Source organism: Cnephaeus nilssonii (genome assembly GCF_951640355.1).
Source record: "Cnephaeus nilssonii genome assembly, chromosome: 13".
NCBI lineage: Eukaryota > Metazoa > Chordata > Mammalia > Chiroptera > Vespertilionidae > Cnephaeus > Cnephaeus nilssonii.
Window position 1 is genome coordinate 29,691,185 of NC_137084.1, and position 118,176 is coordinate 29,809,360.

Below are 118,176 nucleotides of genomic sequence, written 5' to 3' on the forward strand. Positions count from 1 at the left end.
TCTTGACATTACCAATAAATTCCTCATGTGATCTGAATTTCTTTATTGAATGTTTTTTGTTTACAATCTTCATTGCAACAGAAAGAATCCCTGTCCAAATCAGACAAATCCAGGTCTGAACACCTGGTTCTGCAGCTCTCCTCTCCAAGCCTCAATTAACTCATTGTAAAATAGGGTGAAATCATCTGATCATAGTGGGCAATAAATTAGAAAACAGATGAAAAGCACTCAGCCAGGTGCCAAATATGACTAAATATTTCATAAACATCAGCGGTTAATACATGTGAAGCCTCTAATATATTATTGACTTCTGAGGTAATATTTAATTAGTTTTAAAAAATCCCTGTCCAAAACCATAAATAGTTATTCAGAAATTGTTCTACCTGATTGGATAGAAAAAGAAGATTCCCGCCCTAACCAGTTTGGCTCAGTGGATAGAGCATCGGCCTGTGGACTCAAGGGTCCCAGGTTCAATTCCCATCAGGGGCATGTACCTTGGTTGAGGGCACATCTCCAGTAGAGGGTGGCAGGAAGCAGCTGATTGATGTTTCTCTCTCATCGAGGTTTCTAACTCTCTCTCCCTCTCCCTTCCTCTCTGTAAAAAATCAATAAAATATTTTTTTAAAGAAAAAGAAGATTCCCTTTGTTTCTCCCAGACTGTAGGCCCTTTAGATTCAAGCTTAGTGCTGTGGTTGGGGCATTCTACATGTTAAAAGCTTGAATAAATGAGTTGGCCTACCTCTAATCTCATTGGGTTCTCTGGGTTTAGGGAAAATGATATCCTTAGATAAGCACAGTCAGGAAATTGGGCCTGTGAAAGGTCCTCTGGTAGCATTTGTCCACAGCATCTTCTCTGCCTGTACCTGGCACAGTATGGGCACACAGTACTAGCAGAGTTGGGAAAACACAGAAATGAGTGAATAAGTTTCTCTCATTGTTTCAAACGCTTCATAGTTAATTTTTTAAGAAAATGCCATGTAACTCAATTTGGCTGTGGCATGAGCACATGAAAGGAAGTCATAGGAGCTAAAGCTGAAAACACTGGTTGTCCCCACATCATGTGAAAATAATCTAGCTAACAAATGTCAGGAAGAGAGAGGGGGGAGGGGGAGTGACTGACTGGTAGTGCCTGTGGTGTACTAAATTCCTTATCTGTTAAAAGGGAACACAGTATACACAGTTCTTGGTATCAATAAATCAAAACTAGAAAGGAGGTTTCATTACACTGAGTTATAAAATTAGTTGTAAGAGAGTTAAAATGGGAACTGTAAACATAGGTTGCTATTGGTGATTGAGATTAGACAGACTTTACATTGTTATTTTATATACTATTGTGTCCTCTGAAATAAACTAATGTGCATACATTCCTCCTGGGAGAAAATGGAAACATATCAGATGAGCCAGGCCATGCAGGTCCTGAATGCCAAGCAAACTCTTCTTTAGCTATGGAAGCTCACATTGCCTGTTGGGTGGGCTTCCTGCACCCGCCCACAGTGGGCAGTGACAGGATCCAGTTCAAACATTCCTCACTGGAGCAGGACAAGATGGGGTAGGATTGGGAGATGAAGAGTAAGTCATTAGACTCAGGGCAAATGAGAAACGTTCCGTGAGGCCCTTGTCTCACATCTCCAGAATCTCACTTGCCAGGGCCCCTTGTGCAGGAAGTCACAGGGGCTGCCCAGCATCTTCATAAGCCTCTCTTGGACTCCAGGTTCCACTCCTGCTCCTGCAGACACCACCTATTTAGGGGTAGGAGAGCATCCTCTGGTGTTCAGCATGCCCTGGAAAGCCCCTCTTTTTCTACTCACCACCTTCAACTAGAAGATGTTGCTCAGGTAAGAGTTGGCTCAGAACTATCATCTTGCAAAGGCAATTTTGTTTTCTCCCTTTTAGTCCACATGGTCATGACTGCATCTTGGGGTGAAGCATGCAAGGAGCCATGGAACCCCTGAAGGAGAGTCCAGAGACATGAAGCTCCCTCAGGGAAGCTTTGGGTGCTGGTAGCTTAGGCTGTGAGGGACCCAGGTCCTTTCTGCTTCACAAATATTGTTTTCAAACATGAATTGTTGTTAGTAACTCAGCTTGCACACATTAGCTTACTGTTCAATGGATTAGATTGTTTGTTTGTTGTAGGTTTGTATCTTACTTGTCCCAGCAAAAAACCCTAGGCACAAACAAATAGGGTAATTGAAGAGAGTTTAATAAAAAGAATATGTACAAAGGGGCGAACAGAACTAAGGGGAATTGATAAAGATGTAGAGGCCCCTAAAGATAAGTCATAATAGGGAGCTATTGCTGAAGGGTAAAGGGAAAGTTTAGGTACCAGAACACAGGGAGGGCTATGGTTGTCACTTTGACCATAAGAAATGCAACCAGACAGAGGTTATGTCCTTAGGTAGAGTAACACCACCATGGCCAACTCACAGCCTGACATCAGAGAACCAGGGAGTTGAAACCTGCCCTCCTCCTGCCTTCCAACCACCTGCAAGTGTCTATCCTTCCTGAGATCACCCAAGAGCCACAGGAAGGGGTCCAGTGTGAGGGGAAGAGGTTTGCACAAGTATCCACTTAGCTCTGCTGAGCGATCAGGTACCTTTTCCATAACTACCCTCTCAATCTCCAAGGGAAACACTTCATTCCATCTCTCTCCTGAAACCCCCTCCTCACTCTTTTATCACTCCCAGATGCTGCCCTCCTGAGAATGTCCCCACCAAGTCTACCAGCCAAACTGCCTCTGAGCTCACTTCCCTGCCTTTCCTCTCAGGCCAGGGAAGAGCTCTGCATGCTCCTACCCTAAACCATCCTTTCCACCTGCATGCAGGTTCCCACCCCTCTCCTCCACAGACACACTTACCCAATTACTACTTCTCCCACCTGAATCTTGAATACTCCCTTCTCTGTTGGATCATCCCAACACTATACACACACGTTATCCTATCTCCTGGCTTAAACTACATTCCGATCCACCCACAGCTTGATTTTTCTCCTTTCCTTCACAACAAGTCTCCTTAAATGAGTTTTCTATACTTGGTTATCTTTATTTCCTCACCTCCTAGGCTCTGGCTCCACCCTCCCCCTCTTCTCTCTTCTCTCTTCTCTCTGCCTCTCTCTCTCTCTCTCTCTCTCTCTCTCTCTCTCTCTCTCTCCCTGCTCCTCCCCATCCCTCCCCTACTCTCTATTTCTATCTCTATCTCTGTATCTCTCTCCTACTCCTCCCCCCATAACTCCCCCTCTCTATCTTTCTATCTCTATCTCTGTATCTTTCTTCCTCCTCCCCCTTTCTTTCTCCCTTCCTTCCTCTTTCTCTCTCATCTTTTTTTTTTTCATTTACTTCCTATCTTTAATTTTTTTCCTTTATTTTCTTTTTAAATCTTTATTGTTGAAGGTATTGCATAGGTCCTCCTTTTCCCCACTTCCTCTCTTGGTTATATCATTAAATTCATTTTCCTTGCTTTAAATTTTTATTTTTGAAAATGCAATACATTCACAGGCTTAAAAATATTTTTGATGCTCACATTGAAAATTGTCATTCCCTTTCTAGGCCTTTAGGCATCTACAATTGGGCGGTGGGAGGCTGGGGGGCGGGACTCGGGGTGGCATATCCGGCCATTGAGAGGCGTGGGACTCCCGCCCCCCCCCCCCCCCCTGCCTCTCAACGGCTGGATTGGCGGCCGCTGAGGGGGGCTGCCTCGGACACCCTGGACACCCAGCTCCGCTGCCATCGGAGGCGGGGAGCCGGTTGTCCGCACCCGGATCCCCTGCCATGCTCCCCTACGTCAGCGCCTCAAGCCCCAGCAGCAGCGGCAGCGGCTGGGGATGAGCTGGTGATCCCAACAGCCTGGCAGCTCAGTGGCGGCGGCGGCGGAGGCAGCATTGGGCCTGGGGACTGGCGAACAGGCAGAAGATGGCCCTGATCGCAGGAGGCTAGGCCTAGGGACCCTACCCGCACGATTGAATCGTGCGCTGGGCCTCTAGTCTTCTCCTCAAAGATGAATATGATTATTAGTTGTTTCTCAAGTTCTTTCCAGAATTATTTAATGCTAAACAAGCATATGTAGATATGTTTGTTTGTAAAGGAATATATAATACATATGAATGTATCTTTATTCCTTCTCATACAAATATACATTGTTCTGTACTCTTTTTTTTTTTTAAACTTAATATATCCTGGAGATCCTTCCACATCTGGTTTGTTGCTCTTTGTATATAGCCACACAGTATTCCACTGGACCATGATTTATGCAGTATTGATGGCCATTTTGGCTGTTTCCAATATTTTTTGCAAATTATCCTACATTTATTAACATTATACATATATCTCTTGCATATGTACAGATATATATTTAAGAGAAATTCCTAGATGAGGAATTACAGGAAGAAAAAGTATGACACTTGGTATGTGTTTATGCATGTTGCAAATAGCGCTCCTGGGACCTCTGTCAACCTTCACTCCCACCAGAAATGTGTGAGAGTGGATTGTACAACACCATCTCCTACAGAGGACACTGCCAAAAGTTTTGGTCTTTTATATTTCAGAGAGTAAATTATAACTCTATGTAATTTTAATTTTCATCTCTGTTATTATTACTTTGATTTCTCTCCATATGTTTAAGAGCCATTTTTATTTTGACAAATTGTGAATTTATGACCTATAATCATTTTCTTATTGGCTTGTTAGATTTTGAATTATCATTTTACAGGAACTTTTACAAATAGGGGAATTCATAATTTTTCTTTTCTATGAGTTACCAATATTTTCCCAATTCATTTTTCATCTTTTGATTGTGATGGTTCATGCCATACCAAAAAAATTCTGTATGTTCTCATCCTTATTAATCTTTTCTTTAACGCCTTCTGAATTTTGTGCTACACTTTGAAAGTCTTTCCCAAGATTGAGAAAAAAAACAAAACTCACCCATGGTTTCTCCAGGTACTAATATAGTTTCATTATTTATTTTTAAATATTTGAATTATATATAGATTTATCCTAATATCATATGCAAAGTATGTTTTCAACTTTATTTATTTTATTTTTTAATATATTTTTATTGATTTCAGAGATGAAGGGAGAAAAAGAGAGAGATAGAAACATCAGTGATGAGAGAGAATCATTGATTGGCTGCCTTCTGCATGCCCCACACTGGGGATCAAGCCCACAACGCGGGAATGTGCCCTGACTGGGAATCAAACCATGACCTCCTGGTTCATAAGTCGATGCTCAAGCACTGAGCCATGCCAGCCAGGCCAACTTTATTTTATTTTATTTTATTTTATTTTATTTTATTTCATTTCATTTCATTTCATTTTAAATATATTTTATTGATTTTTTTACAGAGAGGAAGGGAGAGGGATAGAGAGTTAGAAACATCGATGAGAGAGAAACATCGATCAGCTATCTCCTACACACTCCCTACTGGGTATGTGCCTGCAACCAAGGTACATGCCCTTGCCTGGAATCGAACCTGGGACCCTTGAGTCCACAGGCTGATGCTCTATCCACTGAGCCAAACCTGTTAGGGCCAACTTTATTTTATTTTAGATGGCCACCAGTGATCCCAGTTCCATTCACCAAATAGTTCATGTTACACCCACTACTTTAATATACTTTTTTTTTTTTGTCATATGATAAATTCCCATATGCATTTGGGTCTAATTCTGAGACTTTTGTTTCATTGATCAGTTTCCTTGCATATGGTTTTCTGGATCCAACTCCTAAACTTCTGATAAACAAAGACCCCTTCAGACTTCCTCTCTTTTCAGTCTGCAGCTCGGTAAGACCTTTGAGGATAGGCTCCAAAAGGCCTTGCTCTGGTTTATGGTTGTTGTTAACACTGACGTTCCAATGCCGGGGACACAGCAGGTCTGTGTTAGTTGGCTATGGCTGCCACACAAAAGCACCACAGACTGTGTGGCTTAAACAGCAAAAATTTATTTTCTTACAATTCTGAAGGCTAAAATTCTGAGATCCATGTATTGGGAGGGTTGTCAGGTTCTGAGGCCTCTCTTCTTGGTTTATAGATGGCGTCTTCTCTTGTGTCCTCACATGTATCTGTGTCCTGATCTCCCCTTCCTATAAGGATGCCAGTCATGTTAAATAAGCGCCCACTATAGTTACTTCATTTAACTTAATTCCCTCTCTAAAGACCCTATCTCCAAATAGCCATATAGCTGGGAAATAGAAGTTTAGCATTAACATATAAATTTGGGGGGACACAATTCAGTCTATAATAAGATCCTTATTAAATACTAGAGGCCTGATGCACGAAATTCGTGCAAGACTTGGCCTTCCTTCCCCTGGCTGCCGGCACCGGCTTCCCTCCTGCACCTGGACCCAGGCTTCCCTCGCAGCCCCGGCTTCATCCAGAAGGTTGTTCGGAAGGACGTCCAGTCTAATTAGCATAGTATGCTTTTATTATTATAGATTCGCTGAATGAGCCCATTGAAGAACTTTTCTAAATATTTTAAATCGTTTCTAATCCAAATGACATTTTAAAAATAACAAGTAACTCGCCCTGGCCAGTATGGCTCAGTTAGTTGGAGCATTGTCCCATAAGCCAAAAGGTCTTGGGTTTGATTCCAGGTCAGGGCACATACCTAGGTTGAGGGTTTGGTCCCCAGTTGGGGTGTGTCCGAAAGGCAACCAATTGATGTTTCTCACATCGATGTTTCTCTCTGTCTCCCTTCATCTCTCTAAAAAATCAATAAGCATATCTTCAGATGAGAATTTTAAAAGAGTACACAAGCAACTTAATTTGACTGTAGCATGAGGCACATGAAAGGAAAACATAAGAGATAAGAGTTAAATTTTTAATATTTACACCAAATGAAAATAAATTTTAAAATTAGATGAAGTGAAAGAGGGAAGAAGAATGTTATGTGTGCTGAACTCCTTATGTTTAAAAGGGATGCCAATTGATCCACTTCTTAATGTTGATAAATTAAAAACATAACTTTAAGTTTATGGTTCAGAGCTAATAATAAAGTAAGTAAGAATAGGTTGAACTTTGAAGAATAGGATTCAGGGAGACTATCACCTTGTATCAACTTCTCTATCATTTGGAGGGAAATTATACACAAGAATGCATATTGCTATGATAATTAAAACAAACAAGAAAAGTGGGTTTGGGCCATGGTGAACTTTCAATCACCCTATGATATACTTTATTCTTTAGTTTTAAAGCCTCATAATGCAAACTCACATTGTTTGACATTGGTCCCCAGGCTCAGTTTTCAACTATAGGTTGCACAACAGTTATTACCAGGAGGAAGACCAGATGGGGTAGGATGGGAGTGGCTGACATGTGAGTGGGCGTGGGGCAAATGATGAGAAACATATCAGTAAGGGATCGTGTCTCAAACAGCTCTGGTCTCCGACTTGCCCACAGTCCTTGCACAGGAAATAACAAGGTCTGTCCAATATCTTGATAAACCTTGCTTAGTCACCAGCTTTCAGTCCAGCTCCTTCACACATCTCCCGATTTAGAGGGCAGAGACGTGTCTCTGGCATCACTCAATCCCAGAAAGACTCTCCCCTTCATCACAGGTCCGCTCTCCACCTCAGGGCAGAAGAATGGAAGAAAGGTAAGAATATATACCCAGAACTGATTTATGTCCAAAGCCAGTTATGGTTTTTTCTCTGAGTTCCCATCCCCATGATTCCTGGGCCCTACATGCAGGGGTCCTGGTGCATCCTTCAGGGAAACGCAGGAAACATGAAGCTCTCCTCTAGAACCTTTGGGTGCATCAACTCTGACTGTTGGAGATGCAAATGGGGTCAACCAGAACCTTTCTCTTCTTTGATCCATCTCCCCATAGGCTCTCCTTCATTGCAACCATTCAAATCTGTTGTCATGGAGAGAATGTTGCCTCGAATATTAATTTAGGGAGCAAAGTAAAATGTGAGCATTGCTTCCCAAGTCAAAACTGTTATTAACCCAGATTTCACAGTTTTCATTTTTTTTTTTCCCTCTTCTCTTGTGGATATGGCAGAGTACCAGGGGTAAACTGCCCAAACTGGGGTAAATGGGGAATGTTTCATGCGGGACTATTGAGCGGGTTTAAAGGAAAGTGACAATGCAGAGTGAAGCACCCTAAGGTAAGCAATAGAGAAGCACTGTTTCCATCCTGAGGCTTAAAGGGACCAGGGAAAGAGCAAGTACACAGATAGAGCAGAGCCGTAATCATAGCAGCAGCAATAGGGAGGACCACCAGCCAGGTGGAGAAGCAGGCCCAGGCCAACACACTGCTCCGCAGGGAGAGAGCCAGGAGATGAAAAGGCCAAATCTCTTTTTCCCTGCCCTCCAGTCTCCGGGTAGCTCAATTTAACCAGAAATCGGTAGGGCGGGATCTCACTGATGAGATACTGTTACTAGGAAAACCCCTGGGTGGGCTCAGGCTTCCTGTTGCTGTGTCCAACAACGAAAGCAGGGTTGAATGATATAAGGTGTATATTGAGAAGGCTAGCCAACCAATAAGACAGGGTGCTTACAAGCATTCAAATCCTGTCTTATAGCAAGGTGCAGGGGACAGGATTATAAAGGGGAAAGGACTAGGGTGAGGCTGGGAATGGAATGCAGCTACATGCAGCCCTGGAGGTCTGCAGACATCAGCTATTGTCCTTTAGTCATCAGGAGATGAGATGATGTTGATGAGATGATGTTTTGATTCCTGGTGGGTCCGTCGGACCATGCGTATCGGTTCTGCTTGCTGGATTCACAGCTGAGTCACTTCCTCAATCGCTTCACACAGGCCTTGAACTTAACCCCCTATTCACATATATTAGCCCCCTATTCACATAAGTATATGTGTTATAAGATTTAAAATAATATGATTATTTTTCAGATTAATTCAGGTGCTCTATCAGATTATAAGCCCCCCTACCAGTACATAGAGGCCACCCTCTTGGGAGGCCAAACAGGGTAGAGAAGGAAGAAAAGGAGGTCCTCCGAGCAAAAGCATACTATCCCTCATGTCTCCTTGACCTCACAGTTTTCTACTTCCTGGGATTTTCTTTATCTCGATGTCATCAAATAATTCTCATCTCACCTTCATCAGTTAATTTTTCCTTCCATTTGCACCTTCTTTCTCTAGTTTCACTTTTATGAAGCAATCACCCAATTCATAAAAAAAGCCTTGCCATTGAAATGTAATTTTAAAAGGAAAACATATTCTTTATTAGAGGTCTGGTGCATGAATTCATGCACAGGTGGGGTCCAGCTGGCCCGCCCAGATTGGGGCGATCCCCGACCTCCTGGGGGAAGGGGCCATGGGCGGTTGGCCTGCCAGCCCCGCCCCCTGATGGAACTCCTGGTTGAACTCCCAGTCAAACTCCAGCTTGAGGGGACAATTTGCATATTAGCCTTTTATTATATAGGACTAGTGGCCCAGTGCATGAAATTCGTGCAAGGGGAGGGGGTGTCCCTCAGCCCACAGGATCAGGCCTAAACCAGCAGTCAACATCCCTCTCGCAATCTGGGACTGCTGGCACCTAACTGCTCACCTGCCTGCCGGCCTGCTAACCGCCCCCTGCCAGCCTGCTCACCCCAATTGCCCCCCCCCTCCGCTGGCCTGCTCCCCCAACTTCGCCCCCCCTGCTAGCCTGTTCACCCCCAACTGCCTCCCCTGCCAGCCTGCTTGCCCCCAACTGCCCCCCGCCAGCCTGCTCACCCCCATTGCCCCCCCCCACCGGCCTGCTCACCCCCAACTGCCCCCCCACTGGCCTGATCACCTCCAACTGCCCCTCTGCCAGCCTGATTGCCCCTAACCACCTCTGCCTCGGCCCCACCACCATTGCTTTGTCCGGAAGGACATCCAGAAGGTCTCCCAGAAGGTCTCCCAGTCTAATTAGCATATTACCCTTTTATTAGTATAGATGGGTTAGAGTAATAAAGACTTAAACAAGAGAGAAAGTGTATTCAACCTAGACTGGAGGCTCCAAGGCATTCAGACACAAGAATTCCTTCCAACTTGCTTCTCCCTACCTCTAGACAGGTGTCCTCATCCTTGTGGTCCTACATGGCTCCCAGACACATCAGCATTCAGCCTCCAGACAGAAAAAGAAGGGGAGGGGGAGTTATGCTCCTGCTATTAAAGGTCTGACCTGGGGATTGGTGACATTGCTTCTACTCGCCTCCCATTGGCCAGCGCCTAGTCACATGATGCCATCAGTATCAAGGGAGTTGGGAAATAGGGTCCTTTCTCTGGTCTTAAAACTCTCAAAATCATTATGTGACAGAAGAAGAGAATGAATACTGGGGGCGGTCTCTGCACCCCTGCTTGTCCCTCACATTCTGAGTTCACATAAAGATTTTTCTGGAACTCCTCAGAGATAAGGAATGATGTAACAGAGAATAGTGGGAAAGCTTGGGATAGGGCTCTAGGATGGTGGTGGGTCCCCTCTTCACAGTGAGATCCCAGGAAAATCCCTTTGATGTTTTAGGCCTCATCTTCTCCCTATTTTAATTGAGGATATTACAATAGAGGTCTCTACAGGACAGTGCTAAATGCTGGCAATACAATAGTGAACAACAGGCTCCACTTAGTCCTTATGAAGTTTCCAGTTTGATAAGGATGATACATATGATATGCTAGAAAACAGACTTACTGAGTGTTAAGTTTTCTGAGCAGGGATCATAGAGGTTCTAGTTTCCCTCCCACATCCTTTTCTGGCCAATCGGGGCTCTGGGAGTTTGTCCCTCTAGAGAAGATGGATGATTCTGCTCTTGATTCCTCCCTATACCCAGGAAGAGGATGCGTCCCCTTGCCACTTGGAGGCCTCCTGCCCATGTGAGTCCTCTGGACTTTGGAACAATGGCTGCCTTTCTGAGGCAGGGAAGGGCTCCTGGATTCAGCTGTCTGTTCCTAATTGGCTTTCACCCACCTCTCTTGTTCCCTATTTCATTGGCTTCTCTTCCTCTCTGTATTTCTGGAGTTTGCTTATGTTAGATTTTTTTTTTTTTTAATCCACAATTTTGACTGCCATCTTGAATTTAACTTGGACATTACTTCTCTGCTCTTCCCCTGTCCAGGAGTAATCAGCGCTACAGTGCTGGTGGGTCTGCAGTACGGGTCAAAAGTGTAGACTCCGAGGGACCCCTGCTGGGTTCAGATCCACACCGTGTGAGACCAGGAGCAAAACACTCATCTTTTTTGTGAACCATTTCCATATTCTGTAAAATGGGAATAATACTAGGGGTCCTGAGAGGATTACAGAGACAATACCTGATAAACTCTCAATCAGCTGCTATTATGCCCTCACAGGTGAGCTAGGCCTCTTGGTCCAGTTGACATTTGCCTGAGCATCTCTCTCTACATTCCAAGCCCTGCATTTTCCCATTTCCCCTCATAGACTCCTCTCACAGAAACACTTTACTCAGCAAAGCAAACCCTACAAAAGATCTCTTGGGAGAAAGAGTGGAGTAGGTTTACATTGCACACAACACAGCATTCCACTTAATAGTCCCCCATAGATATTCCCAACCTTCAAATACCTCTTTTCAGTGGCACTCAGACCTCACTTTCACTTCCTCCCCTGTACTCAGCTCAGCCCCAAATCTTACCCCCAAGTGAGGCCCAAAATGATTCCAAGTGCTCAGCAAAGCCATGTAGAGTCTTCACTTGAAATGCACATCAGTGTCAGTGGGTGTGTGTTTGGGGCGCAGTTACCTGTGAGTATTTAGGTAACTCTTCTAAATACGCACAGACCTTCCACAAAAAGAATTAAGATAAATGGTATTTTCTTCAGCCATTACACATGTGTGTTCTAATGCCTGTAATTGTGTTTCCTTTTTTTTTTTTTTACCTCAAATCTTCCACTGCCATTACCCTTCTCATTCATTTATTCTTTCACTGAATAAATACTGAGAACACACTGTGGGCTGCACACAGGGAGGCACTGGGGATAAAAGTGCTTTTATCTTCACAGAGCTGACATACTGAGCCATTTTGAGCCTAGTGCGCCCAGCCATCCTCACACCTGCCCTAGCAAGAGATCACATTCCCTTCATGTCCCTAAAGCATCGTCTTTCTCCTTGGCGGATGGGCCCATTAGTCATGAGGGTGGACTGTGGTCATCTCTGCTCTTCCTGACTTCATGCAGCCGAGGGGGAAACGCCAGCTCAGGACAGAACTAATACTTGGGTCCAGAGCCCCCTCCTGGTCTCTCAGATTCTATCCCAGACATTGATCTCCTTCTTCAGAACATTCTGGGGACGTGACCTCACCTCAGGACAGTGAGTGGGAGCTGGGGTAGGGAGAGCATGATGGGACTACAGAATATCCCCGTGTCAGCGGCAGGTTTGTGTTGCAGTAGAGCAAGCCCAGGCTCTAGAGTCAGAGAGAGAACTGGGTTTGAATCCAGGTCCAGGACTCCAAGGCTGTGTGGCCTTCCATAACTATCTTAACCTCTGGGCCCTCCTTTCCCTGCTCTGTAACACGGGACAGAAATAGCACATAGCATGATGGCTCTGAGAATCACTGATCGTACCAGGTGCTCAACCCTTGTTTTCTTCCAGGGTCACCACCGCAGGGTTTGAAAGCACAGATATGACTGCCACAGCCTGGGGGACGGAGCTCACACCAACCAATGGAAGTGACCAGGCTCTTTCTAAATGTAACAAAGCGACCCTGACCCCAGCCGTGCTGGTCTTCACCGTGGCCCTGGTGGGGCTGGCAGGGAACGCGGTGGTGCTCTGGCTCCTGGGCTTCCGCATGCGCAGGAACGCCTTCTCCATCTACATCCTCAACCTGGCGGGGGCCGACTTCGTCTTCCTCTGCTGCCAGATTATATATTCCCTGCGGACATTCATCAGTCACTTCCATGCCAGGTGCATTTTCATCCCCTACATTTTCATCACTGTGTCGATCTTTTCCTACATCTCAGGCCTGAGCTTCCTCAGCGCCATCAGCACAGAGCGCTGCCTGTCTGTCCTGTGGCCCATCTGGTACCGCTCCCGCCGACCCAGACACCTGTCCACCATCATGTGTGCCCTGCTCTGGGCCCTGTCCCTGTCTCTGAGCGTCCTGGAAGGGAACTACTGTGGCTTCCTGGTGAAGAAACGTGACCAAACTTGGTGTCAGGCGTTTGATTTCATCATCATCGCGTGGCTGATTTTGTTGTTTGTGCTTCTCTCTGGGTCCAGCCTGGCCCTGCTGACCAGACTGTGTGGCTCCCACCGGGTGCCCCTGACCAGGCTCTACGTGGTCATCCTGCTCACCGTGCTGGTCGTCCTCGTCTGCGGCCTGCCCTTCGGCTTCAAGTGGTTTCTGTGTTACTGGACTCAGACACTTTGCAGTAAGACGTTTTCCTACTTTCTTAGAAGGACTTGGGTCATCCTGTCTAGTCTTAACAGCAGCGCCAACCCCATCATTTACTTTTTTGTCGGCTCCTTCAGGCAGCAGAGGCAGCTGCGGCAGACCCTCAAGTTGGTCCTGCAGATGGCTTTGGAGGACGTCACCGAGGTGAAGAAAAGTAGCAGAAGCCTTCCCCAGGAAACCAGGGAGCTTTCAGGGAGCAGTTCCACACAGTGATTCTCTACGAAGCAGGGTTCAGTCAGAGACGGAGTACTTATTATAGAGCTTTATATATTAACTAGAGGGTAAGGTCCCTAGGCCTAGCCTACGATCAGGTCCATCTTCTGCCCGCTCACCAGTACCCAGTCCCACCCCGCCACCACCACCCACCCCGGTTTCCCATTCGCCATCCGGCGATCAGAGACTGTGGGCTGGGGGAGGGGAGGAACAGAGAGGTGGTCAATGCACCTCACAGCGACTGGTCAAGCAGTCGTCCTGGTCATTACATAGTTAAGGTCGCTGGGCTTTTATTATGTAGGATAGTGTAAAATATAAACAGGGTGTCCCCAAAAATGTATACCCACTTTCACAGCTGATAGCTCAATTTTGAAAATGAAATGTATTTTAATAAACACTGCCTTTATAATTATTCAAAGCAGGTGTATACATTTTGCATATAGTGATATGTAGTATATAGATAATATATACATACATATGTACATGGTTAAACTGTCGCTATAAGGCTATTGTCTGTCTGATTCTAGAGCTTGAAGTATGCCGGGCAAACTAGAACCCGGGAGCCAGAGCAAAAACCCATGATAACCGACCAGCATTCATGTCCTTCTCTCCCAGTGCCCACATTTGATGATGTGAGAGTTCTGCAGGAGAAATTGGCTCCCTTCATCATGAAACTAAACACACCCCTGGTCCAGGGTCAGAGACACTGAAGGCAGATCCAGGGGAAGGTGAAGTAGCTGCAGACTCAGCTGCTGCTGCCTCACACCAATGCGATGAGCGTGCATGAGCACCCTGGGGCCCTTGCACTCATCTTCCATGCATAAAAACAGTATGGCTGCTGCTTTATTTCCAACCACCAGATCTTCTGCAAATTGTCTCTTGATGCCTACCCTAAGCGGAAACATACATGGAAGGAAAAAGAATTCTGGAAAACATAGTTAAGTCTAGCCAAGTTGACACTTTCAAGTCCATCACAGTCTACCCCTTGGCACCCATAAACACCCTATCAAACCATAATAAACTCAAAATAAAGCTAATAAATCAAAGTCAACCTTCTTCTTAACACGATATACCTATTTTAGCTGTACCTGAAGTATATCACCTTTCCCCTGAAAGAAGGTACATCTTTTCCTGTACTTTGGACCATTTGTCTATCTTTCTTTTGAAGTGCCCGTTCAAGTCTGCTACCCACTTTTACTGGGTTGTCTATCTCTTTACATTGATTTTTGTTGGAGTCCTTTATATATTTTATATAACATTCCTTTGTCAGATTTATGTGTTGCACATATTTTTTTTTCTAAGTCTGGGATTGCTCATTCATTTTTCAAGTATCTTTTGATGGGCAGAAGTTTTGGGTTTTTATGAAATCTAATTTATTAGTTTTCTTTTCTTTTATGATTAGTGCTTTATGCATTTTAAGAAATCTTTGCCTACTACGAAGGAAACAAAGGTATTCTCCAATGTTTTCTTCTAACAGTATTATAATTTTTGCTCTTTATAAAAAAGCAAAATTACTTTTAGATGTATGAGACATTTCCAATTCATTTTTGTGCAGAGTGTGAGGTAGGGGGTCAAGATTTATTTATTTTTTTCCCATACAGTTATCCAGTTGTTCTGGTACATTGTTGAAAAGACATCCCCTCCCACCCACCCCCACCACCCCATTGAATCATTTAGCCCTTGTGTCAGAAACTATGCTTACAAGCATGGGAATATTCCTGGACATTCTGATCTCTTCTGTAACTCCATATCAGAAGTCAGTGTGTGGGCCAAATCCCACTCACTGCCTGCTTTTGTAAATAAAGTTTCATTGGAACATAGCCATGCCCGTTTGTTTACATATTGTCTGTGACTGCTTTCATGCTACAACAGCAGGGTTGAGTAGCTGTTACAGAGACTATAGGCCACAAAGACTAAACTATTTACTATCTAGCCCTTTACAAAATAAGTTTGGTGATCTCGGGTGTATTCTTAAACCAACACTTACTCTTCTGATGGCTGTAGTTTTGTGTTAAGTTTTAAAATCAGGTAGTGCATATCCTCTAACTTTGTTATTCTTCTTTGGGATTTTTTAAGCTACCTAAGTCTTGCATTTGTATATAAATTTTAGAATAAACTTCTCAAACTGCTATAAAAATCCTGATGAGCCCTGGCAGGTGTGGCTCAGTTGGTTGAGTGTCGTCCCATGCACCAGGAGGTCACAGTTCAATTCCCAGTCTGGGTTTCAGGCTCGATCTCCAGGGATGGGGAGTATGCAGGAAGCAGCTTATCAATGTTTCACTCTGAAATTTGAATTTTTTTCTCTCTCTCCCTCTCCCCTCCTCTCTCTTTATAAATCAATTTTTTTTTAAATCCTGATGAGCTCAGCCGACATGTCTCAGTAGTTGAGCATCAACTTATGAACCAGAAGGTCACAGTTCAATTCCTGGTCAGGGCACATGCTCGGGTTTTGGGCTCAATCCCCAGTGTGGGGCGTGCAGGAGGCAGCCAATCAATGATTCTCTCTCATCATTGATGTTTCTATCTCTCTCTCCCTCTCCCTTCCTCTCTGAAATCCATAAAAATGTATTTTTTAAAAATAGTGATGAAATTTTTACTGTGATTGCGTTGAATCTATTCATTAGTTTGGAGGTAATTGACATCTTAGAACAAAGAGTCTTTGAATTCATAAACATGGTATATCTAGCTATTTATTTCGGTCTTCCTAAATTGTTCTCAGCAACTTTTTGTAGTTTCTATTTTCTAAATCTTGCACACCTTTTGCCAAATTAGTATTTTATGTTTTCTGATGCTATTGTACACCATATTTTTTTTTACTTCGCTTTAGGATTGTTCATTGCTAGAATGTAGACATACAATTGAAAGCAAGACGGCTAGAGAGGAGGCTCCTGACTTTCCCTCCTCCCACAGAGGATGAATTCCTCAGTGAGAAATCCAGAAACAAGTTGAGTGACTCCTATAGTTCAGGCAACTTAAGCCAGGTACAAGGCTTAAAATTAGACCAAGATTTCTGCCCCCTGGGAGCTGCTTCACATGTCATCCCCTCGGTATACATACAACCCACCTAAAGACAGTTTTTTTTTCAGAAACGTAAATTTCATTGGCCACAGCATTTTTTGTTTTGTATGTTTCATGAACATAGATTTACTAAATGACTTGTATCCGGAACATAAAAGAACTCACAATCTAATAACAAAAACACATGCATATATGCACAACGATTGGACTCCGAAAATAGGGTGGTGAAGGCCTGGGGGTGGGGGGTAGGGACGGGCTAGAAGGGACCGATGGTGGGGGGGGGGGGGGGGGGTAAGGAGACATATGTAATACTTTCAACAATAAAGATTTTTTTAAAAAACTGATTTTAAAATGACTAAAATATTTTTTTAAGTTTTTTTTTTCAATCACAGTTGACATTCAATATTATATTGAAGGCCATAGCATTTTTTAAAGAGTCCCCTGGAGCAGATAGGAATAGCGCTCATAGTCCTGATCTCCGGAGATAAAGCATTCTCCCCAGATCTTCCCTAGAGGCTCCCAGTGAAAAGGAAACTTCTTTGCTGCCTCCAGTTGAAAAAAAAAAAAAAAATCTGTGGAAGATGCGCATTGGTCCTGCTCCGGTCACGTGACACCCTGGGCCAATTGCTAAAAGACAGGGTCTGGGGCATTGTCAAATCATTGACTCACAAACCATTATTCCTTTTCAGGAAAGTGGAATCTGTCATCAGCAAAAGGGAAAGGCTTGTAGTTCTAAACATGGACAATGAAGGACTTGTGAGCCAGCCAGACACACAACCTAGTGTCAAATGATGTTTTTATTCAGACCTGTGCTGCCCTGTCTTTGGTTATTCCGAGCCTGCTTGACATTTGCACTGACGCCACGTTGCACATTCTGCTAGGTGGACAGCCATTTCTGTCCCATCAGCAGGTGCTTATCAAAGGGTATCAATATTGGTAAAGCATTCTGAGAGATGTTGGCTACCAATAGCTACCATCTCAGAGCACAGAGGGTGAGGTTGATTAGGACTTTATGGGTTGGGGATGCAAAGGTGGGCAGCTTCAGAAAGGTGTGGGATTTGAAAGCAGAAGCTCTTACCTTTATATAGCCCTTCATTTAGAAAAGTAGTTCCTAACAGCTATTTTTCTTATCTTTTGATACTTATAACAATCCTAGAAGGTGCCTAGGTTTAAGACAAATTTTTCGACCCAAAGAGAAGGCAACAGGGAAAGCAAAGAGACACCGTATAATTTCCAGAAAGGCACAAAAACTACTTAGAAAGCACTGAACAATGAGGAGGTTTCCTCTCTAGTAAACACCAATTGGTTGGTAAAGTCTGTGGAGTGCTGTCTTCGGAGGAATCCTCCAGCTCCAGCCGCACTCTGCGGCAGCGTTCTGGGATCCGTTACCCAGATATGTAGGCATTCTCAGAACAGCACCCTAAAAGGGAGGTGGGTGCAATAGCGCCCTCTTGTGGGCATTCTGAGAACAGCGCTCTACTAAAGAATTCTGCGAGTCTGAAAATAAAGCCTTGTCCCACAGCCTCCTTAAGCTCTCCTTCTGTTTTTAATTTTTTTTTCTTTTTGGTTCTCTTATTATGTGATTTTTTTCCTGCCCTGTCTTCTCTTTCACTGATCCGGTCCTCAGCTTCCCCTAATCTGCTGTGTGTTCCTTCCAGTGTTTTGTTTATTAGTGCTATGTCATTCTTTATTTCGGATTGTTCTTTTTTCATAGTTGCTATATCTTTTTTCATAGTTGCTATATCTTTTTTTCTGTTAAGCATCCTGAACACCATTATTCTGAACTCTATATCAGATAAATTTCTTATCTCCATTTCAATTATCTCTTTTTCTACAAAGTTCTCTTATTCTTTCATTTGGGAGTTATTGTTTGGTTTCTAAATTGGAATCACACTATTTTACACTTATTTGTAATATGCTTGTTCTCATTATCAGTATATACAAATTTAATTTTTAGTTCCAATTTGCTAATGATGATTAATTGTGACTTCTCTCTGCACCTATTACTTCATCTCTAAAATGAGGATTTTAGAAGAGATCATCTCTAAGATGCCTTCCATCTCTGACAACTTATGAATATACTAGAGGCCTGGTGCATGAAATTCGTGCATGGTTAAGTCCCTAGGCCTGGCCGGCAATCAGGGCCAATTGTGGCCTTCTGACTGCCGACTGGAGTCTTCTTTTCAGCTGCTGGCCGAGGCCTTCCTTCATTCCGTGCTGCCCCCTGTTGGTCAGCACATATCATAGTGAGTGATCAAACTCCCGGTCTTCCAGTGGAACTCCCGAGGGGACAATTTGCATATTAGCCTTTTATAGATAGATGATAGATAGATAGATAGATGATAGATAGATAGATAGATAGATAGATAGATAGATAGATAGATAGAGTTATATATAGATAGATGCAACTTCTGATGCCTATATCTGTCCCTCTCTCTTCCCTCCTCTCATCCACAGGCAACACCCAGGACCACTGTACCTTGGAGAATGAAGACCTTGAACCAGCCTCCCTCAGTTTCCACTTTCATGATCTAGAACAGCTGCCAGGAATAGGGCTCCTGTCTGTCAGGGTGATGTCTGGAGGCCTGGATTGCTTTCATTCTGATATACAAATCTCCTTAGTGCACCGAAGCCCTGACAAATCATCATTATAATTTTTTGTCAAACAAGACTAGCATTATTTGAAATGCTGGTCTGATGGGGGAACCTCTGATTGAAAAAGAACATTGTTTCACCCTGGTAAAATGTAAACTCATAAAACAACGACTGCTTTGTTCATAACCTGTGCACCTTATCACTTAGGAAGTTCCTAAGGTAGTAGGTACTCAATAAGTATTTAACCATTTGAATAAGTGAATCTAACCTTATCTCTACCCTTTTCTAGCATTCCCAAGGACTTTTGAAACATCTACTTCTACATCTCCAACCACTGAGAGCCGACTGATTGCCTCTTGAAATAACCAATTCCATTGTTGTTCTGAGAGACAAGTGTAATTGGAGGATGGCAGTGTCAAACTCAATATACCCTCTACTCCAGTGGTTTTCAACTGGTGTGCTGCAAGAGGTACACTGGTGTGCTGCAGAATTTTAGTGTGCCATGAGCTGGGAAAGGTTGAAAATCACTGCTCTACCCCAATTGCTAAGTCAAGAACTGGGAGGCAAGAGGTGGATACGCCAAATGGGCAACTTGTCTCTGAGAGTGAAAATACAAGATTAGAGACAATAACCTTCCCATCTGTAGCCTGTATATTACTTTACAGGACATTTATGCACATTTCTTTTATCCTATCTTGAGGGTTATGCCGAGGCAGGATTTAAATTCAATGAGTAGTATTTGTTGGACGGCTGGATTTTTCTGCAATTTTTACATATGTCACCAGGGGGCGCACTTGTTACTTAACTCGTCCCTTAAATCAGGCCTGCGTCCAACAGTCTGAGAGCCATTCTGGACTTAAAACAATAAATCATCATAGACTTTAAGGTCCTGTCACTGGCCCTTCCTACTACAAAGGAGCGATGCTAAAAGTAAGATTGCCTGGCAAAGCAGATACACAGGGCACATTACATCTACTGAGAAGAGTGAATAGAAAGAAATCCTTTAGCCCTCATTAAGTAGCCAAAGACCTATGGGGAAATACTATGGCTTCGAGGTAAAGGGGCTCCAGGGCCTTGCCAACGTGGAAGGAGAGTCGTAGAGACTTCACCTGTCGGTGTTACCTTATTCTCTAAATCTCTGGCAGTCTCCTTTTGAAATATTAGGGCCAAAAGGAACTACATTTGCGAGCACCCAAGCATTCCCTCTACCCTTCTATGTTACAAATGGGGAAACTGAGGCCCAGAGGAAAATAAGTTATTTGCCCAAGGTCAAATGCCTATCTAGTGGCAGAGCTAGAATTACAACCCAGGAGGTTGTTTCACTGAGAATAGATTGGCTGATATGGAGGGGGTGGGGGGTGAGCTTTAGAAATAACCCTTTGGATTCAGGACAACCTAAACTCTATTAGAGATTAAGATTGGTCATTTTAAAAGGGGTTATTGACTATGATAGCTCTGCTCGAAAGAGAGGACAGAGAGAGAAAGAGGGGGGGGAGGAGTAAGGAAGATTCAAGAGTTTTCTTATGGCCTTGTCTCCAAGCAGCCTCTGTTGCTGCTCTGTCTTCCTAGCAACTGCAGCTATGCTGCATTGTTTGAAATACTCTTCTTTTTTTTTTTTTTTTCAATCAAAAGATGAAGGATAAACTCCCAAAACAAAAGGCATTTTTCTTCCAAGGGCTCAGATAAATCATAATTTGAGGACAAAAGCGTCAAGGGTGAGCAATCCCTCAAAAACCATCTGCAGAACAATTAAGTGTTGTCAGTAGCAGAGCTCATTTCTGAAGTGCAGGCTCCGAGAGCCTCGGGAGCCAGAACTAGCAAGGGCCTTGGAATCACCGTATTCAGATACCACCCTTTACACGGGAGGGATGTGTGATTCACAGAGGGGAAGGACAGGGTCAGAACTCAAACGCTTTCACAGGCCAGGAAATGAGGCAAGCTGGGTCAGGTAAGAGATACTTCAGATGTTACAGGAAATGTGACGTGTCCCTTTCAGAAAAACAACAGGGCAAGCATCTTGACAAATGTCAGCTAACACTTGCCCTCAGTAATGGGGATAAGAGCAGGGACTATGGCAAACTGGACATACCCTGCCTCAAGGGAGTAACTGCTACCGGCTCCCCTGGCCTACCATCCAGCTACCCAGCTCCATATGCCTTCTATCATGGAGGCCTATGAGCCTGAAGTTGCCAGATCTTCTGTTATTTTAATATGGATTTGTACTTGAAATGTCCTAGCTGCTTTTTAACAGTGGCAACTAATTTGAATTGGTTGTAGGCCAACCAGAGCCCTTCTGGAGTCTGATTTCCGCCACAAGTATCTGGTGTGGGTACTGCGGGATGCACTAGGCTCCGCAGCCTCTCAGGGTCCTTTGAGAGCAGAAGGGCTGAGATTCCCGGTGCTTCTATGCTGCTGCCGCTCTCTAGGATCCCCACGTCAAGTCCAGATCTGAGTCAAGTCCAGATCTGATCATTCTTCCCACTTAGAAACCCCTCGTAGCTTCTAGGTGTGTTAGAATAAAGCCCAGCTCCTCCCCAGCCTCCAAGGCCCCATGCAGTCTGGCTCCTGCCCTCCGCTCCCACCTCCTCTCGCACTGTGGCCTTCCTGCTGTGCCTAGAAGAGAAAGCTCTGCCTGGGAGCTCTCCCCTCCTGCTCTGCATAGCTGGTTCCTTCTAGAAATGCAAGGCCCTGTTCAAATGCTCTCTCCTCGGGGAGGCCGTCTCGGAACGCCCACTCAAAAGTGACCTTCCCCACCTTCTCTCATCACCCCATCCTCTTTTCTCCTTCTTCACTGCACTTACCCCTGTCTGAAATTATCCTTTCACCCATTGTTTTAACCGGGTTCATTGGCAGTGCGTCCCCACTAGAATGTAAGTTCCAAGAGAGCGGAGAAGCTGTCTTGCTCTCTAATGTGTATCCAGCTTCTGGAACAAAGGCTACCTCACGGTAGGCTCTTGATAAAATATCTGTTGAATGATCCGTTTTGCCGTAGCCCAGAGCAGTGACCACCTTCTAACTTCTGACTCCCACTCCTCCCGAGACGAGTATTTCTGATGTTTCTTCCTGGGACCAGCGGCCAGGTGCCCTTGGCTTTCACCTTGAGCTGGCAGGCTGGCGTCTGTGGCCCCCAGAGGCATGGTCCCAATCTGTGGCGAGCCACTACAGCAAGATCACATCACACCCCCCACCCGCATACAGCCCAGCTATGGGTCTCAGCTCGCATTCTCTCCTGACACACCTTGCTTCCATCCTTGGCTTTCCACTCTCAGCCTTGCAGCCAGGAAATACGACTCCAGAGATGAACTCTCAGGAATGCAAGGATGTCCTCTTCCTTTAAATCAATAGTCTCACAGGAAAACTCTGCTTTTTATTTTCCCATCTCCATCCCCATAGCATCTGCTCCAAATCCCAAATCCCTTGGGAATGGTACTTGGACACTTTTCCTAGAACCCGCCTCCTCCCCGACCCCACCCCCACCCCCAAAGGATTACCTTTGCCCATTTAGGTGTGGGGATGATGTCCAGATTTCATCGAGACCCCACCAAAATCAGCTTCATGAATCCCACTGATACATTTGCTGAAACAATGATAATAAGGTCATTGGCCTCAGGAACCCTAAGGGTCCTCCCTCAGGAAACCCTCTTGGAAGAGTTGCTCTGAAAGCTAGGTGCTAGAGCTGCCTCAAATTCTTTATGGAAACAAGAAGGTGAAAGAGAAAGAAAAGGAGAAAAGAAGAGTGGAGGAAAAGAAAATATGAGCTGGTAAATAGAACACAACCTACCTTGTCACTTTAGGTAGATTACCTGTTTCTTCCTCTCTGAATAATCACTGACACGTTCCACAAAAATTTATTGAGCACCTACTATAAGGAGAGTGGTCAGGGTGGGTGTCATTAAGAAAGCGATACTTGAGCCAAGACTTGAAGGAGGTGAGGGCATTATTTCTATGAAACTGACCACCCACCCACCCTTTTTTTTCACATCCAAGAAGATCAGAACCAAACCTGCAGCTCAGTCCTCCAGAGGCCCCTGTGATCTGCAAACGTGTGGTCTTTTGTCCCTTGGAGAGGCAGGACAAGACAGTGGTTAAGGACACGGGTTCCAACACCAAACTGGATTTAAATGCTGGCTCTACCATTTGCTACTTACATGACCTTGGGCATCATAGTCAATCTCTCTGAGCCTCCGTTCCCTATACCTCAAAATGAAGATAATAATAGCACTGCCTTACAGGGCTCTTCTAAGGATTATGTGAAATAATGTCCATACATTCCTTTGCACGCAAGAACTCAGTAAAAATCAGCTGTAATTATTAAGCCTTGGTCTTATCTCTCCAAGTTTATTAGCATTTTCCTTGGTCCTGATTCTCTATCCTTATTGACATTTTAACACTGTTTTATGGTTTCTGCTCTTGTGGTAAACTACCTCAAATCCTTTGTGGCTTGGGGTGGGTTATAAATAGGTAAGTAAATAAATAAAAATCTAGAGAGAGGAACATTTTCACTAAAATAAAACATTTTATTACAATAGAGTGAATTGTGAGGACAAAAGCAAAAGACATGGACCCTCTTTTCTAGCCATCCATCAGAAACCACCAGCAAGACACTCTCCGGTGACAAGATCATCTTTCTCTTTCCCAAACCCCTCTTCCTCCCTCTATCAGGAGAGAGTAAATGAGTCACACAAAATGACCCCATAAGCCTAAAGCCTCCCAACCTCACCACTATTTCATTGTCACGGGTCTCAGAGAACGCTCCTTCTTCCGGATCAGAGGAGAGAAAGGAACTAGATGGGGGTTGCTTTCCATGGTGTCGGGATTAGGGAAAAGGGTGCTGGTACAGAATCATTACTTCCATTAACTAGTGAGTGCTGTGGCCATGGGGAAGTCCCTGGGCCTCTCTGGACCCCAGTTTCCTTGTCAGTAATAATAGTACCTCCCCCTAAGGTGCCTGTGCAGATGAAAGAGAATGAAGGAAAGTAACATGGATAGCATATTGGAAAGCCCTCAATACATGCTAGACTTTCCTTCCTTACCTGCACCCCAATGGACTATGGGAACAGGACACTCTTCAATGAGAGGGTGGGCAGAGCAGGCCCTGCGAAGACTAGTTTAAGGATAGCCCTATATGCTAGGAACTCCCTACAAGAAGGGGAAAGATCTTTTTTGAGCTCCTCCTACCTTCTAGGTAGGTCATCACGCCTCTTCCTCCCCATAACCCTTGGAGATGAGCATTGTTATCCACCTCTGACAGCTGGAACTGGGCTTGAACCCAGAGCACATAGCTAGGAATGCTGGAGAGGCCGCTCTGGCCTTCTGAAATTGCCTTTATGAAGGTCAAGCACCAGCCTCCACTACAGGACCTCACAGCCACCGCTGATAGAGACCTGTGAGGCACAGGCCCTCCTGGGGTACCATCTCTGTGGCTCCAGAGCCAAGAGCCGAGTTCAGCAACAATGCAGTGACCTCACTGAGGCTTCCTAAGCCCCTCCCCTCCCCTCCATCAGCCCCCAGGGCCTTCCCAGTTAAGGCTTCCCGGCTCTATAAGCTTTGGTATTCGCTGGGTCTGAATTTGAAACACACACCCCTCACAGATCAACAGGAGGACCTCGGTAAGTCACATATTCTTTCTTGTTCCGCTTCTGAAAATGAAAACATTCGATGCCTACCTCCCAAGGTTGCCATGAAGATTAAATAAAGCGCTACCTTGAAAACGCACAAAACAGTGCTTGGCGCATCGTAAGCCCTCGTTTATGGTAGCTGCTGTTGTTACACTGAAGCCGTCAACCTTATGCTGGCTGAGCCACAGAGATGATGCTCTCCAGGGGAGAAGGTGTCATTGAGCACTTGCTGACATGTCTGCCCACATTTCCATACAGGCTGAATGAGCATCGTGTCCTGGTTATCTGACACTGGATCCTTCTCCTCACCTTTCAGGAAACTACCTGGGAATAACAAGATTTAGCTGGACTCTGTGCCCCTCCTAAGACAAAAAAACTAATCAAGGCCCAGGCCAGGGCCTCCCATTCACTGCCCTTGATCCACAAACATGTACTGCTGGGCCCCCCTCTGCTGGGAATCAGAGAGAGGGAAGACGCAACCCTATCCCAAGAGTTCACAGTGCACTTGGGGGAAAGGGCAAGGAACTGCTGTTACAGCAAACAAAAAGGCATGAGGCCGAGTGTCCCTGGGGAGATGAGGAAGGCTCCACGGAGAAGGAGGTATTTGAACTGGACCTTAAACATTAGGTGACACCTGGGGGGGAGGCATTCCAGCTGAAAGCACAGCATGAGCAAAGGTTAGACATGTGGGGCTTGTTTAGAGAACAGAGTGGACTGCTGAGGCAGGAGGACTGAGAGGCCCGAGCACGGAGTGGAGAGCTGGTAGTGAAGGGCCAGTGAGCCTGAGGGGTAGGGAACCCAAATTAAAAATCATGATTGCAATGGAGAAAATGCAGTGGGGAGAGGGGGGCTGCAATTTAAAATAGGATGATCTCAGACAGCCTCTTTGAAGTGACATATTTAAGAGATTACAGAGCAAGCCATGTGACTACCTGGGGTAAGTTTTCAGGCAGAGAAAATAGCAGTACAAAGGTCCTGAGGCCACAAAGTGGTTGCCATGTTGGTAATGCATTAAAAAGGCCAGTGTGCCCGACCAGCGTGGCTCAGTGGTTGAGCATAGACCTAAGAACCAAGAGGTCACGGTTCGATTCCCAGTCAGGGCACATGCCTGGGTTGTGGGTTAGATCCCCAGTGTGGGACTTGCAGGAGGCAGCTGATCAATGTATCTCTCATCACTGATATTTCTCTCTCTCCCTTTCTCTCTCTGAAATAAAAACATTAAAAAAAAAAAAAAAAAAAAAGCCAGTATGGCTGAGCTGTTAAGAAGATTAGAAAGTTAAAAGGAAGCCAGTTCATGAGAGGCCTAGCAGGCCATTATAGGGGCTCGAGCTTTCACCTGTATGAGTGCTAGTAAAGAAGCAATGTGATCTGACTTATGTTTTAAAAGGATGGCTCTGACTGCTGTCTAGAGAATCAATCGCAAGGGGCCAAGGGTGGAAGCAGGGAAACCAGTGAGGAGGCTGTTGTGGACAACCGGGCGAAAGAGGATGGTGGCTGGAGGTTTCCTTGTGTAAAAATGGAGCTCAGAATCCCCGAACTGTGCAGCCCAATGCTTAAAATCCTACATAATAAAAGCCTAATATGCTGTGTCCAACCAGTCACTATGATGCACACTGACCACAAGGGGGCAGACGCTCCAAACAGTAGGTTAGCTTGCTGCTGGGGTCCGGTGATCAGGACTGGGCGAGACAGGCCGGACATGCCCTGGAGCCCTCTCCCTGTCCCTCCCTGGCCCTGATCGTGCACCGGGTTAAGTGGGGTCCCTTAACCTGGCCTGTGCCTTCTCACAATCTGGGACCCCTTGGGGGATGTCAGAAAGCCTGCAGATGTCCAATCTCCTCAGGCCAGGCCGAGGGACCCCACCAGTGCATGAATCCGTGCACCGGGCCTCTAGTAAAAAAAAAATTTAAAAAAACATTGGCCCTAGACAGTTGGGCTCAGTGGATAGAGCATCAGCCTGGTGACTAAAGGGCCCCGGGTTCTATTCAGGCCAAAGGCACATACTTTGGTTGCAGGTTCCCTGGCCCGGGTTCGGAGTGCGTGCAGAAGGTAACCAATCAATGTGTCTCTCTCACACTGATGTTTCTCTCTGTCTCCCCCTCTCCCTTCCACTCTCTCTAAAAAAAAAACAATGGAAAAATATCCTCCGGTGAGGATTAACAAATAAATGAATATAAAAATAAAAAACATTGGCATCTCCGCCCAACGGGGTGCCAGCCTGGGGGCTGTGGGATTGTGGGCGGCTCCTTGCCGGCCCCTGGTGCCCAGGAGAAAGTCAAGACAGGTGTGCGTCCCGCAACGCGTCAGGTGGGCTAGAACTGGAAGAGGGATGCCCTGCTCCCCAGAGACTGAACAGGGAAGGGTGGGGAGGAAGGTGCCACCTCCCAGCCCTGGCGCGCGTCCTGGGCACCCGGCACTGTGTGCGCTCCGGTCTGCAGCCTCTCCGCCTGTGCAGGTGTGGGCTTCGTGTGAGCATCCGGGGGGGAGCCCACAGCACCCTCCCCCAGCTCTGACCCCTCTGTCTCCCTTTCCCCTACTCCCATCTGTCTGCCCGTCCGTTCCCCACAGGTTTCCGCACACACGACCCGGCCGGGATCCCTCTGGAGGTCGCCGTAGCGGCGCAGCCCAGGCCTGGGGCTCCGGAGAGGAGAAAATCATGAATGAAATGGATGCGGTGCTCCGGTCTCCCCGCCCTCCCAGTCCAGGCAACCTCAGCGCGGGGGCGGTGCCTGCGGGGACTCCGAGCCCAGTCTGGGAGAGAGGCAGCCCGAAGACGTGGATCAGGGATTGAGGGTCTGCGACCCGGCCCCGCGCGGGCCCAGAGGCGCTGCCGGGCTCCCCGCCCCCAACCGCCGGCCCCGCCAGCCCCGCGCCATTCCGGGAGCGGCGCGAGCCCGCCCGGAGGCGGGGCGGAGCCGGGCTGGGCCGGAGGGTGCCGAACCCACCCGGCGGCTGCGCCGGCGACTCCGCAGCTGAGGCGCATTGGTGGGGCGGTCCGGCCGAGGAGCGCGCACGGAGAGCGGGACGGAGCGCCGGGCGCACAGAAGGACGGACGGACGCCCCCGCACACGCAGACGCACACAGCTCGGCGCGGCTCCCGTCACACACACGCACACACATACACACTCGCGCAGACACTTACAGGGACACACGCAGATACACGCACCCTCGCGCGCGAACCTCCTCCTGCCCGCCCGCCCGCCCGCCTTACGTCCGCCCGCTCGCCCGCGCCCGGAGCCCGCTCTGGCCGGTAAGTGTGGCGTTTCCGTCGGCGCCTTTGTGTGGGGAGCCGGGAGGCGGAGGGCGCGCGGTCCTTCCCGGAGCGGCCTCGCCACTGACACCTCCTCCAGCCCCCCGGGTACCAAAGCTGGCGCCCGCCCCCGCCACGCCCCCACGGGGCTCCCAGCGCCCCCGGACGGGGGGTGGGGTGGGGTCCCCACCCAGGGGAGGAGGCCGGGCGCTGGGGAGTCGGGAAGGAGCAGCAACCATTCCCCACGGAGCTCGGACCCAATTCCGTGGAGGGACCGGGATGGGGGTCCGGGTCCGAGCCTCTGCGGCCAAGGCTAGTGCGCGGCTCTGGGCTGCGTCGCCTCTCCAGGTCTGCAGCTCCAGGGGGAGACTGGACGTCGCCGCCAGCCTGTTTGCTTGTAAACTGCGGCTTCCTCGCCTCGCTTCGCGACCCGGAACCCCACAGCTTAACCCACCCACTCCCCACCCACCACCCAAATAAAAGCCCAGTGCGTTCCCCACCCCCAGCATGCCCCTTTTTCCTGCAAAGCCTGCAGATGGCCTGGGTCTGAGCTCTGAGGGGCTCCCTCACCGAGGATCATGTCAGGACCAGTTGAACCTTTGGAACTCATTTAACCCCCTCCTTTTACAGATGGGGAAACTGAGGCCCGGTGAGATGGTTTGACCAAGGTCACCGGAGAGTTAGTGGCAAAGCCTGCATTAGAATCTAGGGTCCCTGGCTTTCATACTCATTTCCCCCCTATACAATTCGCTCCGATTCCCATTGAAGACCCAGAACCCCAAAATTCATCTTAGTGTATCAGGCAAGTCTTTGTAATTCCTACCTCGCCCCCACTTGGAGCGTCATGTGCCATTCATTTGCTACCATTCTTACTGAAAAAAAAAAAAAAAGGTTAGCTTTTAATTTGCTTCATTGGCCCAGAGGAGAGCTTTCTTATGCAAGCACTCCAGGTTTGGGATTTAGTTTGGGAAAATGAATCAGTCCTGGACGGGAAATCAGATACCACGGTGTTCATCCTGGCTCTCCCAGGAGTCCCTGAGCCTGTGTCCTCCATTGGACCAGGTGATGTAGCATCCAAGGAGTCATCCCCTCCCCCCACTTTGACCTGCCTGCATGCCTTCCCAGTCACTCTTCCCTCCTCTATAAAGGCTGGGTCTTTAATCCCACCAGCCTCTTTCATCATTGCTTTGTGGAGGTCCCCCAGTCCTTCATGTCGGGCCACCCCTTCCTTCTTGATGTTTGTTGGGTATTGCTGACAAAGCTGCTGAGGGAGCTTGAGTTACAGGCTCTGGTGGCAGCTCAGGGCAAGGCTTCCTCAAGGGCAGCTGGGTGTCCCCAGAGCTGGCACAGAGAGGGTGCCCCAGGAGGTAAGGTGAAGGAGTGCAAGCTGGATGGTGACTGGGTAAAGTCAGTCACCTTTGAGACTGTGTTGGATGGGATAGTTGGCAAGGAGAGCAGTAATCAGTGTCTAGGGGCCTGAGGCTCTAGTCTCAAGCGCTTCCTTCTTGCGTGGGATAAGCAGCCTGGCATGGAGCAGAGCCAGGGTGACCAGGTGATGTGACGCCAAGATCCACCATTCATATTGCAGCCCCCCCTAACTGGCAGTGTGCTCCGGAAGAACCGTTTGCACAGACTTCGTAAGGAGTAGTGGCCCTTGGGTTGTTGCAGGGCAGTAGCTCCCACCCTGAGAGGGAAAAGATCGGGGTTCCAGGCCCAGTCTTCCTTACTGGCCAGACAGTTTCGGTAAATGCTCATAGCCTCTCTGGGTCTCAATTCCTCCATCCAAAAAATAAGATAATTGGATTGAAGAGTTTCAGGATATCTTTCAGGTCTGAACTGTTGGGGGGTGGGGGCACTTATTGATTTAACAGCTATAGGCTGATTGGATATGTGTGCTGGAGGGAGGGAGGAATGAGAAGTGATGGCTTTGATCTTGAGTGATCTTGGTTGTCCTCTTCTATTACTCCGCGAGGGAATAAGATGAGATGAGATCATGTATGTAGGGTATTTAGCATGGGGTATAAAGTAAACTCAGGAATTGGTAGCTTTAGGGCCTCAGCTTTAGGGCCTCAGCTTTATGGTTATACCCTCCACTTCTTCGTTTTTCAGATTGCCTAAGGATGTGAGATTTTAGGGCCTCAAAGTCCCTCTTCCTCAAAACCCTCTCCCCACTGACCTATTCCTAGATTTAGGGCTCATGCAACCTCCTGGGAGAAATTGCACTTTTGTTTACCAGGTATTTCACACCTAAGTGTGATTAATTTATTAATTTATATAGTGTCAAAGCTCTTCTTACACCCTGTCACTTATAACTTAATCCTCATAGCACGCACATGAGATCAGTAGTGTTCCTGTTGCCATTTTATAGATGGGGAAGTTAAGACTCAGTTTAACTTATCTACAGGGGTGTCCTGTGAAAGCCTCTGAGGCAGAGAGCTGTGCCTCCTGCTCAGGTGTCTGACTCCAGATTCTGAACTTGTTCTCCTCTGTCATGTCGCCTGTCCTTTTCCAAAACCTGCCCTAAAAAAAGAGATTGGAAAAAGTTGAGAAGATGGAGGGGTTTTATTCTTCCAGGAGATGGGGAATGGCTTCTTGGAGATGCCAGGCAGCGTTTGAGCTGGGTCTAAATGATTTGTACAGTAGAAGAAAGGAGGGGAAATATCACAAGTAGGGGGAAAAGCATGAGCAGAGAATAGGGCATGTGTAGAAACTGGAAAGCGGTTCATTCAACTGGTGCAAAAGATTAAAAGAGGAGCAGTGAGAAGGAAGTCCAGGTAGGAGGGTGGAGACAATGGCTGTGGGCATTGAGTGCTGAGCTAAGGGATTGGTCTTTAGTTTTTTAGTATGGAAGAGACGTGATCAAACCTGACCATTAGGAAACTCACCCTGACTGCCCCATGGAGAACAGATTGGAGGGAGAAAACCTGCTGGCAGGGAGCCAGGTAGAAAACAATGGGGTGGTCCAGATGAGAGATAAGGAGGGTCTGGACTGGGGGTGGTTGTAAGAATGAAGAGAAAAAGGAGTTGATGCAGGAGACTGCAGTGGCAGCTGGTTGGATATGTGTGCTAGAGGGAGGAAGGAATGAGAAGTGATGACCAGGCTTTGATCTGAAGTGGCTAAGGATGTCATTCACAAAAAGAGTCCAACGGGGAAGAGTGGGGAGGCTTAGGGGTGGAGGCCATGGATCTGATAGGGAACCATAAAGAATCCTCCTACAAGGCTGGCTCACCGAGCATCCCAAACTGTTAAGAGCTGGCTCGTTCATTCCCTCTTCCATTCTCCAAATACATTTAAACATCTGTCACATGCCAGGTTGTCCTAGGCCAGTGATGGCGAACCTATGACACGCGTGTCAGCACTGACATGCGTAGCCATTTCTGATGGCACGCGGCCACATGCCAAGGATGAAACATTTGCTGCTCCTGAGGATGAAACATTTGCGACTAGAGTCTTGGAGTTAGTTTTTTCCTCAAAGTGACACACTACCCGAGTTATGCTCAGTTTTTTGGCGAAGTTTGACACACCAAGCTCAAAACGTTGCCCATCACTGTCCTAGGCTCTAGGGACACATCACTGAAAAAGGTGAACTTCCTGCCCAACCTCTACCAAGGTAGACGGAAAATGAAATATAAGCAAAGATATAACATTTCAAGGGGTGAGCAGTGCTCTGAAGACAATTATGCAGGGTGAGGAGTGACTAGGGGACAAGAGTGGAGGAAGAGATGTGCCTTTAAATAGAATTGTCTTTAAGAAGGTGATATTTGGCCCTAGCTGGTTTGGCTCAGTGGATGGAGCGTGAGCCTGCAGACTCAAGGATCCTAGGTTCGATTCTGGTCAAGAGCATGTGCCTGGGTTGCAGGCTTGATCCCCAGTAGGGGACGTGAAGGAAGCAGCCAGCCAATGATTCTCTCTTACATTGATGTTTCTATCTCTCTTTCCCTCAACCTTTTTCTCTGGAATCAATAAAGATATGTTAAAAAAAAAAAAAAAAGAAGAAGAAGAAGAAGAAGGTGATATTTGGACAAAGACCTGAATGAAGTGAGGAGGAGACCTGGGAGAAGAAAAGCATTCTAGGAAAAGGAGACCACAGAAGTGGTCTTTACCACTCCCCTGCAGCAGGCAGCTCCTGTTACTCCCATGTCTCAGGTGAAGAAACAGGCTCAGAGGTCAGACCCTGGCCTGGGGCTGTGGGAGGAGAAAGTAGCAGAGCATAAGATTTCAGCCAGTTCTCTCTGCCTCCACATCCATCTTTTTCCTGAGGATCATGGTTGCCTTAGGGTGTATGACCTCAGAATTGTCAGCCTGTCGTGTTTTGAGGGCTTCTGCCCTTGATTAAAGACCTCTGTTGACAGCCCACCCTAGGCCCTGGTTTCCAACTGTCCACTGGCACAAGGCAGTGAGAGAATCAACCATCCTCGGCCAAGGGTCTATCCTGTCTTCTCCATCAGGCACCTGAGCAGGACCAGAGAGATCACTCACCTGCTCTCATGCCAGTCCCTAGCCCTTCTGAGTGCCTTTTAGCTCCTGTACAAACTGGAGTAATGACATCTTCTTCACACAAGTGTCTAGTGAAATAGATTGGGAAGTACATGGCACATAGTAGGTGTGCAGCTGAGATTTATTCAATCTGAATTCAGACCCTTTTCAACCTTGACTCCTGGTCCCATCTGGCTTTATTTTTTTTTTCTTTCCCATTCCATTTGACTTCCTGGCTCACACTCTTCTCTCTCCTGACAAAGGAGCCGCAGACCAGCTAATGCAGCCTCTGCGAGGCCCTGCTTCTGAATCAGTTTACCTGATTCTTCCACCAAACCCTAAGCGCCAGGATCTTCCCAGCTTAGCTGAGCCCGAGCACAGAAGGGTTAAATCAGAGGCTGAGGGAGAGGCCCCTGACAAAGGACTAGACCCTGCAGTGGGGTATGGCAGGAGCTAGGGGCCTCCTTAGCTGCAGGTGGGGGCAAACCTAGCTCTGAACTCCAGCTTTCCCTCTGTGAGGGCTACAGGCTCCATGAGATGTGGTTTTGTAAGCAGTGAAGCTCACAGCCGATGTCAAAAAGAATCACCCTGGGTGGTCTGGAGCAAGGCACAGGTGGCCCTGGCAGTCCAGGCCTGGCATCAGGGCCATCTAGGGCTGAAACCAGAGGCAGGTGGGGACCAGAGCACAAAATCATTTGTGATCAGGGTGGGTGTGTAGCCAGTACAGGCTAGGCTGGCATTCTAGTTCCAGTGGCGGGGGGCCTCCATCCTAGAAGGCAGATGAGCAAGACAGAGACTGTGCCTGCCAGGGCAGAAGGCAGAAGGCCAGGTGCTAGGACTGGGCCAGTGTCAGAGTCAGACAAGCAACAGTGAAACTGAGTGCTGTTAAAATTCTTAGCAGCAACAATATCAGTTAACATATAGTGTACTATGTGCAAGGCATTCTTCTAAGATCATCCTGTTCACTCATCTCAATAAATATTATGAGTTAGGTGCTGTTGCTGGTCCATTTTACAGATGAGAAAACTGAGGCACAGAATAGTAAAGTATCTTGCTCAAGATCAGGCAGCCAGTGAGAGAGCCTTGATTCATGCTCGAGCAGCCCAACCCCAAAGCCTGTGCTTTGTGGTGATTTTAATGAGCTCTTTATACATGCTCCAACTCTAGCCCACTTTTCATTTATTTTTCCAAGAAATATGTCTTGAATATGTACCCACATAGAGTATTAAGCCTGGGAAACAGGAAAGTTCATAGAAGAGGCTGTAAACCTAATGGTTTAAACAAAGGCTGGGCCTAGCGTGGAGGTAAACTCCGTTCGAAGCCTGCTTCTTCCGCTTACCAACTGTATGACCTTGAGCAAGTGACTCAGTCTCTTCATGTCCCAATCTCCATATGTGTAGGAGGGGCTGATAAGCGGGTTTAGCTCATGGGGTTAGAGTGAGAAATGAATGATGTCATGCACAGCGCTTGGCACGGTACCCGGCACACAGTAAGTACTCGGTAAAAAGAGGCCGCAGGGATCGTAACCCACCGTGTGAGGCGGCAATACAGGAATCAATAGATGATTACCAAGCGCAGAGGTGAGAACAGAAAAGGGAGTACCCAGATCTTCCTGAGGGAGTCAGGGAGGGTTCTGCCGAGGAGGTGACATTTGAGCAGGGTGTTGGAAGGGTCTTCAAGAGTTTTCTAAGAAGAGGTGGGAAGATGGGGCTTTTCCAGTGAAGACAAAGTGCATTCCAAGGCGTTATTGGTAAGAGCGAGTGTCAAACTAAATGGAAATACCAGAACGCCCGCACAAGAGGTGTGATCTCGCCTTCACGTTTGTGATCGCCTGTTTTCTCCTTGTAAATTAAACTGTGCGCCTGGGGAATCGAGGGGATGTAGAGAGACTTGGGCGGAATGGATTGTTTTCAGTCTAGGAGAGCAGAGTGAAACCAGATGAACGTTGAACTCTGAATTCCTGCTCTTACTTTGGGCTCCTGTCCACCACGAGGGCAAGACTACCCACAACAGGTTCTCATCATTTCAGCTGAACAGGCCTCCATCGATAACTGGCGTTGGTGGGGTCTGCCCTCCACACTTGGTGGGCAGCTTTTGCCTAGGCTCCACGGCCCAAGGCCAGGTTTTCCTGGTACCCGGAGCGCCCTCTGCTGGTTTCCTACCGCTCCACCACCATCTGCCTCATTAAACCATGACAGCCCCAGAATTGAAGCTTGACCTTAAAGAAAGGTCAGCCTATAGCACCTCTGTAGGCTGGGCCTCTCCGGCACACTTCCATCTTCCCTTTCCTTGGGTCTGTGCCACACTCACACCCCCGTCTCCTAACAACAGAGCAGGATAGAGGAGAAGTCATCATTTATCCGGCACATCCCAAGCAGAGAACACTCAGACCCTGTGTTTGGGATGCAGAACTCTCCAAGTTTGCAGTCTGCTCAGACGTGGGGACAGATGGCTGGACAGTGGACAGCTGGGCAGAGAGGGTAGGCAGCTTGGCAGGATAGAAATAGCAGTGAACTAAGCATTGGGAGTCCTGGGCTCAGCGCCTATCTTTCCACAAGTTTTGCTGCACGTATCAGTCTGGGTCCTTTGGTTGCCAGCAACAAAAACTGATCTCAGTAACTTAGGCAGAAAAGCTACTTATCAGAAAGCGTTGGGGTACGACACAGAATGCCAGGTGGCTGGCCCCTCGTCTTGGGCCCTTCTCATGACAAGGAACAGACAGGGCGCCAGAAGAAGAGAGAGAGAGCTCCTAAAACAAAATCAGGATTTTGTTAACTACCTGGAAACAACTGTTCACACATTGTTCAGTCACTCTTGCCTCAGTTTCCCTACCTGGATGTTCTAAAACTGGCCTCTCTCCTGCATTCATGCTTTTCGCTGAGAAAGCTTCCTACCCTGGTCCCAGATGGCACCTTTCCCCATCTTGGGAATGAATGACCAGGGGGTGAAGAGAGTGAGCTCTCCCGTTAAGGAGGGCAAGCCCTCTTGTGCATGCTCTGGGACCTGAGGCTCATTTGCATGAGGTCGTCAGCCTGATCCCTTGTTCTCCTGGAGCCAGCATGTCCTCTGCCCTGCACACTGACCATGCTGATGAAATCTGGATGGCATATAGGCTTTTCCTGGCTGTCGCTGGGAAGCTCCTAGCTAGTCTGCCGTTCCAGAGTCCCCCAAAGCCACCAACCCCAAGACCCTGCCAGGCCCTCCATTTGACCATTTGTACATCTACAGACTCAAGCCCTGTGCTGAACACCTGGGGTGCAGAGGTGGCTGAGGGTGTTGGGGTGCTCCTAGTCACTGGAAGCCCAGTGAGGAGGCAGGTGCATAAACAGCTACCTATAGCAGCAAAGTAAGAGGCAGAGAGAAGTGTGAGATGGTGGGGGGCGTGGGGGCCGAGATGAGAGCTTGATTCTTCCCAGAGATCAGGGAGTGCTTTGTGGAAGAGGTAATGTTGGGAATGAGTAAGGTTGGGCAGGAGGGGGGAAGTAAATTCTAGGCTGAGGGAACATCATAAGCAAAAGCCTAGAGGTGGGAGTAGACAGGTCTGATTCAGGGAATGGGGGAGTCTGCTGGGGTCAGAGCTTCCAGAGGGTAGAAGGAGCTCTGTGTTGACAGAAAGGAGTGTCTAGAGGGCCCCAGCAGCTTCAGAGTGTGAAGCCCAAGGTAGAGGGCTTGTTAGTCTGGGGTTGGGACAGGAGATTCCTGGGGGCTCAGCCTCCCATCCAGGAATCCTGGCTTTAGCACCCCAGCTCCTCCTCTGCCTCCCTCCCCAAACCTGTCAGCTATCACTCTGCCTAAGCAGTTATTACTCTGCCTAAGTCGTGGGCACCCCTAGCATCCACTCCAGGATGCCTCCTAACAGCACCCACTCATCCCCCACCCCACCCCCAGGTAGAAGTGAAGTGCTCCCAACCCATCTTGGATTGACCTCTGATAGAACACATCGTCCAGCCACAGCAGTTACCTGTTCTGTCTCCCCAACCAGCCACGATCTCTGAGAAGATGGGGCAGGCTGGGCCGGGGGTCTCTAGCACCCAGCACGGGTGGAGTAGCTGCGTGGTACACATTACTAGAACCTTCACAAATGTGCGTGAACTGATGATGTGATGATATTGAAGCTGCAAGGGACTTAGAGTCTGACCACTTATTTTATAGATGAGACCTCAGAGACCCAGGTGAGAGGGAATTGCCCCAAGTCATAAGCATGTTGAGGACAGAATTTCAGTGAGATTTTTGATACATAGAGGCACTGTTTACAAGAGCCCAAAGGAGGAAACAATCCTGATGTCCATCGCCTGATGAATGGATAAATAAAATGTACACTAATAAAAGAGAAATATGCAAGTTGACCATACCTCCATGACGCCCACCAGCCAATCAGGCATGAATATGCAAATTAACCCAACAAAGATGGAGGGTTAATTTGCATACACAGGCACGGAGCAAAGACTGAAGGCTCCAGCCCAAGCAAAGACTGAAGACTGAAGACGACTGAAGACTGAAGAGACTTGGCTCCTCCGCTGTGGCTGTAGAGGAGAAGACAAGCCTCACTGCGGCTGGAGCGGAGAACCCTCAAGGCTTGGCTTCTCTGCTGCAGCCGGAGTGAAGGCCTGGGTCCCGGGTGCCAGAGGAAAACTGGTGCCAGCAGCCAGGGGAAGGAAGGCCTATTGCACGAATCTTCGTGCAACGGGCCTCTAGTATAGCATATTCTTACAGTCAAATATTCAGCCAGAAAAGGAATGAAGTACTGTTACAATTGCATGAACCTTGAAAGCATTATGCTGAGCAAAAAGAAGCCAGACACAAAAGACCTACATACATTATATGATTCCATTTATATGAAATATTCAGAATAGGCAAACATATGGAAATGTGAAGCTTAGTGGTTGCCAGGGCCTGGGAAGGGGAGAATAGGTAATAACTCTTTAATGGGTGTGGGGTTTCCTTTCAGAGTGATGAAAATGTCTGGGACTAGATAATGGTGGTGGTTGAACAGCATTGTGAATGTATTAAATGCCATTGAATTGTATACCTTGAAATGGTTAAAATGACGAATTTTATGTTATGTGACTTTTGCCACAATAAAAAATAATAATAAGGAGTTAGTTGGGGCCACATCAGATGCCCTAAACTGAGTCTAATGTCCATTCCTCAGGCAGAGCTGCTGGCTCCCCTTCCTGTTAGTGACCTCCCTGGCCCAGGCCATGGGTGGAGGAGCCTGTGGCACCTCTCAGTGTGGGGGAGCCCCATGGTCAGGCGGAATCCACCCCAGGAGGCAGGATTCCCAGCATCCAGGCCTGCTGCTTGCTCATGTTCTTCTGCTGAGGCCTAGCCCCCATCGCTTCCTCATCCCACTGACCAGCCTGCTTCCAATTAGAGCCAAATGTTCCATACATCGCGGGCCTCTGGGCCTGGCTGTTGCTGTGTGCACTATACAATGGAGGTCTTTCCCCTGTGATCCCTCCTCCACCTGGGAACATCCTTTAGGAACCAGTTCTTATCTGCCCCTTGGAGAAGACGTCCTCCTCCCTCCACCCCCCACCACAAGCTGAGCCGAGCACTTCCCAAGGTGTCACATGCATGTATCAATGAACGCAGGTGTGGGTACATCATGTTTGCACATGTGTCTCCCCAGGAGGACTGGGAGCTGTGGAGGGAGGGGCCTGACGTGTCCGTCACTGTATTCCTGGGACAGCTCTGATGCCTGTTCATAGGAGATGCTCAGCATCTGCTTGTTAAATAAGGCAATGGCCTTGGGAAGGTTCTCTTCCCTCCCCGCCATTCTCCATCACTGAGGGAGGGACAGGCGAGGTGATGTCTCTTTGTCTCCAGGGTTTTCTGGTTCAAAGAGCAACAGTGGGTGGCCACTCCAGCAAGTCGCTGCCTGTTGTCACGGTTTTCTGCTCCTTTGCCCGCTGATAGAAGTGGAGAAGGAGCTAGAAGGAGCCTGCAGCAATCTACTGCAAGCAGCTATTTCTGCTCTGGGCGAGGAGAAGCGGGGGCAGTGCCCAGAGACTGGGCTTCTCCGTGTAGCCTGAATGGACCATCTTCTCTTTGGGAATCTAATTAAAACCCTCCCCTGAACAGCCTAGACATGTGGGTTTGGGCTAAGGGTACCTGGAGTCCTTCGACTGCAGGTTCTTGTTCCATTTTCCTCTACAAACTCGAGGTGCTACTCTTTCTGCTCTTCTGATTATGAAATTAGTCATTTTCTAGGAAGCTTATTTATAGAGTCCTCTGCACGCATGCAGCACCAAGCTATTCTGAACACAGCTTGGGGCCTGGGAGGCTTAGGTGTAAAAGCGTCTGTGAGTCACCCCTGGGGCCCCTTCCAGAGGTATCTGGATATCTTGGTTACTTTTCTGCCCCCAGCGAGGGGGCAGCCCTCATGGACTGTCCTTAGGCAGGGGTGCTCTTTAAGATAAAGAAAAAGCTCTTTCTCAGAACTGGGAGGTCAGGGATAGGCGTTCTTTTTTTTTCTTTCTTTCTTTCTTTTTTTTTAATCCTCACCAGAGGATATTTTCCCATTGATTTTTAGAGAGAGTGGAAGGGAGGGGGAGAGACACAGAGAGAGAAACATCCATGTAAGATTAGTTGCCTTCCACACACACCTTGACCAGGGCCGGAAATCAAATCTGCAAGCAAGGTACGTGCCCTTGACCAGAATCGAACCTGGGACCCTTCGGTCCATGGGCTGATGCTCTATCCACTGAGCCAAACTGGCTAGGGCAGGGATAGGCATTCTGGATCCCAATTTCCGTGGTCGCGATGTACGACCTGGGACAAGTCAGACCCCATTTTGTGCCTCAGTTTCCTCCTTTGCACAGTCACTGCTCCAGATGTGTGACTCTGTGACCGCTCTTTACAGCAGCTCTAGAGGAGGGTTCCAAGTGGCTTAACAAAGACCTGTCAGCCAGGCAGCTCAGATGGTAACCATGGTGGAGGTTCCTGATGGTTGTTCAAGATGGTCAGGGCAACATTCATTTATTCGACAAGTACTTAGTGAACACCTACTATGAGCCAGCCACTGTGTGAGACTTTGAAAATAAAACAGAAATGGTGGTCCCTACCCTGTTGTAACTTCTGGTCTAATGGTTGAGGTAGATGTTAATCAAATAATGGCATAAATCAAAATGAAATTTCAAATTGTGTCAAGTGCTATGAATAAAAAGTACTAAGAAGTAGAGATGGGGGAGCTTTCTGGGTAGCATGTACAAACTCATCCTGCATAAAAGAGCCTGATCAAAGTGCAGAGGTCAAGAGGGAAAGGGACCTGAACTAAGGCTGGAGGGATAAACACGGGTCAGACCATGCAAGGTCAAGTAAGCTTTGTTAAAGGATCTTTATCTTTGTTCCAAGTGCAGTATGATGCCATTCAAGTCATTTTTCATGGAAGCTTATGTGGTAAATGTTGAGTTTGGAAAGAGTTGATTCTAGCTCAAGCCTGCCCCATTCAGTTGTACAGGTTGTAAAATGCACAACCTATGCAGCCATATGTATGCATTGGAGCATATGGAGAATGTTTTGGAGGCCAGCCTGAGTGCGTGCCAGAGACCAGTTAAAAGATTGCCTTGATGCCCAGCCTGCATGGCTCAGAGGTTGAGCATCAATCTATGAACCAGGAGGTCATGGTTCGATTCCCAGTCAGGGCACATGCCTGGGTTGTGGGCTCAATCCCTAGTGCGGGGCGTGTGGGAGGTAGCCAATCAGTGACTCTCTCATCATTGATGTTTCTATCTCTCGCTCCCTTCCTCTCTGAAATCAATTAAAAAAAAAAAAAGATTGCCTCAGTAATCCAAGCATGAGATGCTTGGCTTGGACCGAGATGGAGGTGGTGGAGAGGGAGAAAGGTGGAAAGAGTCCGGAGACATTTAAAGGGCCCTCTCTGCCCTAACCAGTTTGGCTCAGTGGATAGAGCATCGGCCTGTGGACTGAAAGGTCCCAGGTTCAATTCCGGTCAAGGGCATGTACCTTGGTTGCGGGCACATCCCCAGTAGGGGGTGTGCAGGAGGCAGCTGATCGATGTTTCTAACTCTCTATCCCTCTCCCTTCCTCTCTGTAAAAATCAATAAAATATATATTTTTTAAAAATAAAATAAAAAATAAAGGGCCCTCTCTGCAGGAGAGCTCGGCTCTGAGATTTTAGATTCTCAGAGACAGTGCCAATCTCAATGAGGAAAAAATAAAATATAATGCAATGCCAGCTGCAAGCACCTTAACCCAGCCTGCCTGCCCTTTATTATTTCAGCCCAGCCTCAGGACCAGTCCAGGAGGCAGGATTGCAGGACTGGTGGGCAGAGAGGCAGCTCACCTCTTGGGCTTCTTGAAAGTAGTATGCCGGTGGGGCTATATTAAAGATCCTTTTGGTTGCCAACCTCAGAACAAATCCCACTAGCTGAAGCTAAAATGTTGGAAGTTATTGAAAGGATTCTGAGGCCTCTCGTGGCCTCGGTGGACATGTTGCCCAGTCAAGACTCAGGATGGGCCGGAATGCAGCAGCTCCAACGTTTCCGACCTTTTCTCCGGGGCACTGCAGCTACCGTGATTCAGCCCCAGCAACCCAGGCTGCAGGCCCTCCAGAGTGTGTTTGAAAAGTGCAGGCAAGAGCATCTGATTGACCCAGCCTGGTTGGTGTGCCCAGCCCTGGATCAGCCATCCACTGCCAGGAGTCAGAGACATGAAAGGCAGGCGGGGCCCGCTGCAGCCCACACCTGCATTTCCAGCCATTCCCACAGTCGGGAGCCCTGTGAGCTGCGCAGTTGCCCTTAGATGATGTCTGTCTACAGACACTACAGGGGGTCTGTCTGGTCCACAGCAACCTTCTTCCAGTTTCTTGGGTAAGGGAGGAAAGCTAGACCCCACAGTAGTCCTGGAAGGTGCCCTCATGATCTAGAAAGAGGGTGTTCTGATTTCAGAAAGAAATAGAACGTTTAGAATATGCAAAAAAAAATACATATAGCTATTTCTGGAGAAGAGCTTTGCATACCACTGTCCACTGCCTGAGGCACAGGGCACTTGCAGTCGTTGGGGAGCTGGGCACAGACTGTATTACTCAGACCCCTCTGTTTGCTCACCAGTGCTTCCAACTTTTAAAACCACAGTAACTAAGAGGCAGAACAGCACAGCAGTGAGCGTGAGCCTGGAGTCCGAGACTGTCATTTCATACCAGCTCCCACCCAAGTGATCTGTGTAACCTTGGGCAAGTTCTTGAACTTCTCTGAGCCTGTTTAATGATCCCTAATTCATGAGGTCACAATGAAGACTCTGTGATAAAATTTGTAAAGTGATTTGCACATGGTAAGCCCCCCTTGAAATCTAGAGGTGATGAGGAGGAGGAAGAGGAGGAGGATGGTCGTCATAGTGATGCTACTGTCACCGATGTCACATGGAAGATACCTGCAGAATTCTTCTGGCTCTGCAGCCTGGCCCTTCTGTTGGTCTTTCCTAAGGTCCCCCTGATGGAGTGGGGTGGAGTTATTCAAAGGGACACAGTACAAGAAAGGAAGGCTTTTGATCTTTGCTCAGGGTTGTCTTGACGCCAGCCTCATCTCCCGTTTTCTCATCCTGCTGCAGGAGGGAGAGAGAGAACCACGCTGCTGATGACTCCGAGGGAGGGGCCCTGGACATGTGCTGCAGTGAGAGGCTGCCGGGTGAGTCTTCCCAGCACCCAGATGCCCCCTTCCCCGCACCCCCCCCCCCAGAGTTCCAGATGGAGGGAGAGAGCCCCAGATGACACTGGGGCTGGAATAAAGCCTGGTTAGCTGGGAACTTGCTTGAGAGGAGTGACTCAGCTGGTCCATAGATCTTCATTTAAATGGGGATTTGTTTTTCTGATGTCTTTCATCGTTTGGAGCTGCTCTGGCTCCCATGGAGGGAAGAGCGGGTGGCTGAGGGTGTGCTGGGAGGGTGGAGAGCTGGGGAGACCGGGGCTGGCCAGTACCTGACCACTGACCAGTAGTGTGCTGTGCAGATTTCAAGAGGTAAGATTGGGAAACACAGCCGGACTGTGGCATAAACCCAAGGTGGGGTGGATAATGTGGAGAAGCTACCTGGCAGCCCCGTTGAGAAGCCTGGTTGTGAATGTCAAATTACGCTGCTTGCATCCGGTTGACCACACCTGGGGGGAGCCTGGCTGTCTGAACCACGGGCCATGTCACCACAGAAATATTACCAAGGTGCTCCTGCCCCTGGGGGCAGATGTCCCAGTTGTAGACCGAATACTCAAGTCGTGAAAAACAGCCTTGAAAGGAATAAAGGGAAGGAAGGTGGGGGAAGATTTTCGTGTTGTTGTTTTTCTTTTTAGAAACTTTTTATTGGTTTTTTTTTCTTCTTATAACAAATATCCATTGTAGAAATATTAGAAAATAAAGACAAGGGGGAGAAATAAAAGAAAAATTACCATTTTAATTTCTTTCCTTCCACACCTTTTTGTTTAAAAAAACAAAACAACAACAATAAAAAACAGCCCTAGCTGGTTTGGCTCAGTGGATAGAGCATCAGCCTGCGGACTGAAGGGTTCTGGGTTCGATTCCAGTCAAGGGCACATGCCTGGGTTGCAGGCTCGATCCCCAGTAGGGGGCGTGCAGGAGGCAGCCGATCAATGATTCTCATCATTGATGTTTCTATCTCTCCCCTCCCTTCTTCTCTCTGAAATCAATAAAAATATATTTTTAAAAAAACAGCCATTTGAATTCTAATATTGAAATCCCAAACCTGTAGCTTGTCAGAAATCTCATGATTGGCAAGGCACCTTAGAGTGGAAACTTCAGTGACACTCTTAAGATGGACATTTAAAACAACTAGGTATGCCTCTAAAGCAATGACTCTTTAAGATAAGCAGTTATTGCTCCAACCGGTGGCTCTGTTGGTTGGAGTGTCATCCTGTACACCAAAAGGTTGCAGGTTCGATTCCTGGTCAGGGCACATACATAGGTTGCTGATTCCATCCCCCATCAGGGTGCATACAGAAAACAACCAATTGATGTTTCTCTCATATCAATGTTTCTCTCTCCATCTCTCTCTAAAAATCAATAAAAATATATCCTTGAGTGAGGGTTTAAAGAAAAATAAAATAAGCAGTTATTTTATTCACACCATGAGCCAGCATCCCAGCTACTGCTGAAGGTCCTCAGGTGAGCAGAACCCATGGTGCAATTCACACTTTATCCAGTAGGCGGTACCCTTGATCAAAACACTTTGGACTGCCTGATGAGATGGTCTAAGTCTAGGACAGGAGCCACTCCACATTTGTTGTGGGGACTAGAAACAACTAATATGAAGGAGAGAATTCTCCAGAGGGATGTGAGAGCTGTCTGTGGCTCTCTGAAAGACTGTCTTGTGAAGGGGGCAGCTGATTCATTCTGTGTGAATCTTAGGAAGATGGTATAAGCCTAATACATAGAAACTAAAAGAAGGTCTGTTGGCCCACGAGATGCAGAACCTTCTTTCTGACTCTAAAAGTGGTCCAGTTATAGAACTTGTTAATTGAAGAGGAAGAAAATGAGTGTTCCGTCACTGGAGGCATTCAAGTATTTTCTGGATAGACATTGGAGAGGAAATTTCCACAATGGGTGGGAGGTCAAGATGACATCAAAAGTCCCTTTCAACTACTAAACAGTTCCGTGATTCAGATATGAGTCATAGAATTCGAAGATGATTCTACAACCAGGGACGGCCCAACTGGCCAGAAAAAAAAATCCATTTTGGAAAATAGGACATGATGTATATTTGTCCAGAGAGTAGCATGGGGGGGAGGAAAGAGCATGGGTTTTGGCCTTTGAGTCTGGCTGTTTTGTTTACAGGCTGTGTGTTAATGGACAAGTCATTTAACCTTGCTGGGCTTCTAGTACCTAATTTGTAAGTGGAAACAACAACAAAATGGTTATTTATCTTCACAAAGGTTAAATAAATAAAACCACACATGCACTTATTCAACAAACATTTATTGAGCAACTACTGTGTGTCAGGTACTATACTAGGTGCTATGGATAATAGTGGTGAAAAAAGCAGCCATAGTCTCTGCTCTGCTTTGAGTTGCTTCTGGAAAACAGGACGAAGCCACAGTAGAAAGGCCACAGTAATAGGCATGCTGAATTCCACCCTTCTCTCCCATTCCTCCCTGAGAGCCAGCAACAAAGGTAGAATGGAAGTTGGTAATCTCCATTGGAGCTGGCACATTGTCTTTCTTGTGCTGTGTGCACTGTCCCAACTTACATGTATATGTCATGTAATCCCCTCCACTAACCTAGGGAGTCTGCATCATTTGCTATCCCCATCCTATAGATGAGAGGACCAAGGCCCAGGCAGGATAGGGAATCTGTCCAGGTCACCTAGCGAGTGTTTGGTAGAGTGAGAATTCACTCCAGGCCATCTGTTCAGAGCTCATGCTCCTGGCCACTTCCCCATTGTGCTTCCATTGTCACCATAGAGCCACCACCATCTGGAATCCTATAGGTTGAGGTAGGAAGAGCTACGGGGTGTCTGTCCCCAAGCAGAATTTTGGAGGAGATGATTGATGTCACTGTGCATATCCCCTTCTCTGTCCTTCCCCTGGAAAACCCTGCCATCCAGAGGCCAGGCATGTGCTCCTCTAGACCCCACAGAGCCATCTTGATATGATATTGAAGTAACTTTTGCCTGTGTCCTCAATGGTACCATGAACTCCTGGAAGGCAAGTACCTACCTCTCTGTTTCATCCTCCATGTCTAACATTCATCCACTCATTTCTTCATTCCTTCACTAGCTAGTCATTGAGCATCTGCATGTGCTAAGCTCTTTTGTAAGCACCGAAGATTAAACCGTGCACCAAACTGAGAAAATTTCCAACCTCATAGAACAGTATTGTGTACTGGTTAACAGCAGGGACCCTTGACGAGGTGTGGGCCCCCCCCCCACCACTTACCATGGGGTGATCATAGGCAAGCTACTTAACCTTTCTGTGCGTCCCATTTACAAAATGGCAAGAATAATATTCACTGCCAGGTGGAGTTGTTTGAGGATTAAATGAAGTAATAGAGAAATTAGAACAGTGTTTGGTAGACAGCAAGTGCTGCACAGGCATTTGTTATTAAGGGAAAGATAGACAAATAAAATAAGTAAAATATATAGCATGGTAGGTAAGTGCTATGGGAAAATGAAGGCCAAGAAGCCAGGGATGGGAAAAGGACTGGAGGTTGGTTCTGGAACTTGGTAAGGAGTAGATTTCCACAAATGTTCATCAGCTGAAACCACTAACCACGTGGTCGGCAAACTGTGGCTCGCGAGCCACATGCAGCTCTTTGGCCCCTTGAGTGTGGCTCTTCCACAAAATACCACGGCCTGGGCGAGTCTATTTTGAAGAAGTGGCATTAGAAGTTTAAGTTTAAAAAATTTGACTCTCAAAAGAAATTTCAATCGTTGTACTGTTGATATTTGGCTCTGTTGACTAATGAGTTTGCCGACCACGACACTAACCTGAATTGCAACTTGGACATAAAGGGAGATGGCAGGCTAAAGACCCAGAGAATTGGGCGCTGGCCCTTTAGAATGAGCCCATGGGCACTGCAAGCAATTGCATAACGGTAGTGTAAAAACACAGTCCTCAAGTAATCTCTCCCCCTCCCAGCTGTCTTCCCTGCTGGGCAAGACCAGAAGCGAGGCAGAGTGGGGGCCAGCCATGCCTGATGACTCACTTATTCCTACACGCACTGCACTGCCAGGCTGGGGCAACATGGCCAACACTCCCAGCCACAGTCACCCAGACCTGAGCCGAGCAGGTCATACAGTCCTCCCTGCTTGAAATTTTTGGGTGAAGAGATCCTCAGGCATCGCCAACACCTCCGGCAGCCCACAGATGCCCCAGGGACGGGCATGCTTGCTCACAGCCCTGGGGCACTCCACGCATGTGCTCACACACTCATAGGTGTTCTCACTTGTCACAGCCTCATGCTTACATACTCACGTGCACACAACCACACGCAGTCACCCAGGCACGCACCCTGCCTCTCTGTCTCACGGAGCCCTGTGGAAGCACACCCCCACCCTCAAGCTCACACCCCTGCCGTCTTCCTCTTGCACACTCGGGCTGTCTTAGCTCCATGGCTCCATCGTGTATCCCCTTCCACTAGACATGCTTCTAGAGATGGACAGACTTGCTTGCTCTCGCCTTCCCTCTTTGGATCTCTTTCTCTCCCACAACCGTGCCCCTTCTCATGCACCCATACAGACAAGCAGGTATGCTCCTTCCCTCCCGTTCTGTGCCCTGTTCCCAGGCCCTCAGTTGCCCACTGTTCGTAGGCACTGTAGCGGGCACTGGGTGTGTACCTGGGTGCCTCCTCCACTCCACGTACACGCACACGTTTATTTTTCTTTTCCCCTCATGCACACACTTTTTCACCCTTCATGGTCACCCTTCTTCTTTCTCATTCCTCCTTGCTTGCTCACTTATTTGCTCACAGTCACCCAAACACATTTATACATTCCAACTCACACTCCCCCCTCTTCCGCGCGTAGGTGTTCACATTCGCAAGAAACCAGGCAACCCGGCTGGTGCTGGGGCCTCCGCTCCTTCCCCAACCGGCACCCTTGTGGGCCTAGTTTGGGACCAGCATCTTCTTCAGGGATACGGGGCAGAGGAGGGGGGTGGATAGGCAACAGTAGGAACTAGTGATGGCATGACATCACCAAGTATTGCTCTGTGTCTCCAGTGGGCAGGCTCATGGGCAGGCCTGCTCCGAACATTTGCAGGGACCTAAGTCAGGCGGCATAGGGGCCCCAAGTGGTACATCACCCGCTGCTCAGTTCTACCCTGCAAGGGCCCCTGTGTGCATGCATGTGGGCATGTCAGTCTTGGTGTCTAAGCGTGATCTACACCCCGCCCCAATAGCTGTTCCTTGGTCACCCCTCAAACCTAAAGATCCCAAAACAAGAGGCCATGTCCACCCTCAGAAGGATGGTCCTGCACCCAAGCTGGTTTCGGGCCCCTTGGGCAAGGAGCTCTGGAGTCCCAGTAGCCAGAGCATGGCCTGGAAAGGGGAGCATGGGCACAACCCCTGTGCCCTGGGGACTGCTCATCCATGGGGAGTGGCACAGCCAGAGAAGAGGGAGCTAGGGCCCGGCCTGAGGACAACACTGCTCTTGGGAAAAGGGTGTTTCCACAGCCCTCCTGTGGCTGGCTGCTGGCCGGAGCCATGATGTCACTGCCACCCTGAGATTTTAGGATGTCATGATTAGCTGGCTGTATGCAAGGCTGTGAGTAGACACTGAGGTTTGGGTAGGCCAGTGGTCGGCAGACCGCGGCTCGCGAGCCACATGAGGCTCTTTGGCCCCTTGAGTGTTCTAATGCCACTTCTTCAAAATAGACTTGCCCAGGCCGAAAACCGACTTCTGCGCATGGGCCACGCATGGGCCACGAAGTTTCAATCGCACTGTACGTGCATGCCCGCACGTGGTATTTTGTGAAAGAGCCACACTCAAGGGGCCCAAGAGCCACATGAGGCTCGCTAGCCGCGGTTTGCCGACCACTGGGGTAGGCCATTCGTTATCGGTTTGATAGGAGCAGCTGTCCTTTTGGGCCAGTGGCTCTGATACCCACTCCCTACCTAAGTCCCAGGACCTTGAAATCTACCCTCCACCAGCCTTAGGCTCTGTATCATCATAGGTATCCCTCTGAGGGGAACAAGGTCTAGGTTTCAGCAAGATGCCACTGCCCATCATGGGTAGCCTTTTATGAAATAAGGAGGAGGCCTGTGTTCAGGAAACCTTTGCTGTCCTAATCTGGCAGCAACTCCCGCTGGCCATCAGAGAGAATAGGTCGTAGCTTTCATGACCATACCACCACAGCACGGATCAGCTCTTAGGCCAGAAGCCAACAAGGGCCAATTGAAAGGGCAGCCTGACCCTTTTATCGATTTGACAACTTTTTATTGAGCAGCTACTCTGGGCCCTATGCTGTGCCAAGCACTGGTGATACAATGAAGAGCAAGACAGACCGGGTCCCTGCTCTCAAAGAGGATAGGACTCCATGGAAGGGTGCAACAGTAATGTAACCCTATGTTGGGGGGTCACGGAAGGCTTCCTGTGACCTGAAGGATGAGAAGGGTCCTGGTTCCTGTTTTTGTTAACCAGCTGTCAAAGCATTTTAAGGAACAAGTTAACCTCATAATGACCAGCCCCTGTTCTCAAAAACTCCCCAGTCTGGGGCCTAGCACTGGTTTAAACTGTGCTTCTGTCCTCCACCCAGCCCAGGGTCACCCTCTGCCAACCTGAGCTACCCACCCAGGTAATCCTGGCACCTAGCACCAGGGTTGACCCTCAGCCACACCCAGCCTCTCAGGCCTGCCTCTCCCCAATGTGAATCCTCATGAACCGAGGAATGGATAAAAAACTATTTGTATCAGTTATATTTTGCTGCAACATTTTGTGTTCATATACTTTTTCTGTATATATATATATATATATATATATATATATATATATATATATATATATATATGTTGCAGTTAACATACAATATTATATTAGTCCCAGGTGTACAACGTGGTAATTAGACATTTCTGTAACTTAAGAAGTTATACGTGCATGTGTTTTACTTTGTAAATATTGTGTTCTGTTAGACTTCATTCTTTTCACTCAGCAATGTTTCTGAAGTCCTTCGTGGTGCCAAAGGTACTCTGATCCTTTGCTCCTAAGGGCTGCATAGCATTCCCCGGTGTGTTCCTAGACACTTGGCCTAGCCGCTCCCCCAAGCAATGGGCCTGCAGATGCCTCCACTCCCCCACCCCCACCACAGATAGCAAGGAAGGGAACCTCAGCTTACATGCCCTCTTAGGGACTGTGTGAGAATTCTTTTAAGCAGAACTACCAGTTTCCAAACTTTTCTACTAGGTTGATTCCAGGAGAGGATCTGAAAAAAAGCTGAAACAGAGAAAACCAGGTGGGTGGAGTCTGGGGAGATAAGCAGAGACCAAAGCATGCTGGGCCTTCGTTCTTGGCCATGGCAGAATTTTGGTCTTTATCCTAAGAACAAGGGGAAGCCATTGAATTAAACTAACGCTCAAGGTATTTTTTAAGGCAGCCCTGGGTCTTCAGTATGGGAAGGTCCCTTAAGGACACCCTGTGTTGTGCTTAGTTCAGAAGGCCTGTGAGGTCCAGGAAGTCATTGAGGTGCCCAGGGTCACTCAGCCTTCTAGAGGCAGAGCTGAGCTGCCACTTTGACAACAGTGTGAGGCTTTGGGTGGTAGAGGGCCATCTGAGGGTGGCAGCCTCTGGAGGCTTGGGGTTTGTTGGCACTACTCTCCTGGGAGTCTCAGGTCGCTCTCGCTCACCTCCTGTCACCTAGACTCTCCTAGACCTCTGAGGGCACTTACCAGGACCTAGCCCTCTGCTGCCATCGGCCTTAGTCCTTCAGATCCCCACAGTGAAACTTCCCATGTTGCCTTAATGCGTGAGAACTGAACCAGAGGGTTGAAGACCTACGTGCCAATCCTGGTTCTTACTCTGTGGACCTCAGTTTTCTCATCTGTGAAATGGAAGGATGGAAGATGCCCTCCCATGCATTTGTGCTTAAGTCTGGAGCACTTGAGACCTCTGGTACCCCATTGCCCCAGGACTTTTCTATGGGTTCTTTTAGTTCTCAGTGTTGGGGGAGGAGGATGCTGCACCCTCAGAGTTTCATTGACCCTTTCACCCTTGTACTTCTGGGCCTCCACTCCAGAGAGGCACAAAGAATTGGGCCTTTGTGTGCAGCAACAAAGCTGTTTGTTTCTATTTCAGATAGAACCATTTTATTATATCCCATCCAAAGAGTACTTGAGTTGTGTTTTGTTTTGAAAGCTTGTTAGCATTCTGGTTTTAAATAACTGGCAGAGACAAAGCTGCCCCAATTCTGCCACCCCCAGTCCGTACCCACTCTATCCACAGCTCCATCCTCAAAGCCCCTACCCACGTGGGGACAGGGATCCATTGTCCTCCTGGAGGCCCACCTGGCAGATGAAAGGGAAGTCCTTACTGCTGCCTCTGCCTCAACTCTCTTTTTCCTTCCCCTCTTTCCCCCTCCTTTCTAAATTATTGAGCATTCCCGTGGGCCAGGCACCAGGTTAAGCTCTTCGCAGGTTTTACTTTATGGTATCCTCAGGATCCAAGAGGCAAATTGTATACCTATTGTCCAGAGGAGCGGTCACCAACTGGTGGTTCGTGGGGTCCGAAAGGTTGGTGACCACTGGTCCAGAGGAGAGACTAAGTCACTTACCCAAGGTCTCATAGGTAGTAAATGGCAAAGGCAGGCCTCAAACCTAAGTCTGTGTGACTCCAAAGCTTTTACTGTGAGCCACTAGCAAAAGTTACCCCCCTGTCCTGGCCAGTGACTCAGCTGGTTGGAGCGTTGTCCCGTACCCGAAAAATTGCAGCTTTGATCCCAGGTCAGGGCATGTACTGGAGTCAACTGATAGATGTTTCTCTCTCACATTGATATCTCTCCTCCTACTACTACTTCTCCTCCTTCTCCTCCTCCTCCTCCTCCTCCTCCTCCTCCTCCTCCTCCTCCTCCTCCTCCTCCTTCTTCCCATTCTCTCTCTCTCTCTCTCTCTCTCTCTCTCTCTCTCTCTCTCTCTCTCTCTCAAAAAATCAGTAAACATATCCTAGGGTGAGGATTTAGAAAAAAAAATCTGCCCAGCTGGTGTGTTTCAGTGTTTGAGCATTAACCCATGAACCAGGAGGTCATGGTTCCATTCAAGGTCAGGGCACATTCCTGGTTGTGGACTCAATCCCCAGTAGGGGGTGTGCAGGAGGCAGCCGATCAATGATTCTCATCATTGATGTTTCTATCTCTCCCTCTCCCTTCATCTCACTGAAATCAATAAAAATATTTTTAAAGTAAATAAATAAAATAAAAATCTACCTCTATAGAAACAAATCTACAGTATGTGTGGGGACAGGAAGAGCTGCAATACAGCCTTGAGGGTCAGGTACTAGAGATATTCCTTTGACTTGGAAATCTACCTACTGAGAGCACCCACACACAAGGCCCTATTCTTGCCTCTTGACCTGCCCCGTCCCTATTGCAGCCTCTCATGTATCTGCAAAGAGCGTTCAACCCTCCTGACCTTCCAGACTAAGCATCAACACACTTGGTTCCCAGACCTTCCCATCATCTTGGTCCCAATCTAGCTTTTCTCTGCCCCTGCCTGCCAGGGTGTGATAGGTAGACTGTCCCCTCTGTCCTGGAAGGGGCTGGAGCTCCTTCTCAGGCTGACTTCCGCCAACTGGGAGGAGGAAGAAGCAGTGGAGGCCCAGCCTAAGGCAGACAGCATGGAGTCTGATTAAGAGGACAGATCCTAACCCTGGCCCAGTAGCTCAGTTGGTTAGAGCATCGTCCTACTATACCAAGGTTTCGGGTTCAATCCCCAGTCAGGGCACATACAAGAATCAACCAATGAATGCATAAATGAGTGGAACAAAAAAATAGAGGTTTCTTTCTCTCTCTCTCTTCCTCCTTATCTCCCTCTCTCTCTCACACACACTATCTCTAAAATCAATAAATAAAAATTAAAAATAACAGATGATGTGGAGTAGAGAGCAGAAAACCTGAGTTAGTCATCTAGCGTGTTGGTTATCAGTATGGGCTCTGGAGACAGACCATCTGAGTTCTAGTCTTAGTTTACCCATTTAGTAGCTGACCTTGGCCAAGTGACTTGACTTCCCTGTGCCTCAGTTTTGTCATCTGTAAAATGGGAGTGAGGGTAGCACCCACCCTCTAAGATCGTTGTGAAGACTAAATGTGTTAGTATATGTAAAGCACTTAGAGCAGCGCCCAGCACATGGTAAGCACTCATTATGTGTTAGCTAATAGTGGTCACAGTAGCGGCCACCGTCCTGGCTCTGCCATTGGTCGGCTCTTGACCTTGAGCAGCCAGTTCCCACCTCTGGGCCTCAGTTTTCCCACCTAAGAAATTAGCAGACTAGCCCAGATGTCCCTCAGGGCCTGTCAGGCTCTGACGTCATTGTTTCTAGAAGCCCAGGCAGGACTGAGCGTGATGTTCTGTTGGTCCAGGCCCCCTGAGACTATGTGGTCATGGCTGGGAGGTCACCCTGCCATGTTCGGGAAGGGAAGAAAAGCTGAATGGGACAAAACCAGCCTCCCTGCTCATGTAAACAGGGACAGGCTGAGCCAGCCTTCCGTTCCAGTCCTGGTGTTCCGGTGGGCTAGCAGCTGGCAGCGCCAAGGATGAGTCACTGACAGCAGCAGCCACGGCCATTCCAGCTCAGGCGGTGCCAGCCCCGGGCACTCAGTAGCTGCAGAGTTTAATGGTGGGACTCAGGTGCTGGGTGACGGGAGGGGATCATAGTACTCCCACACGCCCCAGGTCAATCTGAAGGCCGTTTGCCTGCAGCCTTTACCCAGGCTCCCTAGAGCTTTGGCCTGGGACCTGGAACTCCTGTCTTCCAGGAGCTCTTCCCTCCATACCGTATGGCCTTGGAGGAGCCAAGAGCTGGGGATCAGGCGCAAAAGCTGTGCCTGGTTTGGGGTTCCCCCAGGTACAAGGATTCCATCCCTCTCTCCCGGGTCCCCGCCTCTCCCCAGCTCCCAGCCTTTGCTGCAATGACCCTTTCCTAAGGAAAAGGATGGCAAAATGGAAAGATCACTTGGTGTCAGGAAGCCCTGGGTTTGAATTCAGGTCTGCGCTGACTTGAGCAGCCACTTAACCTCGCCGAGCCTCGATTCCCACGCCTGGAAAACCCCCTGCGCCCCGTGCAGGCGCGTGAGGAGCTGGCGCGATCTTAAGTCACTGTCAGCACGCTGCCTCTGAGTCAGAGTTTCATGCGTGGCAAAGCAGCTACCTCGCTGTGAACTATTGAAAAGCCAGCCCTTGACAGAAGCAGCCGCCTCTCGCCAACAAAACGGGGCTGATGGTGAGAATATCTACCTCACAGGGCTGCCGAGAGAAGCAAATGCAATTGCGCGTGCAGATGCGCTTTGGGAACTGCATAGAGCCTGCCCAGCGATGGCATTGTCATTCCCAAAACTGGGTAGTGCGCAGGGCAAGGAGAAGCACTGACGTCGTCTCTGGGCGTGGGACCCGAGGCCAGCAGGACACATGGGCCCAGGACCACAGTGGTCTGTGCAGGCAGGGACTGTTTGAGCCTCTCCCAGTTCTTGGCTAAGTATATCACTGGTGCCCAATAAGTGTGTATTGGACTCACACATGAATGAGCAGAGACTGAAATCAGCCCAGTGTGCCCCCTCCCCGCTTCCATGATTTTCCATCAGAGACCTCTTGCTCCCCTCTGCTGAGATCAGGGGTTCTTAACTCAAGGTCCGTGAATCCCCTCCAAAACTGTACGCAGAATGTAGTGTGTTGGACAGTGAATCTTCCTGAGTAAAGAAGTGTTAGAGTTCTGCCCAGAAAAGCTTTGAATGAAACCCTGCTCTGAAAGGTGGGCCTATCTGCCAGGTGCTCAGTGAGCACCACCAGTCAGATTCATTTGGCTCCCAGGACTGCCAGGTACCCTGTGGATTAAAAAAAAAGAAAAGAAACAGCCTCCACCTTTGTCTCTGAGATGTGCATGCAGGGCCCCACCAGCCTGCAGTTTTCTTTCCTGCAAGTTAGTTAACCTGCCATCTTTCATATGCAGAAGCAATGGTCATACATCATCAGGGGTCTGTCTTCTGAGTGGCTGTTGTACAGCTGACTGGGTCTCAAGACAGCCATGCACGATCTCCCATGTCCTACCAAGGGCATGTGTTTGTTTGTATGTTTGTTTGAGATTTTTTAAAATTTAAGTATAGTTGGTATACAACCTTTATTGGTTATATTAGTTGCAGGTGCATAATATAGTGATTCGACATTTTTATACCTTACAATGTGATCACTCCACTTAATCTAGTAATTATCTGTCACCGTACATACTTATCACAATACTAGAGGCCTGGTGCACAAATTCATGCACCAGTGGGGGTCCCTTGGCTTGGCCTACGGGATCTGACCGGAACTGGCTCTCTGACATTCCCCCGAGGGCTCCTGGATTGTGAGAAGGCGCAGGCCAGGCGAAGGGACCCCACAGGTGCACAATCGAGGCCAGAGAGGCATGCGGGAGGTTGGCCAGCCGGAGCGGGACCGTGGGAGGGTTCCAGGGCCAGTCTTGCTCAGTCCTAATCAGCCGGATCTCAGCAGCAAGCTAACCTACCGGTTGGAGCGTCTGTCCCCTGGTGGTCAGTGCATGTCATAGCAAGCTGTTGAGCATCCTTAGCATATCATTAGCATATTACACTTTGATTGGTTGAACAGACAACCGGACGACCAGACACTTAGCATATTAGGCTTTTATTATATAGGATTATTGATTATATTCCCCTTCCTCTTTGCACCCATCTCCCCAACCCCCTCCTTTCTGGTAACCATCTCTTTGGTCTGTGTTTCTATCCGTTTGTTTATTTATTTTTAAATATATTTTTATTGATTTCAGAGAGGAAGGGAAAGGGATAGAGAGATAGAAACATCAATGGTGAGGAAGAATCATTGATCAGCTGCCTCCTGCACTCCCCCTACTGTGGGGATTGAGCCCGCAACCTGGGAATGTGCCCTTGACCGGAATCGAACCTGGGACCCTTCAGTCTGTAGGCCGACACTCTATCCACTGAGGCAAACCAGCTAGGACTGTGTTTCCATCCATTTAGATGTGACCAGTGGGAGTCAGGGCCCTGAAACTGGGCATATTAACTAGGCCTCATGGTATCTAATCTCAGAACTGTGATGTCTTTTTTAAAATATTTTTCCTCACTAAAAATAAATATATGTGTACACATACCTATGTATATACTCATACACATTTATTTCTTAAAGAAAATCTAGAATATATAAACAATGAAAAAACCACCTATAATTTCACCCTCTTCCAAAGAACTATCGTGAACACCTGGCTTCTGTTCTCCCCACTAATCGTGTGCATTATGGAGCGCTTACTGTGTGCCAGGCATCGGCAGTGCTGCAGGCTCTGCAGGCCCCATCTCATGTCAGCCTCTTGTCTTACATCTGGTATACTCCACCTTTTTATATGCACATTTACTTAATTTTTAAGGCCAAGGGGATCATACTGTTTTGTAACCTTGCCTTTCTCCATAGCATTGAAATTTCTTTCCATGTTATTAAATATTCATCTACAGAATCATTTATAACATCGACATAATGTTTTATTGCAGGCGAGTTCCGTGCTTCTCAGACTGGGGTGCATGTACCCCTGAGGGCAAAGCCACAGGATAAATGTAGCACATTCTCCTGAAGCATAAATTTGATTCGAAGCTTTGGGAGGGGGGAAAAAACCCCACATTATTTTAATATTAAAACAAGTGCATATATACCAGAGTGTAAAACAAAACCCATGAATTTTAAAACAGAGCAGCCACGTTCAAGATGGTGTGAGCTTGTGTTCTCCCAAGACCCAGCCCCCTGTCCTCCCAGGGTGGCAGGAACATCCGAGAAGCATGGAGTTCTAGTTCAAGCCCCTCGTTCTACAGATAAGGCACCTGAGGCCCAGGGAGAAGGAGGGATCGTCCAAAGTCCGCAGCTTGTGTGCCCACCCCCCCAGCCTTCCATATTTGGCAGCATCCCTCCGCTGCTTTTTCAGAGGGTGTGGGTGGAGACCTTGCCACTTGAGTAATAAAACCTCTGCGTATCTATAGTGGAAACTCTTGGCTTCCGGCATGATCCATCTCTTAGCAGTAGTTGTGTTTTTCTTTCCCCCTTGCCGGCCAGGATCTGAGCTGTGGGCTCCTGTAATTTGTAACTGTAGTCTTTGTGGGCAAAGGTGGAGGCCCTCCCCAGCCCCCGTGGACTCCAGCAGCACTCAGATTTGTCACTTACTGCACTGTATTGTAAACATGAATCCACGGGTCTGTTTTACCCAGGAGACTGGGAGGCCTGTGTAATCATTATTATCATCTGACGTGTATCAAGCACACCTTCTAAATGCTTCCAGATAAAATACCATGCTGCGTGTTTTATCTGTAGTCTTCATTACACCTTTTCAAAGTACACATGATGGTCCCCATTTATCAGTAAGAAAACTGAGCCAAAGATGATTACTTACACATCATCATTCACTGATAAGTATTTACGGCAGGATTACATGCCAGGACTTGCGTCAAATGCTGTGGACAATCATGATGAACAAAACTGATACCACTCCTGCCCTTATGGAACTTACAGTGGGGGAGATGATAATCGACAAATAAGTGTTCTTAAATATATTTTTTAATTGATTTCAGAGAGAGGAAGGAAGGGAGAAGAAGAGAGGGACAGAAACATCAACAATGAGAGAGAATCATCCAGCAGCTGCCTCCCGCACCACCCCCACTGGTGACCGAGCATGCAACCTGGGCATGTGCCCTGACTGGGAATCAAATCAGGACCTCCCGGTTCATGGGTCGATGCTCAACCACTGAGCCACACTGGCTGGCTCAACAAATAATTTTACGAACTGTAGTGAGTGTAATGTACCCCAAAGCCTGTCCAGCTTCCTCAGTTTAAACCCACCTCAGCCACTTATTAGCTAGCCTCATCTTGATCTTCTGTAAAACGAGGATAATAGTAGTACCCACTTCATACGAGTACTGTGAAGCGAGTAAATTAGCAAAGGTTGTAAAGCACTCACATTCCAGGGGTATTGCTGCTGGCGGGACGAAGGAGAGGCTTAGGGTGCCCGGCGCACATGATAGGGCAGGACCTACATCTGGTGACACTGATGGAGTTCTACAAGAGGAATAGGAGGTAACTTGGCAAAGTGGGGGGATGTCGTGGGATAGGGGGTGCAGGGTGTTGGAGGTACGTTCCAGGCAGAGGGAATAGCCTCTGCAAAGTACAGAGGGTGGGCTCCCCTGAGGAAATGCATGGAGTGTGGCTGGAACACAGCAGGTAGGGAGCCATCCAGGGTCAGCATCTGGAAAGGAGGAGCCTGTGATGGAAATGCAGCTGTTCCCAGGACCTGCGCTCTGCGCGGCGCTGTGGGTCCAGGCCACAGGAGATGTTTGGTCAATGTCCCGTGAGCGAGCAAGCAAGCACAAGGACAGACAACTACGCTGGCCTCACGTGGCCTTGCTGTGGGTGTTCCATTGTCGCCCAACCAGAAAAGGAGTCCACTGTCCCGTATGCACGGCGATGAGTGGACAGTTCCATCCCCACTGTCAAGCGTTACACAGCCCTGTTGCTGGTCCTTCTCTTCTTGGCCGTAGCCTGGAACATGTGGGTTTGGAGGGGATCGTCCACATCCGGGACTCAGCAAATGGCTGCCGCTGGCATCCCTACACTGCAGTCAGGGCCCCAGATCTAAACCGTGGCGTTCAGACTATCTCAGTAGTGGAACCCTGTGTTGAAATGATCTTAAAGGAAACCCAGTATGTGGAACGGGGACAAGGAGAGCTTCCCCAGGCAGAGGGACTCAGCACTCGGTAATACCTGGTGCGCCTGAGGGAATACTAGGGCTCCATAAAGCACAGTTAGAAATCCAAGGGCTGAGCCCAACTCTCATTTTCCAGGTGTGGAAACTGAGGCCCAGAGAGGGGGTGACACCCCCCCCCCCGCAAGGTCACACAACTAGGGACAGACCCAGAACTGAATTCCAGACATTTGATAATCAATTTTACTACACCCAGATTTTCCTCCACACCACCCTGCCCGCCCACACTCCTCCTCAGTTGGGGGGTGGGGGAGATGGGGTCTCGAGGTTGGGGAAGGGCTGTGGCTAGGATCTTGTCACGTGTCCAGCCTCCAGCCCCAAGCCCCCAGTCAGAGCCCAGAGCACGGGAGTAAAAAATCCGGAAGGCAGGCGTGGGTGGGTTATTCACGTGCACAACCTGGTTGTGCTGTCTTTTTTCTCTCTCCCTCTCTCTCTCTAATTGAGTTTGAGGTGGTTGTTTTTTGTTTCCTTAAGAAATGGAAAAGAATGAAGCTGCATAAACACAAGGATGTTAACTCCCTGAAAAACCTCCTGCCATTTTAACTCTGTTACTGGAGAAATAAAAGAGAAATAATTTGTCCACCCACACTTAGCTGTTTCTGACGAAGGTAGGTGAATATTGCTTTGCTAATCGAGGGTGACTGCTGGAAGTGGAGCCACGCTGGCTGATCCCGGATTGAGAGGAAGGCACGGCAGCCCCAGGAGGAGCGGCCACCGTGGGCCCACGGGCCCCGAGTCAGCGGCCGGCTGCCCGCCTTCCACAGGTCTCCCCGAGCCGGTAGTGATGGAGGCCCCGGACCAGGCCGAAGAGCTCACGGACCCGCGGGGAGAAATGCCACCGCCACCCCCTCCTTCATCACCCTCGGAGCCAGCTCAGAAGCCGCCACCTCCGGGCACCTGGAGCCACTCCCTCACGGTCAAGAGCGTCCTGTGCCTGTTGGCTGCCTCCCAGTTCCTGGTAAGGACATCACAGGCCCCAGGAGGGATCGGAGAGGGACAGCCCTCCGCCTCCTCCCCAAGCCGGCCCCCTGGGGATGCGGAGAGGTGAGGGCCCTTCTTGGTGCCCCTCGGTGACTCCCAGCCCTCGGGCTGGAGTTCTGAGCTACCGCCTCGATAGCCAACCCCTTACACCCTGCCCTCCCTCACCCCAGGAGCAGGAACAGCCTCCGCCCAAGCCTCTGGCCCTGCAGGGGTCTCTCTGAGGACTTCCTGTCTCCGGGGGACCCCTGGGAAGAGCTATCCTTTGACTCCTTCAGTCAGCTCTTCTCCAGAGAGAGTCCTCGGGCCTTCTTGGGCACACAGCACCGGGGCCCTGCCCTCAGCTGTGCAGTCTGGGCCTTGGGGCCAGGTGGAGTGGGAAGGGGCGCACAGAGCCCAGGCTCCTAACTCAGTCCACTTGTCCAGCTTGCCTGCGGGATGTTCTGGCTCAGCGGCTATGGCCCCACCTGGTTGCAGAATGCCACACTCCTGGAACAGCTGGGACCCAGGGTGAGTACGCTCGGGGACCTCCAGGGCAGGGAGGAGCGGTTGGGGGCCTCCCTGCGCACCAAGCCCCGCGCTCGGGCCTTCTCTGAGTTCCAAAGGCAACCCCACCCCCTGGAGCTCTTCTCCCTGCTCCCCACCCCCCACCCCCATCTGACCTGAAGTTTTCAGAGCCTTGGTTCTGTCCCTGTTGAAACAGATGAGAACACTGCCTCCTCCCCACCAATCACCTTGACCTGTCTGTCTGTTCCCCAGGCCTGGCTGGGCGTTGGGACCTGGGAAGTCCCCAGTCTGCTGCTGGTCTCTCTGTCTGTGCTCCTCGTTACCAGCCTGGTAAGGTGCCTCCTGACCCCAAGGCCCGATCCCCACCAGCCCCCATTAGACTTTCTGGGTAGGTCTGACGGACGGGCTGTTTGTCCCTCTCCATCCGTGTGGCCCGCACGGGGTGAGAGCACCTTCAGAATTGATCTGCAGTGTTCTAGGCAGGGGAACGGGGCCGAGGCAGGGAGAAGACAAGTAGGAACCCCCACAGCCCACCAAGAAGCCCTCAATCCACAAGAAACTGAGAGGTCGAGGGAGGGAGGGGCCATGGGGACAAGGTGAGGGGTGGAGCCTGCCATCGCTGTGAGGGGCAGTGCCATGCAGATAGCTCCCAGGAGAGCAGGGCCGCTCTAGACATATTGAGGGGCGAGGGGCTTACTTCCATGCACAGCCCACCAGCGAAGGGGCAACAGCATGGTCCCACGTCCGTGATGCTATGTCCCTCCAACCAGGTGTGGCACCTCCTGAGGGCACCCCCAGAGCCGCCCACACCACTGCCCCCCGAGGACAGGCGCCAGTCGGTAAGCCGCCAGCCCTCCTTCACCTACTCGGAGTGGATGGAAGAGAAGGTCGAAGATGACTTCCTGGACCTGGACCCCGTCCCCGAGACGCCTGTGTTTGACTGCACGATGGACATCAAGCCTGAGGCCGACCCCGCCTCACTGACCGTCAAGTCCATGGGTCTGCAGGAGAGGTGGGAGGCGTGGAGGAGGGGTGGGCTCTCTGGTCAGAAGGGCAGATGCCTGACTCTTAACCCCCAGTGCCCAGGTCCGAGCTGACCTCCTAGCTTAGCCAGTGTAAACACATGCTCTTTAGGTCTGCTCAGAATGCCCCAAGGTGAGTGCTAAGAAATACTGTTACTGCACACAAGCACATGGGCATACACAGGTGCATACATGAGCACGCTCACTGTACATTCCTGTGCGCCAGTAAGTTTCTTTACTGCGGGTCTTGTCAGGCCCTTTAACGTGCTCCTGTTCATTGTAAATCAGCAAGGGGGTAGTATGTGACATTCCTCAAAGCCACTTGACCACAGAACCATACTTTTATAGCGGGTGTCCCTGTGTTCCCCAGATCCCACTTTGGGAGGTGTCGACACCCTCTTTTCAGAGGCTAGCGGGGTAAGCCAGATCACACACACACACATGATGTCATGGACAGAGCACTGAATGAGGAGTCGGTAAACCTAGCTTTTTGTTTCAGCTCTGCTACCCCCTTATTGCACGAGCTTGGACAATGCTTGTCCCCTCTCTGGGAGTCAGTTTCCCTTTCCATATAATGAGGGCCCCCCCCCCCTGTTCTGGGCCTTTGGACAGTGAACACAGTGGAGTCTGTCCAGGGCAGACACCCTTGCCGCCGCCATGCTGCCCTCGGAACTCCCTCTTTTCCTGACAGCGAGGGTCCCGGCCTCTCCTCGATGAGATGTCCTTGACTCATTGGCCACCTCATCCCGGACTGCCAGGCCCAGGACTGTGCTACCAAGGGTCAAGCCCTGCTTCTCTGATCTAGGCAGGTGCCCTCTCTCTGGGAGTTTCCTGGGGGCCACAGGGCTGGGTGCTGCCTCCAGGACTGACAGAGGAGAGTCCAGGGGAGGCCTGCGTTAAGGTTGCCTCAGATGGAACCTTTGGATCTGGGGCCCCCAACTTCTCAGCTAGCTACTCTAGCAGGAGATGGGGAGGCAGGCCTGCGCCTGGGGCTGAGACTTGCGCTCCTGGTCGCACCCCCACTCCTCTTCTTGGAGCCCACCCAGTTCCCACCCCCTGATCTCTCTGTCCCTCGTCTTCCCACTCCAAGCCCCAAGCTGATGCCCCGCCCTGTCCCTGAGACTCACGTGCGCTTTCCCGGTCCTTCCAGGAGGGGCTCCAACGTCTCCCTGACCCTGGACATGTGCACACCCGGCTGCAACGAGGAGGGCTTCGGCTACCTCATGTCCCCACGTGAGGAGTCAGCCCGAGAGTACCTGCTCAGTGCCTCCCGCGTCCTGCAGGCCGAGGAGCTCCACGAAAAGGCCCTGGACCCCTTCCTGCTGCAGGCGGAATTCTTTGTGAGTCCCCGGAGCCCGCTACCCCTGGGCGGGCAGGCCCCTCCACTCGGTCAGTCGCCCAACTAGCAGGGCACCGGACTGGGGTGCCCAGAACTCAACATCTGATAGATGAACACTATTGTGTTATCAGTTCTCCTCGTGTCTTGGGCAAGCTGCTTCCCCTCTGGGCCTCAGGTTCCTCATCTAGAAAATGGGGATGTTGTAAGGATTAGAGGGATCACTAAGGTGTGCAAAGTGCCCATCCGGGGGATTGGTGTTCAGTGGCATTCCTGAGTCTTCAGTGCCCAGCCCTGTGCTTTTTTTTTTTTTTTTTAAATCCTCACCCCAGGGTATTTTTCCATTGATTTTTAGAGAGAGTGGAAGAGAGAAGGAAAGACAGAGAGAAATATCCATGTGAGAGAAACATATCGAGTGGTTGCCTCCTGCATGCGCCCTGACCAGGGCATGGACCGGGGAGGAGCCTGCAACCAATGTAGGTGCCCTTGACCAGAATCGAATCCAGGACCCTTTGGTCCAGAAGCCAATGCTTTATCCACTGAGCCAAACCAGCTAGGGCTAGCCCTGTGCTTGGAAAGCTCTAGAAAGCCCTCCCTCTGGCTGCTACTTTCCCACCCTCCTCCTGCCCGACCCCTCCACGCATTGTTCGTGCCCCTTTGACATCTTCCCACCCCTGTGGCTGTAGCTTAGGGTGGGCTAATCACCTCCTCTCTAGACTTGTGCTACAGCCTGCAGCTGCCTCCTGTTGGACTTCGAGGGGCCCAGTAAATGCCACCCCTGTTTTACCTGCCTGGATGCTCATCCAGTTAAGAGCTAAGTCCTAGGAGATCACAGTATCGTCTTTATTTTTGTTGGTGAAGACGAGGTTTAAAATGAGGCTTAAGTATGTAGCAATAGTGAGCTTCCTAATACTGACCCCCAGATTTAAACTTTCTACCCATCCCATGGGGCATCCCTGCAATTCTTTCCTGGCAGGAGGTCCCAAGAGGAGGAGGAAGGAGGAGGCTGGGACCCAAAAGCCTATTTCTCAGTCAAGTGCACCCATATGGCTACTTGCCCACCTCTGTGGGCAGAATGGGCGAGGGGCCATGAGTGTTTGAGGAGAGTCTCTCCTGGGAGAAGCCAGGGGGATGGAGGACCGATGTGCCTCCCTCACAAACCGCCCCCGCCCCCAGCCCCCTGCTCCCTGTATGGACCCAATGGCTCTCGGAGAAGACCTCCATCACCTTGTGACCCACTGCTCCAAACTCTGCAGAGCTTGGCATGGCCTGCATTACCCGAGTGGGGCTAGCCCCAGACCCCTTTTCTAGCCTTATGTCCCCCAGCCCCTGCAGGGACGGTCCACCTCAAACTAGGCCAACACCCCCCACCCCCATGTTTTTCTCCTCCAGGGCCTTTTTGCACATCATCTCCCACCACTGATGCCTCTAGAAAGCCTTCCTGGACGATCCCACCGCGGATCCCACCCCGAGTTCCCACCGCCATCACCTCCCCTTGAAGGGGACTTGTGTCCTCTCAGCACTTCTTGTTCAGTAGATCATTGTTGATCTTGCCCAGAGAAAGGAACACAGCCTACACACCCACCCCACAGTGCTTTCGCACATGTTTTTTATTCGTTTGAGTCTCACAACAACCCTAGAAAGTATTATGATCCTCATTTTACAAAGAGCGTACTCAGTGGGTCCAAACACAGTGAACGCTGTAGGGCCATGTGTGGGTGGATAGAAGGGGAGCGAAGAAGTGAGGAGCACTGGGGAGTCATCCCAGAGGACATGCCGGGGCGGGGGAGGTGAGGCTTAGAGGGGAACCTTGAAGGGTGGGGATGATGTGGAGAACTGAGGAGGGGTGCTCCTTGTAAGTGGAATGCCACGAGCTCAGACCTGGAGGCAAGATGGAGAATGGCATCTTAGCAACAGGAGAAAGCGGGCCTAACTGAAGGACGGGAATCTTGAAAGCAGCTGGTGGTAAAGAAAGGCCAGGCCCCAGACGACCTCATATTCCAGGCAGAGAAGCCCAGACTTGGAGCTCTTGACACAGAATGATTGGGAGGTGCAAATACAGCCCTGGGAGCTCAGGAGGCTCCTCTCCTGCTAGAGAATCAGAGGAGGCTTCTTGGAGGAGGTGGCGTTGATGCTGGACAGGAAGGACATGAGAAGATGAGAATCGGGTGGGGTACAGAGTGAGCAGCACAACCCAAGGTCCTGAGGTGGGGATGTCCAGGGTGGGAACACAGATCAACAAAGCCACTCGGTTTGGCTGCCGCACAGGGAGTGTGGGAGATGCTAGTGACTGGCCAGATTGCTTTTCAAACTCTTGTTCTTGTTTATTGACCATTTATTTAGTGTCTACTCTGTGCCAGACTGGCCCTCAGTCGACAGTAGTAATAATAACATTTTTTATGTACTCGTTGAGTGCCACAGTGTTCTAATTGCGTTTTGTGTGTGCACGAACTCATTTAATAGTAAATGTTGAAGGAATGCATGCACTCAAGCCAGCCCCTGGACTAGAAGTTGGGGTACAGCAGCCCCTGGATTCAAACATCTCTGAGAATCGGCCCACGGCTGCTCACATCCCCATGTCCTTCCTCCTGCAGGAAATCCCCATGAACTTTGTGGATCCGAAAGAGTATGACATCCCTGGGCTGGTACGGAAGAACCGGTACAAAACCATCCTTCCCAGTGAGTACTCGGTGCCCTGGGGGTAGAGAGAGGGGTTGTGGGGGCTCACCCTCCCCTGAGGGTCCCCTCACCCTGAGGAAGACCTTAACCCCAGAGCTGGGCCTCCAGGGTCATGAGGAGGGATGGAGAGAGTGGCGATGCCCAGTGAAGAGAAACACCCCCTACTGAGGGCAGAGGTTAATTCATTCCTTCACACGCACCCTCCGGACCCTTAGCATGGCCAGGTGTTGTGCTGGGCTCTGTGGAAACCCAGAAAGAGGGACGACAGCGGCAGCTCCTACACAGTGCGTGGTATCAGCAGGGCGTTCTCGCACCCTTGGTCTCTTCAGAGTGGGCAGATGTTAAGGAGAGGCGATTAAGGCTCAGCGAGGTTAAGTGGCTCATCCACAGTCACACGGAACTGAGTTTCAAACCAGGTCTCTGTGACCCCAGAATTGGGCCCTTTTGTCTACCCCGAGTTTGTTTTGTCCAGATCGTGCATCCTCTACCGGGCAGAGCAACTCCACGAGGGAGTGAGCCGCCCGCCTGTCGGGGAGTAAGTGCCCCGGCTGAAGGTGTTCAAACAAGGCTGTGAGAGCAGTCCCTGGAGGGCCTGATGGGGATTCTCCCTCTCTGGGGGTGGTTAGACCAGGTGGCCTAAGGTTTCTCTCTCAGCCCTGGGGTGTCGTTTTCAGGTAACTTCAGTGGAGCCCCTGTCTGTGAGTCTCCCTGCCGAGTTCTGGCCCCAGGCCCCAGGGCTAGCTCGGAGGGGTGACTTGTTGAAAGTGAATCCCCACAAACCTACTCTACTCAGTTAATGGAGTGACAAGGCTTTAAAAAGGCAGCTTTGCCATCAGCATCTCCAACAACATGTAAGATGTCATGACTTATTTTTAACTTTTAAAATATCGACTTGTGGTTGCTATGGCTACACCGTCTCTAGGTGGTTCCGGTTAAACAAAGCACCATGTAAGGCCAGGAGGCACTGCTCAGGGCTGCTCACCTCTTGCTTCCCTTGTCTTGCTCTCCCCCACCCACCCAGCCCCACCTGGAGGGAGGGGCTCATGTACCCCAGAACCTAGGCCTTTGCAGGCCGTGCAGAGTGGCCACTGGGGGAAGGCGGGACTCAGGTCATCACCCCACCTGACCCTGGATTACTCAGAGGCTTTGAGCCATGCTGAGCCTTCAGGCCTCCAAGCCTAACAGAGGATGTTCTCTGTGGCCAGCAAGAACTGACCCTGTGCCCTCAGAGGCTGGGCTGAGGCTGAGGGGGTGGGGGCAGTGACAGGGGGCAGGGCAGTCTTGGCAGAGGTCCCCTCTCAGGTCCAGGACGCCCTGGGGTTTGTTCTCACACTCATTCTGCTCGTATTTCCTGAGCCCCTGCCCCCAGGGCTGAGAATTCAGGCGTGAATGAGACAGAGACTGTGCACAGGAGGCTCACAGGCTGATGGGAGAGGCAGAGCTGTGGACAGTGACAGTACAGAGTGGCCAGGAACCCAGCAGCAGCACTGAGAACAAGATGCAGGGGAGCTATTTCTGTCCATTTGGCCACTGTGTCCCAAGCACCAAGGGTGCCTGGCACATGGTAGTCACTCTGCACCTATCTGAGTGAATGAATGGGTGGATGAGTGAATGAGTGAATGGATGAGTAGATGTCTCAGATCTAGTGCCCCTTCTCCATCCTCACTGCCAAGTAACTTTTTAGGGGAGGGGGTAGTTGCCCAGTTTCAGAGGGTGCCATGTATACCGACTGCATTGACAATTAATGTCCCTGGAGCTGTGCAGGGCAGGGCAGCCCTCTGACCCCAGACACGTCTCACTTGGATCATTGCAGTAATCTTCTAACTGGTCTGACTCCCACATCCTACCCTCCTGTCCATCTTCTATCAATGTCCCCAAAACCCAGTCGTCTTTCTCCTCCTTCAACACTGTCACGTCACCCTGTAATCCTCGCGTTAGGGTCCAGGCTGATCCTCACGGCTTATAAGACCCTTCGTCAACAGATTCCTCCCCAACTCATCTCTCAGCAGCCCCACCCTGCCCTGGGCACTTGAATCAGACTGAATGGCGTGCCCTCCTCCTCCTCCTGGTCCCTCACACCTCATCCAGGTGCCCCTGTTCCAGGAAGCCAGGGCCACACACTGCTTGTCTGCCTGCCCAACACTTGGGAGCAGGGACTATGTCTTGTTTATCTTGGAGTTTTTACTCTCAAGCACAGTGCCAGGCACAGTAGGGTTAAAAGGACCATTCCCATTCCCACCGTGGTTCTTGAATACCAAAGACCCTGGTATCTGGGCACCTAATCTGGGCAGCGCGGACAAAGGGAAGGGAGATGGCACATGCAGCGCACCCTGCTCCTCTCTCCTGCTGGTCAGCCAGGGCCCCCCTCGGCTTACCCATGCTCTTCTCCACTCCGGACATCCTTCTACACCTCTGTCCACAGAGCTTCCCCTCCCCCACCTGCTCCTACCCCCAAATCACCCTCCAAAGCCTCAGGCACTGGGGCTGAGGCATAACAGGCTGGAGAGCAGAGGCTCCGTGCCGTTTCTCCTGCCGCTTGGCATCCTTCTTTTTACCTGTTAACTATGGCAGCCCGTGTAACGATGGCGGTGATACCGGCAGCAGCTTTTACTGTCTGGTGTTTTCTGTATGCTGGGCTAAGTTACTGGTCTGAGGACTCCTTTAACCTTTACAAGAGTAGTAAGGCTGCGATGAAAGGGATGCCCCCAGTTTGCAGAGAAGGCACAGGGAGCTTACGTAAATGGCCCACGTTGGCACAGCTAGTAAGTCAGAGGCAGGATTTGAACCCAGGTTGTCTGGCTCAGTGGTGCAGACTTAACCGTTCCCCGTGCTGTGCACACCTGAATTACCTTAGTCCAGGCCCCCTATACAGGAGAGAAACCGAGGCCCAGAGAAAAGACCGTGAGCTGGTGACAGAGCTAGACCACAGCCAGGACCCACGGCCCCAGCCAGCTCCCTGCCCGCCCCACTCACGTCTCCACCTCAGTCCCAGCCTCTGCAGGATGACAGAGCCAGCAGTGCAGGGAGGCGCTAGTGGGAATGAAACAGATTCTACCCCAGGAAGAAGAGCAGCATGTTATGAGAAACCTTTACCATGGGATTTGACACGTGAATGGATTGAAGAGGGGGAAAAAAAACCCTTTGTGCACACGTGTCTGCTGCAGCGACCCTAGTCTCAGCTCAGGCGTGGAAGGTTTTACTCCTCTTATCCCAGTAGTCTTCCTCAGCTTTCATCCCCCAAATCTTAATAGCCCTCTATAGCTATAAAGCACTTTACTTAGCACGTTCACAGCTGTTTTCTCATCTATCTTCCCAACAATCCTAGGAAGTCGGTATCTTTACCCCCATATTACAGACAGGAAAACTGAGGCTTAGAAAGGCCATGTGCTTTACAAGCACACTCAGCACGTTGGTGAGAGTGTATATTCAAACTCTTGCTACCTCTGCTGTCCAGGATGTGTACCCTGGATAACTCGTTTCTCTGCTTCGCTTTCTTCTCCCTAGAACATAAGGCACAGTGAATCCAGGGCAGCTTAAGGGGCAGGGGCAAGGGGCAGGCATTGATGCCACAGAGGTAGAGACCCAGGACCTCCCACTCAACCCTCCTCTTCAGCCTGGGCCTCGCCTGCCTCACTGGGCCATGGGGAAGGGTGAATGTTTGGCTACAGGGCAGGGGACGGAGGAACTTAGAGTCTCAGAAGAAATGTGGGTGCCCTGAATGGGCCAGGTCAGGTGGGCCCTGCCCAGGGGGATTGCACACGTCGGATCCCAGCCTCACCTGTCTCTCCCACCCCAGACCCTCACAGCAGAGTGTGTCTGACTTCACCAGATCCTGACGACCCTCTGAGTTCCTATATCAACGCCAACTACATCCGGGTATGTCGCCCCATCCTAACACCCTTTTCCTGAAAAGGAGGCCCAAGCTGGTGGGATCCATCCTCCAGGCTTCTCCCTCAGCCAGTGCGGCTGCTGCCAGTCCCGGGAAGAGCCTGCGTGTGGGGGCTGGGCCCCAGGAATGTTGCATCTGACCCTGACGGCCTGGGCTTGGCTGGCCACAGGGCTACGGTGGGGAGGAGAAGGTGTACATTGCCACTCAGGGACCCATCGTCAGCACGGTTGGCGACTTCTGGCACATGGTGTGGCAGGAGCACACACCCATCATTGTCATGATCACCAACATCGAGGAGATGAACGAGGTAGGCTCCCCTGCACCATTACCAGGTGTCTGCAGCTTCATGCCGTAAGCCTCTTGTTTCCATATTCTTACAACCATCTCGTGAGGTCGGTAGTGCTCACACCACAGTCAAGGAGAGGACGTAGGAGGCTCAGCAAGGTTAAGTCATTTGCTCAGAGCCACACCCGCAGTCAGAGGCAGAGTCTGGAGCTGGCTTCTCTACCTCCAGTGCCCAGGACCTTAAGCAGAATGCTCTGCTGCCTCCTAGGCTGCCAGGGCTGACGCAGGCTACTTCCATACTCGAAACAGCCCATTTAATTGAGCCCCTAGAAAAGTCCTTCAAGATGGATATGACTCCCATTTTTCCAGAGAAGGTAACTGAGGCTCAGAAAAGGGAGGTAACCTGAAGGTTACGAGGCTGAGTTTTGAACCCAGCACTCTCTAACTGCAAACCTATGGCCACTTTATATCTCTCCTGGCTGGCCCTGACGGGGCACTGGGGAGAGCATGGTTGGGGAACTGGGAGTGTATCGCAGCCTGGTGTTGGCCCTACAGAAGTGCACCGAGTATTGGCCGGAGGAGCAGGTGGTATACGATGGTGTCGAGATCACCGTGCGCGAAGTCATTCACACTGAGGATTACCGGCTGCGACTCATCTCCCTCAGGGTAAGGCCTGGGGCGGGGCTGCTAGGGGGCAAGGGCTTTATTGAGGATGCCACAGAACAGGGTTCCACAGTCCACTCTAGCTGAAATCAGGTCCTATGTCTCCCAGGAATTACTTGTGAGCAAGGGATAAGGGAGGGCTGAATGGACCCGGGGGACAGAAGCAGGACCAAACCTGTTGCATGTTATGCTTTTGGGCTCTCTGTGTGTCTGCACAGTTATTCATAATGCCTCCAGCTCTGCTTCAAATGCACCCAAATCCAGGACCGTCTGGACAAGGGGTCTCCTGCTGCCTCCAGCTCTGTCCTTAGAACTGAAAGACCATGGTGACTTCAAGATCCCTTCACCTGGGATACAGGCCTTCTGGCCTGTAGTACCCAATCTGTCCACCAGAGGGCAGACACGCCTTGCTGCATTTGGGTTGCAGGAGGAGGATGTGATTACAAAAAAAAAATGGTGGGAGTGGGGGAGGCGCGGAGAGACACAAAACATGAGCAATAGGAAACAGCCCAGAAGAGTGGGGGAAGGTATCCTCCCACCCTGAAGTTGTGCTTCTTTCAGGAGCAGCATAAGAGAACAGACTGTTCATTTGGAGTCAGGAGGATCAGTGGGTTCTCTCTTTAAGGAATCATAGAGCCCTTCTCATAACCCCAAAGACTGGAAGAGGCGAGCCAGGCACCAGGAAGCTGATAGACTGCGAAGTCCAGTGATGCTGAGAGTCACCAGGTCCAGCTGAAAGCCTGAGATCTGTTCCTCTGAGCTGCCCCTCTCCGCTGGAGAGGATGCTCCCAGAGGGCAGTGCCCACTGGAACAGCTCTGAGATACACGCCTGGCTGGAGGGCAGGAAGGGCCAGGAAGGGGGGTGGGGGGGTAGGCTGTAGGAGCGTTCACAGCCAGATGGCCCAGGGCCCAAGGAACCAGCTTCCTGTTTCCCCAGAAAGAGAGGTTGAGGGGGAGTCAGACCAAGCACAGCAAGGCGAGAGGAAGGTCCCCGCGCTCTGGTGATGTGGCGCAGGGGTGACTGGGCTGTTGGTTAAAATAAGAAACTGGGAGGCAGGAATGACTTGGAGAAGGGACTCTTTGCCTCTGTTGGATGACATGTGAAGGCCAATGCCGATTCCACTGGCCCACCGCCACTACCACGCTGGCTTTGGGTCTCTGTCTGGTGCCACTGGGCAACGTGGTGTCCATGGCAGAGGCCAGAGGCCCCGCTCCCTGTGTCCGCCCCCCTGTGTTCTTCCTCCTCCCATCCCATCCCCGTCTCTGTCCTCTGTGGGCTCACAGAGCTCACGTGTATCTGGGGTGGGCCTCTGTCTCCTGGACAGAGCGGGACGGAAGAGCGAGGTCTGAAGCATTACTGGTTTACGTCCTGGCCCGACCAGAAGACCCCAGACCGGGCCCCCCCACTCCTGCACCTGGTGCGGGAGGTGGAGGAGGCTGCCCAGCAGGAGGGGCCCCACTGCGCCCCCATCATCGTCCACTGCAGGTGGGTCCTCCCAGCCACCCGCCAGGGCAGGGCAGCCCACCCACCCCTGCTGCCCCGCCCTTCACCCCACGCATCCCCTCGGCCCTCAGCGCAGGGATTGGGAGGACTGGCTGCTTCATTGCCACCAGCATCTGCTGCCAGCAGCTGCGGCAGGAGGGTGTGGTGGACATCCTGAAGACCACGTGCCAGCTCCGTCAGGACAGGTCAGCCCACGGGCAGGGTGGGGCACGTGGAGAGCGTGAGCCCTAGGGGCAGAAGGGAGAGACTGACTGTGCTCGGGGTGAGGGGCAGGAGGGCACACTGGGTATGGACTGGCCACTGGCTGATGGGGTAGGGAAGCCGGATACTTGGAGGGGCTGGATCTGGACGGGCGGTGCTGGATGAAGAGGGAAGAGAAAGAGCCGGTGGCCAGGGCACGCTGGCAGTGGTGGGGATGCCATCTCTGTCCCTGCTGTCTGCACCGGAGCTGGGAGGGGCAGGGAGGAGCTGAGGGGGTCGCCTGGCTAGGGCTGGCCTCTCCAGCCTCCACAAAAACAAGGCCCCTGGTGAGTGAGGGGCACTCCGTGGGTTTGGGGGTACCTCCCACAGCCCATCCCTCAACAACCCCCTCCCCACCGTGCATCTCTGCCGGGCAGGGGCGGCATGATCCAGACGTGCGAGCAGTACCAGTTTGTGCATCATGTCATGAGCCTGTATGAGAAGCAGCTGTCCCGCCAGTCCCCAGAGTGACCTCGCTGCTCCCCCGAGGTCCTCCTGGCGCCACCCAGCCTGAGTCTGGGCCCTTACCCCAGCCACACCCCCAGGGCCCAGCCTCAGGTCCTGGCCTGCTCTCTGCCCTGCCCCTCCTGCTCCCTTCTCTCCAGCTGGCCCTTACCCCCAACATAGCAATTCCTACTGTATATATGGGGGAGTGGGGCAGGGTGTGGGGGAGGGATGTGCCAGGCCAGGCCTGGGGCTCCAGGACCCGACCCACACCACGCAGACCTGGGGCCTCAGTTTTAACAATGGTTCCATTGCTACTTGATCCAAAATGTTTGTGCTGCATTCCACGTGTCCTGAACAGCGTGTTCTGTCCGTCCATCCATCTCTGCTGTCTGTACCGGACACTGTGTCTCCTCAGCCTAGGATAGGGGTCATGAGCTCCAGCCCCTAAGCAGCCCAGGCAGAGGTGCCTGGCTTGGCCCCCACCCCACTTCTCCCAACAGGCAGATCGCACTTCACCCTCAGTTATTGGGATCGGGGTGGGGAGAAGGGCCGGAGGACCTGGAGGTCAGGTGTGGGAAGCTCCTGGGTGGGGAGAGAGATCTCGTCTAGGGAGAGGTCTCTGGGTGGTGGGGGAGTGTCACAGCCTGGGTGGCCTCTGGGTGTCACAGGTCCTCAGGAGGCAGTGGCCAGCATGGGGGCATCGGGGAGGAAGGGGACAGATGGGGCTGAGCACCCAGAGGACGTGGGCCCTGGTGGGGATGGGAGGGAGAGGGGGAGCTCCGAGGAGGGGTTGGGAACTCGCCCCAGATCTGTGGGAAACATTTTCCTGTGTCACCGTGGGAAGCCTTCCCAGGAGTCTTGCTGCGTGCAGCTCTGCGTGTGTTCCTGTGTCCACGCGTGTGTTGAGAGCCCATCAGCGGGGTATGCATGACTCTTCGGCAACATATGTTATCTTGGAGCCACGTGTTTTTATTGCTGACTTTAAATATTTATTCCACGGCAGACAGAGACATTTGGTGTCTTTTTATAATTTGCTCGTGGTCATTGAATAGAGCAATAAACAGAGCATTTTGAGCAAAACTAGCCTCCTGGGTCTGTGATTGCCTCTCCCATCCACTCCCTGCCTCCTAGTACTGGTCGTCTCCTCCTCCTCCTCCTCCAACTTCTCCTCCTCTAACAACAACTCTCCCTCCTCCTCCAACTTCTCCTCCTCCTCCTCCTCCTCCTCTTCCTCCTCCTCCTCCTCCTCCTCCTTCTCCTCCTCCAACAACAACAACTCCTCCTCATTCTCCTCCTCCTCCATTCTCCTCCTCCTCCTCCTCCTCCTCCTCTTCCTCCTCCTCCTCCTCCTCCTCCTCCTCCTCCTCCTCCTCCTCCTCCTCCTTCTCCTCCTCCAACAACAACAACTCCTCCTCATTCTCATCCTCCTCCATTCTCCTCCTCCTCCTCCTCCTCCTCCTCCTCCTCCTCCTCCTCGTGTGTGTGTGTGTGTGTGTGTGTGTGTGTGTGTGTGTGTGTGTGTGCGCGCGCGTGCGAGCCCGTCCATCTCCCTAACACCCCCTTGTGGAAATTGGGAATATGGAGAGAATCCAGATCTGCAAAGCCAAAGAAGTCCATTGGACAGGATTCTCACACACCCTCACCCCAATCCAGCCAGAAGCCCTGGGACAGGGGAAGCCTCAAGAACAGGTGTGGCATGCATCTACAGAAGGCAACGTGGCTGGCCGGGCACCAGTTCCGACAGATGGGCCAGAGAAGCCAAGGCTAGGCGGGGGACTTTCAGGTCACCACCCCCAGCCCCTCCCTGTTGGCCAGCACACTTATCCCATGCTAACCCTACAGGTCCCAACAGCAGCTGCAACCGGTAATTTCCCTTTTAAGGCCTGGACTGAGAGCAACCCCTCCCAGTGGGCCTGGGGAATCTGCCCATGGGCTCAAGTTCTGGACACTCCTGTTCTATTCTTGCCCCTGCCCCCAGGGATGCAGCAAAAGTAGCTGTGATGCCATGGCTGGCAAGCGGGGGTCATTTCCGGACAGGAGGGGGCCCAGGGCAGGGCTGCTGATCAGCCAACAGGTCCTTCCAGGTGCCAGAACCTTGTGTGGGCTGGTCAAGGGTCTAGCCATGCAGGTAGATTATAGACAGTGAGGAAAGAATAAGAAGGGGCTTGAACAGATGGGATGAAGGTCAGGGGTAGGGGCATGGTATCCAGCCACCCTCCCACAGGGGGATGGACCTCCTGCCCTTCAGGTTGGGGGATTGGGCTGCAGGAGTGGCAAGGGGGAGGAAGGCTAACAGGCTGTGCAGGCACCATACATAGATGAATGGTATCCCCTGGACTTGTGCAAAATAGCAGACCACCTTGACCTTCCCATTGGACTGTGCATGTGCGCGTGTTCGCACACACACACACACATACACACAACCCTGAGCCCCTCAGCTCAAAGAGTTCCCACGCAGCAGCAGTGAGAAGCAAAACCTCTGGCACAAAGGAACAGGTAAAGTACCCCTGGACCACCGTCCTCAGCCCCTTGCCCGCCCATGCCCTGCATTTCCTCCAGCCTTGGCTCCAGCCCCACGTCCACCCACCCTCTTCCCTCTTCCCCCCACGCCCCCCCCCCCCAAAGCAGTGTGTCAGATAGCTGGGGCAGCTGCAGAGCCTGAGTAAGGGATTGCCCCCAGGGGCCAGACATTTAAGGAACCGGTGACTCCTGGCGGCCTCACTATTAAGGCAAAGGAAGAAGGAGACTGGCCATTCTACAACCCGGGCACTAGCTGCTCCTCCAAAGCCGTGGACACAGCGTTTGAGGGTTAGGAGGGACTGGTCATACGAAGGTAAGACTTCCCTCATCCCTCAAGAAGAGGCAGAACCTACTACCTCCTGAGCTGAGAGAGGGACCACAGGAGCTGGGACAGAGGTGGTCTCAGAAGCTAGAGGGAGAAAGGACAGGCTGAAAGAGATCATGGTGGGGGTGGGCGGGGGGGATAAAGTTTAGCCTTGAACTGCCTGGTTCAGCACAGGGCTTTGGGATCCCCTGAAAGGGCACTGGACTGGGAGTCAGGAGGCCAGGATTCTAGTCTGAGTGACCTTGGACAAGTTCTGACTCTTAGACATCAGTTTCCTCCTATACAAAGCAGGGGTTTAGAAACTGCCATGCTGGTTAGCTGAAATACCATGTGGCTATTAACAAGAAGGAGGAAGGAAACTATGAACTGATATGGAGAGACCTCCAAGATGTATGAAATGGAAAAGGAAGGGGCTGAACAGTCTGTATAATAGGCTACCTTACATGTAAAAAAAAAGTGGGGGGGGGGGGGACAAGGACAAAGACATTCCTATTTTCATGAAGGAGCCTAGAGACCACCAGTGCTTACCTGTTGGGGGAGGGTTGTGAGACGGGGGGCTCAAGATGGAAGGGCGCTTCTTCATGAAGATGTTTATATTGTTTTTTGACTATGTGATTGAAGTACCAATTTTTAAAAAAAAAAATGTATGAAATCAACTCTGTCCTTACTACGTCGCAAATGAAAGAGCTGGAATGATGAGCTGTCATCTGTCTTGGCCTTCCACCTGGGCCAGGGGCCCCAAGGCCCAGGGAGAAATCCACAGCTTCCTTCCAAGGCCGCTCCAGGGTGGCTTAGTCAGGAAGTTCCCTCTTAGATCTGACTTCATTCCTCCTGATGAAACCTCCAGCCCTGCCTCCCTAGTTCCATGTAGCTGTCCATCGGTATCCTCAGTGCCTCTGGGCCTTCCTTGGTTTGCAGGATAAACCTAAGCCCTACATCCTCTCCTCCCAGAACCTGGAATGGTTTGGGATTACTCAGTGGAGGACAAGCCCATTGGTCCTTGTAGCCAGGCTGGGAAAGTGAGATACAAAGGGGAGAAGATAGAGGCCAGACAGAAAAGGCGTATTGCCTCTCACCCCCTGTGCCCTCCTGCCCCTCTACACACACACACACACACACACACACACACACAACATCTGTGAATCCCCCTCCTACTCCCTTCCTTGTCCTTCATGGCCTCATCCTCTGCCTGTCCTCCCAGGTGAGTGCCCACGCCTGCTGTCACCATGACAACCATTCACAATCAGATGATGGAGGAGCACATGTCCATGGAGTTCTCCAGCTCCTCCACCCACGTGCAGACCTTCTCCAAGACAACCAAGATTGTGGGAGGCAAGTGGAATGGGGGCCGGGGGGATTGGGAAGGGGCAGGCTTTCTTCCTCCACATCCACCCCCTGGGTGGCCTCAGTATTTGCCATACCAAGAGCAACCCTCTCCCAACCTGTGCTTCTAATCTGTGCCTTGATAAAGCCTCAGCCAGTCCTATGTTCACCCACAGATCAGCTCTCCAGGGAAACAGCTTACAAAAAATCAATCTCGTGGCTGTGTGTGAGTGACTGATGAACTCTTAATTACTTGAGGAGATCAGAGCCATAGGCAAACACATGCATCCCTGATGGTAGAATTTCAGCATGGAGGGAGTTAGGGAGGCAGCCACCTTATCTACATATGAGTAATGCTGACCCTGTTCCACTTAAGAGATAGAAGGCTTTGAGCTGCCATCCGAGAGAGGACAAACAGCTAAACAAGTGACCTAAGCTTCCAGGCTCTCAGCCCTTGGGGACCAGACCTGGGAAGGGCAGATCCAAGGAAAAGCTGAGAAATGGTCTCAGACCAAAACAGATTGTTTTAGTCATGTCTCTAGAGAAAAGTGATTAAGAAATGGCCAGGGGCCAGGATATTGAATCCCCATCCTCTCAGCCATTGCCCCTCCCGCAAAGTCCTGGACAGGCCGTCCTTCAGAGTCCTCTGCGCACAGAGGTCAAAGCCAGATAAACATGCTACACCACCCCCTCCTGGTCAATGACGCAGAGCAAAGAGGAGACAAGGACTTGAGGGCAGAAGTTGCAAGTTCAAGTGATGATAGCAGGGATTATCAGCACTGGCTGGAGTTAGAGTCATCTTAGTGTGGGAGAGGAGTAAAAAACATAGCAATACCTGAGCCTCACCCAACTGTTAAACCAGGTGTTTGTTTTTAAAACTCTCAGAGATTCTAATATGTGGCCAGAGTTTAAAACCACTGACCCTCAGGGTCCAGGCAGGGAACATAAATGCATGAAAGAGACTGAGGTCAACTCAAGAGGACATACCCCGTCAAAAAGGGCAGCCATATTTACCTCCCACTAGTTGTTACCATATGGAAATACAAGAATCCAGAAATCTGAACTTTTATGTGAAATCTCACAATTTTTAGATATAGGGCTACTTTTTGTTTAAACGTTGTGGAGGTCAAATAAGACATGTACGGACTGGGTGCAGCCTGCACACTGCTCGTTCGAGACCTCTGACACCAGTGAACAGCAGGCGACAGGGCTCCTTAACACATTTTTCTCTCCTCAGTCGTTCAGGTTGGTGGGAATAATACAGGCACCTCCTTCACCGGGTCACTATGAGGATTAAATAAAATAATCTCTGAAATGTGCTTAGCACAGATCCTGACAAGGAAAGGGGACCGTGATTCAGAGCAATTGTCATTAACTCACTAAGCCAACAAGAGTTTGTGTAGTTTATATTGAAAAAACGTTTTTGTTTCCCAGATGTAAAATTATATTACCACATTGAATATGCTCTTTCAGATGGTGAGATTCCCATACGTAGTCCCACTGGACTGGGAATGTCTCCTGTCCCTCAGTCAGGAATCACTACTCCACGGCAATGAATGCTGAACCACAGGAGAGCAGGGGGAAGGCCCACAGCAGAGCTCAGCTAAGCTACCAGGCCTCCCAAGCGGGAGCAAGCCCAACCCCTCCTCATGCTACTGGGGGACCAGGACTTCCAGGAGACAAGCACAAAAGATTAAGAAATTCCCAAAAGAGAAATCTCCTTTAAAAAAAATAAAAAATTAGTACTCAGGAGGTGGCCCAAAAAATGGTGATTGGCCATTGAGGGATGGGAGAGAATTGGCTCCCCCTAGAGGTTGAAATGTGCCACAATACAATGACTCCAGGCTCTAAGGGCCTGCTTTCTTGGTAAAAGCTGGTCTGCTGGCACTGGCCTAACGTATCCCACCATCCCCTCAAAAAAAAGGCCAGTTCTCTAAGACCAGCCTGAGCTCTGCCTGGAGCTCATTCTGACCTCTCTCCTGCTACCACAGAGGAAGTCATGACTAAGTCGTCGTCGTCAAGCACTGTCCAGTTCTTCAGTTTGGTGACTCGGAGTTCCAACATCCCTGAGGGCGAGAGCATCCCTGAGTTCGTGGAGAAGCCTCAGCCGGTCACCGCGCCTGAGGGTACGTTGACCCCATCCCATGTCTTCCCATGCTCCTAGGTGCTTCCCTTTCTTTCCCATAACCCCAGCCACCCCACCGCCACCATCAACACCACCGTCTCCAACATGCAAACACTGTCAGAGCCAGGCCAAGGCTCCTTCTCCTGCCTGGGCTGGAGCAAGACCCCTGGGAGGAGGCAGGGAGCAGGCAGCAGGTGCAGCCTGGAGGCTACCAGGTGAACATGCGTCCTGTGCCCACTGCAGGGGATAAAGCTGTGTTCCGAGCCCAGGTGCAGGGCAACCCCAAACCGAACATTTCCTGGAAGAGGGAAAGTGGCATCCCCATCAAGGAGTCTGCCAAGATGTTCTACGACAGCATTAACAAGGAGCACGTGCTGAAGGTGCGGGGCCCAGCCTGAGATCCAGTGACCCAGGAGGCCAGAGGGAGGGGCTTTACTCCAGGGAGCCGTGGGTCCTCTCACCCACAAGACAGTCACAGCGAGACCCCAGGGAGATGGGGAAAGAGGCTGTCATTACCCTAGAGGAGGGTCAGGATAAGAGAGGCCAGTCAGGAGCTGGGGCCTTCCCAGAGTGAGCAGGGGACCAAACTGTAGGGGCAGGGCAAGGCAGAGCCAGAACAAAGGCAGAACCAGGAGGGGGCCAGCACAAATGGAAAAGAAGGAGTATTCCAAAGGGTGTGTGAGCCTAAAGGAACAGGAGCCCAAAGCTACCGGTGTGGCCAGAAAGGGGCAGGACCATCGTGAGTAGAGGGAGGCTGAGTGGAGGGATGGAGGGAGGGGCTGGTCATAGAATGGGAATGCGGGTAGGGTTCCTGGGCATTTCAGGAGAGTCTTCCAGAAGAGTCTTGCCAGGGGCTGATAATTCTTAGGTCTAACCAGCTTCTTCAACCTCTAGACTGGAGAGATGGATTCCTAGGAGACCTAGGCCTATAATTACTCCTGTCCCAACTGGTCCTGCCCCCAACTTCCAGTGTGAAAAGCAAAGAGCCTCGCTGCTCCCCCAGAAACCAAAGTTGGTTCCTTCTCCTCAGAAAGACCCAGAGTCCCCTATTCGCTGACCCTTGCACAAACTCATTCACTCAGCAAACCCTTTCTAAGAGCCCATTAGGCTGTAAATACCACGCTATAGGCCCAAGACAGTCTTACTCACCACTATTTCCTCAGGGGCTCAGCCCCTGGTACAGAGGAGTAATTATGTGTTAAAGAAAGGAGTACTTAGCCCTGTGCCAGAAGCTGCAGATAGAATTACAACCCAGAGGAAGTCTGTGTTCCAGGAGCTCACCACCAAGGGGGAGAGTCCATGCAGAATCAGGCTACAAACACAGACACTTACACTGACTGCTACCTCCAAATCATAGAGGCTGTTCAATCCTCTGCACATACACCCCCAACACTCAGCTCCTTCCCCAGCCCCCCGAATATGCCCTCCTTTCTTACAGAAAGTCTCCCTATGGTCCCCTCCCCAGTCCCTTACTAATGACCTGATTCTGATCCAGCTGGAGCCACTGACCTCGGATGACTCTGACAACTACAAGTGCATTGCAAGCAATGACCATGCAGATGCCATCTATACCGTGTCCTTGCTGGTGACAGAGGGTGAGCCAGCCGCCTCCTCCTCCTGGTCTTTCTCCTTAAGAACCAAATTCCCCTGTCTGACCCTGTCCCTCTCTCTGTCCTCAGGCCAAGAAAAAATGGATTTCAAAAAGATGTTGAAGAAGAGGTGAGACTGGAAGGCTCCTCACCCCAGGGTACTGTCCCCCCATCCTCCAGGCTAGAGCTTCTTGAAGGCCTTTCAACAGGGCTTTGATTTAATAGCCCTTGCTCCAAGAATCCATGGAGTGGGGAGGGGTATCTCAAGGTTAGGAGAAGCTCCCTCTATCTTCAGAGGGAGTTGCTGAGTCCAAACTCAGTCCCCACCTCCTCCCAGGGGTGCCCCTCCTCCCAAGAAGCAGCAGAAGAAAGTGACAGATGAGAAAGAGATGCTGGAGATTTTGGCCAACGTGCCTAAGAAGGACTTTGAGAAGGTCTGCATGGAGTACGGTTTCACTGACTTCCGGGGGCTGCTCAAGAAGCTCAAAGGGATGAAAAAAGTAGAGGTGGAGGTCAGTGCCTATCGGGGGGCAGGGGTCTGCAGGCTGGGCCTGGGTCTCACCGAAAGGGCTAGCACCTTTGTGTCTCCTGGCCTGCACACACATACTCAAAGGCATACTCTACAGCAAAAGCAGGAAAGGAACTCAAGTCACCTCCCTTCTACCTCTCCTCTCTTCACTCCCTAATATACTTGCATGGACTTGGAGTCAGACAGACCGAGGTTCAAATTCCAGTTCTATTGCCTTTTTAACTGGACATGGGCATCTCTCTGAACCTCAGTGTCCTCATCTACCAAATGAGAACTATACTTTCGCTTTTATTTGTTTTTGTGTTGTTTTCATTCATTTACTCGACCAACTTGTCATTATTACTCACCTACAATGGAATTAGAAAATCTGTGTAATGGGTCCAGGTCCATAGTAACAGTCCTGCAAATGGTTCTCACCTGGTTTACATCGTACTTGCTTCTCTCATCCCCTAGATAGCTTATCTGTCTTCCCCTAAATCCTCCAGTTGATCAGTGGCAGGAGTTGGGGGAAGCAAGCTATCTAATCAGTCTAGTCATTTCTCCCCAGACCCTTGAGGAGCTCCTCCAGGATTGAGGACACAAACGAGGCAGGCTTCAGGCACCCTTGACCCTGCCATTTTGTTATTCCAATCTCTCAGGCCATCCGGATTCTAAAGCCCCTGGAAGACATAGAGACCAAGATTGACACCACGGTGGTCTTTGAGTGCATCATGGAGCTGAAGGACCCCAATACCAAGATGACATGGGTCAAGGTGGGGAGCACCTAGTCAGGGCCCACCCTGCAATATCATTTCCTCTCTGTACCCCTCCCTTCTCATTTTCCATCAGCCATGTCCTTTCTTCCATCCCATCAAGAGGATGCCACCTGATGTGGTTAAAACTGGCTGGGAGCTGGGCTCTATTCTTAGCTGTTCTACCACTTTGTTGTTTAATTTGAGACATTTACTTTCCTCTATGCCTCAGTCTACCCATCTGAAAAGACTGGTTAGATGGTCCTGAAGGTCTCTGTGCCTCTAAGAGAAAGCATCAAATGAACTCATGCATAGTAAGAGTTCAGGCCTTAGGGAAGGCAGGGACCCTGGATCCCAATGAGCCAGAGGATGAGGCTACAGAGATCTTATGGGCCTCTGGGAGTGTTTTAGGCTCTTAAAGAGGTAGACATGGCAGTCTTCCAGTTCAGACTGGCCTTGGGAAATGGGGACCTCTGAAAGTCTCCTAAACTACTTCATCAACTTTTCTACCTGTTTCATGCGTCAGGGTACTGAACCACTGAGGATCCAGTACTCCCTGGGCAAGTATGATGTGAAGCAGGTGGGCACCAAGTACATGCTGGTTATTACCAACGTGAATATGAACGACGCAGGCATCTACAGCCTGTCTGTGGCTGACAAGCGGATGACTGCAGAGCTCAAAGTGCTGGGTATGAGTGTGGGCATCAGGGGGCACAAGGAGGACATGGTCGGGGTCGGGGAGAGGAATAGCCATGGATGGAGTCCATGGGGATATGGAAGAGAGGACTGTGGGGCTATGCAGGAAAGGGCTGCATGGGAATGGGAGACAAGTGGTGTAAGGGAGAGGACTATGCGATAATAAGTGCCATGGGCCAGTGTAGTATAGTGATTAAGAGTACAATCTCTGGAATTAGACTCTTGGGGTTCAAATCCCAGCTTCTGTCACTTAAGAGCTGTGTGATTTGGGCAAGTTATTTAACTTCTCTTTGCCTCCATTTCCCCATCTGTAAAAGGGGGAATCATAGTAGAATCTACCTGTGTGGGAATTGGATGCATTACTATATGCACATTGGCTAGAAGAGTTCCTGGCACATATCAAAAACTGCACAAGTGCTTTTTAAAATTGCTATTAAGATCCCTGGGGAGGAGATCATAAAAACACCATGAGAGGATTTACGAGCAGAATGAAAGGAAAGATACTTTCCCCAACTGTGGGCTACAGGAGGCCAATGACACCTCAGTCTCTATGCTTCCTTCACCATCCCACTGCTCAGGAGAGACCAGGGCTGCAGTCCAATGACTGGCCCTCCTACTTTTTGCTGCAGACGAGCCACTGAAGTTCTTGGGAGAGATGAAGCCAGTGAAGGTGACAGAGCGCCAGACAGCTGTATTTGAGATCCGCCTCTCCAAGAAAGTGCCCGACTTTGTGTGGAAGTTCAATGGGAAGGAGCTGAAGAGGGATGACAAGTATGAAATCTCAGTGTCTGAGGATGGTCTGACCCACACACTTAAGATTAAGGATGCCCGACTCAGTGACAGCGGCGAGTTCTCTGCCCAGGTCGGGGACCTGGTACAGAAGGCCCAGCTCACTATTGACCGTGAGTGATTGGGCCAGAGCTTGAGGGGTGGGATTTATGACACAGCAACTTCCATATGGGCAGTCATCCATCCATCCATCCATTCAACCATCCATCCGTTCATCCACCCACCCATCCACCCATCTCCTCTTTGCAAGGCCCTTTGATGGGCGCTAGAAACAGAGAGGGGTTGCCTCTCCACTAACTCCTAGTATAGTGGGAGAGGCACATGTGGAAATAGAATTAGAACACAAGTTCTCAAGCAAGGAGTCAAGATATATGAGGGTCTTATTGTCAGCTGGGAAATCATGGGCCAAGAAATTACTATATCACATATTACATATATTACAGCACATCACTCTTGACTATTCACATTTTTTTAATTGATTTTTTACAGAGAGGAAGAGAGAGGGAATAGAGAGTTAGAAACATCGATGAGAGAGAAACATCGATCAGCTGCCTCTTGAACACCCCCTACTGGGGATGTGCCCGCAACCAAGGTACATGCCCTTGACTGGAATCGAACCTGGGACCCTTGAGTCCGCAGGCCGACGCTCTATCCACTGAGCCAAACCGGTTTCGGCACTATTCACATTCTTGTAACTAGTTTGGAGAATTGTACCTGGTGATGATGGGTACACCAAGAAACATGTCGCACATGGAAACCACACCTGACACATGTGACATGGAATTATCATTACTGTGATGGAGGGAGACAAAGAAGCTGAAGGAGCCCAAAGAAAAGGCACCACCTGGCCATGTCAGAAAGAATGTGATGAGGTGATGGCCAAGCTTTACCAAGAAGAACAAAAAGTAGTTCAGCTTTCAGAGAAGGAGGGAGAGGAGGGGACATTCTCAGAAGAGGGAATAGTATGTGTAAAGACGCAGACAACGGAGAGACAATGCAGTTATCTTTGGGGTTACCAGGGGACATTTATCCCATTTTATATATGAGGAAACGGAGTCTCAGAGAATGAGTGCATTGCAGTCAGCTAGCAAGTAAACACACTCCACGTCACAAGTCCCTGTGCTTCCTGGGGCCAAAAAGATGATCAGGGCAGCAAGTAGCTGCAGAAGGAGATGTAGGTGGTTGGGGGCAGGTCCAAGTGTTTCTCTGTCTGCAGGCATCCCCATCAAGTTTGTGAGCACCCTCAAGAATGTACGTGTGAAAGAGAGGAGCCGTGCATGTCTTGAGTGTGAGCTGACATCCAAGAATGTGACACTGCGCTGGAAGAAGGATGGGCAGCTGCTGGAGCGCAGCACCAAGTACAGCATGAGCCATGAGGGCAAGCGAGCAGAGCTGATCATTGAGGATGCACAGCTCAGTGACGGTGGCGAGTACACCGTGGTCGCAATGCAGGATGGGGACCCCACTGAATACTGCAGTACTGCCACAGTCACCGTGGAGGGTACACACCCTGTCAGTCTGGATATGGATCAGCCCCCTATGACTCCAACCCTCCCCCAGACCATGATCAGTTTCTACCTCCCCACTCTGACCACCCCCATCTCCCACATTCTGACCTCCCAGGCTCTGAACATCTTCTACCTCCTAGATCCTGATCATCCCCTATCTCTTGAACTCTATCCAAAATCCCTTCACTTCATTCATCCTTTACTTCTAGTCTCTGACTATCCCCAGCAACCGTGATCATCCCACACCTCTTGATCCTGGCCAGCCCCCACTCACTAGCCTGGACCATTGCCCACTGACCCTTAACACCCTCAATTCCCAATGACCCTGGGCCTCCCACAGACCAGCAACACCACAACTAATCATCCCAACTCCACCAACCACCTGCATGCCCACCATCTATTCTCCTTCTTTGACTGAGCATCATCATAAGTCCCGCTGACCATTCTCGAACGATTGGCTACCCCCACCCCAACCCCATTAGTCATCTCCTAGTCTTCCTGGTGGCCATTTCCCAGTGCCACTGACCTTTTCCCAACTTCTCATCCAACTTGCTCCAATTCCCACACTGACCATTTCCCAATCGCCCATTGACCATTTCCAAACCTCCTGCTTGTCATAAATGATTTTGAAATACGCGGTACACCTGCCCCTTCCCAAAGCCTCCACTCCCTTTCTCCCTAGAGCGCCTGGCCTCCGTGAAGAGTGGAATGTCTGATGTGCATGCGGCCACAGGCAGCCCGGCTGAGCTGTGCGTAGTGCTGAACGATGAGAAGGTGGAGGGCGTGTGGCTGAAGGATGGCAAAGAGGTTGGAGCAGGGGCTAGGGAAGGGGACCATGGAGGAAGGGGTTCAGCGGGCACACACTCGCACTCACACCCACCCCTCACCCCCCAGATCACGGATTTGCCAGGCGTGCAGATCGTGAAGCAGGGTGCGGTGCATAAGCTCATCTTCCCCAATATGGGCCCAGAGCATGAGGGCAAGTACACGTTTCGGGCCAAGGGCGCTGAGAGTGAAGCCTCGGTATTCATCGCAGGTAAGGTCCCACTATAGACAAACCTCAACCACGCCTGCCCCGCCCACATGCTCTTCCTCCACCCCCTTGACTCCTCCCCCATCCCTACTGGGTGAGTCTTCCCTACCATCCGGCCCTGCAGATCCTCCTACTATCGACCCCTCCCTACTGGAGGCACTTGCTGCGCACCCAGTGACTGTGAAGGTGGGCCACACTGCAAACATCAAGGTGCCCTTCCGGGCAAAGCCACTGCCCAAAGTGACATGGTACAAGGATGGTGTGGAGGTGACGGAGGAGGAACGCGTATCCATGGAGCGCAGGGAAGACCAGGCGTTGCTCACCATTTCCAACTGCGTGCGTGAGGACAGCGGCCTTGTCCTGCTCAAGCTCAAGAATGACCATGGCTCAGCCACAGCCACTCTGCACCTCAACGTGCTGGGTAAGGGCAGGACCCTGGGTGGGCTGGGCTGAGGGCACCTGCGTCCAGTGCTCAGGGTAGGAGGCAGACTGGAGACAGAGTTGGAGTTTGGGTTGAGAATGGCAATAGAGTTCTGGCTTTGTAGCCAGAAGCCCCACTTCCTAACTAGGTGGCCTTGGGCAAGTCAATTAACCTTCCTAAGCCTCAGTTTCTCTGTGGAAGAGGGTGATTTTTTTTAAAGTATCTACTTCAAGTGAATAAAGCATGCAGCATAGTGCATAGCATATAATAGACCTTCAAATGTTACTTAAGTATTGTTATTGACTTGGAGATGAGGACATGGTTGGGAGTATGGTGGCAATGAGGTAAAAATGGTGGGATTTTAGGGATGGAAGTGAGGTTAGTTGGGGAGCGTATTAGAGTTGGGAGTGGGGTTGAGGATAAAAAGAGATTGGAGAAAAACTTGGAATAAGAGTGGGAATGGGATTTGAGATGGGTCAGAGCATAAGGTTGAGTAAAGAGATGAGAAGATGAACTCATATTCCACATGCAACACACAGACACCATTCCTACCTCCTCCTCCTGCATCTCTATCAAGCTGTGGGGTGGGAAGGTTTGGGTTTCGGTTCAATCCAATAGCAAAATTTAGCACCTCCTTTGTGTTCTCAGTCCTGAGGACACAGAGGTGAAGTATCCTCAGCAGTCCCTCAACCCAAAAGGGACAGATACTTGTAGACATGTAATTCTAACATGTCTAATACCAGAGAACACTGGAGTTCTGGAAGCTCAGAAGAGGGGGAGATCTTGTCTGGAAGGGGACAAGATGGGGGTCTGACAAGGCCCCTCAGGTCTTTAGCCCACCCACTCCGAGGCAGACAGGAGACTCAGGGGGGCAAGGATCAAATCTTTGGACAGGTCTTAGAAGGAGGGGCAGTGGACACAGGGAAGGGTGGGGGATCCAGAAAGTTCAGAATCTAGCTATGATTTAGTCTGGCTGGGCCACTGGCAAGTGGGATGAATCCCTTTGACCCTTTGCTCCAAAGCCCCATTCTGACGGCATCTTCTGTCCTCAGACCGTCCCAAGCCTCCGCAGGGCCGAGTGGAGTTCCTGGAGCTCTCGGGTAGTTGTGTGCACATGAAGTGGAAGGCCCCAAAGGACAATGGTGGGCGGCCTGTGACACAGTTCATAGTGGAGCGGAGGGCAGTCGGCAAGAAGTCCTGGATTAAAATAGGCGAAGTGGACAGCAAAGTCACCAAGTTCTCCACCAACAAAGTGGAAGAGGGAAAAGCCTACCAGTTTCGCATCCTGGCCGTCAATTCAGAAGGAGTGAGCGACCCTCTGGAGACAGATGAAGTGTTTGCAGGAAATCCTATTGGTCAGTGAGATAGCCCCAAGCTCAGTGGCACACTCAGGGTTCAGGATGGGGGCCTTTAGCCAGTGAGGAATGCTGGTCTGTGGGGAATTTCACAGGGTCATTTCTCTAGTCACCCATGAGACAGATGGATTCCAGAATAAGAGCCAAATATCCTGTGGGGCAGGAATTCTCAACTTTTCCCAGTCAGAGCACATGCACAACATACTCCTACGTATATTTCCAAAACTGTGCACAATTCCAGGGACCTGACTCCACTTGGTTTCTTCACTCCAGAAATCATCCCCAAGCCCAAGTGAGAGATGTTGCTTTAGGGATAACCTTAATCCATGCTAAGACTTTTTTCCAAAGAAAACCCTTGATAACATCAATATTTTAATTAAGATTACTACTTAATTACTTGCTACACTCCTTCCAACTGATCCCATGTCCCAACGTGTCAAGACAGTACCTTAAGAACTGGAGCAACCTGGCTGGGTAGCTCAGTTGGTTAGAGTGTCATTCCAATATGCCAAGGTGTGGGTTCAATCCCCGGTCAGGGCACATACAGAAGTCAACCAATAAATGCATAAATTGCATAAATAAGTGTAACAGCCTCTCTCTCTCTCTCTCTCTCTCTCTCTCTCTCTCTCTCTCTCACACACACACACACACACACACACACACACACACACACAAAATAAATTTTTAAAAACTGGGGCATTGGGGGTGACACATGTTGGAAGGTTTAAGTGGGTGATACTCAATCTTGGCTACACATTAGAATCACCAGAAGTCTTTTTAAAAATGCTGGTGCCTGGCCTCCACCCCAGGCCAATTAAATTAAACTCTCTGGAGGTAGGACCTAGACACTAGTTATTGGTGGTGTGTTTTTTGTTCTTTTGTTCTTCCCACTTCATATTAATGTGCAACCAGAGTTAAGAATCATGGGTTTAAGTTGAGTGTATGTTTTTAAGGAGGCAGCCAGAAGTCAGCATGGGGTGGGCAACTGTCAATGTGCTCCCTCTCCTAACCTCTGCCCTCTCTCCATCCCCTATAGAGCCCCCTGGTCTTGCCTCCCAGCCTCAAGTGACTGATGTGACCAAAGAGACCGTGACCATCACGTGGAATGCCCCCACCCAGGATGGGGGAGCCCCAGTGCTCGGCTACATTGTAGAACGGAGGAAGAAAGGCAGTAACCTGTGGGTGCCATTCAACAAGGACCCCATCCAGGGTGAGTTCCTGGAGACAGAGTCCCAGAAGGGACTAAGAGAGGCTTTGCTGGATAGACCATGACCCCTGTTGATCTGAACATACTCCCTTCCCCAACTCCTTTGGGGATTTTAATAGCATCCACGACCCCCTCTTCCTTGCCCTCTTATTGCGTGGACCTCCTGGCCTCATGACCACTCAAATTCCCATTTCAGGCACCAAATGCACAGTGGATGGTCTCCTGGAGGATACAGAATATGAATTCCGAGTTATAGCTGTGAATAAGGCAGGCCCCGGACAGCCCAGTATACCATCCAACTCAGTGGTGGCCAGAGACCCTGTCAGTGAGTTAGGGGCTGCCAGGCCCCAACACATAGTGGAATTAGCCTATTCACCGTGAAAAGAGGACTGCTTCTATGGGAAAGTGTAATGGGGTGGGGAGGGGGCAGTATCAAAGAGTCTTCACTTTCTGGGAGCTTCCAGCCTACCAGAGAGACAGAATTCAGACACATAAGAAAGCCAACAAATAAAGATTGAGAGCCAGAGACAATGAGGAGGCAGGTTGGGAAAAAAAAATTTTTATTAAACTCTGAGTATTTCTGGTATTACGTGAGGTAGTAGAAGCATGGTTGAGAATGGGGTAGTAGTGCTAGGTAGATGGTGGGAGAGTGTTGAATTTAGGAGTTGAGGTGGCGATACTGCATGTGAATGGATGTGGTGGAGATAGGTGGGTTAAAGGTTGGGGGGTTGCATATAGAGGGGTTGAATGTGTATAATATGTTGAATTTGGAGGATACTGACTTCAAGGGTGCAAGTGTTGAGTCAAGTGAGAGAATTGAACTTGGAGATTATTGAATATGCAAGGTCAGGTATTGAGGGTATTAATTGTGAGAGTGGAGATAGAAGTTGTGAAGTTAGTTTTCAGGGCTATTGAATGTGGGAACTGGCACGGGATTGAGTGAAAATGAGTTTGGGGGCTGACTGGATGCGTGTTGTGCCCCAGAACCCCCAGGCCTGGTGCAGGGCCTGCACGTTTCTGATTCCTCCAACTCCAGTATCTCCCTGGCCTGGCGGGAGCCTGCAGAGGGAGACCCACCCTCTGGCTACATCCTGGAGATGCGAGCTGAAGACTCCAAAGAGTGGTCCAAGTGCACAAAGATCCCCATCTCGGGCACCTGCTACACGGTGGGAGGCCTCACCGAGAGGCAGAAATACTTCTTCCGAATCCGGGCTGTGAATGAGGCTGGGGTTGGGGAGCCCGTGGAGCTGGATGAGGGGGTCCGTGCCATGCCACCACCAGGTGAGAGCACAGAGGGCCAGGGGTTTATCCTAGCTTCCAAACCTTCCTCGCTGGGACCTCATTCCACAGGGGAAAATTGGGTCATACTGTGATCAAGAAAAAGTCTTCCATACTTGCTGTGCCTGGACAGAGCCAGAGGTGATCCTAGGGGCTTCCCCACCAAAAAAATACCCCATTATGGGCCAAATAGTACCTACTGTGTGCCAAAGGAAGTGTGAGGGATAATGAAACAAATAAAACACTCGACCTGTTCTCAAGGGTTTTATATATGATTAGAGGAAGACAGATGAGAAAACAGATAAATGCTTTACAGTGATGCAGGGCTGTTAGATGTCTGTATGGCCTATGATGAGGGCATGAAGGAGGAGAGGTTGGGAAAGGCTTTGGAGGGGAGGCTTAAACTGAGTCTTCTGGAAAGCAAGATGCATGCCCCAATCTCTGTCTCCTCCATCTCAGCTGCCCCCAAATTTGACCTCAGTGCCCGGCTGAAGAGTCACATGGTGGTTCGTGCTGGGACAGCCCTCTGCATCCATGCCGCCTTCTCCGTGAGTCATTCCTGACCCTGGCCCCCGATGTCCACCACTTAACCAAGATAGCTGCTGTAGTTTTCGTAGTCTCTGCCTCTGCCCCTCGCCAGGCGCCTGACACCAGAGCCTGGCAGGAGACTCCTCAACATTGGGGGAGAACCTGCCCCCAAATACCACCTGGGTGACCCATGGTGCCATCTCCTGTCACCACCAGGGCTCACCACCTCCCAACGTGATCTGGCAGAAAGATGGCATCCCCACCAAAGGCAGGGAAACTATCACCAAGGGCAAAAACCACTCCCAGTTCCTCATCAACAGCACCAAGCGCTCCGACTCGGGGGTGTACCGCATCTTGCTCCAGAATGAGTTTGGAGAGGCACACTATGACATCCATGTACGAGTGGCAGGTATGACGGTGGCAGAGGCCTCGAGGAGCATCGCTGCACAGTCTCCAAAATGTAGCTCCCTCTGTGCTTGCTTTCCTACCACTACAATCATGCCTTCAGGAAGTGAAGGCTTCTCTGGTGCCACAAAGTAAGGCTTTATCTGCCTCTGCCTTAAGGGGGAGGGCTGTTGCCACTTTTTCTCACTGTCCTGAAGCTCCAAGGGCACTGAACTAGGACCAAGCCCTTGTTTCAGCTTCTGCTGCCATATCTGGTGAGCTTCAGAACATATGTAGAGAAGGTTCAGAAAAACAGAGCAGAGAATGGGTGAAAATGAGTTTGGGGGCTGACTGGATGCGTGTTGTGCCCCAGAACCCCCAGGCCTGGTGCAGGGCCTGCACGTTTCTGATTCCTCCAACTCCAGTATCTCCCTGGCCAGGCAGGAGGTACAGAGGAAGATAATCCATTAAAAACTGGGGTGGCCCTGACCAGTGTGGCCCAGTTGGTTCAGTGTCGTATCCATGCACTGAGAGGTCACCAGGTCATTTCGGGTCAGGGCACATGCCCAGGGTGCGGGCTGGGTCCCCAGTAGGGAGAGTGCAGGAAGCAGTCAACGGATGGTTCTCTCTAATCATTGATGTTTCTATCTCTCTCTCCCTTTCTCCCTCTAAAATCAATAAAAACGTGTGTTTTTTTAAAAGACTCAATTTGTAAGACAAGTCAGTTATTTAAAAAATAAAAGTTTAGAGAGTGCTGGAAGCTTACATAAAGCCTTAAACCCCTAAGGGCTGATGGACCCTCTGACTATTCCAGATTTTCCACGGCCACCCACAAACCTACGGCTGTTTGAGGAGGTTCCCAACACGGTGACTCTGAACTGGAACCACAGCCCTGATGTGCAGGAGGACGGTGAGGCCCACTACGTCATCTTGAAACGGGATGCGAGCACCGCCACCTGGTTCACAGCAGCAGAGCGCGTCTTCAGCAACAAGTACACCGTGACCGGGTTGCTCCCTGGCAGGAAGTACTACTTCCGAGTGTTGGCTCGGAACGAAATCGGTGACAGTGATCCCCTGGACTCCAAGGACACTTGGCTCGTCAACAAGGACAAGAGTGAGTCAGGGTGTTTAGGGGTTCAGGTTATGCCTGAGATCCCTTGATGCAAGAGGGTACCAAGGATTTAAGGTAAAATCAGAGAACCATTGAGGTGGGAGTGGGAACATTGGGAAGCTGGGCAGAGCAATAAAGGTCAGGAAGCCTAGGGGAGAAGCCACCTTTGGGGTTCACTGAGGAGTGAGACTAAGATGGAGGTGGGGAGATACCCTTGGGGGACAGTATTGGGCCAGAGGGAGGGGCGGGGTGTAGTGCTAAGAGTGGTCCTGAGACCAGGGGCTGAAGGCAGTGAGGACTAGGAAGGGTCTCCAAGGAGCAGGGAGTGGGCATGAAGTCCAGCAACTGTGGAGGGAAGGGGTTAAGCGGGGGGACAGTGTCAGGAAATGTGAAATGCAGGACTATATAGGAGAGAGCTGAGATCATGGAGGCTGGGAGGACACTGAGGAAAGCTTGGAGGGGGAATTAAAAGCAGGATAACACCTCAGTTCTGGGAAGCTGGTGGCTAGAAAGAAGACTAGGACTCCAGGGTCTGGAAAGTATAAAACCCTGAAATGGTAAGGTGGGTGGGAGGGTGGTGGTAGGAGAACTTTAGGAAGCAATAAAAAGTCAGTCCCCAGAGTTGGTGGCATCTGGGAATCTAACCCAGGTCATCAAAATTCCATGTGATGGGTCTCAAGGGCACCTTCTGAGCTGGTAGGGACCTGGAGATGCTCACAGCCTCTGCATTCCATCCTCGCAGTCGAAGACCTGAGCGCCAAGCTAAAGCCATATGAGAAGAAGGACTGGCGCCATGCGCCACGCTTCCTGACTCCGCTCAAGCCCCACACGGTGCTGCGTGGCCAGGACTGCACCATGACCTGTGCCTTCCTTGGGAACCCCCAGCCCACTGTGACCCTCTACAAGGGTGACGTTAACATCACAGCCAACTCCAAGTTCTGGTACAACTCCACCAGCGGGGTATGCACAATTGTCATCCCTACCTGCACACTCAAGGACAGCGGCGAGTACAGCGTGCTGGTGGAGAACGAGCTGGGCAAGGACCACAGCAGCTGCAAACTCACCGTCTATGGTGAGAGTGCTGCGGGAAGAGCCGGGGTGGGGTGGGCATGGGAAACGGGTTGTTTCCCATCTGGGGCAGAGGCACAAAATGGCAGTCCTGGGGGTTGCTGACTCTCTTCATATGGCTGGCATTGTTTTGTATTTAATCTGCCATCGGGTGGTTAAACGTGGGCCATATTTGGTACCACTCTCCACCCTCAATGTCATTTGTTATGTGCCTGGCCCCTGCAGATGTGAGAGTTGGCAAACCCTCCGGCGACTGTAGTTGGCAACCCTTGGTAGGCCTAGACTTGCCTTGAAAAAGACACTGACCCCCCAATCACAGTCTCTCTGGCAGAGTCATGGAAAGAATCTTTAGGTTACAAATGTTTGCAAGTGATTCAAGATTGAAAACTACTGGTCTTGGATAAGGGGAAATGGGATGCACAAATGAGGAGAGGGCTAAAGGGAACCTAGTGGATGCTCACACTCTGCATGTATGTGCCACATTTCTGCTCGTGTGTGCACATGTAGGGGAAATATTTTATGCCTTCCAACACAGTCTACTGTCTTCACAGCTACACAGCTAGTAGCATGAACTAAATGCAAAGCTGACCTTCCTTGTTCCCTCCTACTTAACTTCCTAGCCTTCCCATGATCCTCTCAATAAAATCCCAAACAACAAGGCCCCACCCTGCCCACAACTACCTCTCCGAGCTACATCCACTGCCGCTCCCTGAACTCTCCAAGACATTCCATTGATGTCCACGGTCTCCCTAGTTATAGACCTGTTTCATCCTGTTATAGATGCCCTTCCTGGGGGAAAGGACCTTGTCCTGTTGCTCTGTCTCTCAAGTCAGCTAAATGCCTGCCACACTGAGGTGATGCCTTCGGAGTGGCTGCTGAACTATGTGACAGAACTAGACCAGGGAAGGCACTGTGGGAGATATCTAGATTTCATACCAGAGCTGGAGAGAGATCCCTGACAACTCAATTCTGGTTGTTAAACACATGGGCCAGGGCCCTGGCTCCACCACTGACCAGACGCGTGACCTTGGCAAGCCATTCTGTGCCCATTTTCTCATCTACTTCTTAGGGCTGTTGTGAGGCTTAAGTGAGATAGTGCATGGAAGTGCCTGGCACAGTGCCTGACAAATATTAAGTGCTGAATAACTGGCAGCTCTTGGCTACACACACTCAGCTGACCTTGGGAGACTAGAACTGGGGCCCAGCCCCAGGGAAGAATTGAGGGCCCCAGGCAGTTCCTGCATAGTAACCAGCTATGTGGAGTTTCCCTTAACCCTGGCATCACTAAACTAACAAACACTTGCCTTGCTGTTTCAGACAAAGATGACAAAACAATTCTAGCATCAGTCACGGAGAGCCTGCAGAAGAAATCGAAGTACCTTATGTGAGCTCCATCCCAGTCCCGGCATCAGGATGTTGTGATGTGGGTCCTCTTGGCCTGTCCTCTATATGGCCCCAGTGAGGGAAACCCAGTTTGCTCTCTGGTGCTTGTCAATGTAAACATTCAATGACGGGATGGGACAATAAACTGAGCAAGCTCACCCTTTCCTGTCTCTGAGGGTGGTGTACAGTTGGTGTACAGCAGGGACCCAGGAGATGGAAGTGGAAGAGGAATGGGGATTCACACAACCCAGACTGCGGAGAGCTTGGTCCAAACCCACCCACATAGAGAGTGACCAGCCCCCGCTTGACTGGGCCTTTGCCTTCCCCTCCTCCGTAGCCACACTGCACCCTCCCCTCCTCTCCTGGCATGGGTGGGCAAGTCTTGCCTGATTCATCCTTCTCCTCATCCTGTTCCCTCCCATTTCTTTACATCATGTAGGTCTGTCATCAAAGTTCTGGGGTTTGAAGGGCCTCGGGACCTTGCCTCTTTAGTGCCCAGGGTTCCCAATGTTGAGAACTAGAGCATCTCAGAACTAGAAAGAATTAGTCATCCAGCTCTAGGTTTCAAACTTGTTTTTGCAGTGGAATCCTTCCCTTTAAAAAAAAAAAAAAAAAAAGGATAGGGGTCTTTGAGCCTCCCTCCTTTACTTATTCTTTTGCTATCTCCCACCAGAGATTTCTGTAAAAACCCTTTTTTGAAAATCACTGATTCATTCAATACCCACAAGGGACCTGCATTGCCTTCTGTCATATCCCCATAACTATACAACCCCTCTACTATTCAAAACCACCCAAGGCTTCCCTTTCAAATTCTGGGTCAGAGCACTGCCCATTAAGATGCAAATGTCCCTGGAGTATGGGAGAAACATAATTCTACCAGGGCTTCACGTCAAAAGTATGAATGACCCAGTCTAATCCCATTCCTCCAAGCTGTTCAACTGAGCCCTGGGTCTAAGAAGAGAGAAGATGGTTGAAGGGAATCTGGATCGTTTGGAGCAGGCAGCAGGCCTGGGGTGAGGCAGGGAGGAGGTGGGCAGCAGGAGGACACTGGGTAACTAAGGACCACCAAAGGTGCTGGCTGGGCACCCATGCACAGGCAAGTGCCTCAGGACAAATTTGGACAGAGGCAAATTCTACCCATCCCCCATCCTCCTGAACTACATTCTCACCCACACATGTGACTAGGGAAGTGAGACCCACTCCAACCAGCAGTGTTACCAGAGCCAGGGAACCAGCCTGGCGCCAAGATGCACTGGCCAGTACTGTGACCCAGACTATGAGGACATCCAGGGCCCCTGGCTCTATGCCCCCACACCCTCCTCTCCAGGATAGGCAAGCGCCACACAGACAGACAAGCAGGGCAGCCAGCGGCCCTTGGTTTTTATTTTTGTTTTTTCATATGAACAGTAAAGGATGGAGTTGTCTCATCCTTGCTCACCTTGCATTGAATGTGCCTTGGGTCTTATGACCCTAGAGTGTCATTGGAGCCCCCCTCCTCGTGCTCCCAGTGCAGGAGTGGTAGGAAGAAAGAACTTGGGGGGTGTTTTGGGGGACTCCCAGCTCTCCAAGCCAGGCTCAGTATCCCTTCAGCAGCTCCCTGAGGCCTCTCCCTATAAGACATTGACAGACAGCAGAACAGAGACAGATGGCAGAGAAAGACACAGGCTGGGAGACAAATTGCACACACACAGACGCACACAGGCTGGCCCCTTCCTTTGGCATGGTTCACCCTAGCCCTGGGGATAGGGTCTGAGGGTGGTGATGGGGCCTGAGCTCTGGGCTGGCCTTTGAGAGAGATGGGACCAACTTGAATCCTTGATACCCCAAGCTCCCAGGCCAATGAATCCCCTCTCTTGCCTACTTGGTCAGGCACTTTCCTACCCACCACACAGAGATTGCGATTGTTCAAGTAACAAGGATAAGTGAGGGAAAGGGAGACTCCACTCCATCCAATCTTCCCAACTAGGGGCCTTTGAAAGGGGCTTCAAGCCTTAGCACAGATTTCTCCCCTCCCCCTCAACTCTACATAGATCAGAAAGAGTGAGAGTGGGTGAGCCAGACTCTTCCATCTAGTAGAAGTGCGGGGAGGTCAAGAAGCTGAGCACCATCACCCTCCAGAGGGGTTTTGACAATCCCAATGGGGTAGAGGTGGGGAGACGTCTACTTCTGGCTCCAGCAAGGAATATCGGTCTGCCTCTTTTTAGCTCTCAGCATTGTCCTCGACCACCAGCTTTGCTAGAGATCCTTTCCTGCTCACCCCATCAAACTCGTACATTTTCCAGGTGGTACCTGCTGCCTCAGTCTGAAACTGCAGCCATCCGGAACCAACTCTTGCAGGTTCCCAGGTTCTGGACCCCAGTCCCAGGAGAGGACAGGTGACCCAGACCCTAGCCCTTGGGGTATCAGTTGGCCTTGCTCAGTCTGTAGTCTTCCACTGGCTCCCGGTTCTCAACAGCTGACAGGGCAATGAGCATCTGGGCAGCATAGTAGGTGGACATGATGAGTGCCCGCGCGTAGGGCACGGGGAAGCAGAACTTGTTGACAGCGATGGTCACGTCAGAGATGATAAAGAGCACTGCACCACTGCCAGCCGCCAGCTCAGTCCAGCGCCAGGCCGCCCCGACCAGCCGCAGCCCTGCTATAGCCCGCCAGCCCATGAAGCTGATAAGGGCCACGTAGGCCCCCACCAAGTAGGTGAAGGGACCTGAGAGGCCCGGGTAGAGGAAGGCATAGAACAGGCCCGACATCACTGCCATCACCAGACCTGTCCGAAGAGCCAATGGCCGCATGCCGAAGGCTGAGGCGTAGAGCATGTGGGTCACAGCAAACATCAGTAGACCTGGGAGTGAGAGAATGAGGCGCTGCTGAGGGCAGGCTTAGGTGAGTGATGAGTACACGGGCGGGGTGGGAATGGAGTATTTGGGGTAACCCAAGAGCTCTGTTTTGGGAGGAACAGAGGTGGGAAGGAATCCACAAAGGTAAAGACCCCAACTCCCCTGAGGAACTCCAGAACTGACCACTAGATCACCAGCCAGGTCATCCTCCAACAGGGGCCCCACAGTTACTGGTCTCAAAACCCCTCAGATTCCCCATATTCTTGTTCCAAAGCTCCCAAATCCTTAGCCCTGTAGGACTCTCTAGCCCCCAACCCCAGGATTCCTCCCAGGTAGCTACTGCAGCAACTGACCGTGTACAAAGTAGCCCTGGTCCTGCCAGATGAGGAAGGCATCACCTAGGGTGGAGAAGATGAGCCCTACAAAGATGCGTGTGGCACTGGGGTGGGCCAGCAGGAATCCTAGGCCATGGGCCAGAAGGAAGAGCCAGAGGCAGAAGACGGGCAGGCACTTGATGAGGGCGCTGACCCACGACGGGCTGGACGAGGGCAGCCAGAGCACAAAATACACGCAGGTGGCCTTGAAGAAGGGCACCAGCTTGGGCCCCTCACTCTTCACCTGGAGGACATAGGACAAGGCAGCACTCAGAGCTCGGGAGTTCAGAGCCAGCCCAGACATTCACCCCAGAGACAGGCCCACCTCCCAAGTATGGAGGATTGACACACACACACAAACCAGTTTGGCCTGCCCCAACCAGCCAGCAGAATGTGAACAAGCCCATCACTACCCTGAGGCTTCATTCATTAGGAAGGGGAAGGGCTCCACTATTCCTGCTGGCCATATCCATTGCTGACCCTGGGGCAGGGCCAGAGGGATAATGTCCTCTCCTGCAGCCCAAACGCTTCACCCTTCCTGCCTCCCTCCTTGTCCCTCCCCAAAGCCCCTTTAGCTCCTCTCTGCCAACATCAGCCCTCAGCTGTCTGGAGTGCAGTCAACAGAAAACCACAGAGACACCTGGCCAACTGGCCAACTCATGATCCTCAGCAGCGGGGCCAGGGCACAGGCTTAGGGCCTTGGTGCAACACCAGGTGAGTGCCAGGGATGAGTGATGTGGTACACTGCCAACCACCCCAGGCCCCACGGGCTCTCTCCTCAGCCAGTCTGCTCCTCAGCCTCCACTCCAACTGCTCCAGTGTAAAGGTAACCATCATGGGCAAGGTGAGGAGCTAGGGATACGGGCTAGAGCAGTGGTCGGCAAACTCAGTCAACAGAGCCAAATATCAACAGTGCAACGATTGAAATTTCTTTTGAGAGCCAAAAACCGACTTCTGCGCATGGGCCACGAAGTTTCAATCGCACTGTACGTACGCACCCGCATGTGGTATTTTGTGGAAGAGCCACACTCAAGGGGTCAAAGAGCCACATGAGGCTCGCGAGCCGCAGTTTGCCGACCACTGGGCTAGAGAAATGGACCCAGGAGTTGGGAGCAAAACTGCCCCTGAAACACCTGCAATTTCAGGGACCTGGAGGTTGGAGGGAGAGAGGGTGTCAGTCTCATTTCCCAGAGAACACAATTCAAGGCACATCAGAAAGAGAGACAGGAAGGGGGTGGGGGTTCTCTGTCCAGCTTTTGATCTGAAGCCAGCAGACAGGCTGGGAGGACATGGGGAACTATGAGGGGGAAGTTAGAGCAGCTGACTTGGACTCAGCCGGACTGGGGAGGGAGGGCAGCTAAAGAAAGATTGTGTCCAAGGTCACTGCAGGCACTCTCTAAGTTTGTTCCAAAGCTCCACAATCCTTGGGAGGAGATGGGGAACAAGCTCTGAGATATCCTGAAGATGTGATCCCCTGAAACTCCTTTCCTTGAGCTTCTGGTACAAGGTCTCTAAGAGCTATTCAGGGCAGCTGAGGTGCCCTGTACACCCACATTCTGCCCAAAGTGACTGTGCCCCTGTCTGGGTGAGCTGTCCAGCACAGGGCTCAGGGGACACACTCAGTTTCCAGATCACCACTTATACCTGGGGACTGACCAGACTGATGAAGGAGGTTGGGAAGAGGAAGATGGGTGGGTCCAGGGTCTAAGACTGCCATTACTCTGCGAGGGTGAGAACAGGAAGACAAGATGACTAAGTCCCTTCCTCTGGATATCCCCCCCAACTAGGCTGGGCTGGGCAGGGCAGGGCAGGGCAGGGCAGGGCAGGGCAGAGCAGGAGACTGAAGGAGACAGATGAACAGCCCCCACTGAACCCAGATCTTCCCAGCATCCACCAGCCAGCCCCTGAAAGCAGCAACATCTGCTCCAAACCCCTCCCCCAACCCCATATTTTCTAGAAGAAATAGCCAGTAGTAGCCGGGGAGACTTTGACAGTCGTAAAGAACCCAGCATTAGAGAAAATATGGGGAAAGGGTTAGAGTTGAGAAAGTCGGAACAGGAAGAGGTGTCAATAGATAATGACCCCTCTTCCTGCTGCGTCTTATCCACGAAGCTTTGACTCAGGTGCGTCCCCTCCCCGACCCAGACTTGTTGATAAAATGAGGAAGGGGAGGAAAGGGACAGGATTCCCCGGAGGACCCAGTCACCCTCCTGCCCTCCCTCGCCCTCTCCCACGCATCCCCGTAGTCTGCCCACGCAAAAGCCAGCAGCAAGCGCCTGCCCCCTTCCTCGTCCACGGCAGCACTCCCGCCGACCCGTGCCAGACACGCAGAAATCAACAGAGTCACGCTTCCGAGTCACGTGCCCACTGTGTCCCTCCCAGACGCGGAGGGGCGGGGGGCGCGCGGAGGAAGGGCGCCGCGGGCCTGGGAAGCCGGGAGGCCCTGACAGCGCCCGCCTCCGGCCGGGGGGACCTCCGCTGCGGGACCCCTCCCCTTCCTCGGCCCCTGGGGGCTCTGGCCCGCCGCAGTGCAGTCCCCGGGCCGGTGGGCTCCGGCCGCGCAGAACGCTGGCTCGCTCGCTGGCTCGTTCACTCACCACGGTGACCGGGGACACCATGGCGGAGACGGCGGCTGCCGGCACCGGCTCCGGGCTGCAGGGATAAAGACGCGCCTGGGGGCCAGGTGAGGAGGCGGCGGGGTGACGGACAATACCTCCCGCGCTCCGGGCGCCGGGGGTTCTGTCTGCGATCCCCGCGACGTCACCGCGGACTGAGCCAATGGCGTGGCTGGAGTGGGGGGGGCGGGGCTAGGCTGCTAACAACCCCTCCGCCCCCCGCCCCAGTCCCCAAGGGCTTTTGCTCCCGGGAGTTGGCGGAGGGGAGGAGGGGGGAAAGGGGGGAGGCCAGACCTCCAGGGAAAGCAAAGCCAAAGCATCCCTGAACTAGACGTAACCCCAGTTCTTGGGTGAGGACCGAGCTTGTGTGAGACACAAACATTCCTCTCCCGGACACACACGGCTACCCACATGTTCTCATAATCCGGGGATAAAGGAAAAGGACAGGTTCCCCTCAGCCTTTCAACAGGCAGTCCACGTGGCTACAGTTAAACCCACAGCCTTTACTGTGTACAAACACACATCCAGATGGACACACAGTGGTCAGCAGACATGCACCTTTCAACACGAAAAGAGGCACATAAATAGGTACACAGCAGCCCATAGACCACAGTCCTGCCATATACACATGCAACTACAGAATCACAGTTGCCCTTAGGCACCAAGCAATCACATAGACACAAAACCAACAGCCGCAGGTTGACACACATCCTTCATCTTAGAACAGAGAACACATACATAGCAGGCTGCACACAGCCATAAAACAACTGTACTACACATAAGAACACTCCAGAAGTGACGGATGGACAGGCAAACCTGAGCATACTTATGGACCCACGTGAGTGGGAACTAATTTTGCCAAAAATACAACTTAAGCAGATTTAATGTTGATATTACACAGTCCACGGGTACACAGGCACATTTGAGACTGTGTTCAGAATCATGGGAATTACATGGGTGACTTGATAGGCAGTCACGTGAAATGGGATCTCGTCCCAGTTTTGTCACTTCATCTGTGTGATTGGGTGAATCATTTCCTCTCGCATTCTTTGATTTCCTCATATGCGAGTGGATGATCTCTAAGGTTCCTTCCAAGCCCAACTTGTGCAGGATAGTGTACTAGCAAGGGTTCAGAAGAGGCCTCTCCAAGTATGCCACTTTGGAATGTGGATTATTTTGAGCTGAGGGCAATAAAGACCCTGCAGGCTCAGGAGGAACTTTAACCTCTCCCTTAATGAATGTAAATTAGGGGCCTTGCCCATAAAAGAGTTATTGCCAGAAATACCTTTTCATGGTCTATCTGTAGGACAGGACAAACTTTTAATTCCTAAACATCTGCTCTTCTTATCATCCTATAATGACCTCTTGAAGCCCTCAAGACACCTTACCTCATCCATAGCTCAGAATGTCATATATACCTCAGTTAACTTTCTGTCCCTGAACCTCTCGTGTATGTGGAGTCTTTGAGCCTCTTCCTCAAGCTAAAATAAAACTAGGTACCTAGAGGAAAAGATGCAAATTAGGAAGGTGTACTAGTAGTTAGATAGATCAACCAATGATGTTACTTAAGTTACGGTTTTGAGGGCAGTTGTTCTTACAAATCTTTGCAAAACCAGAAATACAGTTCAAAGCCCACCTACATTTATCATCCCCTGTTCCTAAGGCTGAAGGGGGGAAAAGGGAAACCAAAAGGGTTGTTTGTTTGTTTGTTTGTTTGTTTTTTGCACAAACGGCTCCATGACCCCAAGGACAAATACAAATAAATCTTAATAGTTTTCTCCACAAAAACTAATAAGAAAAGGCTTTTGCCATCAAAGTAGATAATTTTAATTTATTCCATATGCCAGAAGCACTTTGGATGTAATTTTTACAGTCTTTTACATTATCATACATTATCATATTATGGCAGTAATTTTAGAAATTATGAAATGTTTTCAGAAATTTGTCAATCTAAAATAATATGTAACAGACAGTTCACAGTTGCTTCCTTCTTAGTTTTCACTAGAAATTAAGGTTTTTTAAAGGTTAAGAATTGTATGTGAAAGTACAATAGACTTCAGCAGTCTAAATTGAATGCCAAGAATAATGCAGAAAATGAAGATAGTTGATGAATAACTTTATAGGGTTCTAATGTAGAAAGACGATGTTGATTCCTTGGGTATATTCAGTCTAAATCTAAGCTTAGAAGAAAAGTTCAACATTAAGCACCTTTACCTTCATGGATAAGCTTTAACTTCCTCTTGCCGAGAGAAGAGTGCTTGAGTTATAGAACACATTATTACTTTGAAGAATTCAGCATTTTTGTAAACTTCCAGATATCAAAAAGATTTTGATATATAAATGAGTTTTCTGAGATGACACTGCCTCTGCTTTATAACCATTTCATCTGGACTTTCTAATCAGTCCTATGAATGTGTTCCTAAATGTGGTTATTGGAAACCAAATAGCTGCCTTATGACAATTAAGTTCATGATATTGAAGGAGGAAAAAAAATATTAAATTTTGAATTGAGGGTGTAGGCTCCCTATCATTATAGTGTTTCTTTTTCCACACTAATCAATGACTTTAACCTAAATTGTAAATTTTTGTAAAGAGTTCATTGTCCTACATCAAACTTGTATTAAATAATTCTATCCACTTATGGAAGAGGAAGATATAGAAGAGCTGGGTACTAGTTCATATACATATGAGTCAGTAAAGACTGAAATAATGTCCCATGTTGAGTTAGTTATTTTGAAATATGATTTAAAAATTATCATTAAGCTAAAACAATTTTATTAACTAGATGATTGCAGAATATGATTCCATCATATTTTTCAGTACAAATAGTTTTTTACTGTGGGGTGAAATTACACCATATGGCAGTTGCATTTAGGTTCTAAGGAAAAGAATCTGCAGAGAAATCAATGCAATATATAATTTGTACAGATTCATTTTTATTTGGGGAAAGAAGTTCTAAAATATGCCCAAAGCAGTTTACTAATTTATTGAAAGTCCTCCAAAAACAGAACTATTGGGAAACCATGGTGTGTGGGGTGAAAAAGCAAAGCTCCCTCAGTTTTTTGGAGGGAATAACTTTACAAATACTTAAATAAGTTTACTTGGTGCCGTTAGAATTAAACTTGTTGCTTTTAACATTGCTGTTACATCTGAAATAAACTTGTTTGATGTCCTGGTAGTAAAAAAAAAAAAAGTTAAGAATTATAATATATGTAATTAAAGCTACAAAAAATCAATGATAATAGGAAAACCAACTATATATACCCAAAAATATGTATGTTTTGGCTTGGAAAAAAAAAGTATGAGATATGGAGATGTGTTTCATTAGGGAAATAAAGTGATTTTTATCCTGATTATTTCTGAATTGGGTAAGAGAACAAGAGACCAACTAAAAGAGACACAGAAAATTGTAGAAAGTTTATGAAAAGGAATCTTGAGAGAGGAAATTTTATATGTGATCAAGCTGGATAAGATTGAATGAATTTATTATAACTTTTTTAAAATTAAGCTTTAATATCAATAGTGTACTAAAACTTCTGGAAAGAGAAGTTTCTCAAGAAGTTTTAGAGGAGGGATTTAGAACAGGCCGCCCCACTTTGCCACTTTGGCATGTGAATTATTTTGAGCTGAAGGCAATCAATACCCTGTAGGCTCGCCAAAAACATGTACCTCTCTCTTAAATTATTTAAATTAGGGATCTTCCTAGCCAGTGTTGCTCAGTTGGTTGAGCATCTTCCCATACAGTGAGATTGCATACACCAAGAAGTTGCATACACCAAAAGTTTGCCAGTTTGATTCCTGTCAGGGCACATGGCCTGATTACAGGCTAGATCCCCAGTGTAAGCCTAAGAAGCTTCCTGGTCAGGGCACATGTCTGGGTTGTGGGCTTAATCCCCAGTATGGGGCATGCAAAAGGCAGCCATTAAGTGATTCTCTCTTATCATTGACTAGAAGCCCAGTGCATGAAATTCGTGCACTGGTAGGGTCCCTAGTCCTGGCCGGCAATCAGGGCCTATTGGGGCCTTCCTTTGTTCCATGCCGCCCCCTGGTGGTCAGCACACGTCATAGCGAGTGATTGAACTCTGGTCGGTTGAACTCCTGAGGGGACAATTTGCATATTAGCCTTTTACTATATAGGATGTTTCTAGCTCTCCCTCTCTCTGCCTCTCGGAAATCAATTCTATCTAATAAAGAGGGACTATGAATATTGACCATCACGGCGTAACAAGATGGCTGCGCCCACAGCAGAGGCCGAGTTCCTATAACGAGCATTAAAGAGCAATCAGCAGGGACATGAGGCTGTGTGGTACTGGGCCGGGGCAGGGGACCTGAAGCTGCGCCCCCTGCCTGGTGGGGCTTGACAGGGGACCTCAGGCCACTCCCCCCGCCCCGGCACCATGCTGGGTGTCCTCAGGCTGTGCCCCCCACCTGGCAGGGCTTGACAGGGGACCTCAGACGTGTCCCCTGCCCAGCAGAGTTTGATGGGGGACCTCAGGCCGCACCCCTGCCCCAGCACTGGGCCAGGGGACCTAAGGTCGTGCCCCCAACCAGCCGGGCTTGACAGGGGACCACTTCAGGGTGCACCCCGCCCAGCAGGGCTTGACAGGGGTCCTCAGGCTGCACCCCCCGCCCCGGCACCAGGCCTGGGGACCTGAGGCCACGCCCCTTGCCATGTGGGGCTTGACAGGGGACCTCAGTCCATGCCCCCCACCCCGGCACCAGGCCAGGCAACCTGAGGCCGCGCCCCCTCCTCCCCACCCCCCCACCCCTTGGCGGGGCTTGACGGAGGTGGGGCCATCTAGGTCTGGATTTAGCCCAATGGGCGTGGGGCCAGCCGGGTCTGGGTCTTGTGCGATTTCAAGGCGCATGTGGGTGGGCAGAGACTTGACTCTGGTTCCCGTGGCGCACCCCAGACTCTGACAGGAGGAAGATTTTCATATACATTTTACTAATTTTCTTTCATTTCTGACACTTTTATTATAGAGAAAAGGCAAATAGCAATATTAAAATATTTCCTCTAATTAATTCCCTTTTAATGTGCACAAATTTTGTGCACTGGGTCACTAGTAAAAATATATTTTAACTGACCTTTAGACCACTTCACAACAGACATTCCCTTTTGCTTAAACCACATTCCTCTTGCTAAGACCATTATCTCCCCCCTCCGGACTTTTCCAGAATCCCAACCCACCCAGAGAATTCTCCACCCAGAAAAAGCCCGCCTAGAATCCTTTAAAAACCTCTGACTCCCCATCCCTAACTGAGGGTCACCCCCAGCCTTCCTCTGTCCCTCCAGGTCCCTTCTGCATAGAGCCCCAGTGGCCAATGCACTCTGCCTGCTCTGTTTTCTTTCCGATCGGAGGCTGTGGGGAGACCCACCTTACCAGAACAGGAGATTAGAACACTAGAATTGTTGTCCCCCCCCCCCCTCTCTCTCTCTCTCTCACACACACACACACACACACACACACACACACACACACGCACACCTTCCTGCAAAGTGTGCTGCCTGGAAGAACACTGGATTTAGAGTTAAAAATACTGATCTTAGTGCTAGGCCCCCCCCCTTCTCTGTGACTTACTATATAACTAACTCACTACCTGACTACATGACTTACAATACTAAGTGGGACCATCACTCCATCTTAGGAGTCTGTTTCCTCATCAGTAAAATGGAAGAATTGGGCTCTGTGATAAGTGCAAACCTATCGCTTTTCTAGCCAAACCCTTTAACATCACCTAAGGGCTAGTTCTCAAACAGGGCTGAAGAGGCACTTAAAAATGGCATTTTTTCCATTACTCTGGCCCTTAATTTCCTTATCTAAAATATGCGAGAGTGGGACTATAAAAATGGTTTTCAAAAAGCAAAGACTATCTGCCCTGGCTGGGTAGCTCAGTTGCTTAGAGTGTCGTCCCCATCCGCCAAGGTTGCAGGTATGATTCCTCCTCAGGGCACATACAAGAAGCAACCAATGATTACATAAATAAGTGGAACAACAAATTAATGTTTTTTCTCTCTGTGTCTCTCTCTCTCTCAAATCAATAAATACAATTATTTTTAAAAGCGAAGACTATCAAAATTACTTGGAAAGCAGTGCATATTTCAATAAGCTTGGACACACAAATGCCGAAATATACAAAACATGAGACATAAAATTGTCATCCACAAGGCTTGAATTAATGTTTACCCAAAAGGCAATAATCATACACTCAGATCGCCTGCAGAGTAGAGGCATCTTCCCTCTGTGCTGATGGTAATCTGTTTGTTCTGCTAACACCCAGATCCATTCTCGGCCCCTCTCCACCCTGCCCCTGGAGCCTCACCAGGGCTCTCTCGCTCTCTATCTTCTGGTTGAGTTCAGCTAATGAGAGCTGGCGGCAGATTTTGATTTTGGGAAAAGAGTGTGGTTGGGGTCCCCCTATCACCAGCTTGTTGGGCCAGGCTGAGGTTCTGACAGTGACTGAGCTCCTCATTGGCTATAGCTCCAGGCTCCCACCCTAGACCTCAGGCTTAGATGTGGCAACAGCCTCCAGCTGTTGCAAGTTTTTAAGTGCCTCTTCAGCCCTGACTGGTTTCCTCAACCCTGCCCACATTTCTGCCAGCAGTTCCTACATTCTCTTCAGTTACATTCTTCACTTTGCCAGCACCCTAACTGATAGTCACCAACAAAACAAGGCACTGCCCTCTTCCCAAAAAGAAAGAGCTATCTGATTTCATTCCTATGAATAAGATGTCTTGTTTGTCTCAAAAATAAAATTTTATTTTACTGTTTAGTGTTTTTATATTGACTTGCATAATGCAAGGGGCAGAAAGTGGGGTAGAACTGCCTGAAGTGAGGCATTCCTTCCTCTCTGTACCCAAGTCGGCCTGTTAGCATGGCCCTTTCCACACAGTTTTGTAATTTTCTCTTTACTTGCTTGTCTCCCCTATAAGAATGTGAGCCCATTAATCTGTTCATTTATTCACCCAAGAACTGTTTAGGGTGCACCAAGTATGTGCTAGGCAGTATGTTAGGTGCTGGGGTTTATTTTTTAAAATATAATTCTATTGACTTCAAATAGGAAGGGAGAGGGTGAGAGAGAGATAGAAACATCAATGATGAGAGAGAATCATTGATTGACTGCCTCTGCGCTCCCCACACCGTGGATCGAGCCCGCAACCCAGGCATGTGCCCTGATGGGGAATCGAACCATGACCTCCTGGTTCATAGGTCGATGCTCAACCACTGAGCCTTGCCGACCAGGCAGGTGCTGAGGTTTGAACAGTCAGTAAGGTGTAGGCTCTGTCTTCATGGAGTGCACAGTTCGGTTCAGTTCAGGCACACAGATAAACAATTATTATACAATGTGGCAATGAAAATAATTGGGGTAAGAAGGTATGCCTCAGGTGACATTAGAATTACTCACTGTGTCTGAAGGAGTTGAGAAATCTGGGACTCGTCTACAAGGGTGAGTTGTTCTTCACTGAGTAGACACCAATGGCAATGATGCTCTAGCAGAGGGAATTGTGCGTGTACACAGAAGCACAGGAGTCACACCGAATTCAGGGAAATGCCTGTAGTACTGGGGTGAGCTGAGGAGTGGAAAAGGTGAACCTGGAGAAGTAAGCATGATCCAGGTCGGAAAGGATCTGAATGTTCTGTTAAGGAGTAGATGACAGTCTGCTAGTTATCTTCTGTTCCTTAGCTTCTCTGATTGTACCTGACTCTCACACACCAGATACATGAGCGATGCTTAGAAATGGTGACCAACCACTATTCTAGCTTTGCCTCGCTTCCTCCGGTGGGGCTTCTTCTCATCCAGTAGCCTCCTCCAGCTCTGATCCCTGTGATTTTGAAACAGGATACTTTCTCCTCACATGGTTTGCCCTACTTGACATTGTAATCCACATCTAAACTGTTTACCTTACTCCTGACCTGCTATTGGATCTCAGATAATTTCTCTGTTTGTTCCAGACCCCAGAACACTTCAAACCAACTCTCAGTCACCCGCACCCCACCCCACCCCTGCCCCATCTACATACCTGGGGAGGGAAATCAGACACCACTGAAAAAATGTTAAGGAAGTGGGACAAGGTCAGATGTTCCAATAGCAGTATGGGGGAGTGAACTGATAAATTAGTACAAGTGAGTTGAATGTGTGTCAGCCAAGTGGAGGTGTTTAGGAGGAGCTAATTACAAAGCTGGAGCTCAGAACTGAATTAAAGACCAGTCCATATATTTGGAAGCCATGGCCGTACTGAATGGTATATGGGATGTGATTAACCAGGGAGGGATCTTGAGGGAGTAGAGAAGACTGACCAGATCCAGCCCCAAGGGGGAAAAGGAAGGGAAGACCAGGAAGGAGATAAACACAGATATGAAGGTAAACAGATATGCTAAGGCTATATACGCTCACAGGGAGATAGGCAGACTCAGCCAGAAGGACAATGACCCATCTCCATTCCTGATTGCGTGCTCCATCAGCTCATGGTCTATGTGAGGCTCCATTCCTCCAACCCCAGTCCAGGGCATTCCTACAGGTCTCTCCTGCCCTCACTGCTTACAGGAGTCAACCTAGGAATACAGAATCCCAGTATCACCCAACTTCTGAAGATATTTATTTCAGAATGTCTTTGTTGTACTGGAGCCTACACGGGCCAAGTAGGTGAGCCCTGGCGTGGCTAATGTAACCCAAGATACAGACTGAGCTCCTGGAGACCTTTAGGAAAAGAACAAAGACTTGAGCAGAAGTCATCTTTCTAGACCCTCAGTCAGGGCTAAATTGTAATGCGGTCTTGAGATAATACCTAGGTAAGTGTCATTCTGAACACTGACATTCTGGGATGTTTGTTTGGCTCCTGGGGCCAGACTTGCCTGGATTTTTACCCCTCTTTCCTTTCCTTTATTAACAAAGGCATCATCAGATCTTGAAGCATGAGTGGATTTCTCTAACTGTAAAGCTGCCAAACTGAGGGTCTTCTGATGGGGTTCAATACTAGGGGTGCCCCAGGAGGAATCCCTAATTGTGGTGGGGTTTGTGGGATTAGATGGCCTCCAACACCCAAGCATCTAGAGCTCCAGTCTCTGTGAAGTCCAAGTGTTTTTTGGAAAGTCCTTGCACTGGGGTCATCCAAGTCCAGTCATCTCGCTAATCCCAGTCCCCCTCCAACTTCTCCCTTCCTCCAGACCCTAAGAACTCTAGGTTGTGCTTTGGGTTGCTCCTTCTTCAGTATTGGGAAGCTAGTATGAGGAAGTAGAAATAAGAAATGAGAAGTATCTGGATGTTGGGCAAGACGATGGCTTTTGAGAAAAAAAATACCTAGAAGATCATATCATCAAGCACCAGGATGCTGAGTAAGTAATTCTCTCCTCAACATTAGTGCCTGAGGACCAGTCTTGACATAGATCAGAGCAGACCCTTCTGCCTAACCCTCCCTCTCCTCAGATTTCCCAAGACCAGAAAATTGGGCAGGGGAGAGAGAGGTCTGGCTGGGCCTGGCCAAGCCGGGCTGGACCTTCCAGGGGATTGTCTCCAATCCGACAGGAAGTGGAGTAAAGCCCATGAGGCCTAGGCACCCTGTGCAGAGGTCAGCAAAGCTATTTGTGTAACCTCAGCCCTCTTCAAACCCTTTTGTATTTCAGCTCAGCTTCCTGCCTCCTGTCCTGAGAAGTTCAGGCTTCGGAGGAGTGTAATATTTATGTATTACAATAGGGTTTGAACTGCCAAGAAAAAGAGCTGGATTGTGACCATACTCCTCTCCCTGCCCCCCAGCCCTGATAGCTCCCTCCCTGGCCAGGCTCAGAAAGGGAGAAAGGGAAGGCAGCCGTCAAATGGGGATGCTGAGCAGCTCCCCTGTCCCTGAAAAGTTGGTCCATTCTTCTATAGCGTGCACACACACACACACACACACACACACACACACACACACACACATGCAGACGCTACTCAGCAGCAAGTGTCAAAGCTTCATTGTACTGGGAAGTGTGAGTGATTTCCACTTGCTGCAGGAAGAGCCAAGGAAACAGGCTCATACTGTAAAAGGGGCCTTGTGTTTGAATCAGCAGAAACCACATTTGTGATTTACAGAACTAGTCTAATTTTTTTTAATTGGACCCCAACTCTTCAATCTGGCTGTCAAGACTCTCCCCACTATTTTTACATTACTCTCTCACTCTCATGGGCTTTAGACTCAGGAGAGAGGTCTGAGTATATAGGGAGTCCCTGGCATATAGAAGGGGCTGGGAAAAAATGGAAACATAAAATCAATGAAAGAGAAAGAAGAGCCAAAGATAGACTTTTAAGTAACATCAACATTTGGAAGGTAGCTAGAATCAAAGGCGTCCATGGGGAAAATCATGACTGACATGCCTTAAGTATTTAACTGTATCAAAACAGAAGAGAAATAATTTCATAAATTACAATAAAATATCAAATAGCCATTAACAAAGATATTTCAACAAAATCTTCATGACATGGGAAGTACTCGGGATATAATAGCAAATGAAAAAGTAAAATCCCTGTATTTGTCATTCCTCCTCTCAACTCTTTTTTTTTAATATATTTTATTGATTTTTTAAAGGAAGGGAGAGGAATAGAGAGTCAGAAACATCGATGAGAGAGAAACATCAATCAGCTGCCTCCTGCACACTCCCTACTGGGGATGTGCCCGCAACCAAGGTACATGCCCTTGACCGGAATCGAACCTGGGACCTTTCAGTCCACAGACCAACGCTCTATCCACTGAGCCAAACCGGTGTTGGCTCCTCTCAACTCTTGTATTTGTGTGGAGTTAAGAGTAGGTGGGATGGAGGTAGGTTTTGCTAGAATAAATAGACAAAAATATCTATGTTGTTCTCTTTGCTTAGATATATTTTTCAAGTTCTGTACAGTAAGCATGTTTTCTTTAATAATTAAAGTTTTAAAAGATTGGACCCCAAACCAGAGTTACCTATTTTTTATTTTGCCAAGACATTAAAAAAAAGAGAAGGGGACCACTTTGTAAAGTTCTATGCTGTACATCTGAAACTAATACAGAATAATAGTGAATGTAAACTGTAATTTAAAAGTAAAATTTTAAAAAAATGGAGAAACAATCAACTGCCATCACCATCATTTTGTAAAAGAAAAGACATTTTGCCCAGCCAACGTGGCTCCTAAATGCTTAATAGGTGCTTAGTAAATAGTGTCTTCCTTACTTTGAGGAAACAAATGCAGAGTGGGCTTTTATCTGCCTGGAATGGCGTAGACACAGTCTTTTCTGAAAATAAGTGGGACTTCTCAACAATCCCAAACTTTGGAATGCATCAGAATCACTTGGGAAGCTTATTAAACATACAGGTGACTGAACTCCAGGAGCTTTAGGGTGGGGCCCTAGCATCTGTATTTTTACAAGTTCCTCAAGTGATTCATATGCACACTGAAGTTTGAGGATCTCTGGACTAGATAACTCATTCAGCCATTCATTCAATAAGCATGTGGCACGTGCTGGGCCAGAGGCAAAGAAGAAAACAACGTATTTTTTAGAAAGGCCAATGCCTAGCCCAGGGCCTGGCACATAGAAAGCACTTATTAAATAGTTATCAAATAGTCTTCACCTGGCCAATGTGGCTCAGTGGTTGAGCGTCGATCCATGAACCAAGAAGTCCCTGGTTCAATTCCCGGTCAGGACACATGCCCGGGTTGCATCTCAATCCCCAGTAGGGGGCGTGCAGGAGGCCACCGATCAATGTTTCTCATGGATGTTTCTATCTCTCTATCCCTATCCCTTCCTCTATCTCTAAAAATCAATTTTTAAAAAATTATAGTCTTCAGCCCTGGCCAGTGTGGCTCAGTGGGTTGGAGCATCATCCTGTTCACCAAAAGGTTGCCGATTCCAGTCCCAGTCAGGGTACACATCTAAGTTGTGGGTTCGATCCCCAATTGGGGCACATATGGGAGGCAACAGATCCATGTTTCACCTCTCTGTCTGTCTGTCTCTCTTTCTCCCTTCCCCTCTCCTCTAAAATCAATAAAACATATCCTTGGATGAAGTTTAAAAAAAAAATGATAGCCTTCAAGGAAGTGTATTGGAGGTGTATTCAATTGGGTACATGGACATAGAAACCACTAAATAGCCACAAGGACTTGAATGAAAGTGGGCACCAAAAAAAGGGTAGCCAAAGGGTAACAGTGATGCCAGTGGAGGGATATGTCAGACAGGCTTCTAGGGAGGAGTCATCTGCCAGCTTGAAGGATAGGATGAGTTTACAGGCCTTCTTCTACAAATTACTTCTATCCTGTGATTTTCCAAATAAATGTTCTCTTATAGTTTGAGTCTTGCCTCTGAATTCTTTCTTAGCCAGAACTCAAGTACCAAGGTTATTGAACCCAGGTCCAGTCTGACCCTATGGGTCTAACACCTGTAGGTGCAGTTCCTACTGCCTACAACAGATGTGTGCTAAGACATAAAGGTGTGACAGTGTGACTATACATGTTTGGATCATAAGGCACTTGGGAGAGGGATGGGAAGTGAAGCAGGAAGAGGTGTGTGTTTCGGAACTAGTTGGTGATGGACCTGCTCTGCTAAGGAGTTTCAACTTTTTGACAAAGTCCTTGGGAATCATGAACATTTGTAGGTAGGGAGTAAACCACAGCTTTTCACTATAGATAGCTCATTTTAGCAGCAACTTGTATGAAGAATGGGACAGTAAGCCCTAGCCGGTTTGACTCAGTGGATAGAGTGTTGGCCTGTGGACTGAAGAGTCCCAGATTTGATTCCGGTCAAGGGCACATACCCAGGTTGCAGGCTCATCCCCAGTAGGGGGCGTGCAGGAGGCAGCTGATCAATGATTCTCTCTCATCATTGATGTTTCTATCTCTCCCTCTCCCTTCCTCTCTGAAATCAATAAAAAAATATTTTTTTAAAATGGGACGGTAAAGTCAATACTGGAGGCAAGGAAAGCAATTAGGAAGCTGTTCCAACAGTTCATGAGGAGGTTGTAAAAGATCCAACTGGAGTAGCGGTGAGAGGATTTTTATGTAGTTCCTTCACATATGGGGAATTCTTTCATATGCGTGGTCTTTTACAAAGCCTAGCAAAAAAAATGTGTGTATGAGGCTATTAAAAAGAACCTTTTCTCAACTGTGAAAGTAATGTATTTATTATGGAAAATTTGGAAAAAACAGAAAAGCATAAATAATTTAATAGGAATCCCCTATAATGCCACAGTCTAGAGATAATCACCTTTGAATATTTTAGTATATTTCCTTCCAATTTTTTACATGCATATTTCAACTTTTTTAAAGTAAAAATTCACCATAATTTATTTGTTTCCCATACTGTTGAATATGTAAATTGTTTTTTCTATTATAAATAATTCTGCACTAAACATATTCTACATAAATCTTTGCCCACATCTTAAATTATTTTCTCGGGAAAAAGTCTTAAAAGTGGGATGATTAAACCAAAGGGAATTATTATATTTATTATTCAAAAATTGCTCTCCAGCCCTAGTCGGTTTGACTCAATGGATAGAGCTTCAGCCTGTGGACCAAAGGGTCTGGGGTTCGATTCTGGTCAAGGGCATGTACCTTGGTTGCAGGCTCCTCCCCGGCCTGGGCTCTGGTCAGGATGCATGCAGGAGGCAACCAATCAATGTGTTTCTCTCACATGGATGTTTCTCTCTGTCTTCCCCTTTCTCTTCCACTCTCTCTAAAAGATCAATGGAAAAGTATCCTTGGGTGAGGACTAACAACAACACCAAAAAAAATTGCTCTCCAGATAAATTGCCAAATTACCCTCCAAAAAGAGTCTCTGCTTTTGTGACAGCTATGAAGAATATTAGGTTCACCTGGTAAATAGACATGTAAACTCTTTACTTAAGCATGATATAAAGATCATACTTCTATTTTTCTAAAGGCTCTACTCTTTGTATTAATAATAAATGTTTTCTAGTGTTTGTTATGCCGGACAGCATGCTGAGTGTTCTACCAACAGGGTGGGGCAAACGTAGGTTTACAGTTGTTTGTATGGAAAATAATACAATAATTAATAAACAATTGCCCTGTGGGTGGGGCTCAGTTGGTTGGAATGTTGTCCCAGATACTGAAATGTTGTTGCCAGTCAGGGCACATAGTCAGGTTGCGGGTTCGATCCCTGGTTGGGGTGCATGTGGAAAGCAGCTGATAAATACTTCTGTCTCACATCAATGTTTCTCTCTTTCCCTCGCCCTTCCTCTCTCTCTAAAATCAATAATAATTTTAAAATACATTAAAAAATAATACAAGAATGGCCCTATCTGGTTTGGCTCAGTGGATAGAGCATCTGAAGGGTTCCGGGTTCAATTCCAGTCAAGGGCACATGCCTGGTTTCGAGCTCAATCCCCAGTAGGGGGTGTGCAGGAGGCAGCTGATCAATGATTCTCTCTCATTAATGTTTCTATCTCTCTCTCCCTTTCCCTTCCTCTCTGAAATCAATAAAAATATCCTATCTAATAAAGAGGGAATATGCTAATTGAACATCATGCCCTCACAAGATAGCGGCACCCAGTCCCCTCAGCCCCACCTCATCTAGCCGGAGTCCCCCAGTCCTCTCAGCCCCGTAGGGAAAGGCAGTTGGGGGCGATCGGGCCAGCAGGGGAGGGCAGTTGGAGGCAATCGGGCTGGGAGGGGAGGGCAGTTGAGGACTATCATGCTGGCAGGGGAGCAGTTAGGCGTCAATCAGGCCAGCAAGGGAGCGGTTAGGGGGTTATCAGGCTGGCATGCAGAGTGGTTAGGGGCAATCAGGCAGGCAGGCAGGCAGGTGAGTGGTTAGGAGCCAGCAGTCCTAGATTGTGAGAGGGATGTCCAACTGCCAGTTTCCCTGAGGGGTCCCAGATTGGAGAGGGTGCAGGCTGGGCTGAGGAACACCCCCCATGCATGAATTTCATGCACCAGGCCTCTAGTTTTTTTAATAAATAAAAAAATACAAGAATGAACTCTGTGTTTTTTGATACTCACAACTGTAAATCTACTTTTGCCCATACTCTATTTTTTTTTTAATTCTTGCAATACCTTTATGATATAGGCACTAATATTGTCTCCATTTTACAGATGAGCAACTTGAGGCTCAGAGAGGCTAAGGGACTTGACCTAGGTCACATGTGAGGAAACAGAAAATTATAATACCTCCAAATGCTTTAATAAGCCTTGGCTAAAAATCATATCTGAAGCCAAGGGCCACAAGCTTTAGTTTCCCATTTGATGAGGAATCTTGAAAAGAATAAGATGACTGTTGACACAGGTACTTGGAGAGAAATTGTTCAGTTGGCCTCACACCTCTGATAGCTAATGAAAAGAATAGAGAATATTTACATATCAGTTACCATCAAATTTTTGTTAAATCTATATGTACTTATATCCTGTCATTATAAAGGTGAATTTCTAAGTCTGTTTAGTAAGAATGACAAAGGACTTACTTGTAATATGACAGGTTGGTTTTAATGGTTTAAAGGATTGCTGACTAACAACCTTGAGCTGTTGGCAGCAAAAGGGCATCAGGTGTTAGACTTGTGGAGTCATACCAGACCTAGGTTCAGCAACTTTGGTACGTGAGTTCTGGCTAAGAAAGATTTCAGAGCCAAGACTCAAACTAGAAGAGAAAGATTATTTAGAAAGTCACAGAGGTAGTAGAAGTGAGTCAGCTGGGCTTCATAGGCTCAGGAAATAAGCTACAGAGGCAAAGGAAGGGTCCTTGGAGCTTAGGAGAGAGAAGGGCAAAGGTAACCGGCTTGTGGGGGAAGAAGAGGAGGAAGAGAAAGGCACAGGCATGTTCTAGGGAGGGAGAGTGCCCACTGGGTCTGTCTTGAGGATTTTATTTTTAAAGTATTTTTTTTAATTTATTTCAGAGAGGAAGGGAGAGGGAGAGAGATAGAAACATCAATAATAGAAACATCAATGATAAGAAACAATTATTAATCAGCTGCCTCCTGCACGCTCCCTACTGGGGATCCAGCCCACAACCTGGGCATGTGCCCTGACTGGGAATCAACCTTGACCTCTTTGTTCTTAGGTCGACACTCAACCACTTAGCCACACTGGCAGGGCTGTCTTGGGGGTGTTAAAGCCTGGGAGTTTAGGGGATATCTTAGGGGAAGATCTCAATAGAAAATTCATGAGCTTTATACTGATGTACCAAAATGAGATTTATTCTCTCAACTTCATCTGTCCTTGGGTGTTGTTAGCAAATGGCACTAATTGGATTTCTGCTGTCTATCTCTGTGAGTAGGGTGATTTAAGCTATTTACCCTGTGGTTAGGAAGGAAAAGTGTAAACCATTTAAATTGATTTGAGAGAGAGAAAAAAACATGAATTTGTTGTTCCACTTATTTATGCACTCATTGGTCAATTCTTCTAAGTGCCTTAACCCAGGATGGAACTGTTACTGGCAAGATGATGAGACCTCAATTCTTGTCTTCTTTTTTTAATGTATTTTTATTGATTTCAGAGAGGAAGGGAGAGGGAGAGGGAGATAGAAACATCAATGATAAGAGAGAATCATTGATCAGCTGCCTCCTGCACACCCCCTACTGGGGATCGGGCCCACAACCCAAGCATGTGCCCTTGAGTGGAATCAAACCCAGGACCCTTCAGTCCTCAGGCCACGCTCTATCTACTGAGCCAAACCAGCTAGGGCAATTCTTGTCTTCTTGAAGGAAAGATTTCAGTCAAGAGACAAAGTGCAACAAAGCAAGAATTTATTGGCTGCATCCGTAACACACTCAGGACAGTGAAGCAAGGAAGGGCATAGAAGAAGCAATAGGAGAGCCTAGGCTGGGCTGCTTTGGCTCACTGGGAAGTCAGAGTAAAGAGGGCATTGGAGAGCTTCAGGGGGTTAGACCGGGAGGACCTGCCGCTGCCAATTGATTCCCTGGTTGCAACTCTCCTGAAGTCCCTTGAAGGGAAGAAGGGGCCAGAGAGGAATGATGAGGGGGCGCTCCTCTGGAGGAGAGCTCTGAGTCCTTTGCATTGAGGGTATTTCTCTCCTGCAGGTGAAAATCTTAGGGGAGGTCTCAGGGTGTGGTGGACAGTGAGATACACATGAGCAGAGCAAGGAGGAGGAGCCAGGTATAGAAGGCCACCAGGGTGGAAAACCCTAGGTGCCCAGCAAATGACAATTGTAGTGTGGGACCTGGGGGTGACCTTTCCTCCCCTAGCACATCACTGATCATGGGGTTTGGACCACCCTGACATTTCCTCCCTAGAGGTAACATCTAGGCCTCAGTTGTAGTTCAGCTCCAGGCCCAGAAAAGCAGCAAAACGCCCCACACTGGGGATCGAGCCCACAACTCAGGCACATACCCTGACCAGGAATCGAACCGTGACCTCCTGATTCATAAGTTGACGCTCAACCACTGAACTACACCGGCTAGATAATACTTTTAGGTCCTTGGTTAGAGAAGATAGGGTTTTGCAATTTATTAGATGGCTGTAAACTAATTGGCCGTTTAACTATCTGCCTCAGTTTTCCTATTCCACTTGTCCTGGCTTACTAGCCTGTTTCAACACCTAGTCAAGGCTCCTTCCATCACCATATATCACCCCCCCATTCCCCCCCCCCGCCACTTGTTCTCTTTACCTCCCCCTACCCCCATAATAGTTAGTATTTTTAATCTTTTTATTTTTGCCAACCTGAGAGGCGGAAAATATCTAATTTTAAATTTCTTCATTTAATTATGAAAGCGGTTGTGTTTCTCTTTGTGTTTATTAGTCATGTATAAACTGCTTTTTCTGTGAACTGCCAGTTCTTTCTTTTCTGCTTTGAGATTCTCTCCATAACAAAGCCCTTTCCCACACCTGCTCTCTACCCACCCACAGCCCCACCCCTTGTCCTGCTCAGTCCTCTACTGCCGCCTAGTGACAAGGCTGGGATTTGCCACAGGCCCTCACTAATTCCCTGTGCCTCGCCAGAGCTAAACTCCCTGCTGGAATCATGCCCTGGGTTCCTAGGTACTTGGTTTAGCAAATAAAAGTGCAGAACCTCCATTTAGATATGGATTTCCAATAAGTAACTTTTTAGTTGGCATATGCAATACTAAAAAATCATTCATGTGTTATCTGCAATTCAAATGTAACTGGGTGTCTGTAATTTATACTGCAATCCTATTTCCAGGCTTCCCATTAAGACCAGGTCCCCTCCCTCTCCCTTCCTCTCTGAAATCAATAAACTTATATTTTTTTTAAATATGAAAAAAAAAAAAGACCAGGTCCCCACCCTGACTATGCCTTACCTCCTCCACTCTCAGCAAGTTCTATTGTACCACATCCATCCCAGGGGTTTTCACAATGGTGGTTGCAGGTGATAATGAATCATTGTAGTTAAGACGTTGGCTCTGCTTTTTTTTTTTCTCTTTCCCCCCAGCATAGTTTGTCTTAGTTCTCAGCCTCTTTTTTAAAATATTTTTATTGATTTTTTAGAGAGAGAAGGATATAGAGATAGAAACATTGATGAGAGAGGAACATCATGGATCGGCTGCCTCCTGCACACCCGCTGGTGGGGATCAAGCCTGCAGCCCAGGCATGTTCCCTGACTGGGAATTGAACCGGTGACTTCTGGGTTCCTGGGTATTGAGCCACACTGTCTGGGCTGGCTCTGCATTTGAATCCTAGCTCTCACGGTGTGAAATCTCTTGAAAGTAACATCCTCTCTTGTGTTAGTCTCTGTTTCCTCGTCATGAGAATAAGAATAATGTTTTCCTGTCTAGTTGTATTGATGATTTCTAACATTAAGGCTACCATTTATTGAACACTAAGCATTTTACATGTGTCAGTTCCTGTGGTTGTTACTATTAGAATAAAAGAGCACAGAATATGAGGGTGATCTGTCACCCCGTTGATCGGCAGAGTTGATTCAGCTGATCTGGCTGGCTAGGCAGGTGTCTCCTTCCTCCCTCACCGATCCATGTGGTATTGATGATTTCTAACATTAAGGCTACCATTTATTGAACACTAAGTATTTTACATGTGTCAGTTCCTCTGGGGAATTCCTCCCCAAAG

At 49.4% G+C, this 118,176-nt stretch overlaps 4 protein-coding genes across 5 annotated transcripts; 3 read left to right on the plus strand and 1 right to left on the minus strand.

The window, feature by feature from the left end:
* Window positions 1–12,516: 12,516 nt before the first annotated feature.
* Window positions 12,517–13,527, plus strand: LOC307110385 (mas-related G-protein coupled receptor member X2-like; the record flags this gene model as incomplete). The annotated part of the gene is made up of 1 exon (XM_079789502.1): window positions 12,517–13,527. Exon 1 carries the CDS (start codon window positions 12,544–12,546, stop codon window positions 13,525–13,527), a length of 984 nt encoding a protein of 327 aa, XP_079645628.1. The 5' UTR covers window positions 12,517–12,543.
* Window positions 13,528–27,962: 14,435 nt separating this feature from the next.
* On the plus strand, window positions 27,963–72,022 carry PTPN5 (protein tyrosine phosphatase non-receptor type 5). 2 transcript variants are annotated; one of them, XM_079788509.1, is made up of 14 exons: window positions 27,963–28,008; window positions 42,056–42,132; window positions 58,672–58,865; window positions 59,312–59,395; window positions 59,645–59,722; window positions 60,163–60,404; window positions 61,565–61,754; window positions 64,345–64,429; window positions 68,226–68,305; window positions 68,488–68,625; window positions 69,159–69,269; window positions 70,592–70,752; window positions 70,842–70,955; window positions 71,388–72,022. In XM_079788509.1, the coding sequence occupies exons 2-14, from the start codon at window positions 42,108–42,110 to the stop codon at window positions 71,479–71,481; spliced, it is 1,596 nt and encodes a 531-aa protein (XP_079644635.1). In that variant the 5' UTR covers window positions 27,963–28,008; window positions 42,056–42,107; the 3' UTR covers window positions 71,482–72,022. The 2 variants fall into 2 exon arrangements, with proteins under 2 accessions (XP_079644635.1, XP_079644636.1); XM_079788510.1 differs by lacking the exon at window positions 27,963–28,008 and having other exon boundaries at window positions 42,064–42,132; window positions 58,382–58,865.
* Window positions 72,023–74,187: 2,165 nt separating this feature from the next.
* IGSF22 (immunoglobulin superfamily member 22) lies at window positions 74,188–93,687 on the plus strand. The gene is made up of 23 exons (XM_079787465.1): window positions 74,188–74,290; window positions 75,504–75,634; window positions 77,617–77,751; window positions 77,994–78,130; window positions 79,246–79,345; window positions 79,430–79,469; window positions 79,677–79,851; window positions 80,507–80,620; window positions 81,126–81,288; window positions 81,925–82,197; window positions 83,301–83,585; window positions 84,275–84,399; window positions 84,487–84,628; window positions 84,750–85,046; window positions 86,099–86,401; window positions 87,438–87,611; window positions 87,805–87,933; window positions 88,593–88,889; window positions 89,346–89,434; window positions 89,631–89,823; window positions 90,613–90,912; window positions 91,652–91,981; window positions 93,295–93,687. Exons 2-23 carry the CDS (start codon window positions 75,529–75,531, stop codon window positions 93,363–93,365), a joined length of 3,978 nt encoding a protein of 1,325 aa, XP_079643591.1. The 5' UTR covers window positions 74,188–74,290; window positions 75,504–75,528; the 3' UTR covers window positions 93,366–93,687.
* A 424-nt stretch (window positions 93,688–94,111) lies between these two features.
* On the minus strand, window positions 94,112–99,318 carry TMEM86A (transmembrane protein 86A). Its single transcript, XM_079787960.1, has 3 exons — window positions 99,166–99,318; window positions 96,548–96,812; window positions 94,112–96,199 (listed from the first exon to the last, which is right to left on the minus strand). The coding sequence occupies exons 1-3, from the start codon at window positions 99,184–99,186 to the stop codon at window positions 95,763–95,765; spliced, it is 723 nt and encodes a 240-aa protein (XP_079644086.1). The 5' UTR covers window positions 99,187–99,318; the 3' UTR covers window positions 94,112–95,762.
* Between the last annotated feature and the right edge of the window lie 18,858 nt (window positions 99,319–118,176).

Bases quoted from the DNA above. Each gene is read 5' to 3' on its own strand.
- PTPN5 (XM_079788509.1), top strand. From the start codon at position 42,108: ATGTGCTGCAGTGAGAGGCTGCCGG. The intron at 59,723-60,162 runs GTAAGGTGCCTC...CCCTCCAACCAG, and splicing joins TGCTCCTCGTTACCAGCCTG to GTGTGGCACCTCCTGAGGGC. The intron at 60,405-61,564 runs GTGGGAGGCGTG...CGGTCCTTCCAG, and splicing joins TCCATGGGTCTGCAGGAGAG to GAGGGGCTCCAACGTCTCCC.
- IGSF22 (XM_079787465.1), top strand. From the start codon at position 75,529: ATGACAACCATTCACAATCAGATGATGGAGGAGCACATGTCCATGGAG. The intron at 82,198-83,300 runs GTGAGTGATTGG...CTCTGTCTGCAG, and splicing joins GGCCCAGCTCACTATTGACC to GCATCCCCATCAAGTTTGTG. The intron at 85,047-86,098 runs GTAAGGGCAGGA...TTCTGTCCTCAG, and splicing joins TCTGCACCTCAACGTGCTGG to ACCGTCCCAAGCCTCCGCAG.
- TMEM86A (XM_079787960.1), bottom strand. From the start codon at position 99,186: ATGGTGTCCCCGGTCACCGTG. The intron at 96,813-99,165 runs GTGAGTGAACGA...TATGTCCTCCAG, and splicing joins TGGTGTCCCCGGTCACCGTG to GTGAAGAGTGAGGGGCCCAA. The intron at 96,200-96,547 runs GTCAGTTGCTGC...TCTCACTCCCAG, and splicing joins CCAGGGCTACTTTGTACACG to GTCTACTGATGTTTGCTGTG.